Source organism: Scatophagus argus, chromosome 11 (assembly GCF_020382885.2).
Source record: "Scatophagus argus isolate fScaArg1 chromosome 11, fScaArg1.pri, whole genome shotgun sequence".
NCBI classification, from domain to species: Eukaryota; Metazoa; Chordata; class Actinopteri; family Scatophagidae; genus Scatophagus; species Scatophagus argus.
This window is the reverse complement of record NC_058503.1, coordinates 7,092,724-7,220,011: the sequence shown is the minus strand read 5'-3', so window position 1 is coordinate 7,220,011 and position 127,288 is coordinate 7,092,724. Positions and strand designations below refer to the sequence as shown.

General features: G+C 40.9%; 6 protein-coding genes across 7 annotated transcripts; 2 read left to right on the top strand and 4 right to left on the bottom strand.

Annotated features, from left to right (window-relative positions):
* Positions 1-5,637: 5,637 nt before the first annotated feature.
* Positions 5,638-8,488, bottom strand: gpr18 (G protein-coupled receptor 18). 2 transcript variants are annotated; one of them, XM_046404426.1, is made up of 2 exons: positions 8,336-8,488; positions 5,638-6,966 (listed from the first exon to the last, which is right to left on the bottom strand). In XM_046404426.1, the coding sequence occupies exon 2, from the start codon at positions 6,963-6,965 to the stop codon at positions 5,946-5,948; it is 1,020 nt and encodes a 339-aa protein (XP_046260382.1). In that variant the 5' UTR covers position 6,966; positions 8,336-8,488; the 3' UTR covers positions 5,638-5,945. The 2 variants fall into 2 exon arrangements, with proteins under 2 accessions (XP_046260382.1, XP_046260383.1); XM_046404427.1 differs by having other exon boundaries at positions 5,638-6,972; positions 8,336-8,470.
* Positions 8,489-11,997: 3,509 nt separating this feature from the next.
* gpr183a (G protein-coupled receptor 183a) lies at positions 11,998-17,490 on the bottom strand. Its single transcript, XM_046404425.1, has 2 exons — positions 17,257-17,490; positions 11,998-15,509 (listed from the first exon to the last, which is right to left on the bottom strand). The coding sequence occupies exon 2, from the start codon at positions 15,484-15,486 to the stop codon at positions 14,347-14,349; it is 1,140 nt and encodes a 379-aa protein (XP_046260381.1). The 5' UTR covers positions 15,487-15,509; positions 17,257-17,490; the 3' UTR covers positions 11,998-14,346.
* Positions 17,491-26,335: 8,845 nt separating this feature from the next.
* Positions 26,336-28,586, bottom strand: si:ch211-184m13.4 (uncharacterized protein LOC798560 homolog). The gene is made up of 3 exons (XM_046403529.1): positions 28,244-28,586; positions 27,504-28,018; positions 26,336-27,427 (listed from the first exon to the last, which is right to left on the bottom strand). Exons 1-3 carry the CDS (start codon positions 28,584-28,586, stop codon positions 27,263-27,265), a joined length of 1,023 nt encoding a protein of 340 aa, XP_046259485.1. The 3' UTR covers positions 26,336-27,262.
* A 13,811-nt stretch (positions 28,587-42,397) lies between these two features.
* Positions 42,398-98,322, top strand: clybl (citrate lyase beta like). Its single transcript, XM_046404184.1, has 8 exons — positions 42,398-42,513; positions 72,324-72,537; positions 84,982-85,170; positions 89,490-89,591; positions 90,534-90,627; positions 91,293-91,460; positions 95,127-95,251; positions 96,341-98,322. The coding sequence occupies exons 1-8, from the start codon at positions 42,470-42,472 to the stop codon at positions 96,434-96,436; spliced, it is 1,032 nt and encodes a 343-aa protein (XP_046260140.1). The 5' UTR covers positions 42,398-42,469; the 3' UTR covers positions 96,437-98,322.
* Positions 98,323-110,719: 12,397 nt separating this feature from the next.
* zic5 (zic family member 5 (odd-paired homolog, Drosophila)) lies at positions 110,720-115,825 on the bottom strand. Its single transcript, XM_046405014.1, has 2 exons — positions 114,179-115,825; positions 110,720-112,805 (listed from the first exon to the last, which is right to left on the bottom strand). Exons 1-2 carry the CDS (start codon positions 115,218-115,220, stop codon positions 112,366-112,368), a joined length of 1,482 nt encoding a protein of 493 aa, XP_046260970.1. The 5' UTR covers positions 115,221-115,825; the 3' UTR covers positions 110,720-112,365.
* A 4,219-nt stretch (positions 115,826-120,044) lies between these two features.
* Positions 120,045-124,026, top strand: zic2a (zic family member 2 (odd-paired homolog, Drosophila), a). The gene is made up of 3 exons (XM_046404993.1): positions 120,045-121,504; positions 122,677-122,840; positions 123,019-124,026. The coding sequence occupies exons 1-3, from the start codon at positions 120,532-120,534 to the stop codon at positions 123,211-123,213; spliced, it is 1,332 nt and encodes a 443-aa protein (XP_046260949.1). The 5' UTR covers positions 120,045-120,531; the 3' UTR covers positions 123,214-124,026.
* Positions 124,027-127,288: the final 3,262 nt, after the last annotated feature.

Sequence of the window (127,288 nt, the reverse complement as noted above, 5' to 3'; positions counted from 1 at the left end):
CTGTTCCCTCTCCTTTACAGCTCTCTTAATGGAGAAGCAAACCAAACAACATGGATCTGAGCCCTGCAGACAGACACACACACACACACGCACACACACACACACCCCTCAGCTGCACACAGCTAAACACAAAACATCACTTTATGTGACAGAGATGAGAGCTAGGCTTTTGTCATTGTATTCCCCCTTGTTGGTTGAGTGTGTGCACATGCTTGCATGTGTGTGTGTGTGTGTGTATGTATTTGTGTGTGTGTGCCTGCGTGCGTGAGTGCGTGTGCGTCCGTGTGTGTGTGAGAGAGAGAGAGAGCGAGAGAGAGCTTTTTTTTCTACCTTTCAGCGAAATAAAGTTGGGTGTGAGCCACGGCTGTGAGATTTAGATGAAAGACACAGCCTGGATGGAACGTGATTAAGAGATATGTTCTTGAGGCAAAACAGGACTTGGCATTTGCTGAGACAAAACCTAATCAAATTAAAGCAAAACACAGCCATTGTTGTGGAGTGTGTTCTCTGCTTGTGTCACGTTTGAAATGAAACAGTGTAAAATAGATATGGGCTTGTGTCTGCGCAACATCAACGACACAGTGGTTTTATTCACATTTACACACAGGCACTGACTAATGATGGTTGTGCCCAATGATGCCTAAAGCACTTTATGGAGCTGTCTGGGTTATAAAAAATGTTTACTATGATGGAGCTGAATGGCTCACTGAAAGAGTATTATTGTTTACAAGTTATTGTTTTAGAGTAATTCACTCAGCAGAATTGTTAAACTCTCCATCTCACAGGCATGGCCACCTCCAGTTCATTCTACTGTCGGTAAGTATTTGCCATTCTTCCTCCTCCTCCTCCTCCTCATCCTGTGAGTTTCCAATCTTTACCGGTGCTCCATATTTATTATTAGCCTATAATGAAATCTATAGTCCAACTGTTTCTCATTTTGTTTGTTTTGAATGAACGCAGACCATGTCACGTTAAATGACAACATGCATCGTCTCCCTCTTTCTCCCAGTGAAGACATCTGTACGACATGATGAAGTTTCCTCTCTGAGTATCAATCCTGTAATTGAGCTCAGGGAGAGGAGACGTGATGTGCACACAGAGGAAGCGAAAGGCCTCTCTCGCTCTCCCCTCCATCCCTTCTTCTCTCAGCCTTCTCTTTCCCTCCCTCCTTCTCTCTCTCTTAGGCACACACACTGCACAGGCTAAACACTGTGTCCTCCCCCCCCACCCCCCCGGCGCACACGACTCTCTACCTGCTTTTTGTCAGTCAGCTCTCTTTAGATGCACATCAGCTGAAATGAGTGCATTAGCATTAGCTGCCATAATATCACTCACTGTTCAGGGCACGCTGCACAATGGCCAAGGCCTCGGCTGAGGAGAGAGACACAAGTGGTATCGCATAATAGTGTCTTCACAAGCTTTTCACAACACAACATCCTGAGTGAGACAGCAACCTGGAGCTACAACGTCTTTACTCGTGTCTCTTTATCCATCCTGTAATGTTGCTTTCTCATTCTGCTCTTACGATACCGTGGATCATGAGGAACCTGAAGAGAGACCAGATTAAATATTAACGCAACCTGACGCCGTCCCCACCGGAGCTCCTATTCCACTTCACATGATACAATTAAAAACATTCCCACGTGCACTGAGCGGAACACTTGTCAAGAACATGCTGCATTTCTGTCTTAAAATAAATCTTATACTAATCTATGGAGAACCTGACAAGGAGGAGGCCAAGGCTTCCATGAAGGCACTTAGCTGAGTAGAGCGTTGGTGGAAAAAACAACAGTGAGAGATGAGGGCCTTACATTATTTATATGTGCTAATGGTGGGTGTCTGTGTGTGTGAATCAGCAACAGAACAATCTGCTAAAATAGACACACAGCTGTAATCAAGGCCATACATTTCCTCTCCTTCTCTTGGTAACTGCAGGGTCAATTGGAGTCAGTTTAGTCGCATTTGAAAATCTTGCAGTAGATTATCTCCTTTTAATGGAAGCTAAAGACAATGCAGGAGTAGATTGCAATTACCAAAGGAAGAGATTACCTCTGCGAAGCTATTCTGACTAAACATGTGTACAAAAGGGAACACCTCGCACAGTTTGTACTGTACATAAGATACCATTGAACATCTACCACAGATAAGAACAATAGCTCATGTGCTTAACCTAGTTTTGTCCACAAAAGGAATCCATTAGTCATATTGTGCAGCCCTTAAGCTCAGCATCACAGGGGGCAACCCACTGTTGCGCCGCTACATCCACACACATGTGCCTCTCATTTCCTATGGCAGTCCAGAAGTATCCTTCAACATCCTATTGTAAAGTTTACCAGGGGAGAGGTTCAGTGTATTAAAGTGCCCTGAGAGAAACCCTAAATGATGTAAATGCAGGCAGCTGCTTGTTGCTAATGCCGTACAGTAGACGAGGAGGCCCAGGCGAGGCTGGATGTGTACAGTATCTATATAACATTATAGGCTCTCTTTCATGTCCTCGTGCTCCCTAATGGGAACAATATGAAGACTAATGATATAGTAAAATGTAGGGAACAGTGCTCAAACTAAACTGCGAAACATTCTGTTTCCACTGTTGTTTCAAACACAACAACACATTTGGCTGACAGGAACTACTCCAGTTGAATGTTTTTGAGCCCAAAAGTATAACATAAAAATGTTACATTAGCTTAAAGAATTATGGCAACAGATCATTGTTGCCAGTATGTTACACTGTGGACTAGTGCTCCCCAAACCTTTTGTGTGACTAGTCTACATTTAACTATACCAGATTACAGTCATTTGTGTTAAATGATTGTAATCTGGTATTGTTAAACACTATTAATGATTAAGTGTGATGTTATGATCATCTTACTTTACACAATTTAACTGTCAGTGTTAAGGTTGGTTTGGCAAAGTCTGATTTCTACAACTTTCTCTGCCGTTTCCACATTTATCTTTTACTTTTAGCTAAATGATTCAAATATTAAGCACTTACTTTTCACCATTTAGCTAATGCTTTTATCTGAATGTTTCAGATGTTTTGCTTTTCCATGTCAACCACAAATTCAGCAAGTTTAACTCATCATTTAGACTCTGCGTGCTTCCTAACTACTTTTGGAGTATTTTAAGTAATACCAAACACCTGATCAGGTGCTGAGCTAGTAGAGAGTCTTTCCACATACCTCCTCATAAGTGCAAGAGCACCAAGTATCAAGAGTACTTACAAGAACTCCTGTTTGGGAATCACTGCTGTAGGCCTTTTTCAGCTGTTTCTTTATCATATTCAGAGGGGTCACTTGTCCTAAATCTGTTTCACAATCCCAATCTAACATAACTGAATATGTTAGACACAAACTCTAGAAATGCTTTTAATCGTGATAAATATCCCACAAAGCGCTATTTAGAAAAATAAATACAGCAACACTGTCGCTGATCATCATTTGATAGTGTGCTGACACGCAAACTCTATTAAGCTGTCTTCAAATATGCAAAAATGATATGATTTTACAATGATTACATATTCACTTCCCCAGCTGGCTGGCTCCAAGCGTCTCCATTTGTCATCGACTATTGTGTCCAATTATATGATTAGCTTTGAACACTCCAGCACTTCGAGAGCTCTCGTGTGTTCTGCCGCGGAGAGTGATTCACAAACAAAGTCATTACAACATGTATTCACACATATCAAATAACAAAACAGATGGCCACTGCGCTCGCCGCCTGATTTGTTTTCCACGCGAGTGGTGGAAAAAAAAAAAGTATTTTGTGTGAGCTGTGTTTAATGCTGACTGTTTTTATTCCCAAAGAAGAGCAGCTGGCTGTCGCGCTGTTAGATCAGCTCCTATGAAAGACAATCTTGTTTTCATTAATTTCTCTACAACAAAGGCACTTGTTGGGAAGATTTAGAATTACAGCGGGTAAAGCTTCCGGATAATTCATCACAGGGACTTGACAGGAAACTTAATTGTTTTAAATGCCAGTTGCTGTGAGCAGCGTGGCTGGTTTTTCTTTGATGTCGAACAGGTGGGACAGATAGACGACTCTCTGATGTTTCATTTGACCTTTGACCTCTTGGTTATAAATCCACTTGTAGTCCGTCGGCCAATAAACCTATCATCATGTGATAAACTGCAGTTCCCAGAATTCCATGTGAGATGGAAATCTTGTAGTCTGCCTCCTCTTATTAAAGCAGTGTAAATCCAGCCCTTCTATGTCCCACTGTTGGCCTCCTTCTTGACCAGTGAACACTGCACAAACCTACTCAGAGCCATATGGACTGCCAGAGCAATTTATCCTCTCACCACTGTGTGACACAAACGTATCTCAGAGAACTGAAGTGGGCTTGTTTGCAAAGATGTAAGAAAACATTTAAAAAACCAACATCTTTCAAAGTCATTGCACAGTACAACGCAATTTATTTTGTTTGATTCGTATTTGATTTTCCACACCATAATCATTCCAAGAATTACTGTGCTACGTGTGGCTACAGCACAGGGTGCCTTGCCTGTCAAATTGCATGAGACACTACATAGTTACTCAGCTGCACTGACTCACTGTCTAATCCAGTTAAGACTGTGGAGGTGTGACAGACACACTAACTTGATTATTTTAACAACTGGCAACACCAAATCAATTCTTAGCACGGGTGATGTTTGTGCAGGACACCTATCAAAACCGTTACATTCAAACCTGTGTTTCCCCCCCTTCATTTAAATTAAACAGTCTCTTCATAGAGACAGAACTGTCATGCATTCAGTACCCTCTAACACATCACTTGTCTGTCATTTGAGGAATAAATTGAGGACAAATTGCAGCTTTGCTGTGCTTATACTCACAGCAGAGACCTGACATTAAAGTATCCCTGTGCAGAAAAAGGTTTTCTCTTGGTTAAGGTTGCTTTAAATCTAGTAAATAGCCTCACTGACATCTCTTGAGGATGTTACTGTAAATGCACTTTAAGTGACTGAATCATTTAACATCTAATCAATACGATTCACGTTGCGCCATAAACACACTTTGGTCTGATTCGTGTTTGAGGAAGCTGTTGCGAGTGTAGTTATCAATTTCTCTGTGTTGAGGCAGAAAGGTTATTTCACAGAAAAAATGAAATATTTGCTTTGATAAAGCAAGCTGACATGTGATAAAATTCAAATACAAAAAAGTATGAAGAACTCAAAGGCAGAGAAAGAAAGAGCTTGCAGTATCTTTAAGTAAAGACAGCACTGCTTTGTCTTGCTCTGGCAGGTGGATGGGATCTAGCTGTGCCATGCTGCCATCACCTGGTCGGCAAGTTTACAGCAACTTTCAAGATGCTTGTGAGTGTTATACCGTTTACTGGCCGGTTGAGCTTAAACGCACACTCCACACACATGGCACTGTAAAGTGACACCAGTTATGTGGCATCATGATTTCTTGATGGTTATATTTAAGATATGACACAGAGGTCCTACGGAGGCGAAGTTTCAAATGTGGTGTAGCAACCAAAAGAATAAAAGGCAGCAGCCCTGAAAAACCCACCAACATTTCCTGTAGGTTTTTCCTGTAGGCAATCACCCCCTTGTTGGTTGACGTGTGATGCAGTAACAATGCTGAGTTTCACTGTTAATAACAAAGCAAGCACTGAGATACTTTAGGCTATGGTTTGAATGCTTATGAGCTTTATTTACACCTGCATGTTTCACACCTGAGTCACAGATACCCATGCTTTGTCTGCCAGAGCAAAGACGCGCAGAAAACATCTCAAGTCTCATGGGTGAGTCAATCAGCTCTGAACACAGATGTTTTTGCCACAACAGCAGCACTCCCATACTGTGAGTGTAAATTACACCTTGGAAATTAACTGCAAGTTTTGAGCCTTTTGATAATGAACCATGTATACAGTGATGCATTCAGTGTTACATTGTGCAAAAGACATATAAGCCTGCTGTTCAAGTCTGATGATGGTTGTTTTATATCATTGCGCTAGTCAGGTTGCTCATTGATCGGACACTGCCTGTGTGTGTGTGTCTGCTCTTCCTTCTCACGCTACGCAGGTAGTTCCTGTACAGAATCACGCTGATCACCCTGTCTTGGAACTGCTTCGAGACAATGTAGTACAGGATGATATCTAACACTGTGCTCAGGTTCATTAGGAAGGTGGTGAAGACTGCCCATGTGCTAAACCCTCCGTCTTTGCCTCTCCACACCAGACGGAGCACTAGACACACATGGAAAGGCACGAAACACACCAACACTTGTATAATCAGTGTGATGATAATGCGGATGGACTTTTGCTTCACTTTAGGCTTGAGTTTAGAGGTGCGACCATGGATCAGATTATCCACAATGACAACGTAGCAACCGATCATTATACAAATGGGAACCAGGAAGAAGAAGATGAGCCGAACAAAGTTGACAGGGTTATCTTGGCGCATGTAGATGATGTCTTGCATCTTGATGCAGGTGGTGAAGTTGGAGATGCGATCGGGATCATGATCAGAGAAGAGCAGGGGTACAGTGCAGCCAAGGGTCATGAGCCACACCCCAAGACTTGCCACCACTGTCTTTGGGACGTTCCTCAGCTCTTTGCCATGCTTTGGCTGGACGATGGCCATATAGCGGTCTGCACTGATCAGAGCAAACAGCCACAGAGCCATGCAGGGGTAGAAGATGGTGAGAGCTGCACTGATTCTGCAGAAAAGGTCCCCAAAGGGCCAGTAGTCCTGTTGGTGGTAAACCATTCTGAAGGGAAGCAGCAGGATGAAGGTGAGGTCCACCACCGCCACGTTTATCATGTAGACAGTGACAGAGTTCCTCTTCTTGGTGGTGAGGGCAAATACCCATAAAGCAGTGAGATTGACTATGACTCCTATGATGAAGACGAAGCAGTAAAAGATCAGACCTGCCATGCGGTACTCCACTGGCCCCTGTTCCGGCCTTTCAGAGTCAGACTCCACGGACATGTTGGACAAGTTCAGACTCAAATCCATTCTGAAACTCGCAGAATACAGCAAGGTATTGGTGTTAAAATCCATTGAACATTTCAGTTATCATACTTTTCTGCCCTTTATAGCTCATTTGTGTTCATAATTTGAGTTTAAGTTTTAATAATCAATTCTTGGTGAAAAGTCTTCAATAAAAATAAAAATAAAATTTGGAGGGTTTTGGCTATATGTACAGTCAGGATGAAACTGATTTAGTTCTTCTGTAATTTACTGTCAGCTAAATGGAGAAGTTAAGATGTATTTTTAACAATAGACATTTTTTGACTAAAATAATCAATAATCAGTTTCAAGTTTTCAGTAATTAAGGGAGGAGCAAGACTGAGCAACAGGACTTATTTCTGAACATTATGCAGAACTTTTCCATCACTTGTCCACATGAGTTTGAAATCTAAACAACCAACCAAACAAACACTATAAGAACAGTCAAACGTTGTTTGCTTGAGAGTGAAAAAAAAGAAGAAGAAACAATCAGATTTGCAGAAGAAACACTCTGATTGAATTAGCCAGAGGCTGCTTCTAAATATGCTCATATCCGTATTTCACAATTTTCAGAACCCCCTGCTTGATCATTTGAATACTTATTTTTATAAGCTGCACTGTGCAGCTGCACTATAGGACAGAGGATGACAGACAGGGCGGGTGTCAAGATGTGTCATGCAATAATAATAATTATTGTTAGTAATTTTATAAATTATTAATTATTAGAAAAAAATAATAAACTGGATTAATAAGAAAACAGATAGGAATATACAGTATAATATAGTTTATAGATATAAAGAGGCATCATGATATGCAATGATATATTGATAACTGTGTTTATAATACACAATAATGCTGCATAAATAATCCAGTGCAGATGTCAGGCCTCTTGGATCCTTTGTTTATCAGTTCATCTGGTTGCCTTGCAATTGTTCTTTTTGTACAGTTATGGTTATAGACTTCTGTTCTGAGTGCAATTCAGACAACAAAGTTAAAAATGAATTTGACAAATATTGTTATTGTGATTTTTCTTTAACATATATATTATACAGTAGAGAAAAGTAACTGTAACAAAGTGAAAGTGAAATTTTTTCTTTTGAGAAGAACTGATGCTACGTACTGATAGTAAATCATGTGACTTTTGTGTCTGACATTTATATATTCATTTTCTCCACTGTAATGTCTATTGTGTGTATTTTGAGTTGTGGGAATCCAATTCATTTAAAGCTGCAGAATAAAACCGAACAGTTTGCCTCAAAAGTCGGCACCGGCGCACACATACACCAAGTGACCATAAAACATGTCTGCCAAAAGTACTTTCTTAAAGGTCAAACAGAACAGGTAGCCTTGCCTGAACAATAAAAGACTGCACTTACCACAGAAATCATACAAACATCTTGACAAGCTCGCAACACCAGCTTTATGAAGCAACACAACGATTTATCGGAGCACTCAGCCAAAACAGGGAAGTAAATGCTTTCTCAAAGGGTAATGTGGTGGAAACGGTGGCGAGACTGAGCTCAGTGTAAAGCCCCCATCACTTCCTGTGTCTGTGACTGTGGGCTGCAGTTTCTCTACCTTAGATTCCTTTACAGTATCTGTGTAGTTGGAACACAAAGGGCTACTGCTTTCCACAGTCGGCAATTACACCCCCTTAAAGAAAATGATGTGCCATTAGAAGTGGGAGTGTGTTTGGCAGGCAGAGAGATGGCAGATTTAGGGCGAGTTATTGATTGGAAAAGTGGGGTCTGTCACAGCACATTAGTTCTCAGGGGAGTAATCCACAGCAGGTTGCTGTGAGAAGCATCTGCTGCTGGAGAGAAGTAATTAAAAACAGGATGTTGAGGCAGTTGCCATATAAACAGGAAATAAGACGGTGGTAATAGACACTTCACGCTGATGCCATAAGATGGTTTTACACCACGTCGACTTAATGGATGCAAAGCACATAACTCAGGTGAAAAGCTCAAGGTCAGGCCGGACCTGGACTGAATACAGATTAATGTGCGTGATTAATGTGTGGGAGCTGATAACAACTATGAATTAGGACATTTGGCTCAAAGAACATTGTGCAATCAAAACTTCTTCCCCTCTTCCAACCGGTACTTTCCAACCCCATTATACATTAGATCTTGTAAAATAAAAAGTAAATCATACTTTTCAAAGACTTACAGCATTTCCTCCTTTTGTGCCTTTTGATTGCTTTAATGCAGAGCTTCTTTCCCTGGTCACTATTTTTTTAGTACAATGTTTATATGGAAGCTGCTCATTCGCTCTAATTCTCATTCCTGGGAAATAATTATCTATCTCTTGTCCTCTTGATGTGTCTGAAAAATCTCATACCAGATGGTACTTTGTGTTCATCGCAATATGTTGTTATGACAACAGTCTGTGTGATGTTTTCCTCTCTTTGATACTTGTCATGTGGCTGCCTCAGCAACTCCTCCACTCTATAATACATCTTTTGTCTTTATTCACCTTCATCATAAATTATATAAGTGGATTTCAAGCATTTGAACTTACAGATTTCTATTTTGGCAACATCAGGTTCTGTCTTTTAGTACTTCCCTTAAAGAGATTTCATGCTCTCCCATTATTATTCAGGCAAAAGTACCATTTAAAAAAAATAAAAAAGATGAAGTGATACTCACAGCACATCTGTGAATATATAGGCTTGGTATACAGTGCCATGCCAGTGGAAAGCTTATTTAACTTCCTTTGAAATCACTTCCTTAGCCTGTTTTACACTGTCCTCTAGAGGCCGAAAATGATCACTACAAAACTAACAGAGGTTCAGAGGCTCTCGGTGCCTAAGAACTGACTTATCCTGGAATAATCACATCTCGTTATTAATGCAATTAAGATCAGGCTATTATAACATAATGTATTAAAATATATTTTATCTGTGTCAGTTATTGCATATATTGACATAATAGAATTTTAAGCAACAAAATAAAAAAACAACTCTTGCAATGTCTGCAACATTTTGAGCTTTTCCAAATGCACTTTACATTTTGAGTTGGTGACTGAAATTGTCCACTTTAATTTAAAAGTTAAAGGCCCCCTCCAGACATTTTTAACAGATAAGAAAATACTCATCTTTGAGTAACAACCTCTGTGTGATTATGTTGTTTCCACGAGAAAGTTCAAATGTCATATTCACACATAACAGTTCTTAAAGCTACACCTGCAGCTGCCTACCTCCAGAGTGTATGAGTATGTAAATATTGTTCATTTAAAACACTAGACACAAGTTCAGAACTGGACATGAGGTGTTGGTGCACTGAAGGCTTCAGGTTTCCACATCACACTTGTATAAGTCGCATGTTAGACCACAACTGATTTCCAAACTTATTGCAATGCCAGAAAATCCAACTCATTTGAACTGGTTTAAGGTGAGACACTTTCCTCCTTCAGTAGAAAAAAACAGCCTTCTAGTGTCAAACTCTGCAAAGTCATTCTGCACAGTTAAGGCCCAACTTTTGAGTTGAAGGAGACATTAAGGCAGAAGAAATGCAGAGGAAGTTATTTCAATCAAAACACTAATAACATAATTAGATAAAATAATCAGAATGAATGTACGCCTCAGAAAATGCCATTTTTCAGATATATAATACAGTGTGTTAAGTTCTAAGATGCTTTCAACATAGCAAAGTCCTTTGTAACAGGAGCTTTCCCTTAATCCCCAAAGAAGTCAGGAGATAGAAAAAAAGGGAGTGATAAAGCAGATGGCAATTATAAGTGTGAAAATACAGTGTTCATTGCAATACATGGCAATACTAGCTAGACTATCAGCAAGGGAAATATTTCAGTACAAAAGTGTAAAATAAAGCATATGAGGACATCAACATGGAAATAAACATCTAATAATACCATGTAGTGTGTTATGGTTGATTGCCATGAAGAGTATATTATTTACTGGACTAATATGGCCAGGCGGCAGAGCTTTCAGTGTGTGTGTGTGTGTGTGTGTGTGTGTGTGTCAAGTGTGTCATATGTAACTCTCAACTCAAGTCAAGGCAACTTGAGTTCACTGGCATAATATGTATGTTGACGTTATAATTTCTTACCACACCACCATGAAAATGCACAAGATAGAAAATGATATAATGAAGAGTTAAGAACTGTTGCCACACTGTCAGTTTTGCTTCATTCCCCCGGGTGGAACATGATTCTAATGACTGTCATTAGTTCATACATCTCAGTCCATCATAATGGTAACTCCACTGAAGTACTGTTCTGATAACAATTTTCCTGAGGGTGCCCAGTACAGGTAAAGATTAGTTCACAGAGCTATTGTGATTGATTAGTGTAGCATTTTAGCATGTTAGCATGTTCCCAGCTTGCTAAGTGCAGGAATGAGATCATCAACTAGCCAAGTAGTCTCTTAATCTCCAAGCCTTTTTATTAATCATTTGGTCTATAAAATGTCAATTAAAAAAAAAAACAGTGAAAAAGAAGTTTCTTAAAGCTGAAGTTTTTAACTGTTAGTTGTTATCCAACCAACAGAACAAAACCCCAAAATATTCATCTTGTTGTCTCATAAGGAAATGAACCTCAGTGTACCACATCAACAGATCCTGGCATTAAGGGTGTCATTTAATGTTGATCAATGTCCCACTTGTCGTGTAACAAAAATTACAAGCAGGAAGAACTCTGCTGTCTTTTGTTCACTGTTAGCACATGTTCTGCTGTGTGGTTTTGTTGGAACATCGGGTGTGGTTCTGGTGAACGATGAACTTTGCCAGTATGATGAAGCTGAACTCTGATGAACTTTTGCTTAGCGCTTTGTCTCACTTGCGTTAATCTTTAAGTACCTCTGGTTTCAATGCCATCTGTTGTTGATGTACAAGTGTGATAACACATGAAATAAAACTGAAGTTCATATTTTTCCTTTTTGGTTTTTCCCTTTTGCAAAAGTTTTGCAAGGTTTTTGAAGCTGTAACAAAGGTCTGATCCAGTAGATTTATATCTAAATTTCTCCTCAAGACAAATTTTGTGCACTTTTAATGATATTTGTGTGACTTGAATCTCTTGGTCTCAAGAACAACCGAAATTTGTTTTATTTGTTTCACGTGCCAATTTAACATCAAAAGAACATCTTGGCAACACATAATAAAGCTCCATAATGCGCATCACCCAGCAGCACTGACATCTACACAATAAAAATAAAGAAGTATAAACAGTTTTGTTTTGACAGACTTTTTAACAAAAGGCGCACTTGTGCTTTCACATCTCACACATCTGCACACATTTTCACACACTCACATGCAAGCACTCCTTGGTAAACGGCAGCCATGTACCTCTGTTAACCCCTGTTTTACGCCTTGTTTAAATTTTACCACGCCTTAGCCATGATACAGTTGTGCTGTTTTTTTTGTTTTTTTTGGTTTGTTTTTTTAATATTTAAATTGGGATAAGTTATGTGTGAATGTATTCATTAAAGCCAAACATTTAAATTATACAGTAATGGATTTTCTAACTGCAGCTGTGGGATCCAGGTTACAAAAATGATTCCATGGCCTTCTAAGTGGAGAAATGGATGAGACAAAAAATGGTTCACTGTAAGCAGGCCAATTTGGTGTGCCTGAGCACAAATGATGTGCGAGAAAAAAATAATTATATAACCAGTAGATCAAGTTGAACAATGAGGATACTGAGTGCAGCAGGAAGTCCAGGGCTTAAGGTTACATGAAATTATTATTAAATCTGATAACAAAAATAGAAAATGTGAAGTGAAACATTTTGATTGTTTGAAAATCTTCAACAACTCTAAAGACTGAATCATTTTACAGACAAATATTTATTTGTTTTTATGAGCTGAGAGGGATATTTGGAGGTATAGAGAAGAGGCTGGAAGAGCAGACATTACAGTTTATACCCGCTACATTCCTTTGCTGTCTTAACTAAAACAAAAAAAAGAAAAAGCCAAAATGGATAACCGATCTATTGTTTTTGCAAATAAAACCTTATCCTCTGATAACTTAAATATATCAACAGACCTAGCTTTCTGGACCAATGAAATGACACCTGATATTCATATGCATTTTGTCACCGTTATCTCAAAAAATATTAAAACCTAAACAGCAAAAATGCTAAATAATACTTTGGCAACATTTCAAAAATAAGAATCTACAGCCTACTTAGGTTGCACTGTGGAGTTTTAGACCTCCAACAGAGCCACAGAGCTACTTTTTGACGAGCAGGTTCTTGTTTTGCTCATCTTGTCAGCATGCACATAAATGATGCAATTATACATTCCTGCCAATGGATTCACACTGCTGCACTGATCTACAAATGGTTGTAACACAGCAAGATTTGCAGCAGTGCAACAGACAAGTAGGAAGGATGTAAGAACACTGCAGTAAGAACACTGCAAGCTTGTAACACAAAGCTGGATTTCAAATACTTACAAACTGAGCTTCGCAAATGTTTTATGAGTGAAATACACTCGACATGTTTGTTAAACCTCAAGAGCACACACAATGCATTATTGTGAGTAACACTGAATCCAAGCATAGCTTTTGTTTGTTTACAAGAAAGCTCCACAGAGTCCCTGTAGATTAAACAACATCACAGACCCCATCCACTTTTATTGCAAGGAAATTAAAGTTTAAGCAGACAAATCTGTGGTGCTTTGCAAAGAAATTAAAGTTAATTAGTTAGCAGGCAGGTGAGATAGTAAGTGTACAGTTCATCCATTTTCCTGAGACACAATTGTGTGCTGAACTGAAACTTGAGGGAAACAAAACCTGAGAGTTTGAGTCTGAGCTCATATCTACTTCCAGCTCAACATCTCAGTTCAACGCTGAGAGTAACACTGTCATTATTCGGTTTCAAATATTAAATTGCTGCTTTCAAATATATTCAGGCTAGCATACTGCTTTTAAGAATATAACTTTTCACAAGCTGTACATGAGAGCACTTTCTGTCAATGTCTCTTTCAGCTCTCAGTCTGCCAATCATCTGATCGTCCACTTCCAACATGCTCTCATCAAATACTCAGCCTATGGGCAGGAGACAGCATCTATCTTTCTTCTCTTAGCTGCACTAATCTCTACTTTTCTGAGTAATTCTCTAAGGTTAATTAGTAAATACATAAACTCAGGAAGTGCTGTATTTTCCTTCTTCAAATTCCTCCTGTCCTTCCTCCAGAGTTCTCCTGTCGAGGATCTTTTGATACCGGGACCGGGGAAACTAATTTCGTTCCACCTCATGTTTCTACATGTGTGAAATGACAATAAAGCTCCTTGAATCCTTGAATAAGCTAATTTGGTCCAGAAGAGCTGAAGGTCTGCTTCCTGGAGTCTCTGCCTTAAGCCTGAACCACATCGTGATGTAAAAGGTCCTTCATCATGTGTAACTGTTGGTGTGTCATTACATTCATTTACTCATGGCGCAGTCCTCTCCTTTCAGTGAGTCTCTCACTCGTTGTACCTATAGTAGAACTGTTGAATTGGATCTTGTTGCATTCGATAGCATCCTTAGAGGATTCGTCAGGTGATGTCTTCACTGCACTGGAGAAGGATATGCTGACCTGTAGCTTCAGCAGCCTCAGAAGTTTCCTCTTGTAGCCCTTACAGGCAAAGAAGTAAATAAAAGGATCCAAACAGGAGTTGAGGTTCATCAGACACACAGTGACGTGCAGGGACACCTGAAAGGCTGTGAGTTCAGCGCAGTCAGGGCGCGACGTCAGCTTGCGGATCATGTACTGCAGTAGATCAATATGATAGGGGCTGTAGCAGACAACAAACACCAGGGATACACAGCAGATCACACCAATGGCCTTGCGGCTCCGGCCAGACTTTTCTGTCAAATGGTTATTCTTGGCTACGAGATGCAGTTTGGTGCACAAGACAGAGTAACACACAAGTATGGTCACCACAGGGATGACATAACCAAGGAAGACAGCACCAATCAGTATAGTAGCAATGTTTTCAACTTTGTCAAAGTTTGGGTATTCCATACAGGTGATGTAGCCATCAGACTCAGTGTTGGTCAAAGGCATGCCCAGCAGAGGAAGGGTCTGTGCCAGGACTAATAGCCATACAGCAATACATATATAACGCACGTTGCTGACCTTCCTGAATCGGGCGAAGGGAAGCGGCAGGACCACAGCAATGAAACGGTCTATGCTGAGGCAGGTCATGAAATTAACCCCCGCATAGGTGTTGATATAGAAGATGAGGCCTGAGATCTTGCACATCACATCACCAAGAGGCCAGTGGAAGCCCATCGCATAGTAGGCAATCCTCACAGGTAGAGACAGTGCAAACAGGATGTCAGAAATTACCAGGTTGAGAGAGTACAGGGTGGTGGAGTTGATCTTCTTCAGATTGGGACGGATGACGTGGAGTGCGAGGCAGTTACCGAACAGTCCCACAAAGAACACAATGGAGTAGACAAGAGGCATGAGGACCCTTGCATATTCTCGGTGAGCATACAGGGTGTCACAGGTAGGTGTCAAACTTGAGCCATTGCTGGTGGACGAGGAGGTCAAGGTTGAGGGCACAGTGGTAGAACCCATCTCGGTATTTTAGGAACCAGTAACTGCAAGAAGGAAAATAAAATGTGTTAATAATTTGGTTGGTTTCATTTCTTTTCTTTCTCCTTTTCTAAAGGTTTGCCTATGTTGAAATGAAACTCTTTTGTCTCGCACAACCCTGGCACAAGAGCTTGCGCAGGTTCACAATTATAACACCTTGCTTTCAAAAAGGAAGTAAAAGAAGTCTCAGCATTTCTGGTTACTCCAGGCACTTACTGGCAGTTTCATAAAAAGCTGATATTGTCTCTGTGTAATTGTCTCCTTGACTTCTAATAATTTCTAAAATATGCAAAACATGATTGTGGTTATTTCAGCCTTTACTGAAAGGCCTTGTGAAAAAATGGTTTATGGTTTATAATTTAGTTTATTTATGGTTTATGTGGAAGGATAATGTTTTACCACCAGCTACATGAAAAAAATTGTAGTTTCAAACAGGTGCAGTCCCAACTGATTTGATAGCCAACAGTCAGGGTATGTGAGGCAGGCTGTCCAGTAGTAGAAGTTGTTTTTGCAGTGTATAGTGCCACTCTGTGGTTCATTCTGAGCATAGCCCAGCTGAGAGACAAGAGACAAAGCTCTGCCTTCACTTTTATCTCGGGCTCAACAATCAAGAACCCAAACTTCTTAAAAGAAAGTGTGAAGATAAAAAAGTCAAATGTCAAGATTAAAAAGATAGAGAAGGTCTGATGTCCTCTTTTGTCTGACTGAACCTGTATGCTTTCATCTACATTTTTAGCTTTTCATTCTGTAGTTTGACATCTGAAGTCGTATTTTATTACTTGAACACCAAAGTATCATTCAGATAGTCCTGACTACGTGTTCAACCTGTTTACACATGAAGATAACAATGCAGGACTTAGTAAAATATGCAATCCTCAATAACTACTCACTCTACTCACACTCATGTAGACATTTGACTCACAGGACTTAGCAGTTCTTTTTTCCCTGTTGTTTGTGGTTAAAAGTGACATGAAGGAAGTCTGTGAACAATAACAGGGCTTTATACTCAGATAATGAATGCAGCTGCTGCACTCTTACACCTACACTACAAAACAAGTTGGTGTTGAGAGACGTCCTTGCATAGGAGGAAGTTGGCTTCCCCAGGGTACTTGGCCTTAGAATGGCAGCCAGTTGGAAAGTCAATTTGTTTGAGACAAAATGATAGCCCACTCAAGCACATGGTGCAGTGAAGAAACACATTTCCTGACCCATTAACATAAGGAAAATGGTATTTGGAACAAACATGCAGCAACACACTTGGGTGTAGCTATTTGAAAATAAATCTGTTAATATGTTGAAAACAGACTTTGTGGGGTTTTTTTTGATAACAGTCAAACTATTGTGAAACTGTGAGTGCCGTAACTGCGACTGATTGCTTTCACTCTGATAAAAATAGGTACTTTTAGTGATGAATTCCCCTAGAATAATGTGCTGCCATTTCATAATCTAATAATCATTATGATAAACTGTAGAGAATATAGCCTGTAAAAGTATAATACTTTCCATCTGAAAATGCCATTCTGTAGTTTAGAGGCAAATTTAGTTTATCAATAGTTTTGCAAAAGTAAATTTCAGACACTTGTATGTAGTAGATAACCAACATTGGAATACGGCACATTTTTCACAGGTCCTTAAACTGCAACTGAAACAGCTGTATATATTATCCAAATCCCTTATCCAACACAATATCCCATCTATGTTGAATGATTCCCCCTGACCCTAAAAGAAATACAGTTTGAGTAGGAAACTTACCACAATGATGGAATACGTTTTTCTTGGTATATAGTGGAGTCACATTGATCCCGAAGACTTGATGCTTCTTATATAAAAAAGTTTATCTTAGTTTTAAGGTCCTGTCCTGGTGGTACTACAATCGCGCTGCCCTGACTGAGAGCAGCATGACATACAGAAATCACTATCTGCTGCCAGTAACCATAGTGACAAAATATCCTGTAGCTCTCTCTCTCTCTCTCTCTCTCTCTCTCTCTCTCTCTCTCTCTCTCTCTCTCCTATATGTGTCTCTGTACCTTGTTCCCTTTCAAACATGCGATCTCTCAGCACGCACTTTTGAAACACCCACTGATTGCACCCAATGAGTGTCCAACGTCATGTGATACTAAACTGACGTATATAACATTTCATTTGGTCTTTTTGATTGATAAAACTGCAGGGGTTGAGCCATCTGTGACATATTTTAGGAAAAGGTTTCAGACGATATGCCATGTGAGCACTCTAGGGAGGATGTGGCTTCAGCTGCACAGAAGAGGCCATCCACACATATTTATCAGACACCATAGCTAATGCCAAAGCTACTATTCACTAAATAGTCTTTACATCCCAGTTTTCTCTAAGATCTATAATTCAAATTCAGATTCTTCTTGACTTTCAGATCATTTTCCCTGTAGACTACGTGAACGAGTGAAAGCAAAAAAGAGGAACTTCCCCTTTCCTCCAGAAACACCTTTGTTTTGATGTTTTGAGCTCGCAGTGACTTTAAGAAAAGCAGTGCAGTATATGACTCATTTTGCCACCAAGATTTTCTTCTGAAGGACATATAAGATTACTGATCATTTGTTTACAAGAAATGAGTGTCACTTGTGTCATATCAATATTTCTTTCCTCCCAGAATCTCTGGGGACTTGTTGTGAGACCCTCAGCCAAAAGCATAGTGATTTAAGGCGTAGGAGTAGCAGGGCACTGTAACAGCATAGTTACAACACAGCTTTGTGGTGGGACATCAGAGAACATCTTAAAAGTAGGATATGGTCAGGCCTTGACGTGCAAGGAAGATAAGGCAATAATAGGTTACCCTTTCAAAATGTTTCATTCATTCATTTAGTCTCAGTGTTTCTTGTTAAAAAAAGTATCTGTGTGCAAAGTAGAAACCTACCTGCTCACAATACTTAAACAAGAGGGTTTATTTTTTACATACATACACACATGTTTTGTGTACTAACTGTTATCCTGTGGTTTTCACACATTTGAGTATTACTTTCTACTACACATTTTCAGTTACAGGATGTACACTCTGATGGCACCTGTATGGTGGCATGTATAAAGATTTGCTCAAACATTTTGCTTTTTCAGTCACTCCACTGATTTCTCAGGGAAAGTCCAAGCAAACTGCTACAGTAACTATTTCACTGTATGGGGAATGTGAAGATTGTGCTTATACTTAAATGCTGCTGAATACAAATAAAATACAAGAACTGTATACTGTTTTTTTTTTTTTTTTTGTTGACCACAAGCTTCCTTTGTTCAAAACAAGTCCGGCGGCGAGGCAGAGGAAGCAGTTAAACTTCCTCATGGCCTGGCCTTGTGAATCTGACTCACTGGGCACCAGACGGCTAGAACACACCCATAGCTGACAAGCATGGTATTCTCCCATGGCTATTCATAGAAGACAATGGGACAGAATACCAAAGTAAAGGCACTTTCTGCAACTTTACACTACGTTCTTGTTATTATTGGGATTGTATTTTCGAACGAAGATATAAACCAATTATTATGATCATAATGCCAATAAATAAATTAATAAATCCAATTATAATCCAATTATAAAAATAATTGTGCAGAACCTGAAGACAACTGTGAGACACTTAGAGATTTCTCAGAGCTTTTGATAATGATCAGCATTCAGAACATCCTGTGTATAATAAAGGAAGTAATGAGAGAGAAACTTCAAAAAGGATATCCTCTTGAGTTGTATCTGTTGAAACATACATTAATCTGCCATGTTGTAACCTTCAACAGATGCTCTAATGTACAGGTGCTCTAAGAATCAGAATCCTTGCCATGAGTTTGTCCAGAAGGTGAACCGAACAATGACCAGTTCAGAAGAGTTGTAACTGTGGTGCTTTATTCTATTACACTGCTGTTCCATGTATTTATTTTATCTTTATATTTAATTTGAATATGATTCCATAGTACTTATTTATATTATATTTATATGCATAAGTTTGATCATTATGTGACACTGCTGGCTGGGGGGAATAAATCTCAGCAGTACTTTTTTTCTGTGGTACGGTACCAAGAGGACACATGCCTATGTGTTGTTCTTTAAGTTAAGGTAGTAATTTTAATTTATACTCACTACTTATCTCTACCATATCTCATAAATTTAGTTTGGTGCTTATTGTAGTCAGTGTAACATAAACAGTACAACTATGTTATCTACATGGAAATCAATAAAATGCAAATAATATGATAACAGGCTGCTGTTTCTTAGTGTGTGGTTAAGATAAGATTGCAAAAGTTGTACAGGAAACTTGTGTGGCTGTTCTTCTAACTTCTTCTTCTTCCAAAAAAAAAAAAAAAAAAAAAACTCATGTTGGTTGGGCAACAGAAAACAAGTCTGACTGCTTAACCGGTGGCATTTAATGCTTCTATTTTTTTTTTTTTTTTTTTTTTTTTTTTTTTTTTGCAACCATCAAATTATAGAATATAACTCTTTTGTGTTTTATATTTGACTTAATTTTCACTTTCTAACCAAATGAAACATCATGATTTTGTAAGGTTTGGTGTTAGTGCGGTTAGATTATATAGGACACTGACATATTTTTGTCTTGATCTGCACTGCAGCCTCCATTTGATTTAAACTAAAACAGGATTCAGTTATATATTAATTTTTATGAAATGTTCAGAAATTGTAGCCCTTTTTATACAAAGTGCCTATATGCCTACAGAGGTCCTCCATGAGTTTAACTTCATAGTCACATTGTTTCACTTGAAATTCAAAAAAATGCATGATACATGATCCCAAAAAAACTCTGCCCAATAGCTGTCTCAGAGATCATATGTCTGCAGTGACGTTTACAGCAAAAGACATTTTTTAGTGATTAGTTTGTAATATTGTGCTACTGCTGCATTGTGTGAAGCTCTATTTGGCTGGTTATCAAATAATATATCATTTCAAATAGTCAACCCTGCAACAATTTTTGAGGATAGAACCTGGAGTACAATTAAAATACCACATAGCCCAAAATTTCCTCTTTCCCCCTATTTCCTCATTGTACAATACTTTACATGTAAGGACATTATTATCTGAAACCAGTGACTTCTTCTCAGACAAACAGTGCACTCTCCTGGCAAGAGTACACCAGCTGGTGAGGTTCACATCACTTACAGTGGGTTCAAGGAAAACAGAATAGGTCAAAGATGACATGTTTATGGTACACTTAGACTTGTGCTGTAACTTCAGTAAGTCATGGGATGGCAGCAATGCCTCTTCTGCTCTGTTGTGGGCAAATCTCCTTCAGACAACTTGAAAATAGGACTGCAGACAAAAGCCCTACAGATGTTGTGTTACTGTTGTCCACACATTTTATTTCAAATGATAATTCTTATACATAACTGGAAATCACATTAAGTTTATCCTCTCCAAAAAATGAACTACAAAACTAGTACTAACTAGCACAAAAGGGAATCACTCCGTTTACTCTCATCAACCACATAAAAAAACAAAAAACAAAAACACATACATATGTTGGCATATCAGCAATTATATAGAGACTTCAATCAAAGACTGTCTACCTACACAACAATCACTCTATCGCACATCAATGCATTTTTTTAGTGATCAAGTGAGCAAAAAATAGAAATGAAATAAAATTAAAAATAAGTATTATAACAAAAACAACTCCTATAACGTGCGACAAAACAATTATCGGCGCCAACCAACCAATGCGTTAATGCAATAATAATGCTCGACCCTACTTTTAACATGTTCAATTATGAACAGCAGATGTTGAATTCAAAACAAAGTGACTGACATATAGAGTCAAACCAGCATTTGCGTTCGCATTCATGCCTACTGTTAGGAATGTGTATTCTGGTCTGTGTGTTTTTCGCTCCTCCCCTACCTTTCCCTGAAAGTTTGGTTGTTTACCTGCTTGACCAATCTGAAGCAGAGCTGGACAAGCCTTGTCAGTCTTCCAGTCATCTTTCCTCCTGTGCATCTGTCCTGTATCATCTGCCAATCTACTCAACTACGTACTGCCACAATTTAAGGACCAGTCTTCTCTCTCTGCCTTCTCTTGATTGTTCTGTCAAACTTCCATTTGATTCGAACTTATCTGTTGGTTGACCACATGCACTCACCTGTCTATCAGCCCCTGTGTAAGAATTAAGACTTTGAAATTTATCTTTTGTTTTTTGAATCTTGTAAACAGTGTATGGAGTTTGTTATTTGTAAGTAAAGTCTTCTCTTTGGTTATGTCTGTTGTGAACATCTACTTATCTGGGGTTCTAGTCTTTTGGTTAACCAACACCTATAGGCAATTCAAAGTCAAATGTTAAGTTAACCTGCATGTTTTTGAGTTGTGGGAGGAAGCCGGTGTACCCAGAGGTACCACACGTACACGCACAAAGAAGAACATTTGCATAAATGCGTCGTGGAAAATATTGTGATGTGCACAATTCCCATAAGGTGCTTAAAATGTAGCTAATACCAAGTTGTGGCAATAGCTGTCTGGTCATTTCAGGATTTGGAGAGGACAAGAGGACCCAATCTTGTATGGAAAAGTGAAATAATGTGGTTCATTCATTCGCTGTTCTTGATGTCTGTCTTTAATGATCACCTTAACCCCAACCCTTCAAAACAAATGAATGAACAAGATTTGTCCCATACTGGGGTAGATTTATCAATTAGTTATGTTATCTATCGTATTCCAGTAATTATTGACACCTTAACTCTCTTTTGATAGGATGAAATGAGACCAGATGAACAGCCATTCTGAACAGCGTTTCAGTGTGATGTATCAAACAGAAAAATACACCGACAGATGACAGACAGATTCTTTAGATACAATATATTCAAGAATTAGTTGCAGTAGTTCATGGCTAATGCTACAGTAATGTTAATAAACTTGAAACAGCCTATTTCCTGTTGGAAACCAAACAACTTTTAGTGTGCACAACAGCCTAATTACCACCAATGTAGGAGGGTCAGAAAAGAAAGAAAATATGTTTCACTTTATCTAAGTGTTTAAGTTCACTGAAATGAATCATTCCTTGCTGTAGATATTGAAGAAACTCTTAGAGACCCAGTGTGTAGGGTTTAAGAGCAACTAAAATTGCTGGCATTGAGCATTGAAAAAGATTCATGTTGATATTAGATAATCCTGTCATTGCGCAAAATATTCCCATAGCCTGGTGAATGAGTCCTTGTATTAATGTAATGTGTAACTGGTTAGTAGAAAATTAACTGAAACATACAAAACATCAACGTGATACAGTGTGATTCAGTAAGGACCGTAATTTAAACATATCTTAAAATTACCATAAACAACTCTCAATTTAGACACACTAGTTGAAATAAATGGATTCAAGCCAGTTTTGTCTCATATATATACTGTATATAGATATGTACATACCTCATAGGGACACGGGAACATTTGCCGTCAAACCTTTTCCGATCAGGTTGACTTGGGAGGTGTGAACTTCAGTTTATACTCCACGCTTGTCTCTCAATCTTTGCAAGAAATGTGCTGTGGAAGATTTTAAATGGCAAACACAGATTAAGTCAAACACAAAACGCATTAGTATTTATTTTTGTTTTGTGAATGCATTTACTAAAGCTTGTCCAACAGAGTGCAGCATACACCTGCCAATACACGTTAGTTTTCACGAGGAGGTACAAGAAAGCATTTTCAGCATCACTGATGCCGCAATTTAAACAAGCACAATCACACACTTGGTGCTGGGGTTGTGAACCTTTTAGGCATAGATGTTAGCCAATGGAGGCCATTACAGACTGTCTTTCATATTAAATGCAGATTTCTGTGGGTCAGCCAGTTGGACAGACTGTACAATTGACTGTACATTTGGTTACTACTGTGATAAACTGTCTGCATTTTAAGAGATGAATTGTGTGTATAAACATGTTCAGAGCTTTCTTCTGTTTACCCAAAACACATTGCACTCTGTCACATTCATTATGATGTAGATCATTAGCATCTAGTGGCACAGAAAGGGGCAGCAGGGTGGTACAGTGGTAAGCACAAGAGGGTTCTGGGTTCGAGTCTGGGTCACCCCCACAACCCTGACAGATAAAGTGGTATAGAAAATGGATGGATGGTTGGCACAGAAAGCCACACCAGCATATCTGACTTTATTTAATAAGTAATAATGTTGTCACCGTCAAATAGGAAGTTAAAGAAATGTTCCCCAACCACACATTGTTTTTCTGACTATTTTTGCCATGTAAAAACTAAGAAATGGAAACTTTGAAACAGCACTCAACATCATACTGTTTACCCACTTCCATGTTTGGTTTAACTACTCACTTTGGCAGACTGGGCTGACAGCACTGATATTCATCAGAGGAAACAGTTTATCTTGCTTCATTTTCTTTAACTCATTTTATTCAACACATCCAAACTACTACAGTCTGGCATCCACACCGAGGCTTAACTTCATCATCACTGTCAGTCACTTTTCAATGTTGCAGACTTACTTATTCGATAACACAATGCAAAATCTATGGACTATTCAGTAGGTAGCATGAAATGCCTTCCCTAGAGCCAGTTCAAGATAGTGGACTCTGTGGAAGAAGACAAGCTTTCTCTCTAGATATAAAAAGCTCATTCTAAGGTAACAAAACACTTGTTGACTAGTAGTTTCAGATGATTATATACATTAATAAAAACATAATTATGAATACTATTTTTATGTTCTGCCCTTTTAAATCACCCATAAATACTACACTTTAACCTTTTAATTATGATGCCACAGTCAATGAATATATATATATAGATATATATTATATATACATAATTTTAATCTCAAAGTATACAATCTTCCATATATGTTTAAAGATTTTACGGTAAACAGTTCAGATAATGCAGCTCCCAGCCAGCATCTCCAGCATTCTTTGACTACTACACATGCTAACATGAGTGCCAGCACAAAGGACTAGAAGAGGCAGGTAATGTAAAGACCACCTTGCAGCAGAATGTCATTGATAAAAAGGTGCTGGTAGAGGATGACAGAGTGAGAAGATGTGAGGAAGTGGAAATGTTGCAAAAAGCACCTGCTCTTTTCAGCAAATAATGTAGTTTGTTATTTGTAAGTAAAGTCTTCTCTTTGGTTATGTCTGTTGTGAACATCTACTTATCTGGGGTCCTAGTCTTTTGGTTAACCTTAACACCTATAGGCAATTCAAAGTCAACTGTTAACCTAACCTGCATGTCTATGGGCTGTGGGAGGAAGCCGGAGTACCCAGAGGGACCACACGTAGATGCACACAGAAGAACATTTGCATTAATGTGTTGTGGAAAATATTGTGACTTGCACAATTCCCATAAGGTGCTTCAAATGTAGCTAATACCATCTTGAGGACACAATCTTGTTTTTTTCTAATGTGGCAAAGTGAAATAGCATTATTCATTAATTCATCGTTCTTGATGTCTGTCTTTAATGATCACCCTAATCTCAACCCTTCCCTTGCATTCAGTGCCATAAATGTTTGTCTGCTACACGACTGGATGAATTCAAGGATGGTTTTACTGTTTCCCAGCAATCTTAATGAACCACATCAGAATGTTCTGATCTATGTTTGGAGGATACCTCCTTGCGAATGTTGAGAGTGTGTGATTCTGGGAATATCTACTTTCAGTGACATCATCTTTTTAATGCTCATAGCCACGGTTTTTGCATTATTTTGTGTACAGTAATGCTTATGGCAAACACAATATAGTTATGGAAAGGATATGGTTAAGGAACATATACTATCATCTCTCCCTCCAGGAAATGCATGATACCATATTTCTTCTGTTAATAATAGATTTATTTGTTTTAATTGCCCTACTATGAGTCAAACTGTTCAAACACATGACAATGTACACAATTTAACTTGCTTTATATTACTTACCAACTGCAAATAAAACATAAAATACATTAATACAAAAAAAAAAAAAAAATCAACATCATCTTTTTCATGAGCAGCCTTGTTTTCAGCTTTGTGCTAATGCATTTTATTGCTTTTCTAAGAGGGAATTTTAAATAGTTTAACTAAACTTTTAGCTTAGTTTAAGAAGTAGGAGAATTTGGGGTACTTGAAAAATTAGGACTATTGTTTATCTCCCTTTAAATATTTTCACTTATGTAGAATAATCTTTTAATGTAATCTTAGGTTGTTAATCTTATTTACATCTTTGCTTCTATAGATTATCTCACTTTCCATTTCAACCTTGACCACTCCTTGTATTATATGCTTGTAAAAATTACCTGCTTTTAAACAAAGAACACATTGCACTACAATGCATCGTCAGTTTGTAACACTGCTTAATAGACCTTATTTACTGGATCTCATAAGCACCTACCATCCACTGATTAGTGGATGCTATTGTTATTCTCCTAGTATTTTATAACTGTCTTTTACAAACTCATGCGCTGACTTTCAGGGATCCATATCTTTACCCCAGGAACAAATATTAGTAATGATTCAAACCTTGTTTTAGTCCTTCATGACTCATTTTGCGCTCATTACTTTTTTTCTGTAAAACCTTAGGGCAGCTTTTCCAAAAACGCAGGAAATGTTAAAGGTTAAATTTAAATACGGGACTCTGCACTAAAAACAGACAGTCTGCACCTGCTTAAACACACAAACACACAGCAGCTGTACCACAAGATCTGGTACCCGGGCAGGAATGAGGCCTCTGAGGGGGAGCAGGAAAGGTGGGTGAGGAAGTGGTGATGGTATTCATCTATGCACTCCCACACAAAACGCAGATATGGGTGTGACAGAGATATATGTGACATGATCTCATTTTGTCATACCAAATATTCTTGCACAATGTAAAATACGTAGTACCATGGAGACCATAGAAATAATGTTTTTTATTTAAAGCAGAAGAGCACCCATACCAGATTTTTCTAATGATAGGCCTCAGTGTCAAATAACAAACTGATTACACGGGCTTACACACATGAAAGTTCATGCCAAATGACTTGGGGCGAGTAGAGAAGCGAAAGTTGCCATAGTACTACATCAATGACCACAACATTTTTACATAGTGGAAAAAATCTGAGCTTATTTATCAAGGTTAGGAAATTTTCTTCACTTTGTAAACATAAATATTGAAACAAAGAGCCATCTAATACACAAACACAGAATAACTAAAATTTGTTTTGGTTAAAATGAATAAACACAACTGGAGGACACTACTGTACTACAAGCTTTGGTGTCAAATAGTAAACCACTGACATTAACTCACACGCATTAAAATTTTTTCCACATGACATGGGGGAAAAAACACAAAGGAAGTGAAAGCTGCTGTACTACTGTATTATTGCCCACAGCATATTTTACGTAGTTGAACAAAATCTCAGCTTATTTATCACTGAAACAAAAAACCTTTGGCCTAGTACACAAACACTGATTAACCTAAATTAGTTTTGGTTAAAATGAAAGAAAGAAAATGGGAACTGTAGGATACTACTGTTCTGTCACACACATGTTTACAGAAAAAGCAAGGATATGAAAGGTAATAAGAAAATCTAATAGATATGAAACAATACATTTTGTACAGTTTTCTTATACAAATGTTGTCCTCAACACTTAAAGAGGGTGCAGAAATGTTGGGGGATGGGGGACAAACACTTATATACATGTAAAGTTGCCATGACAGCTTAAGTGAAAGACTTGTTCATTCATATGAGAGACTAAAATATCCCTTTTGTGTTTGTGTTTTACAGAGTAAACTAGATCTTCTCTGTACTTGTTGTTTACACATCTGCAAATTTAGCTGTGGTTTTTTCAGGTGTTGCTGCTGCTGTTCTCAGTTGTCATTTTGGAGGAGGCACCAGTAGTGTACAGATAGTCCTTAAACAGGCTCAACACTCGCTTCTTGTACGTCTTAATGGCAAAGAAGTAGATGACTGGGTCCAAGCAGCAGTTGAAGTTCATTAGTGAAACAGTAATCTGCATGGAGAAGATAGATTGTGATAAGGAAAGTTGGTGGGAACCAGTTGAAATCAAAAACAAATGCATTTCCTACCTGCAAAGACATCTTAAAGGTCCTGAGCTCCTCACAGGTTGACTGGTGATTTATCTTTCTGGTCATAAATTGCATCACGTTCAGGTGGTAAGGACTGAAGCATATGAGAAAGGTAACTAGGATGAGGAGAATAATGGTGTTGGCTCTATGATTCCTCCTTGATCGACCAGTTATAGAATTCTGCTTGGCTGCAGCTCGCAGTTTCAGGTTGATCTTTGTGTAACAGCCCACAATGATGATAAGCGGACAGCAGAAGGATGTGGCACAGGCCAGAAGCAGGAGATAAGGGGTTACGCGGGAGCCATCAAAGTTAAAGTACTCCATACAGGTTTGTCTTTCCTGGTGCTCACGCAGCATGCTGCGGAACAACAGGGGAGCTATCTGCAGGCATACCAGAGCCCAGACCAGGCAGCAGACCCTGCGAACCACCTTCACACTCCGCAAACACTGCAACCGATGTGGATGCACCATGGCCAAGTATCGGTCCAGACTGATACAGGTCATGAAGCCAATACCTGGTGCAAAAAAAATGATAGATATACAGGAGACAGTTTGTACTGAACACATACTTTTTTCTTTTTTTTTTTTTGCAGTTTTCTTGTGCTATGTAAATGCTGCCATTTTTCACAAAATAAAAAGTGGAAAAGTAAAGTTTTATCTTAAGATACATATGAGTATAGGGAAATAAAGATAATCTCATATATTTAGTAGTGTATTGCTAACAAAAACACTAATATTACCTGCGTAAGTATTGGCAAAAAAGAGAAGTGTGGTAAGTCTACAGAGAAGATCACCAAAGGGCCAGTCAAAGTGGCGGATGTAGTAAATGATTCTGCCAGGCAACGTCAGTGTGAACAGGGTATCTGATACAGCCAGATTGACCAGATAGATGGACGTGGAGTTGATCTTCTGCTTCCTCTGGCATATTACATAGAGAACCAAGCTGTTGCCACATGCACTAATTATGAAAACCACAGAGTAGAAAATAGGAAAGAGAACCACTGCAGCTCTTTGGTAGACAAACACATCACAGCTGCTCTGGTTCTCTCTGGTTGAGTCCAGGGTGATATTTTCAAAATCCATCCTCTCCTGTCATTTTGAGGAAAAGATCATACTGAGAATTACAAATTATCATAAATGAATCTGCATGCATGAAAAAGAAACAAGACACCACTGATCATCATAGAGTACTCACAACAAGAGTTAAGGTCCCCAGGATCATTCACTGTTTATACTCCTATCAGGTGGCTGTGTTTGTAAAGTGAGCTGTGATACTTGAAATACCTCTGGTATTTCTGGTAAGGTTGCATGCAATGTTCAAATCCCACCTCTCTTTTTTGACATCATATGTCTGTCAAACTTTGCCATAGTGTGACCCCCAACAGTCAGTTAAAGCACTGTGCACCGTGGACAATTTTGAAAACAATGTGATTCATAGTACCCTATAAATCACATTATGGCATGTGAACGAAATAAATAAAATGTCATGAAACAGTAACATGTATTGTTCTCATACATGTCTTGTGCTATTTTATGATGTTTTTATTATTTCACTTTTATCATCTGTATATACTTTATTGCTTATTACCTGCAAAGGACACTGAATTGTGTTAACTTCAATGAAAGCTCCTATACAAATTAAGTTTGATTGATACATTTACATGCATATTAACATGTTTAAGCTGATTATTTGAGCTTCAGGTGGTATTCAGACATCCACTAAGAGATGTGAGTCACACATCCAGAGATTTGTGCTGCCACCTTCAGACCAGGGAAATGGTTTTGAAGAACACTTCTCACACTCTGGTTATTGCAAAACAGTGCTTGTTTGTGTGTGTGTGTGTGTGTGTGTGTGTGTGTATGTGTGTGTGTGTGTGTGGGGGGGGGGGGGGGGGTGAGAGCGTAAGCAAGTGCTGATTGTATTATTAAATGCATGAAGCATCCATTTCAAAGCTGTTCAGCACATGCACGTGCATATAGAAATATCTAACTCTTGCTAATATAGATTCAGTGTGAGAACTGTAACGCATGGCAGGACAAAATCTGTGATATGTATGGTGGCTACAGATTTAGCAGCACACATGTTGCACCACTGCTTGCAGTGGGCAAAGTGTTGAGAAAGGTTAGATGGTGGGGTGATACTGTGTGAGGTTTTATATTAGGTTCCTGCCTCTGAGGTTTGTCTGTATCGTATGCAGCTGAGGCGAACGCAGGCAGGCCTGAAGTGGAGCTGATGGAAGATAGGAGGAAGCTGAAGTATTGCTGGTGCGTGTGCGAAACCGTCACAATCCTGTGATGTGTGGATGAATCACTAACAGTTTGAAGAATGTCACATCTGCATACATCTCCACCACCAACCCTTAAAAACATGAGAACAATGTTTTCTCTGTTAAAAAAAAAAAAACATGGTGTTAGATTCTGAGAATGGTTATGGTGGTAAAAATGTGTCAACAACACTCTGTTTGAGAAAGGGAGCATGCAGCAGCTTCACTTCAGCAAACAAAACCGATTCAGTTTGCAAATTCTCCCGAAATAATTTGTTATTTCAGTGATAGCCAGTAGTTGACAAAGAAAACCTGATAATTTGCCCAGAAGAATTCATCTAAACATAGCCCTTCAAAGATATTAAAGAAAACTGGAATATTCATTCATTCTCTATACTGCTTATGCGTCAAGGTCGCGGGGGGAGGGGGAATTCGAACCCTCTTGGTATGAGGTGACAGTGCTAACCACTCCACCACTGTGCCTCCAAAATTAGAACACCAAAGCTTCAATCTTTCATCTTTCTTATCAAAGTAAGACTAGCAGCGGAGTGCAGTGGCCACACTAAGAGTAGAAGTGCAGTAGAGGCACACTGGCTATAGTATCTCATGTCACTCGCACCAGAGCTTTCCAGGTTGGTGTAATTGAAATGGATGGCTGCTGGATAGGCAAAAGGTCACTAATTGTCACCAGTCAAATGCAGTTACAATACAGCTCACTTAGGTCACATTGAGAGCTTCATGTAGACAATGTCACCTGCAGGGGAGGAGCCTGCTGCACTTCAGCCTACATCTCACACTCCATTAATTTTCTGCTCAGAGTTAAACATCTCGTATCATCTGAATGCTGTGCTGCAAAAGGAAAAGACAGTCGTCTGTTGAGTGCTCACTAGGTGTCCTGAGGGTCTCTGGGTGTTAAACACTGCAGAAGCGCAGGAGATGAGAAGACATGAAAAGATGATCACTTCTGCTCATGTATTTTCATTTCCCAAACTAAGAAATGTAAATCCATTTTAACTATGAATGTCATGAAAGAGCCGCATCAGTACCTTTTAGTACTCTATTCACCTCAGAGGTAATACATAACATGTATCTGTGCATATTCAGAAATGGTTTCAGTTTCTAACAAAACCACTACAATGCCTCCTGATACACCTAATTCCTGATTGTAATCCAGTCAGAAGGACTGCTTAGAATATATTACATTTTGTTTAAGAGTATTTTATTTTATATATCATATCTGCACCATGAAAATGTAGCACACAGAAGTGTGTAGTATGTTTGCAGTGTCCTGGGTTGATGAATGTGTGACATGAAAGGTCTTAGGGAATTGAAAGTGACGACCCAGCATGGGACATGCATGGAAGTCACTTCTCAGAAATGTGACCTTTTTCTGGTTGTTAAGTCAAGGGTGGGCTAAAAAAGGGGGAGAAGGGGGAACAAACTGATTTGAAGAGAATTATACAATAGTCAGTGTTGCAACTGCAGCCCATAAAAGAACACCCCAGAAGGCATATCGTTTTAAAGGCACCCTAATGGTGGAGGAGGACCAGTGGTGTGTTGGTGAGGCAAAATGGGATTGACTTCTGGTGTCCACAGCATGAGTGGAATAGCCAGCGTGATTCCACAAACGGTGCCTAACCAAATTTGGAATGTTTTTTACTGCCAAAATGAATTGTGTAGAAGACTTTCCCCATGCTGTTTGGATCTAAATCTGGTTTATCAAACCAACTACACTGTGCTGTTGTCTACCCATTTAGCAGTCAAATCAAAGTAGTTTTGTGTTATGATGGACGATGGGTTTTTAATAACGCTGATTTTTACTCATAGTTGTTCACAGACATGCAAAAAACACTAAGTGTGTGTAGAGTTGCTATAAAGGCTTCCAGAATGTGATAAAACGCATCACCACTAGAGGGAGTGCAATCATTAAGAATCAGAAATAGAAATTAATACAGTGCCTTTCATAGTGATGAATGAAATTAATCCGAGCATAACATTTCCAGTTTTGAATACTTTTCATTCAAGTTTTAAACTGTGTGTTACATTTTTGTAGTTTAATGCTCAAACAAATTTAGTGCTGCAGTATTAAAATTGCGTGCCTGTGTGCATGTGTGCATTTATGCATCTGTGTGTGTGTGTGTGTGTGTGTGTGTGTGTGCATAAGCAGACTGCTGGACATACCGCAGGGGACTCCTGCATTGTCAGGGGGCCTCATGTGGCTCGTGTCTGTTCTCATCATCACCATCTCCCCCCACCGCCTGACCCACTCGGGCCCTGTCCCCTGCTCCGCCACCACGCTCGCGTGAAGACTCTCTGTTCACACTTTGCTTCACGCTTGTCAACTTTACCGCTGATGAGCTACTTGTTGTTTTTTTCAGCCAACACTTTTAAACCCTTTGCTTCACAGAGACTAGCATACTGCTCCACTCTACATGCCTTACTGGGTGCGAGAGAAATAAGATGAAGAGAAAAGTGTACTGACTGAGACTGTGTGAGTGTGAAGGAGCATCATTATATGCCATCCTGTGTGTCTATGAACAGCATCTTAAAGAATGCTTACAATCCTTTTCATTCATGGTGAGTCTTTCTTAATATAACGTGTCATAGCGTTGACACTGGTGTAACAGGCTGTGAAAAACACACACCAGTTCACTGTGCCCGGTGTCCTGCTCATGATTTCACCCCCATGATCATGCTCAAAGTCTTAAGAAGTTCTTAAGGTATATAAACTCCTCAGTTTCACAAAAGCACTCACAGATGTTTCAGTGGGTTCAGCGACTTTTAGTGGTGTGATCGTTGGTGCCTGGGTTAGGGGCATTTAATCAAAAACACTGTGACAGAAAAAGCTTTGTTGTAGCTTCAGATGAAAGAAAAAAAAAATGATGCAGCCCAACACACACCGAGATTTGAAGGCCCAGTTCTGAACGCATTTAGGGTTACACCACTGCTGGAAACCAAGATATGGTATTATTTTAATGATATGGTACTGAAAACAACATAAAACCAAAGATATATATGTATATTTAAACTGCATTAAAACCAAGAGAGAGTGCATAGCAAAAACAGAGCTGCTAAAGCTCTTTTTACTAATCCTGTCACCTCATTTGTAAGTTCAGTGGCCATAAAAAATATCACTTTGCTTTCTATGGAATCACTCGTAAATGCGCTGAAATTGATCGTCTGAAGAGATTTGAAAAGATTAATTCAGGGGTTTGCCTCAACACAGCAAAGCATAGAAATGATCAATCTCAAACAGACATTCAGACATACTATGAACTAATAACCACTGACTTGACAAATCCCAAACTGAATGATCTGTTATTTATGTAAGTTGTAAGCTCTATTACTCGATCTACTGAGCATCCATAGAGCAAGAGTAGCTCAGAATATTAGTGTGAAATGTTGATGTAACAAAACAAAATATTTAGTATCCTATATTCTAATTCATTGATAGTGTTTAATGACCAGTGAACAAACGTAGCATCAACTCATGCATAATAACTGTGTATTCCAAGTTGAAGATTACCGAATAATAAACACAGTACTCAAATTAAAATCAACACAAACGATCACACAATCACAAAATGTGAGTTGCAATCACACTGACAACAAGAGCAAATATTGCAGACATAGACACATGACTTTGTGTAGTTTGATTGACTTTATCAGATGTAGATTATTTTGTTTTTAGCATGATTCATCTTTTGTCCCTGTGCCAATTAACCCACTCCCATAGGTCAATCAGAGGTCAGCTACAGCTAGCAGTCAGCAGCTACGGGGATTTAGTGACTTGGAAGCAGCATGGAGACTTTTTCATTACAGGATCTGAACTCAGTTGACAGGAGGTGTTGTAAAAGTGTCCTTTGTGTGGTTCTGGGTGTTTACTTCTTCTGATAAAATAATTTCAGTAACCTGAAAAGATAAGAAAAGCAGCTAAGCAGCACCATCTTCAGGATCTGCAGTAGAACAATCCCTCCAGGTCTGAGCTCTGACGTTAGGCCTCGTTCACTGCTGGTTTTTATTTTAATTTTAGTATTTTCTTTCTTTTTTAATTCATGTTTCACTTTAGATATATGAATATGATGTCTGCTGTTGTCTGATCTGATTTGTTGTTCAAGGTAATGTGTGAATGACTGCTTTGTATTTAACTCTGTTTATAGTTTTAATGCAGCTTTTTTTTTTTATTATTCTTGGCTTAATAGAGGCAGTGTGCATAGATCATGAAAATAAGGTCAAAGAAAAGATATCGCAACCAGTGTATTTTTGTCTCTGTTCCTCTTCACTGATGTTACTCCAACATATACATACTCCACTTAAACAAAGCCTGTATTCATCTGTGGCCAGCGACTCTGGCCCCGTTTGAAGATGTGGCCTTGTTCCACGATCCATGCAGTGGCAGGTTTTCAGGTCATCTGAGGCGACATGCATATTTTGGATGTCATGTTGGCTGCTGTATTATTGTTTTATTCACAGGGCATGGACTAATTATTTCAACAGCTCTCTTCACTGGGGAGCAGACTGACAGTTGCCGTCATTGGAGTGATCAGTCTGTTTCTCGGACCCGGCTGAGGCTATTTGATGTATATTAACAATAATTGGTGCCACCGCCACAATGATGTTTAGTAAACCTTTGTGCTATTTTCCAAGAGGATGCCCACAAGGAATTTCTGAGTAGCTGCTTGGTCTACAAAGACGCCTTCAGAGTCAGGACAGATGGGAGGACTGCTGTCCTCTCCAGATCAGAGACACCACGACCTAATCATCATTACCACATACAGGACATACAGTGTTCCTCGTGTTCCTCCTTGTCTTGTCTCTTCTGATCAACAGACAAGCTACTCCAGTTCCATTACTGTAACATTACATGTACTGAATCAAAGACAATGTGGCATTTGCTTTGAAAAATAAATGCAAGATACCTAAAGGGTATCGTTTTAGGGAAAATGTACCTTTCATTTAATTAGTAAGAAAATCAGACTCATTAATAAATGAGTTTTGATAGATAATAAGAGGTGGATCATGAAAGAGATAACGAAATAAGAAAATATATGTGTTGTACATGAGAAATAATAGGATTATTTGGATATGCAAGTAGGAAAAACCTATTTATGGAAATGGAATGTGTCAGACATTAGGTAGTTGTTATTTAGTTAAATTGCTGTTGTACTTAGTCATTCAGACTTTTTCACTGTTTATCAACTATAGCAACTAGCCTTGTCATTCTAGGTAGATGACAAGGCATAGCTGTGTGTTGATGTTATACTTGATTTTGTGGTACAAGTTCTTGTTCGTGTTTGGTTCCTGTTAGGTAATCTGGCAACCAGGGTTGATGCACCCAGGTGGAGGTGTCTGGAGTTCCAGCATCTAGCAGTGACTCCAGCAGGTTTTGAGTCTGCCAGATTCTACAAGTGAATGAGAGGCAGATGTGCGGTGACAGCACTGCGCTCATTAGGCCGAATCAGTGTCACACTGTGACAACTGGCCAACTTGAGGCTTCTCTCGTCACTAAGTGCTTAATCCATTCAGCCAAGACCTGCTCGGACTCTCCTAGACCTCATTTCAAACCATTAAGTGTTCTGGCATCTCTCTTTTGCCTGAGACAGGTTAGGATAGGTTAGGTGTCTGCAATGCTTGTAAACTCATTTTCTTGTATTGTTTCATTACACCCAATCCAGCCCTAATATTGCTCTAAATCTTTAACCAGGTTTTTCCCCACATCTATCTTTAATCCGAGTGGTACCTCTTCCTTTGAACATCGGTCTACCCCTGCTCCACAATCCCAGCTGTGGGGTCAACTCTGGCCCCTCAGGACCTCCATCCTTGGGCTGGAGTTGTGATATCTATTTCAGTCCACTAGAGACCAGACAGCCGTCACTGTGGCTCCAGAGAATTCCTTGTCCAGCGATTACTGATGGTGGCACTCCGCTCATATGCTTAAGCATCTCCTGTGTCCAAACTGCTTAGCATCTGATGGGTTGCTCTAAGCCATTAAGGCCAGTTTGCAATTATAGATGTGTGGCTGCTGGACACAGAAACAGATGTGCTTTGATCTATTTATGGTAGAGTGGTGGTGGCGGTAGTGGTGTGTGTGTGTGTGTGTGTGTATGTGTGTGTGTGTGTGGGTCAGCTCACGCACCCCTTGTCTTTCAGTTCATTTGACATGCACTTGTGTTTTTCAATCAGCTAAAAGTTTAGTGATGAATGGGCATTAAGAGAGAACAGTGATAGCAGCTGCTACTGCAGGCCTGTGTGTGTGTGTGTGTGTGTGTGTGTGTCAGCACATAGCCGTAATCAAGCATGTGTGAATGTACGTACATGTTTTATGCCTTTAATCTGCATGTGCCAACCACAACCAAGCATGTGTGGAGGTGAGAGCTTGTTGAATGGAAATTCGGACACTCCTGCTGCACTAAATAAAAGGGAAGCAATTCAAGCCCCATCTGTTTAAGCACCAAAATTCACCAAGGGGCAAAATAGTTAGTGTTGCGGTACATTTTTAACGCCTTGTCTCCTTTTTTCCCCCTCAGCTTGAAGTGCTTTGGGTGGTGAAAAATGGAAAACAAATGTTCTGTTGACAGCTTTCTTATGCCCAGGGTGTGTGAGTATTTATATCATAAAGGTGCCAACACATCCTGGTTTTACAGGCTGACCATCGCTGGGGGGAGAAAAGAAAGGGACAAAGGGGGGTTATCCTGTAGCTCATTTTGGTAATTACTAGATCAGTGATGAATAGGCCTTGATAAGCCTGTGACAAATTAGCTTACAACTAAGTCTGCTCTGGTGTGAAATTCTTATTCATTTTAGATGAATTTAGCTTTATAATCATAGAAGGACATCTGCGAAAGGAACCTGCTGATTGCATGGCCTTGGTGTGACTACAGCATATTCTGGGCCTGCACTGAATCAAGATAAAGTGCATGTTGCTCCAGTACAAGCTCAGGGCACAGTAATAACAGGACTCTGCTCAGAGTTTTAGAGAGCACGCCTCAGTAATATTCAGTTCCACCATAATTTTTCCTCCTTGTCACTTGTCTTATTGTCACCACTTTACTTGTATTAAAAATTCACGGGTCACTTGTATGGCATTTAGTGCTTGTCTCCAGTGTACTGCACGCCCGTGCTAACTAGTCAATTGTGACCACTTTTCACAGCAGCAGCAATGCCTTGGGCGAACTGTGATTTCATAATGTTTATGGTGTCAGTGGCAAGCCTGACGGGAAAATGGTAATAACTCCACAACCAATATGAATAATGAATGAACTCATATCATTTCATAAATCAGATGGGACACACAACATATGGAAATAAGCAGGCATATCCATGCCACTGGGTCTCGCTGTTGAATAAAAACACCATGTTTTAAACTGCTTTTACTGCTATAATGCCGTATCCTGTATGATACAGCCCACAGCATGCTATGGGAACACCGTCTACTGTACCATCACAGGAATGCATTCAACAGAGCGCACAGAGGGAGTCCAACACTGACATTGTGCTGTAAGCGGGTCTGTCCTGAGGTGAACCATGTGTACACAGCTTTAAGTCCTCTCTGATGTAGGTGTTTTTCGTTCCGCCAGTATCATGTCGCGAGGCCACCATCCCTCTGTGTTTGTTCCACGTCAGAGTGCTGAGAGGAGTACTATGGAAACATTCATTCATAAGCTCACATCCAGCACACACTAGAACACTGCTAAGAGATCTTATAAACAGTGCTGCCATCTTCATCTTTTTTGTGATTTTTGCATCGTAAACTTTCTCACAGCTCATACTTTATCAATTGAAGTCTTTGAGGGTGACATCCCTTCAAAGACAACAAAAAGTAAACATGTTTATTTATTGTAAAATTATCCTCATAATCACTGAACAAGCAAAGCTCAATTGCTCAACAAAAAAACAGGTGCCCAGGAAGTTAATATTCTGAGGTCTGGCTGGACCTGCTCATTAATTCAGTTAAATGAAGTGAGAGAGGTGGAATCAGAGTGAACCGAACGGGAAAAAAGCCCTTAAAACCATTTCCTGTGATTTGTGTAACGTGCAGAAAAGTCAGAGGCTCACTATTTGTATTTCACTGTCTTGCTTTCTGCTTTTCTCTCAATGTGAAGCCATATACATCTTTTTTGTCTCAGTTTGGTTTTCAACATTTCTTCTTTCCATTAGAGCATTGCTCCTTCTCTCTGTTTCTCCCATGATTGCTGGGTCAGTAACTTGGCAGTGGACTGGGTCAGGGGGCGCAGTCTGGTTTTGTCCACCAGCTATGGGCTGTTAAGGCTAATGCCTCCTGACACACTCAGCTCCATCAGTCCCGTCTCGCATCATTCTAGTAATGCAGAAGTCATCAGGGCCTGGGATTGCGTGAGGGCTCTCATCTGGAAACCCAAACAACCTTCACCTCATTGAATTCCTGTTGAAGAATGCAAAAATTAATGAATAGATTAAGTTACTACTTTGTCTCATGGAATTACACCGTACTGTTTGGAACTAAAGTGTTCCAGAGAAGGATATATATATAGAGAGAGAGAGATTTCTGAAGGAGAAATATCTCTAAATGTTCCCATATAGTGATCTGGCAATGCAAGAAGAGATGAGAAATATTTAAAAAAAAAATGTACTTCTGTTAAAATGAACAAGCTGCTGTAATTTCAAAATTTCAAAGGCAAAAGTTTAATCTGGATTGTGGGGCCTTTTTAGCGGGTGTGCTGGTCGTCTCCAGCCATACTCCACTTCCTTTACAGGCACTCAACTGAATTGTTGCTTAACCTGCGCAGTGACCCTGCCACATGCTATCTCCATCCTTCTATCCCAGATCCACCACTACACTATTCCCCTTGTGGGCAAGGGTTTTGCTATGCGTCAACCAGAGCCACAAACTCGTGAAGGGAAATCCATAAACCTTGTGTTGGGGTAGAGAAAAAAGTCAGCACCAGTGCTTACTCATCTGTTAAAAACGGAGTGATCTGCAAAGTTTGTATGAGAGGGTTTTTGACGGTGCCCTGCTGCTTTGTCAGTGCAGCACATGCTGCAGGCACTGGCATCCCCTATTGCCTTCCAGGTCATTGGCCAAGCTCAGCAGGAGGTGGGCTTCTAGCCCCATGACACGTCCCTGATTCACAGCTGGATCCGTAACAAGGTATCATAGCAAATGAGTCGGTAAAACATCACTGCTTTGAAGAGCGTGAAAAATTGTCATGATATCATTTGTAAATCCTGATCTCGACTGCCAGTGGTAGGAGAAAGAGAGAGAGAGAGAGAGTGTGTGAGACAGAGAGAGAGAGAGATCTGGTAATGAAGGGGTTTTATTCCTGTTCACCATCTCCACCGGTCTTGGCCCCCTCTCTTTTCCCCAGCACCCCACAGCCTGACCCCCAAACTGATGCCTGAGGGAGGGGGGGATCCAAGCTAATGTAAGGAGGCAATAATTAAACATCTCGTGATTCTCAGCCAAGTGGCTTATAGGTGTTGTACTCTTAACATGCGGGCTTTATGACACATTGTCCAGTTCTTGAATGTGGTTTTAGCTCCTCATTACACATGACTCCTGAATGGTCGTGATGTGTCAGATTGGGCATGTCCTGGTGGGTTTGTGTTTGATGGTGGTTACTGAGGAGCTTGTACAGGGTAAATTTGGTTAGTCAAATGGTCTCAATAATATTATACTTGCTAAGCATGTAACACAGTGCCTGACGCATTTTGATAAAATGTCAACAAAGAATATAGAGTTATTTGTAATTTCATTATCTTTTTAAGACAGGTGGTACAAAATGGTAACAATTTTTTGTTATTTTTCAAGAAACATACTTTTATTTTTGTAAAAAATAATTTCCAATCAGAAATAGAAAACATTTGATTAAATCCATTTTTATACAGACAAACTGCATCATTGTCAGTGACCAAAATCTTCTCTGTGTACAATATATTACAGTATATTTGAAATTTAAAAAATAATTAAAGAAATTATTAAAATCTTGCATCTTATATTTTAAAGAAGAATGTGCTATCATGAAACACTGTGTAAATCACACCATGTATTATGCAATAAACTCACACACATAAGCCCTTATGATCTTTAACCTTTTTGCGTTTAGAGTACAGTTAGCTGTGAGCCTGTGTGTGCAGGTTTGATGGATGCAAAGAATGGACAAACATCAGCTCCCTCTAAAACCACAATGGAGACCTTGGATCTAAATGTCATGGTTTCATAACGGATACACTGACATTTGTGTGATGGGATTTAGCCATGGGTTAATATAGCCATTGCTGGCACACTGCATTGATGTCCATCTCACTTGGGCTGTGAAGTCTATCTCACCATTTTTTTTTTTGGTGGCCTCACAGAAGTTTCTTTCAAAGGGATGAATTGGATTCTATGCTGGTTAAAGCCAATTATTTTATCAGAAAAAAACCTGTTTGATATGTAGGTTTGTTTTATATGATGTTAATGTGCCTCAGGAGCTGTTCAGATCATTCTTTTTTGGTGAGTGTTAGGCTGGGGGTGGGGGCTGTTGGGGAAGGCAGGCGATCAGCATTAAAATCAGAGCCATGTAAATCTAATCAATTATACAGTTTTTTAGATAAAATGTTGGTAAATCAAAACACATTTTCCAAAAGTCACAGTATAATGAGAAATTTAAATTGGAAACAGAAACCATTTGTTTATTATAAATGCCAGGGTGAGGTGGTGACTTGCCATCCATAAATTTCGTTATCCTTTCATATTCCTTTTATCTATGACTACAGCTTTGGCACTCATTCAAGATTTTAATGAACCCAGACTTCTGAGGCATCAAGGCCTAGTGATGCATTGTCCATTTGGATCAGGGAGTACAGAGCAGAGACAAAGGGAAAAAGCTTTTGCCTTTGACATAATATTTTATATTCTATCGCCTTACAGGGAGGTCATTAGGTGATTGCAACATTTAACAACATAACAGATTGACAAGAATAAACACATATTCTGCATATATCTGAAATTAACAACCAGACGGATGATCTGTGTGTGTGTGTGTGTGTGTGTATGTATGCATGTGTGTGCATGTGGCAAGGGGTGACTTGAATCAAAAAATAATTTTCTGTGCTTTATAAGGATACAGAGAACCCCCCTGCTCTGGGGCGACCTGGTGTCGGCTGCTTTCTTGGGCTCAGAGGTTCCTAGGGGAGACCAGAATGGAAGTTGAGCATCTTGCTGTGATCCAAAGAAAGTGTGCCAAATGCTATCAAAACTGGATTAGTAGACAACAATTGTGTTCGATGAAGGGAAAGGGGAGGGAAAGAAGTAGTTTCCAAGTAACCCATGGATGGAATTTTCCAAGTCCATTTCATTTTTATCCCATGTAGTAATGGATGCGCACATAAGCCCCCTTTGTTTAGGGATAAAATTTCTAGAAAATATTCCAAGGTTTCTAAGGCGTGAAGTAGCTTCTGATGAAGCAGCAAACACTGTCATGTATTTCAGATTTAGTGCATAAAAATCAATGACCTATTTATAAGATTTGTTAGTTAGGAAGATCACTCATATTTGTTTTTTTGTGTTAAAATATGTTTATTTTATGCAGTATTGGACATTGGAAGAGAGGGAAAACATCTATTAAGAACATGACATGTCCAACATGACTAGGAGAGTGAACAAACATTCACGTCATATCAGTGGTTGCCAAAATCTTTGGCTTGTGACCTATAAAGCAAAGGTGAAGCACTGTCTATGTGACCTTACAGGTTCCATCTGTACTTGATTTGAAAATTCAACCACAGACTGATGTTTCCTGTTCACATTTTGAGAAACCACTTATCGACCCTCCAAAATAAAAAGCAAAAACTACAGAAATGTCAAAATAGAATAAAATAATATAAAATAAAAACATGAATTTGTGTGGTAGAAATGTACAGATTTATCCCATGTCCTCCAGGCTGAGAACCACTGCATAGTATAATGATTCAGTGACGTTTTGGCTGACCATCATTAACTCTTTTCCTCTCTTTCTACTAAAGGTCTTCCACCAAATACATTTGGCTCCAAAGCCTTCACGAAGTACGTCCAGTAGCACATACAAATTTAAATACACCCACAGACCCAAAGGCTGACATTTGGAGCAAATCCCCTGCTGACTTAATCATGGCCAATATTGCGTGTCATTTCTGCACCACACTTGGACCTGGCTGATGGTACTGGTAGTAATTCACCACTGCTGTGAGAGAGAACTCCTAGGGTGACGTGCCTTGTGCTCAAATCTCTTTCCTCTCTTATTCCTCCCCTGTTTCTCTCTGTCACAAGCTTCAGTCTGTCCCTGTCCCTTCTGTCTCATAGAGCAGAAGGGCACCAGAGTTATTGTAGACAGAGACCATCTGTGAGGCAAACAATTCTAAGATGTAGAAACCACACAGAATAGCACTGATTTAAACCACAACTGCTTATCAACTGGAACTGTCATTTTAAGTCATTTCTGTTAGTTAATTTGAATCAGTTTGTAAACTAAATTGCATTTTAACCTAACTGTTTTGGGTAGTTCCTCTCTCAGAGACTGTTTCGTTCGTCCGCTCCACAATACTACCCTCCTACTGCTTGTTCGCTGTTTACCTTCCCATGTGCGAGGAGTCCTCCAGAGTCCGCCCCTCTCCTTACTGTAACCAATCACATAGCTCGTTCAGTAAGCGGGAATTACTTCTGCAGCCAATTGCTGCTCGCCGTTTTAGCACGTCATCTAGGGAAACATGGCGGCGCACATTACCAGAGCTGTGACACGACTTGTTCCACAGTAAGTCAGTTTATGTTTTTATATCTGCTTCTCTTAAACGTGCTCTGTCTCAGCCGCTACAGTTTAACGGCGCTGAGGTTTGTTGAAAAGCTCCCCTCCATCTCACTGTTGGTCAAATGTCACATATTTTGTCACAGCAATTGGCAATGGTGTTTCCTACATTATATTCGTTTGCTAAAGAAGTTATGTCAGCCAAGACGACAAGGTATAAGCTTGTTTGTAACATGGCTATTGGTTTGTTTCCTACGTCTTGAATGAGTTTTAGAAAAGCTGTGAATGTGTACATAATTCGTATTGAGAATCTTTGATTCAGAAGGCAAACACTACTGTGCTTCAGTGGCTCTGAATGAGGACAACATGCATGCAACTTTACTGATATCCAGAAAAAAAAATAATGAAAGCAGGCAGTGCAGAGTCTGGCAGTAAGACGTGTCAGTAAAAAGAGTGTAATTGTTAGCTTTTCATTTTGAGGATGCCACCTTGTAGAGTGCAGACAGCCATCTTACTGTGACATATCTGGACTGGAGTTAGCTTGTAACACTAAATTCTATTTCTGACAACAACCACCCAAATAGTCTACAATCCAACGTTCATATTTTTGTGTGCGTCCCATCCTGCACTGCCTGCAATATAGAACTAAAAGATATAAATTTTGTCTGAGCAGGTGATGGTCATTCTGTGTGACCATACCTCAAGACAAACAGGCCTGTACTACGGTGGCCAAGAGAGGTTGCACCATGCACCATGACTTGAAAGAACATTCCACTTTAGGTGAATAAGCTTTTTTGCTTTGCCTTTGATAGTTGGGTGCGAAGCATGCTGGCACTGCCATGCCCTTGTGAGGTGGAAAGCCTAGTTTAGCATAAAGACTTGAAGCAGGAGAGCCTGTGCCTCTTAACAGAGTTCAGAAATGCCCTATAACGCCTCTAAAGTTTACTAGTTCCCACATTGTATCTAATTTCTTTAATTCGTGCACAAACACAAATGTAACAGTGACAGTTTGCTCAAGCAATTGTTGTTGTTCCTCTGTCGTCTGAATCCTTCTTATTCACTCTGCGTCCTCACAAATTCCAGCCATCTATACAGGAAACATTGTGGTCACAGTCTTATGTTGACGGTATCTAATGTTTAGGTACTTGTAGCTCCCAAGTAAATGTTTTGACAATTTGTCAAATGAGTTCATAATGTAAGCATCAGCAGTCTACTGTAAGAGGACGTCCAGTTCACCAAGGAAAAGAGGAAATAATTGCACAATAGACTGACTGTCAAACTAGATGATAAAATTAAGTTCTGTGGCATTTACTTTCTCTACATTCGTTCACATTTTATGAAGGGTTTAACCTTAGCCAGACCATACAACTATAGTGTTTATATCACATCCATATTGGGTTAGCACAGAAAAATCCTTAAACAAAAACAAAAAAAAAAGCATAGGCATCTGAATCCTTACTGGGTAGGAACATTTCTATCAAATATTCCCATAAAACATGGCCCACAACTGGACTGCCTTCAGTCCAGGATGTGAAGGGAAAGATAATATAAAAGACAGGGCAAAACTTTGCAGCCAGGAAAATTTCATTTGTCTCACCTGTATTTTCAAATGTAGGATCCAATGTTTCTGAGCAAGACTTGTGTTAGGAACTTAGTCTGGATATATCCACTGCTGTTTTCATTTTGACCATTCTCTTTCAAATCTGTGTCTTTTAAGTCCCCAGTCTTTTGGAAATACAATATTCAGTTGATGGAGTACCAAGAAACACTTGCATGCTTATTCGTCTTGCGCGCAATATTACGTCATGAGACTCGGTGACAGATGGGTAACAGTCAAAGTTGTTTCTTCGACCTCTTGTAAATTGTCACGCAAATCTCAAAGGAGGTATAATGAGAAACTTAAAACAGTTTAAATGTCAATAACAAAGAACTTAAGAGAGTTTAATATTCTAGTAATGTGTCTGTGCTGGTCAGCTACGTTGTGACATGTGGCTCTAATTCGAGGCACATGAATTTCCAGAGGCACAAAGCTGATGATCCTGCCAAATTAGAACGTGAAGTGACTGTTTGTGTCTCTGACTATGTCTGTTTGTGGTGATAATAGCTTGAAAAAATTACAGATAATTTTTTTTTTCAGTTTTCAATAATCCCCCCTTTAATCTAGCTTCTCACATTTGTTCTCCAGTATTTTATACTGATTTTTTTTTTATTAAATTATATTAATTATTTTGATATGAATTTATAAAGGTATGAAGTACCTTTCTGGATATTTAAAAAAGATATTTATGGTATGTGACGTACAGACATGCATACAGTTTAAGCATACAAAAAGTCAACCTTTCTAATATAACATATTGAAAGTTGGCTAATGTGTTTCTGGGAAGCAGGATCTACATGGTTAAATGTAGCCCTCTCAGATGGCTGGAACTAGGAGAGGAATGTGTGTGCTTGTTTTATGGACAGCCTAGAGCCCTCGCCCTGGCATTGGCGGCAGACTGCTCTTTGTCACAAACACCCTTGTGTCAAAGATGCAACAGCATCCTGGAGGAAGCATTGACTGCCGCTATGAAGTCGACAAGTGATGAAAGTAGCCTAGAGGTTGTCAATTAAGAGAGCCAAGGCCTGGACCTTATAAGTTAATGGGCAGTTTCCCCTCTCAGGGCCTGCTTGGGCTTTATAGCACAGCTTATAAAAACCCCAAGTGTAATGCACCCCTATAACGTTTTCAATTAAGAGAAAGGGCATAAAGCAGTGCAGACACTTGGCAGTCATGCTAGAATGTTTATAAAGTGGCATTTGGCATAAATTGGGAAGGGAATTTTCAATTGCCCCAGTTGTTTTAAAGCAGCAGCTACTGTGCAGAATTTTATTTTGATGGCACTTCATGCTGACTGGAAGCATTACAGACTTCCTGGTGTCTTCCCATTACCAGTTCCTTTAGCTTGCTCATATGGACGCACAGCCTGAAGTTTAAAAACCTTGTCTTCTCAGTTGTAAAAGACATTAGAAACAAGACAAGACAGAACTTCAATATACACTTATTATATTATACTCTCTTTATTAGCAGTCAGTGTCATTATAAAGTCATTAGTCTTTTCTTAGTAAAGAGGACATTACATCTAATGCAATTAAAGAAAATGAAATAAGGCTGAGCAGATTATTATTTGTAAACATAATTAGCGTGTGCACATTACAAATTCTTTGTTTTTAATGCTATTAGAAATAAATAATTCTAAATGCTCAAAGAAAATCCCTTCAATCATCTGGTGTCTTTTGTGCTTGAGCTGGCTTTGGCTTCCGGTAGAAAAATAAATGAGTGTTGAATAAACACCAGTGTGTTGACACCTCATTTCCTCATTGATTGGTGGTGGAAGCTGAGCTTGAGGTGTGTGGCCATAATCCAATCAAGCAGGAAAACAACCATGGTGACTGTGTAACCAAATTCTTAAGATCGGAAGGGCAAGCATGCTTGATCAATATCTTTCTTGAACTATTTAATGGTTTATATTGTTTTTGTTTTATATATCTATATGTATCTATGTCTGTATGGATCTGTATACATATAGATAGATACATATAGATTTTTTTTTATTAATGAATACTTTATTCAGTCTTCTTGCTAGAAACAGTTTTTGGCCACCGCCTCACTGTTGTGATTTTTTTTTTTTTCATTTTGAAAATAATGTGAGCCACAAGCTTGTCTTTCTCTTAAAGATACTCTTTGTTTTGTTAAACTGAATTAAACTACACTAGCAAAATACATGATGGGCTTTTAAATCTGCAGCATGACATTACTGCCTGTGGATGTCTTCACCAGTGCCTGCACTTTGTATTTTTTGAGCCAATGAATCAATAAATCGCTCTATTACCTGTTGTTGACCCAGCTAGCCTTGCCTTTGAAATTTGTTACAGAGCATTAAGTAACACATGTTGCTGTGTGAAAACAAAGCTCTGGCGACTGGCGTGGTGGCCAGCTGAGTAAACGTGGTTTGAGGGAGCAGTGTGGGATGGCAGAGAGGAGAAGCCTACACTTGTCCCACCGCTCACCAAGGTGGATCCATGCGGCCAACAGATGGATGTGTTACCCTGTATCCCCAAAGAAAAAAAAAACCCCAACCAAAACAAGTGTCTTCGCTCCAGCACTGAAGCCTTTGATCAACAGCACATCTTTGGCTTCAGAGTAGGTCCTCTTTGGACCCCAGAGCGCACATGGAATCGCATCTGTATAAACATGGCCAGGGAGGAATGTGTGAACAATGCAACAAAAGAATTTTGTTCTCGAAAACGTGGGGTGGACTTGGCTAACGAGTGGTTTGTGTGGTTAAGAGTTTGAGCGTGGTGGTCGGATTGAATGAGAAGCTGGGGAAATAGTCTTTGTTTATAATAATGATAACATGAGTGGGGAAACTTGCGTTTTTACTGCTGTAAGCCAGTACAAGGGCTGTGATAAAAGATCCCTTTACAGCCAGTGTGGGGTGTCAAATAATTTTCACTCTGCAATGTATAGGTTTCAATTCGTGGTGTTTTTTGTTACGGACTTTGATGAAATTACATTATCTACTGTATATATTTACAAACTGCAACAAAAATCAATATTGTTGTACTCATAAGTTTCTGCGTTTCAGTTGTCCTACTTATTCATTATGTTTTTACAAGTTATTAAATTGTTTCAAATATGGCACACAGACCTCCTTTGAGAGACCACCCAACCTTCCTCTTGATTTTCATGACAAGTTGTAGACTGTGTTGATCTATTTATTGAACTGTATTAAAGCATTTACTGTAGGTATGACTAACAATTTCTAATAAAGCGTGTGCGGGGCTGGTACAGTTTAGCCCATGTAGCATTAATTGGGTAGCAGTCAGAGTTGTGTGTGGGCAGGATATTACTTCCAGACTTGGAGTCAGCTCCACTGTCAAAAGGCCAGAGGGGTTGTTTTGGCTATTAAATAGATACAGATTTGGATTCAGTTGAGCAGTATGTATGGATCAGTGGCTTAGGTGCTTTATCAGTTATTTGGGAAACTTGTCCTGTCCCATTTTTCCTCTGCGATGATGGTGTTTTGGACTTCTCACGGCACTGAGGTTGGCTCATTGCCATGGTGATGGTCGGTTAGTTCCAGGGCGATGAGGTGTAATTTACTCAGCATTTCCTGTCTGATACACAGCACCCTAATGAGTAAGAGACCTGCTTTTATAGCAGAGTGTTTGTTAACCAGGCACAGCGGGTTGTGTGTGTGTGTGTGTGTGTGTGTGTGTGTGTTTTCTCTGTGCCATTCCGCCTTACCATGTTTGTTTAAGTGCATGTACTCCTATAGGTGGGACTATCTGTAATAGTACATGAGTCCATGCTGTGGCCACATGGCTGCAGTTCTTGGTCTAACCCCTCGGTGTCAGTCTTGACAGTGTGCTTTGTGATGAGAAATCTGAGAGCAGCTTGATGATGTTTGTTCTTGTGCCAAGAAAAGTTTCATTAAATAGTCCCACACTGTTGTTACACCTGTAATTGTGTAATTGCTGCAATCACAAATGTTGTTGTGATGTGAGGTACATAATGTGCTGCTGTTGCATGAAGTTAAATTTATGGCTCAATGTACATAAAATATTCAAGATAAGCAACTGGGCTCTTGTAACTCAAATAATAAGGCTAGATTGCCCACAGTGACAGGAGTGTAAAAGTACCCTGATGACTTGTGTGTGTGTGTATGAGATTAGAGACAGAGATGGAGGGATTGTTTTTGATATTTCTAGACCAGACCAATGAACAAATATTGCTGGAATCTTGTGCTATAGTTGATCCCATGCTTACCATTAAATTTCTGCTCCTATTAGTTTTTCACAGCTTCTTCATGGTAAGAAAACTTAAAACTTAAAACTCTCTCATTGATAAGTCCACACTGAAAACTGGACTACTATGATGTGGCTGTCTCTCTAAACCAGAAATTAAGAATTATTTACTATTTCTAAATTACCTGGGCATGCAGTGTTGCTATTTTGCCACGTTTGTAACTGACATAACTTCTTGTCACATCACAAGTTGCAGACAGGCAGCCTTGTGTTAGCACTGTACTTCATTAGTACCAATTTCAGTGGTACCACACACATTCAAACAGCAGGGACATCTCCCCAGCATCAAAGGAGATTTTATACAAAGGGTTGTCTCTGTGTCTGTCTTCCCGTCAGTGTCTGCTAATGATGCATGCTGCACACGTTTTTAACATTGACACCCTCCGCTCCCTATCACTCATTCACACTCTGTCTTTGCTTCCATCTCTCTCTCTCTCTCTCTCTCTCTCTCTCTCTCTCTCTCTCTCAGCCCTCAGCCATTCGTGGTGTTTGTTTGGCTGCTGGGTTTTGTTTGTTTATTGTTTCCAGATGGCAGACGCAGACTTCATTTGTGCAGCTTTCAAGTTCCCAGAGAGATTTTTACTGCCTTGGCTCAAGCGCTTATCCTGTTTCCTCTAGCCGGGCTTTATGATGGGCCCTTTATACGTAGCAACTGGAAACAACTGTCACTACCCGTCTGCGTTGGGGAAAGCAGGAGAAACCTCAGAGAAAGTGCCTCTTTTTCTGTGAACTCTCCATCTGAACATCTTCATTAGCGACAGAGCAGTCGATCCACAGATGAGGACGTTGTTTCTTTTCCCTGAGGGTGAACTTTATTGGCTTCACAGGATAAGAGAAGACACTTGATTGTGTTTACTTCTCCAAACTTCAACAGCATCATCAGTAGTCCCACAGAGAAATGGGATACAATGTGCAAAGCTAATTTTTTGTTGACAAGATGGTTAGACAACATGTGCATATTAATAATGAAGCTGGTACTATGTTGTGTTTTTTTTTTTTTGTTTTTTTTTTTTAAAAGGACCTTGCTGAGTCTAGTCTGGGCTTCATTAAGCGCTGTGACATCACTTATTTACAGGAACCCAGGAGGGCGACTTGCCCAGTAAATGTGGGGGAGGACCAGTGCATGTCTTAACTCATCGGATGCGGTTTTAAGACGGAGCAGTAATCAAAGCTCTCAGCTTTATAAAACCCACCCCTTCTCCTTAAGGAGGCCTTTTCTCCTGGCTGCTGCTGAATGAGTGATTACCCTGGCATTCCAACCTGCCTAATCCCATTTTTAGCAGTGATTTGACACAGAGTAAAATGGCTAAGACAATGCATTTACTGACCTACCCCCACAAAAAAAAACACTGGGAGCAAATGTCAACTTGTTTGGCATCATTTTACTGTATTAGCAAATAAGTTGGCTCCACAGACACGTTTTCCTCATGTGACACAGCCGAATTCAGGAAGCCAGCTGTGTCACTGACACATTCTCCATGCAATTAAAGTCATAGCACATGTTTCACTGACATCAGCTCTAATCATAATTATTTGCTTGTTTGTGATCTGCCAGGGTCCATGGTATGTGCAAAGGTATGGCGGCAGTCATCATACTAACCTGCTCATGACCCAGCACAAGGAGATCTGAGCTGACGTGTGAGGAGATCTGACTTTAATGTTCATGTAATCAGTGGTGTTTGTATTTTACCACCACTGAGTGCATGGCTGGTCAGCTAATCTCATCAGGGTTTGGGCTCTGGTGCTGGGGTGAGTGAGAGGGCAGCCTAGCATGACCCATATCTCCGTGCCAGGATGGCTACAAAACTCCGGCTCTAGTGTGCAGTTCCATCAGAGTTTACTACGAGGCCCAGTGCCAGAGTGTTTACTACTGCACTGTCTAGCACAACAAGATAATGCCTGTGCTAATGCCCTCTAAGGACACAGCCACTCTCACTAAGGAGGGTCTGCCCTTTTTCATCATGGCATCATGGCATTCTTTGCAACTACGTAATAACAATGTGGACTAATAATGGGTATAGACTGGGTTTACATAATAACCGGTTAATAGTGTTTAAAGTTAGTGACATTCTGTCTCCTTAATGTTTGGTGTGTGGGACAAAATAAGTATTCACAAGGAAAAAAGTTGTCACAAGAAAGTGGAGAGCATGGGATATAAGCAGGAGGTTGTTGGTGGACAAAGTTGATCAAATATTATGAGTTTCTAATGTTTCATTGAGAAAATAGTGTGCTTAGTTACTTAATGTTACACAGCCCCTTGCGAAACCTCAGTTCAAGTCACCTCTCTTTTTTGGCAGTCCATATAATAACTTTGGCTTACAAGTTGCACAACAGGTTTTTACCGTATTAACTGTGTTTCACTGATTACCTTCCATACGAATGCATCTTGAATGCATGAATGCTAATTTGTGGCTGATTCTGGGACTCTGTTTTCAGTGACATCATTTGTAGAACCTTAACTTAATCCAGCCCAGTGCAATCCATACTAAACGACATCATACAGTGTGAATTAAAATTCCACAGTATAAGCTTCTCAAAGTCAAATTCTAACCCCAAATTACTACAATCCGGATTTTAAAACAGTTGTGAAGCTGCGTAAAACACAAAAACAGAATGCCATCATTTGCAAACAAACTGTGTTTACCAACAATAATTCTATGAAGTGCTCCTACTCCTGTGTAGTAATCTTTTTTTATACAATCATGTGGTTCACAAAGGGGTGAACCTCACTGCATTATTGCTTGTCCAGGATGTCCTGTTCATGTCCAATCATGATACTATCACCTGTAACCAGTGAACCCGTTTACCTGTGGTATGTTCCAAACAGGTGTTTTGCTGAGCAGTACACAACTTTCCCAGTCTTTTGTCGTGACTCTCCCAACTTTTTTGACATGTTGCTTGCATCAAATTCAGAGCAAGGATAAATTTACAAAAATCAATAATTGATGAGGTGAAGCATTTTCTTTTTACTGTTGTATTATTGTCACTTGAGAATAAATTAATTTATTGTTTGCAGATTGTGTATAAGCCCATTTGTGGTTCTCACACATTGTTGTTTTAGTTAACTGATACCAGTGCACTCACTCTGCTGCACCCATGGGAGGTCAGAAACCTGCTCAGTCCTCTCCCTCAACCCACCATCCAACCACACACTCACACACTCACACACTCACGCACATACACACACACACACACACACACGCACTCACACACCCACACCCACACCCAGAGGAAACAAATCAGCAGCTGGCTGTTTGATGGTCTAATTTAAACCAGTGGATATTTTTGAGCCTTTTCAATTCCCTGACGTCTGTGTGTGTGTGTGTGTGTGCATGTGCGTGCGCACGTGGACACATTGGCATAATAAAGGAAGCTCCTTTATGCAAGAGATGGCTAGTTTTCCCATTTTTGCTGCTAACATGTATTCTAAATATTTAGTTTTCCATTTTGCAACAAGGCTAGTCATTGATATGGATGCCAGGAATGGCAGCACCACCCTTTTGTGAGTCCCTCTTGACTCTGAGTTCACATTCACTGATGTTTCATCTGCTTTGCTGGGCTCCAAGTAAAGCACACAGTCGGTATCTATTCATACCTAAACTCAGATCCACCACAGTCATGAAAACATAAAAGAAAATGTGACTGTTTATAAGGCCAGGTGATATAGCTGAAAAATGTATCACGATAAAGTGTTTCATTTTATTTTGTCTATAATTATTGGTTTTTAATTGTTTTATTTTCAATGAAAACACTTTTCATTTTAATATTTTATTTTTTTTATTAAAATGTTATTTTTATGATTGAAATTAAGGGTGTAAGCACTTTCAAATTTGTTGCGTGTCTCATGAGAATTTTCTCTCTTCATGCTGTTTCTGTTGTTGGTGCAACCTAACAATACATGTTGATGATTGGATGGCATGATGATAAAGCCAGGGCATACTGGTAATGTGCTTTACATTTAAAAGTGAAACTATTGAGCTGTCTATTGAAAACTTTTATTATTACTATTGATTAGGGCTGCACATTATATTTCAGCATCAAAATGTCATCAGATCACAAAAAATAAAAAATAAAGTAAAAAATAAATAGCAGTCTAGTCTATGACTTCGTGCAATTAAGAATTTTATTAGCTGAAGATAAGGCATGCATGTTCGTTTGTAGATACAGACATTTTGGTCACTGGGTTATTAGAGTGCTATGTAATATTTGAGTTCAGTCGGTGGCAAGGAGAACTGCTTATTAAACCATCAGATCCAGTTTTGCACAGGCTTGATTGGCCTTTCATTTGCAGTAGTAATTAATGCAGGATACTCAGACATCCATCTGGGAACACATGTTCAGATCAAACAAACCATTTAAAAGAGTTAAAATTCTCGCCTAGGCCTAATTATCACCTAATAGCTGATGTGGCAGCAAACAAGTAATTATTATCTCTATTCTATTAGCCCAGCCCATGAATGGAGACACCTCTGAGTATGATAATGAAGGGCTTGTGTTTATGAAAATTGACCCTGGGTGCTAAATGCTTGTAGATTTCCTTTGGATTTTAACTTTGTCCTTCCCGATTTAAGAATATTGGTCAAGTCTTTGCTGTTGCTGTATTTCATCTCCATTTTACACCAGGTATGTGTGTACAGGCAGATGCCTGCATGATAAAACATAAGAAATTATTACACACTGAAAATATGATTTTTTTATTTTTTTTCACAAACAGGAAGCTGTATCTTCTACTGTAAATTCCGTTAGCCATTCATTAAAGGCACACCAGGTGTTTAGCACCGTCACCTCACGACTCTTTCATTTGTTTGGCCAATTGCCTGCTACCTAAGCGTATTAAATCGATAGATTAAAAAACATGCCTTGCTGTGATGTTAAAGACTAGTATACAGACATGCACACATACACACACAAACACAAGCAGCACGGTAAGTTGCCTTATCTTTGATGTATCCCGACTGACAAAGAGACTCCCTCCTATCAAAGGATTACAAATAAACTCCAGTGAAAAGACTGATGCACAAAAGGTGGCCTATGTTCTTTCTGTTTGTTTGTTTGAAATAAAGTCTGTTATGAATGAATAGTTTGTGTTTCTGCCTTTGTTCTAAGTGTACCACGTGATGCTTTGTCCTTGGTGGAATTTGTTTAAAGATTTTCTTCCAGTTTAAGCTTGCATCGTAAGAGTAGTGTCTGCTACTGGGTTGTATTCACCCTGAAAAGTGGACTGAATCAGACAAGCAGACCACAAGCAAATTGCCATGCTTTTTAGTCCCATCTTCGATGATGCGGTACTTCCTCAGGCTTTTGTCTCCTGTTCGGGGCACAGCTGTCAGACTAGGTGCTATCCACGCTCCCCTCCCAAAAACCTCAGGCCACGCGCCGCTGCACCCCAAACACTAAATAGGAGCATTAGACACACCATGTTAAGGGGTGCTGGTGTTTGAGCTGTGGCTGTGGGTGCGTGTCTTGTCCCATGGCCAGAGACATGCGCATTATCGCAAACACACACTCACAGCTGCACACCACACTGCAAAAGTTATCCTCATCTCCATATCCTTCTATAAGACAATAGATTTATTCTTTTGTGCTAAATGTCCCATTGTCCTATTGCTGACTGTTTTGTCTGTTTCTCGTTGACCCTGCTCTCTGCTTTTAGTTTCCCCCGCCCAGCTACAGATCTGCACCGTGAAAATACCCACAAGGCCTATCTGCCCATATGTAGTGTTGCAGATTTTGATTATGCGCCACTGGCATCACACCTCAGCAGGGTATATCCAAACATGAAAATTAATTCACAGCTAAATGCTGCTATATGCAGTCTGAGAGGGAGAGGAGAGGAAAAATCAAACACAGGTTTACACCAGTGAACAGCCTCAGAATTAAGAAAGAGAGCCTAAAGGCAGGCAGCAAGGGCAGTGTTCATTAATGTGCAAAGCAAATGGAACAGTTACTTTACCCCCCAGCCCCACCAAACAACACACACACACATAGACTCTATGGTCATTTCAATAGAGGGAAGGGCTCTTTGATTGCAGTGAATTTCAGTGGGCATAAAAATTGACCAAAATAAAATAGATGTAAAATATTCCTGGAGCTGCTTGAAAATCAAGTTAATGGAAAAAAGAAGAATAAAATCAGCATAATGAGCTGTAATTGTAAACAGAACCAAACATTCAGAGGAGAGCTACATCGATTAGTCTGAAATGAGAAAGTTTGGATCATGCTGCTCACTGTGTTCATGAAGCAAACTTGTTAGCTTAAAGCTTGAAGGTGTTGTTCACTGACTTACCTCAACACTGTCAGATTTTCAAGTTCTCTTTCTAGAGAAAAAAGAACCATTTTTGATATATTTCATCCATCTTAAAGGTCTGGTAAGGTTTGAGCTGTAGCTATAGCGACTGTCTGTTATGAACTTTAGCATGAAGGTACTTGGGCATGACTTTGTCTCAGAGCAATGCAAATGGAATTGCCCCCTGATGGTTTGGAATGCACCCAGCTGGCCTTTAAAAGGTGATAATTGGAAAATACAGGATGAAGCCACAGTCAAAGTGGGGACCTTGTATTAGACTGAGTTAGCCTTAGCAAGGATGGAGGAAGCAAACATAAAAAGGAAGAATTCAAAACATAAATTTTAGAGATTTTTAGAGTTTTTTTCTTTGTATTTGTATTCCATTGTGTGCAGAATACAAACATAACTGTAGTTACATAGCACCCATTCAGAGTTTTTGACAGATTTGCTCCTTTTTTCCGTCAGTGTCTGTTGATAAACTGTGCATGTTACTTATATCTTCAGTATGGATTAATAAGTATTTGACCACTAAATATGGAGACTCGTGTTGTCAGTGTACAGCCACTTGTGTGTGCAGCTACAGATTAGTTACAGATTTTTGTTGCTGTACAGTTGTCTTTGCGTGGTCACGTGGTGAAAATGCTGGATACGGACTGTGTCCTATGATACCTGTTTGTAAAAGAGGTTTATGTGGGATAAGAAATAGTTTTCAGCCTAAATTTAAGGACTGGCTGAGAAAAGTGGAGTGCAAGTTGATCATGGTACACATTTCTTCCATATTCTTTTGCTTTGTCAAATTATAACGTAATTTAAATAATAATTACTGGCATATTTAAAATCACACTGTCTTATATTGTAAGGTTTAATTCATATTTGATGACTTCTGGTGTGACCAGTGTGTTCTTCTAAATAATGGGTTGACCACTGTGGGCAGCAGACATGTACGAAGCAACTATCTATTTGCAGTGCACCTCCAATCAACCTGTGGAGTAAGAGGAGTTATCACATCCGTTACCATCATGCTACTGAACTCTTAATGTAATTAATGTTACGTTACATAATATGTGTGCATGCACTAACCTTTGTTCTCAGTTTTCCGTGAATTTCTTCTGCGTGGATATGTGAGTAGGGCAAAGGAAATGCAGACTTTGCAAGCAATGCTTTCCATAAAAAGTATCAAAAATAAGGTTTAGATAAATAGCATTAATAAACACTATCAAAAATAGTTATACTGAAAATTTTACAGATTATAAACATCACATCATTGCAAAAATCTTTTCACTGATGGAAAGCTAATATGCATGTCCCCACAAATTCATGAAAACCTGACACAGCATTCCTCTACTTCTTGGGAAGGAAGTGTAGTGGGGAGGTCAGGAGGCCTGTACAGGAGCTCTTCCTTTTACAAGGCAACATTCAAAGCATTTTTTTCACTCCTCTCCTTGTGTTAGCCTAACCTAGTGTAAGCCTGTGCATCCGGTCTCCATTACTGTGTTCCCTTCTGAGAGAATGTGACAGTGATAAGGCTCGTTTGAAGTTCAGCTTTACTACAGGACCTAGAGGGACAAAGTGTGCTAAACTGGAGAGGAACTTCAGCCGAGTATCCTAACTTTTCTGAGCAGTTTGAGTTGCATTTCTAGTTAAAGGATTTGTCTTCTGGATATCTGTACCAATATACAGTGTCTCCCTCTGTTTGCAGCTGGATAAGAATCTTAAGCATCATAATTTATGAAATGAACATATTATTGTGTAGCTTGATGTAAAAAAAAAAGTCTAACATATCAAGAACACTGGTCATCAGGCTACACGCTAGTCAAAACAGTCTGCAGCATGTCAGCCGTCATGCCCTGTGTCAGCCAGCAGACATTTCCAGCAACAGTATGCCAACACCCATTCTGCACTCTGTTCAGGAAGCCTTTTACTAACTCCAAGTGGAATCTTTTTTAATGACTTCCTGTACCTGATGCCTACTGTTGCTATCTGGACTGCAGAAATGGACCAGTGTGGCTGTACTATTGACTTTTGACCTTGACGTTGCGTTTCACTTGTTCAGGAATCACCATTGAGAATAATGTCAGTATCAGCTCTTCAGTCAGCTCAGTACATGTTGGCACCAGAGAGTGAACCCCTACTCAGCCTGCATTTGATTCCTCATACAAAGTTCAGTCACATATAAATACTGTATGATTCACACAAGCATTAGCATGGTTTTTTTTTTTTTTTAGCATGTTCAATCTTTCTGAAAAGGCTTCAGTTATGAGTAGGCATTCATTCTTGAGTTTTAGCCCGTTCAGACAGAAGTTACATTCTCTCAAACAGATATTCACGATCATTATTGTAAAGTGGAAGTTGTTGCTTTTCATAACAGTTAATAAAATACCATTAAGTAACACTTTTTTCCTGCACCTTTTGTACAATTTTCTGGAAAAGCAACATTGTGACAACTGTTTTAGTGACATCTCCTTGATGTTGTTGAATGACATCAACACCAGACATGGGTTGAACCTAAACTGTATATCTTGGGATATTAGCATTAAGCGAATTTTACTGCTGTGCAACTGTTGTAGCATCTGTGGTAACATAATGCATTTTGGGGAAATCAGGCTTCTCTTGTCTACGCTTAAATCTCTCCATTTCCAAGCTAGTCACAATACATTGGATGCCTTAACTTATGATTTCAGTCTGGTCCTGGAATGTGTTGGTGCCAAAGGAGTTGAAAATGTGACATTACTTTCCATGATCCTCCCAGTAAGGGAAGGAAGGGGCACTGGTTATTGCCCACTCCCATCCACACCACACCCTTAATGGAGAAATAGGCCAAGGTAGGGTCCTGCTTTTTCCTTGTCACTTTCCACATTGTGGATGGATCAGTGTTTATGTTTCTGAATGTTTCGTATAAAAAAAACACCATCATTAGGTTTGCTGCATCAGCTGTTACAGTCGGTATGACAATATTCCACCCTCGGTTCACCAGTGGACTAACATTTGTCAATCTTTGTGTCTTTCCTGGACTGTCTTTGTCATGCATGGAATGGAATCTGACTCTCTTTAGTGCAGACAAAAAACAAAGCAAAAAAGTAGACCTTTTGTTTAACTGTATACTCTAATACTGGTTTACTGGTTTCAAAAATAAAATGGTCTGTGCAAGTATAAGATGATATATCCAGGAATTGCTCAGTAATAAATGAGTTCTGTCTGAACATTTTGCTAGCCTATAAATGAGATGTTGATAAAACACTGGATGTGAGACAGTTTTAGAGACAATGTGAGACAAATACTGCCCCTTTCGTTGGAGTGAGTTCCCTCCAATGACAAGATATGTCACTTTCCTTTCCTTTAAACCACTGATGGCTCATTTGTGATAAGAAATTGTCAGGGAGATGTTGATTACAATTAATGGTCATTTTATATGACTGTAATTTCTGGTATCTTTGCACTGAATTTTATTATTTTGTAAATGTAAAGCCTTTTTCTTAGAGTATTTAATATACTCTAACAACTAATGCTCTACACACATTTAAGCATCTTTGTAATGAAGAAGAGTCATGTTTTTCCACTGAGAGGCCAAGAGGACACTACAAATACCTACCACAGTATTATTCCAGTATTTCTATGGTGGGTATTAGTGACTAAAATAACCCAGACCTTGGTGTTGCTCATGTTGGTGGAAGGGTAATGGATCTGCTCACATCAGTGTCAGTGGGATGAAAGTAAAACATGATCTGTTGATGTGAGTGAGTTAGCATGTTATCTGACCCTGGTCTGCATGGCTTTGCATATTTGTCAGTGCATTACTGAATGGCTGTTGTACCTGATTGTTGCATGACATTGTAAACATGTTGCCTTTGTGTGTCCACCCCTTTCAGGAACAGCTTGGCTGGTTGGAGTTCTCTTCCAGCAGATCTCTAACTCTCTTCTTAACAACACCGCACTCATCCCTTGTGACACATATCCAAGCCCTTCAGAGTATTGTGTGGAAGCTCTGTCACACTGTGCAGACTCAGGGCAGTTTTTTTATGACACATTTACTGACTTGACAATTTGGATACATGCTAAAATAAAAATTTCACACAGAGATGTGAGTGGCAAAAGTGTCATTATTTAAATATATATGGTTCAAAAAAATCTACTTTAGTTGACTTTTTTCAGCTATCACACATCAATTACTATCCACTGTTATTACTACAATTATTATTAACAAACAGTTCCGGTGCTGTGGAGCACTACAACACCATAAAGCAAAGGCTGTGTTGGAAGGTCTTTCATGGGGCTCACTGACTCATCGTTGGCTGTGTTGCGGTGAAAGCTGGTACAAGAATTCTCTCCATGTGGTGCACAACACCCGCAGCACAGAGCTCTGACAGTCTGATAATCCCAGCTTTCTGTTTACTACAGGAATTGTGCTGTTGATTTAACGACGTGGAGAACTGTTGTGGTGGAGACATTTTGTTGTCTCAGATTTTTTTTTACCACATTGAAGCTAGATGTCAGGATTGAACTTGCATACAGACAACTTTAAATGAGTTAGTAAATGAATTACTGTTGTTGAACCATTTTGTGGCATCAGACTAAGTGCAGGCTTACAGTACAAATATTGCGTGTAAAAGATTCATAAGGATAGAGATGGAAAATGCAGAATTTGTAGGCATATGTCAGCCATGTAAGGTCCCATGGACGGACTAGAAGGGCTTTCAGCTTACAATCCTTTTTATGTGGGGTGTAGGGAGGGGCTGTGGGCTACTATGGGGGTTTCTGGCCTATATAATACTTCCATGGTTCTGGCAGTCAGATTTTCAAGAAACTTCCTGGTGTGTCAGGATCAATCGGGCCTAAGCCAGTCTTAATTAAAAGCTTGGGGCTGGACAGAAGTTGAGGGCAAAAGGCATCCCTGTTGGTTAAAAGAATGAAGCGTCTGTCATTACAACACCATAGGGAGCATCAGCTTTATTACTTAAAATTCCACTTTAAAAAGTCTTACTGCTCAAGAAGACATACAGAATATTTTAAGAATTTTTTTTTTAATTTACACAATAGAATTTAGGGAAAAACAAGCAGCACCATCATAGTAAATCCAGTAAAAAAACAGTCATATCGTATTGTCATTGTTTTGTGGTCATTTCATTTACAACAGAGAGAACTAGCAGAAATTATTTTCACACCTCTTGTAACTCTTTAAAATGGACAGAGCAAATCTTTGTGCATTTTAACAGCACTTTTATTCACATATTGTGAAGAAGCAGGGTTGATCTTGAACATTCGACCATGAAAGACAAGTAATGCTCACTCCTTTCATGACATTCAGCTCTACTTGCAGCATGTTTTAAGTATACTTGACTTATGTACGCACCACTGAGTTACGAAAAGAAGGACTTTTGTAGTGCGCTATCTTGAAGCCTTTCCTTGTTCATAGTTACTTCTCATTACTTGTTAAATAGTACAGCGGAGTAGAGTGTTAGAAGCTAAGGTGAAAACAAAGTTTACAGCAAATGAGTGAGTTTTCAATTGTCCTTGCGACTAATGCAGTTTCCTCAAGTTTAAAGCAAATGCAGTTACCATTTTTAACCACTTGGGGGCACAGGCAACTTACGGGGAAGAGACGAGGAGCTGTGAGCTGGGGTGTGAATGTTGTGCGTGTGTGTGTGTCTGTGTCTGTGTCTGTGTGAAGGGGAGGGGGGGGCTTCATTAATTAAATGGAATATGATCCAAAAGACTGTGTCCTGACACAAAATGTCCCACAAGAGAGGAAACAAGACAAATGCCACAGATGTCCATTTTTCTCTGTCCTGTTTTTCTCTGGTTGTCGTTTCGCTCCAAATCCAAACGTCAGACAGACAGCGCCTTATAATGTTTTGGTCTCCTGAGTGGATCTTTCCAGTACACCCATCTGTCAGACTTCTTTCCGAGGTCCGAGGAGGGGTACGGGGGCGTGTTTGTGTCTGGGCCCGGGCGGGTGTATGGGTGGGGGCAACAGATCAGACGCAGTACATTTCACATCGTAGGCCAAATATCCTAATAGTCTGATGTACCATCTGATCTACTGTCCCAGTCATATCCATATCCAGGGCTCACACGGGCACACCCCAGCCCAGATTGTCCCATTTAGTGTTAGTTAAAAGACCATTTTGCCCACACAACCATGTCTGTTCATTCCTTGCTTTCCCGGTCTTTGTCTACTTCAGACTCAACAAATGCACGTAATTTCTCCTTTATCAACCCCCTGTTATTCTCATCCACCCTTTCTTTTCATTAACTTTTCTTCCCCATCGGAGGACCCTTGACACCTGTCGAGTCATCCAGGAATCATCTCCTCTGATTTTGCTCTTAAATCCCAGCTCTGTTCATTTAAGCAGAAGTCAAACTATCCTCAGATTGAGTAAATAAGGGTGGGTGTATCAGCAGTTGTTTTACCTTTTATAGATAATTAACATTGACAACCTGCAGCAACATCATCTATTATGTAAATATGAGGCCGTATCATTTATGTGCAGTGAGAAGTGTTCTCACCTGCAGGACTAATACTGTTAATGCATTCATATCATGGAGGGTTATGTAACTGTGCTAGCTGAGTTGGAAAGTGCAGCCACCTTGCCAGTCTTAATGCATTCAGGCTCCGCACTGTCAGATGGCCCCAGTGATCCAGAGGGCTCAAGATGGCAATGCTGTTTTACAGCCCAGATATGTGCATCTGTGTGCGGGCTAGAATATGTTTATATGTGCTGCAGTGTTTGTTAGATTAGGCACGGATGTGTGTATCCATATGGTTTGATGGCGACACATCTGATTCTTTCTGGCCTTGTGCCAAATGTAATCGACATTTTGTATTTTAGTGCATCACTGTTATTACACTGATTCTCAACCACGTGTGTTTTTTTGTTTTTGAGTTTATATCCAAATGGGTTTATTTAGGTCATGTGATTTATGTATGGTCATGTGACTATATGCTCAGAGTCTATAAACCAGCCAGATTAAGTGGGGGTTAGATTAGTTAAACCATGTCAGAGGGTCAAGAGAAGATAGTCCCAGTGCATGCTGGACTCTTCGCTTTGCCAATGGTTGAAAGGCTGCTTAAAAGTAAACACCAATCAATCCTCCCCGACTCCCTGTTTCTCCTCCTCTTTTTCTCCCTCTGCTGCCAGTACTGACAGACTCAGTGACATGAGTTGTGGAGAAAGCTCCCCACCTCTCCTCCGCCTCTTTTCTCCCATGCACTACAATCCTGACACCAAAAACCGCCCCTCAGAGAACAAGTGTCAGCCTCAGAATAGAGCGTGCAGTCGTCTCCCCCCTCTTCCCCCCTCTGGATAACATGTTAGAGGGTGCTAATGTTGATGGAGGTGACAATTAACTATACAATGATCACAGTGATGGCGCTTGTACCGTTGCCTCACAGCCTCACTAAAGAGATAAGAGACTGATCTCTGCAAGACTGGAAGTTGGCAAATGACAGATAAGCAGTTACTTTTGGTGAGCATAGTGTACATTTGCCTACCAGATGTTCAGCAAGCCTTGTATGCTCCATATTTGACTTGCTAATATCAGCAGCCTATTTATAGTTCATCTTGAAGATTTGAAACCATAGTAAAGGCCTCAGCACTGCAGGGTATATGTACAACTGATGTATTTATTTACATAAGATGAACCTCTTTTAAATTGTTCTCTTTGAAATCCAGAGAAAGGGCTGAATTTCCATTTGAAACTAGTCAGTGGTAAAACATCACAAGTTGTGTTGGAAAAACGGGGACTTGCCTTATGTGTGCCATGTTTAGTACGTGGCACACACACATAAGGCACACAAGTGCTCACATTCACCGCCACTGCTGCTTTTTCTGCTGACTTCTCTGCCAGGTAAAGTGCCCGACTTTGAAAAACAGGGGAAATGTTTTGGATGTGCAACCTGAGATATTGACCACCTCGCAGCCCCCACTGTCAGCTTGTGAAACAGCCCAAAGATATTTGCATGAAATAAATGAGAATCTCTCTCATGTCCAGCCCTACCATGGCCAAAGGTTTCCTGTCGCAGATGCATGCTCCATCTGGCCCTGCTCTCCTCATCTCCGGTCTTTTAGCTGTTCATGTGTGTGTTTTGCACTTGATTATAGATTTAAGATTTTTATAGATTTTTAACTTTAGCATCTTGTGTTAAGTATAGTGGGGCATATATTTAAATTCATTAGGATGAGATATGTAGCAGAATACAAAAATTAACAAAGTCTGAGTTGTCACGGCATGTCTAAAGTGAGCCATGCCTCCTTGTTTGTCCTGCTTTGGATTTCGGGGGAATACAGCGTTGGAGGGGGTCAAGTGGTCCTCTGTCCTGAGCAAACATGGACATGGTGACAGCCGTTGGGACAACAACCCTCCACGAGAACCAGGCTGTGCTGCCAACATTCTCCCCGCCTCTCCACTACAAGCATGACCCTCCTCAACCCCCAGCCCAGGGCTGTGATCCTGCATAGCCAGCATAATGAAGCCATATAAGCCTGTTATTTGCTGCTTTATGGCTTGTTTTATGAAGGTGAGCTGACAAGCAGCTCCCAGAATGGTTCCTGTCACTTTAACAGACAGCATTACCAAGAGAAAAGGAACTTTGGGGAGGGAGGGCAGGGCAGACTGGAGAATGGGCTAGGGCCTTTATGTTAGCCTTGCCAGGGCTTTGATGGGTAGAGGTCTGGCTTCAGGCTATCACTGGTACATTTTACGTCTTCCGCCTTTTGTCAGGGGGACATTATTGACGTTTGACCTATGTACTTATTCCCACCTCCTCTTCGCTAATCAATTACTGCATCGATCCATTAATCAGGCAGGGTGATGGCCAGTGAAAGGGCCCGTGGGTATGTGTGAAGAATTGTGGGAGAGGCCTTAGGCTATAGCAGAGGAGCGCCTTCACCTGTGGAGTGCACTGCTCAGCATTTAGCTCACAACAAGTAGTCCTAGCCCTTACTTAAGAGGCATCTGTAGATTTGTTATTCACAGCAAAATACTTTCTTTGGCTGTATAATATGTTCACAGTACCCAATCTGAAAATCATTTGTAAATTATTGACATAATATACCATGTACATACTGTTAATTTATTTATTATATCGACACTTGCTGCTTTGGGCACTTCTGGTTAGGTGCTAAACTGCATTTCGTTGCCCTGTACCTGTACATGTGTAATGAAAATAAAGTTGAATCTAATCTAATCTAATCTAATCTAATCTAAAATTCATATGTGGTTGTGTAAAATGATTTATTAATGTAATGAAATGAAGCCAATTTCTTAAATTGCCCTGTTTCTACAGAAATTCCTCTTGTGGGTGCAGGGAACATCAAGGATAGATTTTAAATTAAGTCCAGCCATTGATTTCCACTGTCACACACAAACACTCATGTAGCTGTGTGTGTGCTTCATCGTATTGAAAAATATATTTATTTCCTGTGATGGGAAATACAAAGGAAACCGCAGTTGTTCCAAGCCTAGATGCAAACAGTGTGAAAATCGGCAGGAAGTGTTCTTATTAACGAAACGTTATTTAGTATGACTTCTGAAACATTGGGTCAAATATCAGCAGTCATTACACTGTGTCCCTCAAAACAAGGATGCTTTTTGAATGAGAGCAAACATGTTTTTGTCCGTCTGACTGTTTCCATGGAGGTTAGGCAGTAGCATAATTGTGTTTAGGGCGCAAACAGAAACAGATCAGACACACAGACAGCCAACAGATCAAAACGGAAGCTGCGGGAGCGGAACCCACCACGCTTTGATTAGGTTTGGTTTGGTTTCGGTTTGGTGTTTGCAGACTAAAGCCATCACCCCAGTCCGTCTCTGCCCTTGCCAAGTTGTTTGCCAAAACAGGGCAAAGAAAGTTAGAGAGAGAAAAGCTGTGGGCTGTTACAGTCCACCCCCCTCAGGCTGGCCAGGGCCAGCCGACAGTCACCCAGCTCTTGTGGGTTTAGTGAATTGAGAAGACACTTCTTGTGTGGATTTTTCAATTCTTCAACATGTCATTTGGCTGGGAGTGCTGTTGTCCCCTGCCCCTTTTCTCCCTGCTCCTTCTGCCGAGACGAGTCGTGTCATCCCCTCGTGATCAGCACTTTTGTTGCCTTTGTTTTTGGCCCTACCTCAGAAGTCCATCTTGTCTTTTATGTCCCTGCCTTTCATGCATAAGGGAACAGTTGTGGCCTGTTGTGGGGCTGTTCCACTGCATTTCCACCAGTGGGGTTTCCTTTCATTCTCTTCAAAGTACTACAATGGGGCTCTGAAGGCCTGAATGGCCAATGCAGTGTGCACAATCCTACAGAGCCCGCTCATTTTGTTTTGCCAGAGTCAATAAAAATGCTAAGTTAAAAGCTAACCCCCTTATGCCCTCCTCGAATGGAGTGACTTGCTTGACCTTTTTGAGCTCCCCTCTCAATTAACTTTTAATGATAAATTCATTGATTTCTTTTTTGCTGTCACCTGCACAAATTAAATGTTGCATTTTTCTGTTTAAATTAATTTAGCCTGTGCTGTATATGCAGCATGTGCTGTACTTGAATGAATTTATAGATTTGTCAACGACAGACTATTAAAACTGTCATTAAAACCGGCTTGCAGCTCTTGCAAATGATAGCTCAGATGTCCTTTACATTCTGACTTTTCTCTATCCTGAGATGTAGATAAAGACATCTTCGTTCTTCTAAGGAGTGGGATTTAACTAGTTTTATGTTGAGGGATGTGAAAGGAAAAGAAAAAGGTCTGCTGTCGTCTCTGGGCATTACAGCAGAGGCCTTGCATGAAAGCATTGTGTGCCGATTTGTGAGCTGGGAGAAAGCCGGGGACTTTGAGTAGGATTACAGGTAGGCAGACATTGGCTGCTGAAGATAACCGCCATGACTTCATCCTCATTGTGTAGATTAAGGCATAAAACCCAAAGTAATGAGACCGGAAAGGGGGAGAAGACAAGGATGGGAGGAGGAGTAAGGGGTATTGTTAATGTTGAGGGACATTGTCACTGGAATTAACTTTTTAAAGCGCGAAGAAGAAGACAAGGGTCCAGTGATGATATAATCTAAAGAAAAGAGATAAAAAAACGGATGTTCCCTGCACCAACCATGAGTTGTTCATTTTAGTTAAATGTATAAAGAATTGGTTAGAATAGGGTAAATCATGACCTCTTCTGCATGTGGGAGCAGAGTATTGCCTTTTTATAGCAATGGGACACATGAAAAGCATGTGTTTCCATTGAGGGCAACAGTGTGTTGCTTCTTTAACTGCTCAGAGCAAACTGAATGTCTGGTGTTGGTTCTTTAAAGCAGTTGTTTGTTTGGTAACACAGTACGCCGGTACATTCAATTCAGTCAGTATCAACAAAATGTTAGGTCCAGTATGCTTTTGTGAAAGGACCAGCCCTCCAGTAGACTCTGCAACCCCCAGCTGATCTAATCTGGAGGGGAACGGATTGCTCATCCCCAACTCCAAAATGCTGGAGGGCAAGCAAAGAAAGCAGGGGGCAGAAAAGAGAAAAGGTAGAAGACAAGTGTTTGATTCTTTCCTTTCCCTGTTTTTGGTGTCTCTGGTTAATTTTTCAGCATTTCTCTGCCATCCAATTGCATCCAATTGTGCCTTCAGACCTGAGGCAGCGTGAAAACACACACACACACACGCACGTGCACACATACAGCATCATGCTGGGAGGAGGACCGTGTGTGGAGAATACTTCAGCTCTTTTTTCATTCTAAAAAACAAAAAAGTGTCAGACGGGCAGTTGGACACGAAGCTAGGTAAATATTGATGACTTTTTGACCATTTTATTTCCCTCCCACAGACAGCTTTCTGCAAATGGAGAGTCTGTTTATGCTTCAGGAACATCGATTTCCTCCCTACTCTTTATTCATCTTTATTTTCACCAAATTTAATCTGGAATCTTAAGCACCACAGACCTCAAAATGTAGTTTGCATATTAAGAAGTAGCTGATTATCGTGGGGTAGAAATACAGATCTTTAATTTTGTGCATTTTAGACACAGCTTCTGTCTGCACCACCATGCTGGAGATAATTGTGGAAATCTACATATTGAGAGGGAGGCTCTTGTCAGGGTCTGTTTTGGAGTGGGCCTCTTGTTATCTGCTGTAATTCATGTGGTAGGATGAATATTACCACCTGAATTAGGCTATTATGCTGCCAGGTGGAGGCCAGTAGAGTTACAGGAAATAGTGATCATCAGGTCATGATAATGAAGCAATTACTGCAATCTATTCATAACACAATATTGACTGCTAGTCCACTATCAACAGCAACCAGATATTATGTCATAGATCATATGTCAAGTTGAATATTTATTATGATCTAATACACCTCTTCTTTCCTGTTTCTATAGCACAGTGTGTGTTGGGGACCGTACAAGACACCCAAAATACCCTTGCAATACTGCAAAATTTGTAAAACAGAAATATAAAATTACTCTTATTCTTGAGCTTCTTACTTCTGCAGACAAGAATACTGTTGACACGCACACACACAAAAAAAATCACTTACAGGAGTCCTTCCTATAATTGATCATAAATCAGATAAAACCCTAGCCCCGAATTCATCATATAATGACCAATAAAACATGGAATGAGCATCTTCAGTCTCAGCTGAATTATATAACAAACAGTCTTTTCTCCTAAGAGAGATGATTAAACTTGCTGTTTCTCTAGTTGATGGTAATAAACCCTAATGTTACTTAGCACGCCTATAACCATTCCAAATCACTGTAATGTTGTTTTATTTGAATATCCTTTTGATGTCAACATGCTCAGGTTAAGGTTTGGTTAATTTGAGGTACAAGTGTGACTTATTTAGGGTTAGTGGTTGACCCATATGGGTTTTTCAGTGGCTCATACTTAAAAAGCAGGGTGGGAGATGGGAGGTTTATAATGACGTTGGTTTATCTTTTTGCATCTGATAAAATATGACAATAGAATAGTAACAAATGAGAAACAAATTTGCTGAACTTAAAGCAGTATTTACTTAACACTAGGGCTGCAGCTATAGATTACATCAGTAACTTAGTATTTTACAGAATATTCCAGCTATTATGAACAAGTAATTATTTATTGATTGCTGTCAGAAGGGTTGGCAGGTGTAGGGCAGGGCTTCAACATGATAAATAAACTTACACTAGCCACTTGAACAAAAGCTGTAAGTTTATAAAACTGACCAATGTACATTTATTTACTACATTGCAGGACTGCCCTACAGCTGCCGACCGTACTTACAGTAACTCAGACTGACCTGAATATATCTGCTGTATTGGACTGGTGCATTTCAGGCTTAAACAACTTAATGCATCACTGTGAGGGGAGAAATGAATTTCAGTGTTTCACAAATTGACTGCAGCATTTTGTTATCTGTGGTTATTTTCTTCAACAAAACATATCTAACAGCATCATAACTAGAAACCTCCATTTTGCAATCAACGGCATCACATTCTGTGTCCACAGTGTTGTGTGTCAAAAATAATCTTCCATGTGAAACATAGTGCACTGCATATCTATCTATCTATCTATCTATCTATCTATCTATCTATCTATCTATCTATCTATCTATCTATCTATGACATATGAGATATGTGGCTTGAGGCAAAGAATTTACATCAATGTTTTTTTTTGTAATCAAGTTACCAAATGGAGTTGACAGCTAACAGCTCTGTGAAGAGCTGTTACATTTTACATGTCCATCTTTCAAACAGGACTCACAAAACTTACACACTCGTTTATAGATGTGAGATCCTTGTGTAGTTTGGCATTTCTTTGTGATGTGCCATTAGCAGTTACCTTGAGAAATTCTGGTGCACCTGCCTGGATTACATGACAGAGGATTTCAGATAAAAGGAGATGAAAATTGAGGGGAAAAGCAGGAGCTGAATTTAGTAAAAGTGTACATCAGCGACATAGTTGTCTGAGATTGCTGAAGATGTGTAGTTTAAGGGTGTGTGGTTCAAGGTGGATTTATTGTAGTTACACACCTACAGTGAATGTCAGATCATCAGAGCCTACTCTGTTGGATTGAAGATCAGTTGATAGTTCTATACCAATGAACTGCTTTGTCCAAGATGCTCTGGGGCTAGAGGGAGACTGACACAAATCTGAATGAAAAATCAGTTCAGCCAGCCTGCCATATACTATTGAGGAAAATAAGCAGAGCTTTTTGGCTGTTGACAATAATTACTTGTTAAACAGCAGGTCTAAATTTGACATACTGTGTACTGTTTCATCTGCAAAACTAATGTGCGTACCTCAGGAAGGCCCATGTCAAGTCTAACACAGAACTCACCAACCTCTTACTACATTCCACCCCTCTGTATTCCCCTCATTCTCCCCCTTTAGTGCCATTGGGCCTGGGTCTACTGCTGCCTTTCTGCTAATGAGAACCAGTCCCATCCAGCACCATATAAACCCACTAACACACACTTAGCTCTGATCTCAGACCAGTAAACATAGTCGCTGTGGCCAGGTCCCACCACTTTACAGCTGCTAATTTAGCCACACAGCCCTGTGTTATCATAACCTTTCATGTAAAAAAGAAAGGAAAGAGAGGAGAGGAAAAGAAATTGGTGATGTAGGTGCATATGGTACTTTGGGGACTGTTAAATATGTAGAACACAGGTATAAAGTGATCTAATAATGGGAAAATGTCCACCAGATGTGGGATAAATATAATAATGGATAAAAAAAATATCCAGATTGTATGCAGTACATGGAGGTGAATTGGAGATGTAAAAATTACTTGATGGAAAGAAAATTAGTTGTCTGCTATTTTGATTTTTGATCTTTTTTTTGGACTTTTGGTTGAACAAAACAGTCAATTTGAAGACTTTGGCCTCCACAAAATTGTGATGAGCGGTTCTAACATGTTAAAAATGTAGCCCTGCTGTACTGTACAGACTCAGCAAGCCTCCCGCATCCTGCCGGCCCGCCTACATGCCTTTATTTTTATTACAGACATTATTTTATTTCTCAAGAGAACAGAAGATGTTTTGTTATACTTTTGCCCCATGCCAGGATGCGATTATGTGCCTTATATTTCTTCTTTAGTTATGGACTGGTAAAATGGACTGTACTTATATAGTGGGTAGCTGTACTGACCACTCAAAGCACCTTTCACTGCTGTGGCATTCATCCATTCTCGTCAGTGGCAGAGGCTGCAATCCATCAACATCGGGAGCAATTTGGGGTTCAGTGTCTTGCTCAAGGACACTTCGATGTGACCAGAGGAGCCCGGGATCAAACAACCAGCCTTCTAATAAGTGGACGACCCACTCTACCTCTTGAGCCACAGCTGCCCATTTAGCATTTCACTGTAAAAAGAGACCTCCTGTGAGCTATGAAAGAGCAGAAATGGGCAGCACAGGTGGTATTAAGGGGACAAATGCTGATTTGGTCTCTGTTATTGACCTCTGCTTCTAATGTCTTGTCTCTGGCCAACATCAAGGTACCTCCCCTCCCTTTCCTCAGTTTCAGTTTTCTTCCTTCATAATGAAAACCTGCTTTTAAGTTAAAGCCACCATCTCCTCTTAAAATATACGTGCCTTTTAAGTGAGCACTTAATATGGCTTTCTAACACTTACTCCTAAGCAGTATGTACAGAATAGACTGATTTTATTTATATTAACAGCCTCCTCTTGCCCCCTTCCATTCAGCACTTCCACCTCCGCCCTTACCCACTATTTTCCTGTCTAATTTAGCATTTTTTTCCACTCTTCCCTATCAGTTTGGGCTTCATAGCCTTTTGTCCTGGAAATAACTATGAGCTCCACCTATTTTTAAAGCTCCACAATTTGCATGGTGGTCTGCCATAATTCACCCTCCCACCTTTGCCATATTTTCCCACCAAGCCTTTTGCAAATACTCTTCCAAATATGTTCTACGTATCTGGAAGCGCTAAAATACTGGAATCAGCTAGATTTGGTGTGAACTGCCTGCTAAAAACTGCAACGTCTCAGTGATGATTAGGTCTGATTGGGACTGGAGGGCATGTGGAAGCGTAGTTGACAGGATTAAGTGTCTATTGAAGTGACTTTAGCTCCTTTAGAGAGCAAATGACAAGAAAAGTGAATAATTCAGTCCCCTCTTTCAACAGAAGGACCCCCGCTCCCTTTTTTTGTCTTCCTTAGCAAAGAAGAGCACTATCTACACGTATGATCCTTTGAAGGGCTTCTGATACCCAGTGAGAGTTAGTGCAGGGAGAAGCGGTTTCTCACTGTAATTAGATATATCTGATCCTAAATGTTTAGCTATTCATTAGGGCAGTTTGTTTCAGGAGCAAACGATTAATGTGTGTGCAGTGATTGTAGTTATTTGTGTGTGTGTGTGTGTGTGTGTGTGTGTGTGTGTGTGTGTGTGTGTGTGTGTGTGTTGGTGGGAGAAGGTGGGACATAAGCCAGTGTCACTGCGTGTGTTTGTGACACATTAGAGTGTGCATGTAGAGGTGGGAGATGAGATGATGTGAGCTTCGTCAACTGGTATGTCACTCTGTGGAAAGTAAATTGGTTGTTTTTTTTTATGTTTCTGTGGCTGGAAAACAGGGATGACTTGATGCCTGATTTTGGCTTCATCTTGCTGCAGCACACAGTTGCTCAGTCAGCACTGCTTAAAAAATGAAATTATCTTCTTTCCAAAGTTGTAAGAAGTGACCTCTGAAGATCAAGACCCTCCAGAACATTTGAGAAAAACACCAAAATGAAAAGTAATGCTATCAAAAGGTAACCGATACCGAGAGGCTTTTCTCAGAGGGGTTGTGATGAGCTCAGCTGAATGACACATTTAACGTTTTTGTGACCTTACAACAATGCTGTACTGTACTTAGTCTTGAATATTTCAGTTTATTTCATTTTTGAGCTTATGCTTTTAGAAGTAAAGAGAAGAAGAGAAACATGGCTCGCCAAATTAAATAAGTTTGTGTTAAATAATTTCATATTATTTATCTGATGATCAGTAAATACTGCAATGCAGCATTTTGTTATTGGCAGTACATATCCACCTTATCTGTGCATCTTAAAATACCTGTGCTTTCAGTTATGTTTGTCCATTTATTCATGTGTGACTATTAAAGGAGAATCATCATGTAAAATAGGTTTTGCGTATTCATGGTAGAGACAGATATGCAGAATGTGGCCTTTTAATACATTAACTACAAAGACACAGCTACACTTTGTTCTCCAAACTTAAATTTTTCCATGACTCAGCTCCAGCCACTACTGACACTGCTGCTCATTCTGCCTAGATATTCAACAACATGGCAGCATTAGCATATGAGTGGCTCTGTGTTTGGGTGAGTTTGTTCTCAACAAAGAGAGCAGAAAGCACAGGTCAACGTCTCTCATCCACTTCAATGGGCAGCTGAAGGGTAAACAGAACTCCCAAAATAAAATGTTTCTAAACTTTCGCTCTGGTTTGGAGGAAGGCCTCCTCCTGAATCTTTAAGTATAAGATAAACACTGTAAATATTTTGAAGATAACTGCAGCAACAACCTTAAATTATGCATCCCCCTTATCCCAGTATTGATGTTGCGTGTGTGTGAATGATGTATGCATTACTGAGAACATGTATTTGTGCATTCATAGTACAACTGTCTCAGTGTTGTGTGTGTGTGTGTTTATGGAGTGTACACAAACACACCTATACTGTATATATCTGTGTGCCACAGTGTGCTTATGTATGTATATATTTGTGTTGACAGAGGGAACGGTTGGCTCCTGCCCGCAGCCTGGCAGTTGTGTACTGAAGCATGGCGTCATCACCATCACTCTGCAGGCCCCTCACAGCGCTACATACCCCGCAGGGCAGTTCTCTACTGCCCTGGCAATGATGAGCGAAAATTGAGGAAACTAGCCTCTCTGGATGTCGACTGTGCTGTCTTGGACTGCGAGGATGGTGTAGCCCTCAGCAAGAAGGTACACACATACACAGATGCACATGTTGTGAATGAAATACAACTTCATATGAACATATGAAGGCAAGTAGCTCACAAACACGCACACACAGCTGTGTGAGCCTGAATGAGTTTAAGTCCATCTCCCTCCTTCAGACAGGTGCTTGGTCTTAATCACTGAAAGGAAAACTACCTAAGGGAGATGTTTAAAACAAGCACATTTCACCCTATTATTGATAGTATAAAAGCAGTGGTGCCCCCCTATCAGAGTCCTTTAAAACAAGGTGACCATGTCCCACTGGGCGAGCAGCGGGAAAGCACCAGATGCAGCAGGTTAAAAGCATTCTCCTCCCGCCCACACGACCTCCCCATTGGCCCTGGTGAACTGCCCATGAAATTGTGATTGGAGAGTGGGATAAAGCAGGGGCCCGGGTAAGAAGTTAACTAACAAAGGTTTTTAAGTCATGATAATAAAGATGATTGATATGGCTGGAGGCTGTTCCTGTAGTAGACAAAGACAATAAGATGATGACCCGTGTGACTGACAGGCTAAAACTGTGACCCTGCCATAGAGTTGGTGGATGTCAGAGCTTCTGTCTTTATTATGTGTTAGAGGGGAAATGTGGAGAGGAATGCAGCACTGAAGCAGCCATTCAGGCTTGAGTAGAAGTGGAGACACCAGACTTTTGCGCTGTCGGAATGTGACAGGTCCGTGTCTCTATCTTAGCTCAACAAAAGTGTCCTACTCCAACCCACTTTCCAGCCCACTCATTTCACATGAAACATTAGACACTTGCGAATGTTAAATGTGATAGGAGTAATTTTTTCAATCCTTTTTCCAAGGCCTTTTCGCTGTTTTCATTTAGCTGGTGGGTTGTAAAGAGGAAAATGACAGTTTCATTCCCTCAACACACTGAATCGTGTTCATCTCTGAGTAACGCACATCAAACACAATAAATTCTGGAAAATAGTATCGTACCAGTTCCCTGCCTATTAATCGCATTACTCTCTCCTCCTCTGATCCTGCTACATCAGCACTACATGGTACAATGCATGGCACTGGGACAGATATTCGGCACCTTAGGTTTATGTCAGCTTTAAAAGAGTCTGACACACTGTGAAAAAATCTTGTAACCTATTATGTGTTTGCTAGGTCATACTGCGTAATATAAAAATTAGATATTAACTCAATAACAAAATGCACCTTTCCTACTGGTACTCTTTCTTCACTTCCCACTCTCTCAGCTTCTTTCTCCACTATGGCAATTTGAAATCCATGGGGGTTGTGTGTGTGTGTTTGTGTGCGTAGGTTAAAAGGAATACAGCTAAGGTATAGGTGTGCAAAAATGACTCGTCTTTTATGCCTTCTTCTTCATTACATGTGCAAGAATATTTGGATTATTTTTGATTTCTTTGGACTCTCTTTAGATTCTAGACTGTCAAATTGAATTTTTCATATTCACTTTAAGGGGCTGCACTGAGGAAACTGTGTTTGGAGCCCCACCATTTGTCTGTTAGGGTGATGCAAGATATGGAATAAGAGAATGTAAATGTGTACAAACAGCCACTGCACCCGATTTAGGCCAGCTAAATTATAGCCCTATTGTTAAAAAACATTCAAATGCTGTGTAAAATTGAAATAAATACAGAAATCATTTCGAACTGTACCGACAACAGTTTTATGAAGTGTTCCTAGGCCTGTGTAGTAATATCTTTTATACAATCACCATCCTCACTTGTGAACAACTTAGGCTTTTGAGGAGCTCTCTTTCATTTCATACCCAGTCTTGACACCATCACCTGTTACCAATGAACCTGTTTACCCGTGGAATGCTCCAAACAGGTGTTTTTAGAACAATACACAACTGTCCCAGTCTTTTCTTGCTTTTGTCCAAACTTGTTTGGACACAATAAGCATATATTTATAAAATAAGTGAAACTGATGAGGTAAAATGTGTACTGTTTTCAATTGAATATATGTCAAAAATCATAAGCAAATGATCACATTCAATTTTATTTATCTAGTGTCACAGTGTTTTTACAACAGAAGCTGTAACATCTGACCTGAGAAAATGTAAATGCTTGTATACACAGGAGGTGTTTCAGGTCCAACTCACATGAGTCTGACTGAACACATACACTTTTAATTTTTGCAGCTGTCTGCATAGGCTACAGAAGTGCTTACGTCTCACATTATGTGCATGTGACCTTAACCCAAAGTACAATGCCTCAAGTTTATTTATTTGTCTACTTTCCGTTTCATTTTGGGAGGTGATGCCTGACAGCTGAGATAAGACACAGTGTAATGCATTTGGCGGTTTGACAAGGCTGACGAGACGACACGCACTGAGTACAAGCAAACAGCAAAGACTGCGGTAAAAGCATTGACAGTTTTATAGCATAGTAAAATATGGTATAGTAAAGCACAAAACAGGAACTGCTCTGAGGAATAAAAAAGCTGAAATAGAATTAGAATTTTACATGCATAGTAACTGAGCCCTCCTAAAGGCCTGATCTTCACCCTTGTGGCAAAGTGATGTGACCAAGGTAGAGTAATTCTTTAAGATGTGGTGTGTGTGTGTCTAGAGGGTGCAGAGCAGTGTGTTAAATATGTTAAATGTGGCTGTCAAAATGTGAGTGACCTGAATTCCTCCTGAACAGAGACAGATGAAGCTACCAGTTACTCTATATAAAAGTTTGCACTCAAGAAGAAGAAGAAGAATCAGCTTTATTGACAGTGTGTATATTTTTACATACACACACTGAATTTGTCTTCTGCATTTGACCCATCCTTAGTTGAACACACACATGCAACACCCAGCAAATTACATGCAGTACATGCAAGCTACCTCCAAGGACATATGTAGCCTTCTAAGATACATTTTTATACATTTTACTGTTTTTTGTTTTGTTTTTTTGACATTGCGATCAATAAAATTGTCACTGACAAATAAACAGGCTAAAAATGTTCAGTTCAATTCTTTATCAGAAAATAAGGTGTGCTCTTCCTTTTCTTCCTTTGTGCTGCGTTTGAGCTTCAGAAATACTTGGGGAAAAGATTGTGTGGGTGCTGCCACACTACTTGATCAAAATGAGCTACTGAAAAGCTACTTGATTCAGTACCAATAATGCAATCACCACACTGCTGAGAAATGTAGTTAAACTAGTAACGACACTTGAATAAATTCAGTAATTACACTGATACAAAATTTAGAGCCACTGACCGTAATTTGTGGGAGGCTTTCTTAACACCCTTATTCTGCCTTCTGTTATGTCAGATTAAGATCTGTTCTGGGACCAGCTGAATCATGAATAAATGAGAGTTTTCGCTTTTACATTCTGTATTTTGCACTAGCAACTGTTATATTCACCATGACGACTGCACAGTCGTCATTATGTTTGCCAAAAGATACCAGACCTCAATAATGGTCTTTACAATGCATGTCTTTTTTTTCCAAGGGAGAGAAAATGGAAGCAAAGCAGAGGGTGGGCTTGCTAAATGCCATCCTGAAACCCTGTTTTGGCAATGGCAACAATGGGTTAGGTGAAGTGCAAGGTTAGTTAGCTCACTGAGTGTGCATGGATAGGCCTTAAATGGGGCTATTGCCCACAACCACCCTCCTATTATGTGTTCATTAATGTATTCTTTTCATTATCTCTCACCTTCACCTTAAAACAGGGAACGATATTCATGACAATAAGGTACGCCGTGAAGGTCAACCCGTCCCCCTCCCCTTGAAAATTGAAATCCGGGAGTGCCCGCTTTAATTGCCTGCCGCTTTGACTCCAAAAATGTCTGTGCTCCCTCTTGGTAGTAATACTGGCTGCTTAAGAGGCAGGGAGATGAGAAAAAGGAGTAAAGGGTATGAGCCACCCAGAGCTTGCTAACTGTCACCACAGACCCAGAGGGGAGAGAAGGAGGAGGAGGAGGAGAAAGGGGAGGGAAGACAAGGCTGACTGCTCTAACACTCTTACACATATCATCATATCTGTATGATCAGTGGGGTGGAGGAAGAGGGAGGGCAGGTTGAAACCCCGGAGCGGAACTGACGGCTACACCTGTCCTCTCTCCTCCTCTCTTCCTCTGTCTTGTTCTTTCATTGTCCCTCTCTCTTGCTCATCTCCCCTCACCAGGGTCCTCAGGGTTAAGATTGTTTATCTCTCTCTCTCTTGTTCTCTCTCTGTCTCTCAGTGCCCTACAGTCCAGTATTCCTCCTGGTGTTTCTCTGTCTCTCCCTCTCTTTTCCCCACATGGGTCCCTCCAACCTCCCTGACTCCCCCCTGCCTCCCTGCCGTAGAGATTCTCTCCTAATCCCTGGAAGTTTGGAACTAATGAACTAACTGCTGAGCCGCTGCCACGGAGCTTGGTCCCAAACTATACTGTACTTCACACTCGATTTCCTCTCCAGATGGCATGGTGGCGCGGCTGACACGACGGGGAGCACCTCTCGCACACCAGCACGCGCCTGCCAATTCACACAAAGTACACAAGACATGCTGAACACAAACATGTACTCACAAGTGTGCGCATGCAGACGTATGCAGACATCCGCACACAAATGTGTAACACTGCTTGTTACAGTCTGCAGCCCACTGTACATCAGTCGAGCATGACGTGGGACCAGTGTCCGGTATTCACTACCAGACATTACTTAAGCAGGACCGCTCATTAGTGCTTAAAGTAAGTTTGTCCGCTATTTGTGCATCTAAAGGTTTTGTGTTGGGTCCGTATGGAGGCCGAAATCCAAGAGTGATAGAATTTTGCAGTTTTAGGAATACATGGATGTGATTACAATATACTGGATTCAGCTGTATGTTTAATTGGTGCAATGGTCATTTTTAACTATTTTGGTGGTTCTTATTAGCAAAACTACAGGAATAACAAGTTAGTGTAGAGACTGTAGAGATAGCAGACGTACATTTTACTGTTCTTTTTTCTTTAATAAACAGTTCTTTATCAACAGTTGTGATGAAGTTACTAAAAGTTATTAGAGGGCCAAATAGCAAAGCTCAAAGTCTCAGAAAATGCTGCACAAACCACAACAGATAGGTTGGAAATCTCTGTACTTTTGTGAGGTTGTATGTTCAAATCCCGCTAACAGCAGCACTCAGAGTTGAAGGTTCTTCCTTCCTGCTGATTAAGACTGCACAACACACTAAGACACTCCATCGCTCTTTTTCTGTTTTAGCTTTTAATCACCTCAAACAATTGGGTTCCATTCACAGTTCAGAACTGCCTGTATCTTCCAAACAATCAAACAAATATATAATATTTCCACATGTTCCACAGTCACGTGCAACTGATTTTCTAAAGTTTAGTCATGCTTGGTGAAAAGTGGATCTTTTTCACATTTTCATCAGTATTGCAGATAAAAGAATGCCTCACTGCAACCTATGATCATCTCAGCAGTCTGTCACTCTTGTCTGCCCTGTGTAAATGATCTGCAGCACATGGTCTGAAGTACATGGCACAAGTGCAAACAGGGCATGTCCAGCACCAGTTTTGCTAGTTAAGCAGCACATCATCTGCGGCAAAGTAAAGTGCAAGGCCACGATGGGGTTGTATTTAGTCTGTTAAGTAATCATAAGTGTGTGTTAGGTGGAACATTAAATTAAATCCATTCACTTTAAAAGCCTGCACCTGACTTCTTGCTATGATGGATTTGGCAAAGTTGAAGAAGCAAATGATCTTCTGATGTGAGTATGCCATGTATGGGACGAATAGGAATCCACCAAAGCTCCTTGAGGTGAATCTGGTGTGGAGAGGATAGCGATGAGTGTGTCCTTGTCCTCTGGCATCACCAGAATGGCTGCACAATACAAAAAGTGGTATACTATGCTATATTGTTAATAGTATCTATAACTTTTAACTGTAACTGCACCTAAGTAAAGGTGAGCATAGGCCTGAACTACATATGGTTTATTGACTTGACCATTTCACATAGTTAGAACAAGTCACGACAGCCATTTCTTTCACTAAAGGCCTGTTCTGTTTCTTGCTTTGAGTTCTTTGACTAATGGCTGGAACTAATGATTATTTTCATCATTTACTGATTAATTGATTAGAGTATAAAATGTTAAAGATTTGTGAAAATATTCATCAAGTTTTCCCAAAGCCCAAGGTGACATTTTAAAATAGCTTTTTTTGTCCAGCCATCAGAAGAAGAAAAAAAGAGCCAATTTTATTTCGATGGACTGATCGATTAATCGACCGATCATTGCAGTAGCTCTAGTGGTAGAGGTGACTTCATAAACTATTAACCTGACTGTTTAACCTTTATGTCATGCACTTCCCTGGGGTAATACTACTAGCCACTGGTCCGGAGACAGACCATTGTGGTTGCGGTGAGAGCAGCTGAGGGAAAAGTAGATGGCACATTGTAGAGAGGATGGCGTTATCACGGTCTATTACCTTTTCCTGGTTGTAGCGCAGTCAATATATGAGCTATGGTCTATGCATGAACTGTGTCTGACACCAGAGATTTTCAACTTAACATAAATTATGCAGCCAACTGTCAACTGATACATGACCTCAGTTCATTGCTCACTGTTATTCCAGAGGACACTGAGAGATCTGCTTTCCATTTAAGTGGATTCAAATGACTAAACCCTTGACAGAACGAACTCCTGGGAAATAATGTTATCCAGTTGAATTATGAATACTGAGCATTTGTATTTAGTGTGTATTTATATCTGAGTATATATACATGATCTTGTGTGTGTGCGTGTGTTTGTATACTTGTGCACTCAACACCTCAGAGGACTCGGGAGACTTGAGAGAAACTCCCAGTCAGCCTGCCAAGACTCACAAATGGGATGTGACCCGCTCATCCAGAAAATAGACCCTGTTCCAGCCAGATCAGAAAGACCTCCATTCCAAACCTTACTGTCTGTCCCACTGCGCGTGTGTGTGTGTGTGTGTGTTAAGTGTCATGTGTCAGGTATCGATTGGAGTCCTTTGGGAGGTATGATAGGCGAGCAAGAGGTCAGGCTACATACAGCACTGTGATATCATTTGTAGATATCATTATAAGTCATAGATTACATTTGGGCTCTTTCAGGTATTATGATTGTCTTTTGAATCACTTACTCATGCAGCAGCTCCAGATGCCGCGGGTTAAAGGCGAGGATTGAGGCCTAGCGAGGGAATCGGAAAATGCTGAGACACGGAGAACAGAGAGGCCCTCTCTCCCTCACTCATTATCCTGTTACACTCCTGTGTTTTCACTGGCAGAGGCGCTGCCCGCACTGCCCTATGCTACGTGGGCTGCGCAACGCAACACTTGGAGAGTAACCCCAGTAGGAAGAGTGATGATGGAGAAGGCGACGAGGAGAGGAAAACATGAAAGAATGGGAGGAGGGGGAGGAGGAGAAAAAGACTGGAGCAAAACAACAAGCAATGCTATTATGCTCTTATTTTGAAGAAATTTACCTATTTTTAATTTTCTGTTTAAATTGCAGGTGGCATTTAAGTAATCAGACCCCAGCTAGCTATGTTCGAGGTTAATTTATTATTCCGCGTAAAACATGAAAAGTTTAAAAAATGGGTATGGCCTAAGTTGAATAAGCTCCACTTTTAGCATTGATCTGAGACTATGTGTGCAGACCTGCAGTCAAAGCTTTGCACAATCTGCTCCTCCATCACCCCAGCGTGCTTACATTGGTCATTTTTTGTCTTCAAGCAATTAGTTGCATTTTTCACATGTGGCTTCAAGACACATGTTAGCAGTTTATTTGTGTTTTACACATGTTCTTCACCTTTTTACCACTTTGGTCACATGAGCCGATGATGACACCAAGTTGAGTGGAAAACCATCCTCACAATGACCCACCAACACTTCTTTTTTTTCCTCACATCGTCCAGTTTCAGTTTAATTTGTGCTGCTTAAAGAACACCATAGCAGATTACTTCGCACATTTTAAAATGGCCATTTCATTAACATTTTCTTACATTTTAATTAACTAATTTTTGCATTTTGTGAAATGCTCTGCTATTTGTGATCATGTTTTGCAAAATTTTGTCATATTAACTCATGACTTCTAGTTAGTTCTTAAAAAGTAAAAAACATAAAAGGTTTTGTTGAAAGTTTTGTATAAACTTGTAACGTTTTGCTGATGTAATGCATTCAGATAAAACACAGGCATTCCTTTGAAGCTCTGTTTCGACCATATTACTCCAGTTTAACTCATGGTCCGCAGAAGGTACTTATCAGATAATCTCTTTCTCAGTGTTTTTGTGCATTTAGTTGCTTTCATTATGCTAGTCTTATATACATATGTGTGCCAATTTAACAAATGATATACTGCGTAAGATACCTGTACATATGGAGCAAGATAAATAGGGAAGGAAGGCTGTCATATTCATTGACCTTATTCGGTAAGGCTGTGCAGACTCATATAGCAGAGAGCACCTGGTCAGTAGCTTTACATAGCAGTCTAGATAGGATTCTTGTCTCAGTCAGACCCCAGAATGGTCTTCACAAGCCATGAGTATTTGCATCCAGTGCTGCATTTGACAAAGGCATGCCAAACTTTATTTTATTTGGAGCCAATATTGTTCTGCCCAACTTGAGTTATATCTGCCTCTTCCATCTTATACCATGTTCAAAGCTCAGTAATAAAGCCAAATGTAACTCACTTACATACCTTAATAATAGCCATCCATTTAAAAGAAAACTTACTGAGAGGTGCGAAATTGAGCATAATTACTCTTGTGTTCTTGTTGTTGTGAGCAGACTGGATGGACTTTTTTAGCGGAGACGGCTGTACTGGGAGTTGCAAATGAGATATAAATCATTAGGAACTGATGCATAATCACTAATGAACAAAACTCAGTAAATAAATGTAATTATGCAGAGAATATATTATATATTTTTTTAAGATACTGAATGATAAATCTTCTCCATTTTTCCTACAAAATGGATACATAGCCTTGGGAATTAATTTCCCAAAAAACATTACAATGCAGCTTCTAATGAACTGTAACCAAAGAGCTGTAATGAGATCTTTTCATGGCTAATTAAAGTGAATAAATACTGTATAATAACTAGCTGTTTTCCTACCTCAGGCTGTCAGTTTTGACCAATACTGACAAGTAGGTTTTATGATTTACAAATTCCTCCTTCTCTATCCTGCTTGTTACATCTTGTTGTCTGACCTGACAGGATAACGGATAACACGGTGTGCTTCCAGCTGACAGAAGTGAAGGCCCGAATCTCCTTCTGCTGCGTCTCAGTTATCAACATAGCCTGAATTAGTCAGTCATCTCACTACAGCTTTCTGGAGTGCAGCGTGTCACTTGTCAAAACCCATCCACGATGACTTGAAACCTGCTTACACACACGCGCGCACACACACACTGACAAAGACAGGCGTATGAATGCGTATGCAGTCACTTCAGGCAGGCAGCCTTCACCTGAGATAGTCTACAGCTCGTTTTAAATGGCTTTCCAAGTTGCACTGCAAAAAAATGGAAAACCAACTACGATCTCATGATATACACACTTACAGAATTAAAAACCACAGCACTCCACTATTTGAAGGCCCTGTCATGAACATTTATATTCAGGTTCTTTTTGCAGAAGTTTTGATAATGTAGTAAATGATTTAATTTATGTCTGTTGTCAGTTCAAGGATTCAAGGATTCAAGGAACTTTGTCATACCAGCCCACATTTACATGTTTATGGTACAAAATTAGGACTCGGGTCCCAGTTGATACTGTTCCCACAATTATTTCACTAGAAATATTGAATTTTACCCTCCATATGCCTTTCCCATATCATACGGAACTCTTCATTTGTCTATATGTATATACAGTAAACGCACTGAGGTCCAATTCAGATTGAATGAAGGGACAAAGAGTGTGAGTCAACACCCAGAGTCGAGGTTTGATGTTGCTTGTTTCAAGCTGCATGGCAGTATTGCTCGGGCAATCATGATCTGATGCTGGACAGGAAGGTGGTCCTGCTGTGGACTGTACACACATCAGTTTGGGCGTTCCAGTCTGATGTGGTGTCTACAAGGCAGTGGCCATGCTGTGTCACATGTACACAGCACTCTGTAGGATCCTGAGCGTAAAGGCTCAGGCTGTGTGTTAAGGAGCTGACCTCACTCTCTGGAAGGTCAGCCTCTCTGCACTTGAAAAGCTTCTCGTGCGCGTTTATGCGTTTGTCGGCCCTGCCCGCCTGGCCGACTGCTCGTCTGCCCGCCTGCCTCGTGTGTCAGCTTCTAATGATGAGGATGATGGAGGAAATCAAAGAAGAGATAGAGCTGACGTTGGGGTGAGCTCTCCATGGGACACCAGGTGATTGAGGAGGGAGCTTTGAAGCAACTTGTTGGATGGCTGTCCATTAATGTAAAATATCTCCTTTTCAAAGGGCTTTATTCAAGCTCGGAGTAGCGGAGCCCATAGGGGTCAAGGTGTCTGGCAGAACAATCTCTCTTTCTCGCTTTAGAGGGAAATAGAGATAAAAGAAAGATTGGCTTGCAGTGACCCTGGCCATCTCCTTAGCCAATCCTGGCATCATGTTTCAGAAATGCCATCGCAAAAGGAGAAAAGTGCAGGAGACGATACTTGCAACGAACGGCCTCTGCTTACATTAGAAGAATTTTATACATGTAGGCTGCTTGTTTATCAGGATGAGGCTAGAGCTCCAGTCTCTTTGATCTGCAAATATTATAAACCATGCTTTTCGATAATTTCTTCATTGCTTCGTTTCTATTTATTTAGTTTGGTCAGGGATCAATGTGTCTCCTGGCATAAGAGGCAACCAGCAATTCTTGCAGATCAGTTTTCTCCAGTCACCATGAACTGAGGAGGGACAGACTGAATTTTATCCACCAAGTAGCAGCTTTATGAAGAGTGAATTATGGCTGCGTAAATCGCCCCATCCGTTTTAAGTTACCACGATACAGTTACGGCTCTATCTTGGCTTATGAGAGCGGCAGGAAGAGAGAGTAACAGAGAGGTTACAGCAAAACTTGAGTAAGAGTCAAAGATCACAGCACACTCGTCATATAGTGTGACAATCCCTCTTGTCTCATTCAGTGAGGCAAAAGGGAGACATAGATGACACACAGCAGTCCAGCCCGCTCATGACCCCTGTTAAATCCGAGCAAATCTTTGATATGTACTTTGATACCATATTTTATTGATACTGGAGGGGTGTTCATAATATCAAGTACAGTTCTGCATTCCAGGAGATCAGAGCGAGGGCTGTTTTGTCTCAGAAGCTGTCCCTTGACCCTAGAGGGTATAAGCTCTCATACAACTGAACCGAGGTTGACTCCAGTCCACTTTAGTTTTTACAAGAGAGCGTGATGTATGGGCTCTCCGTGTTATATCTGTCTACAGTTTCTCTTTTATGCGCACACCCACGAAACTTCAGTGATCTGTCGACTAATGATCAGCCTGTTTAGATTTTTTTTCTTCTTTGTTGTAAATCCAGAGCACTTCCATCAAGTTCCCAGGAAGTATGTAGAAGTCCCACGATGCCACGTTTGATACCACTTATTGCCGCCATATTTTGATTGCCCACATTTCATGTTGTGACCTAGCATTTCCATAAGAGATGAGATATTTTTCTCTCTCTTCTCTTTTTTAAAAAGTATAAGTTGAAACTCTGAAAAACACATTCACAACACACACACAGAAGCACTCAAAGGCTCCAGTCTCTGATCTGACCTGACAACTCCTAAGCTACCGTTTCCTCATGCTGCTTAACTCAGACCACATTTCTCCCAGAGAGCCTCTCTCCTCTCACTAGTCAGACTTCTCTCCCCATTCCACCCCTCTTTCTCTCCTTTCTCGAAGCCCAGCATCTGGTTTGAATATAGCGGCGTGTGCTACTGTGTTAGTGATAGAAGTTGGGACTGTAGGCTTCTCTTTGATTTTTTTTCATCCTCCTCATGTCTCTTCCTGGTGGACACATACAATGCCTGCATTGAGAGAACAAAGTTGAGTGTGCAGCCTCTGTTTTGTTGATTTGTGGCTTACTGTATAAAGATGAACTGCAGGGAGGAGGAGTGCAGATGTGCTGTGTGTTACTGCGTGTGTGTGTGTGTGTGCTTTAATATGTTAATATTTCATCTTGATATTATTTATTGCAGACTGATGTGTGCTTTGATCACACATTATTTGTTCCTGTAATGTGATGTGATATTTTTTCTGATTGTGCTTAATGGTCAAGACATTTCCTGAAGGAAATTGGACTTTTACTGTATTTTTCAACAATTTAGCCTGTCATTTTTTTGGTGAAAGTTAAATTAAGCTGGAACAAATCACCAGTGCTCAACCTTTCTTCACCAATTTTTTTCTTTGTTTAGCATTTCTGTTATATATTTTTGGTTAGCCAGCTCTCTTAGTGACTATGCTTGCTTTTAAAATATTCTATTTTGAATCTTAATACTCTTATTAGCGGGCCTGATCAAATGTCTCACATACATTATGCTCCTCCTGTGCTGCAGGCAGAGGCCAGAGAGACCATTCCTAGGATGTTAGCAGAGCTGGACCTGGGCCGCACAGAGAAGTGTGTGAGGGTGAACTCAGTGTCCAGTGGCTTAGCTGAGGCTGACTTGCAGGTCATCCTGCAGGCTGAGGTTCTCCCTCCAGCCATCATGTTGCCCAAAGTGGAAGACACACAGGAAGTGCAGTGGGTAAGTTCCAAATACGTGCTCACCTTAGATGTGCTCCTGCAGTGTTTCTAAAGAATGGAAAATCTATAAAAATATATTTATATATTATAAATATTTATTTGTTTAATATATTATGTATTTATTTTTCTCAGAACCAAATGTCACCAGTTTCTAAAAAAAAAAAAAAAAACAAAACACATGTATTGCAACTTGGTGTTGCAATACATGCAAAAACTAAAGAAGAGTAAAAACGCCCTCTTTCTCTCTTTCACCTCTGGGTGTCTTATAACAAACTAAAACAAAACACAGTGCTCTTCCACAAAGACATGAAGTAAGGGGAAACCACAGGAATCTTCAAAGCAATCATAACAAACTTTTCCATTTCCCAGTAAAAGTGGGAATCGATCCCTTTGCCGGGACTCGGGGACAGACTGAGTGTTTTTCTTGGCTGCTGCTCAAGAAATGGATGACATCGGCACCTTCTGTCTTTGCTGAACTCACTGTAGACTGATGGTAATGGTGTCATGTTGTGGCTAAGAATTAATCAAATCAAAGTTAATGCACTCAGCCACACATGTATAACTAATGAGCACAAACCTGCATTATGTTCACTTGTTCATGCCCACCTTTGAGCATTCATTATATAGAAATGTGTTTCATCCAAAGCAAATTAAGTGGCTTTTGGCCTGGTACTGAAGGGTACCCAGTGATTTCCAGAGTCACAAACTGAGATACTTTTCTGCATTCTTACAGCGGTTATTGAAAGGTGCACACAAGAAATCACAACAACATTTGAAACAACTGCCCACTAATATTGTTCCCAAATTTTAGTTTGAGGCTGTAATCAGTAGTGAAATGTAGGTGTCCTGTGTTTATACACACACATACATGCACACACACACACACACACACACTCATATGAGGTCTTGAGGCAGGAGCAGGAAGTTTTTAACTAGTGGTTTTAATTAGAACACATCTATTTCCTGCTGCCTTTCCTTTCTTCCAAGTATAATTGCTGACAGGTGTTCTCTAATTCTCTCCCTTAGCTCAGCCCTTCTCCACTCTTTTCTTCACCTAACAGAAAAAGTCAGTTTTGTTCTGTATTCATTTCTAAAAAAAAAAAAAAAAGAAAGAAAGAAATAATCCACTGTTATTATTATATTATGTTGAAAATCAGAGGTACTATGTTCAAAGTTCTAAAGTGCAGACGATTCTCAGCTTATATATTTATATTCTACTTAGTAAATACTAAAACTTTGTTGTATCCTACACTTACACTGTAAATCTGTTTGCACATTTTATTTGCAGTGTGTTTACTGTGTGCTCCTGATGCAGAGTCAAATGTGTAGCTCTGGTTGGGACCTCGTTTCTTTTCCATCCAATCCAACTTCCTTCTTCGTACACACGCTTTTCTGTGTGTCTGTGTGTGCGTCTGTGTTGTAAGCATGTGTCTGATTTTCTCCACTGTTGTAATGCCGTGCAGTAAATCCCTCACTTGTTTATTTTTCTCTCTTTTTTTATTGATATTAGCACAGGAACCTCCAGACTGATTTGTCGCTAAAAGATGGACTTGCTTGTTTCCCTTTGTGTGGAAATCTTTAGCGCTGCCTTTCTCCTCTCCCCCAGCCCTTGTGTGACTGACAGGCCTTATTGGGCTATAACAGGCGTAACTCCCTCCTTTGTCTGAGGACAATTCTCACACAGATTCGGAGCCGTGTGCATTCTTTGCCCACCACACTATTTGGTGTGCACTGGGATCGAAAGAATCGCACCCTGTCCCGCTCCTCCTCCTCTACTCCTCCTCCTGTCCCCTCCCCTCATCCCTTTCTCCGCTTCCCCTCTGTGAAATGAACACTTCAGCAGGCCGGAAACATTTAATCTGGCCCCCTTTTGAAGAAAATTAATTGAAACTTGTCCCACTATAGCCTCCTTTCTCTAGCTCCATCTCTCCCTCCTTCTCTTTTCATGATTGGGTGGCAAAACTGTCAGAGGGCTTGTTTGTAGCTTGACTTTCAATGGCAGGAAGAGGTGTTATTTTTTCCTTTCTCTTTTCTTTTTTTTTTCCAATTCAGTGGTGAATATCATCTTAAAGGGTCCTAATTTTGAGAGCCATTGACAGATAATGGTTGCTGTACGCGCCAGAGGAACAATGAGCAAGCACTATAGTAATGCCTCTTATGCAGTGAAAATCAGGCCCTCAAAGTGTATAATGGCTGAAGAGGAGAATACAACAGAAGAACAGAAACATATAATCAGAGAGGTTAGGAGGCTCTTTCTCCAGTGGTGCCGCTCTGAGCTGTCATTTGTTTTCCTCCAGTAGAATCCAAAGAGCCTGCGAGGCTCGCCGCAGCCTTGTTAGCATTTGCGCAGCACAGTGTCGTGGTGGTAATCTCTGCGTGTCATATCAGCTAGGTTTCCCTGCAACGGACCATATCTATCTAGTTTCCTCTGTCACAGAAATAGGTTTATCTACGCCCTCTTTTCACACTCCCTGTCTGACCCCCCCACCCACACACACACACACACACACACACACACACACACCACCCTCCATTTCTTCCTGTGTTTGCAAAGGAGGGGGGATATTATGCTAAGCCCCCAGCGTTAGTTTTTATGTTGCCATAGCAGCCTTGCTCCCACAGGGTTGTGACCTCAGATGATTACAGTACAAAGCCTATTGGGTCTTGAAAACCTCTTTGAAGATGAAAAGTCTTTGATGGTTTGTATTTATGCAAATCTCTCAGATATGATTTATCCAACTGAGATTGAATGGAGAGATGATTAAAATTGCCCCTATTTTTGAAATCCTTCAATGGAGGCCCTCCCTTTCAGTTTTGAGAACAAGAGTGGTAAGTGCGGGTGCGGGGGTTATTTTGCTCTTCATTTAGAAAAATAGCACTGGTGTACCTGAGGTTATTTATATCTGTCTTTTTCCTGGTGTGTCAAATAGGGAGTAAGAAAAAAAAGAGAGGAAGGGGGGACATGAAGTTAGACATTTCTACTCTGAGCTTTTGCGCCCTCTCTTTTCTTTGCTTTTTTTTTCTTTTTCTTTTTCTTTTTCTTTTTTTTTTTTTTTTGACTGGCTTTGAAAGGAAATATCTGACGGAGGGAGCTTTTGTGTGTTTCCAGATGATAGATTTTGGAATTTGGGCTACCCCACTGGCAGTCCAGGGCTAGCTGTGAACTGGTCTGTTGGAAAAAACTGAAATGCTTTGGTCTTCAAAGAATTAAACTTGGTTTTAAAGCCCTACTTAGGTGAGCTTGCATATTAGCAGGAGTCGTGCAGAATAAAGGCCTCAGCAAAGTGTCACATCACACTCTGCTCCAGTCTCCCTGTTCCCTGCCATGGAGGAAGGGGGGGAGGTGACGGGGGGGCACAAAACAGAATAATGTAGGAGTAAAACACACTCAAAGACATACCAAATCTTGTTTCTTCTCCCCTTTTCAGTTTTTTTCCCTCTTTGGTTTGCTGTGTGTATGCATGTGCTCATGTGTGCATGTTTGCATTTTCATGTGCACACACTCTCAGGGGAGCACATGCTGTAGTTGTGCAGAGCCTATGAAAGAAGGTAGAGCAGAAGAGTTCAGACGAAGGGGGGAACCCTGGTGATAATGTAAAATATTTCATTTCACCTGCTTTTGTTGCCGCACTCCTGTGCTCGCTCTCTCCGTTATTTGAACCCTCATAGATGTGTTTCTGAATAAGGACCAAAATGGGAACAGTGCAGGTAATAAAGGTGTCAAGATTCGCATCAGAAGTGAGGTTTTGCACGTTAAGATTTCTTTTTTTTCCTCCTGTCTGTCTGTGTGTCTTACTCCACAGTGGATTTGAGATGTATCTTACCATTTATGTATTTTTTTTGTTTGTTGTTTTTTTACTGCTGAGCCTTTTTTTTCTTCCAGTTTTAAATTCACTCTGATACAAGAGCTCAGTATGAGTTTCCTGTTTTTCCCATTCACAGAACTGATAATGCATTGATAAGCCAGCTGATAGTGGCAGCTTCGCCGCACGTTCTACAGAAGAGCAGGAACTTGAACTGAAATACAGTCCACCAGAACACAGCATTTCCTTTGGTGGCGTGCACACATTAAAAACAATGTCACAAAATGAATTCAAACTCATCATAAGTCTGAAAAGTATTTTTATAACACCAGATGCAGCAGAAAATATTGTGTTCCCACAAAGCACAAACACCCAGTGAATGTGACAACTATGATTGTACAAGGTAGTGAGAACGAATACATTTATTGTGATTGTGTTGGAGGTTTATTGTTTTCTATCCACTGAAACAGTGGGTGCTGTTAATGAGTCATGCATGAGAATGTGCCCGTGTGTTTAGTTTGTTGACAGGTTTCAGCACAACTTGAAAGGACGGCCACTGACAGAACCCATTCGCCTGGTCACCTTTGTGGAAACCGCTGTGGGCCTGCTCAATTTTAAGGTAAATTACAAACAACCTCCCCAAAAAACTGCCTGCGTAAGACATTTTGCTGTTTGTCCATTGTTCACTTTAGATTAAAGACTGTGTCAGCGAGCTGAGCGCTCCACATGTCCGAAATGAAAGGGATTCAAAGCTTTTGGACAGTCTCTCAAAATGAGCCTTTTGAGCCTTTTTTTTTTTTTGGTTTCCGTTCTGTCTGTGTGTGTCCCTCTCTCTCTCTCTCTTCCTCTCCAGACACGCTGACATTTTTTAATTAGAATTATTTTAATATCATCATAGTGGAAAAGTTCTTAATGATATTTTGGCAAGCATCAAACAGTTCCTGTTTTAGTACAGCACGACCTTCAGCTACATGGGGAATAGGGCATGGTTTGGGGCATTCGGGGAGAAACAAGCTGTCCTTGCTTCTTTTGATTTGTCTTTTACTTTTCCACTTCAAGTCTGTGACTGTTTGTGGTTGGTTGTGTGTGTGCGTGTGTGTGTGTGTGTGTTTAATGGTGGAGGGAGTCTCTGTATGCTTTCCTCAGAACATCTTGTGTTTTTGCCCAGACTGAACCCCAGGTTACAAGCATGAAAATAAATAAATAAATTTAAAATTTTAAAAATATATATCTCTGTGGCACAGCTAGTGGTGAAATTAATTTGGAGGCCAACAAAAGCAGGAGATACGTTTCCAGTGTTTCGCGGCCAGCTTGTTTGTTTGCTTTCATTTATGTACAGTATATGTGTGTGCAGGTGGAATATTTAGTGGGAGAGTACATAAATATCAGTTTTTATTAAAGATTAAGACTAAAGTTATGATTAGGGCAGATTTGTGTCCATTAGTGTCCATTTATTAGTCAGAATTTAATCTTGCAAAGAAAAGTCACAAATGCAGATTATTTGAAATACTGCAGTATATTTGAGTATAATTATACTTTTGTATATGTATACTTTCTCCAGGCAGTATGTGAGGAAATTCGTCGAGTTGCTCCCAAGGCTGGTCTCCACCATGACGGCGTGGTGTTTGGCTCTGATGACTTCTGTGCCAGCATAGGTAGCTACTACTACTGCTTCTGCTTTACTTTCTTACCCTCCACCGGCCAAAAGTGTAGTAATCTGTCTTTTGTTCTGGATTTTGTGACAGAGAACATCATGTTATATTGAACTGTAAAATCCAGAAGTTGAACTGTGTCCTGATACACAAAAATAATGAATGAGAAGTGAAGATGCATTTCCTCTTCGAAGTCTATTAGTCTCAATATCAACACACCTCAGAGTGTATTATGAAATGTAGCCTATGGCCACTTCACACAAGAAAACTGGGAGATTGTTCTATCTATTTAGATCTATTTTATAGTGGTAATATCAATATATAAATGCAATCGGGTTGGATGGTTTGGTTTGTTTTTAAAGAAGAGACATGAGAGGAAATTAGTGCTTGAATTGCTGGTGCACTGACATTTAAATTTAATGGAGCCACTTAGAAACAAATGTTTAATTGTTTTAATGACATACAGCAAACTGAACTTATCAGCAAGATGCAAAGATTTTAACTGTAAGGGATGAAATATTTAAATGCCAAATTTGTCCTGTCACTCTGTCATTCACTTGTTCATCAGCCTCACCATCCTACCTCTTATTTCCTTGCTTCCTCTGAAAGCTTTACATGCATGTAAAGCTCCACATGATGTGTGTGTGACCCTTTATATTGTCCTGTAGGTGCCACAAGAACGAGAGATGCCAGCGAGCTCCTTTACGCGAGGCAGAAGGTGGTTGTGACCACTAAAGCGTTCGGGCTGCAGGCTATCGACCTGGTCTACATTGACTACAAAGATGTGGAGGGGCTGAGGCGACAGGCCAGAGAGGGGGCTCTAATGGGCTTCACAGGTACAGTTCCTCAAATCCTTGTCCCATTAGCAGAGGTCACTTCAAGTCCTGACCTCAGCACGTCTGTGCACCTCTGATTTCTGCACATAACATTGTTCACAGTGATTACTCTTTACTTGCATCCTATATATTCTTCAGTCCTCATTGTGGCACAGTAACAGACTTCCCTCAACTTCCTGTTGCAAGCAGCATTCAGGCAATCCAGCATCTCAGTTTTTCATTTTATTTGTCTCTTGTTACTCTGTCTTGCTCTTCCTGTGTTCTTAGTGAGGATAGGATGTATGACTTATTGGATAATGGTTTTGAAGTGTAGTGATAGGATGCAGAACATCTCATTGATATATTTGTATTGTTGACCATTATGTCTGCACTTCTATAACAGACTGCCTGTCCTTGTCTTTTTCAGCACTTGAGGTGCTGCTGTAGTGAATCATGACGAGCGCTGCTGTCCTTAAATGCTTGTCTGACATTTTTGTTGTGTCCACCATGAATGGTCATGAATGGTACCTACTCGTGTACAATTGCGTGTTTGTGCAAGTATGATAGAAGAGTGTTATTAGCAAAGAGTGGTAACGTCTACTTTAACAGCACTCTGTATCTGTAGCCAGGCAACGAATTCAGAATGTGTGTGTGTGTGTGTGTGTGTACGTGCGTGCGTGTGCCCCACAGACTGCATGTAACAAACCACAGAAGGCAGGACAGCCTGTTCCAATCCACTCGTTCTTCCTTTGCTGCAGCAAATATATTTATTCAGCTTTATTCGTCTGCTGAAGACTGATTAGGTTCAAATCTGACATGTTTCTCATTGTGGTTTGGGTTCACATATACGGTGAGTGGGAAGAGAATTGAATCTCACCATAAATGATTTATTTACTATGTTGTAATGTTTCGATTGTTTTCTCTTCGCGCATGAGATCACTGGACAGAGCAGAACATCGTCAGCAATTAATCATCTTTTCTCACTGTAAAGAAAAGGAAGAAAAAAGTGCTCAATTTGGCACTGCAAAATGGTGAATCCCTGAACGCACTCTGCATGTTGCTCTGGCATCGACACGTTACCTTCACACTCACATCATCAAATCATGTTGGAGGAGAGCTTCTTGCTGTCTCATACAGCAACTTATTTTCCAGATGACCTCACCTCATTTGCCACCTCTCTTCTGCTGTGCTGTGCTGTGCTGTGCTGTGTGTGTGTGTGTGTGTGTGTGTGTGTGTGTGTGTGTGTGCGCGCGCACACGCACGCGCTTGTACGTTGCTGTGTGTTTATACCAGAATTATTCAGTGAGAGCCGATGTGCGAATGTCTTTCTGCTTAGATGATTTACCACCTTCTTACTGAACAATTGAATTTGTCTTTTCGCAGGTCCATGATCAACTGTTTACACTCTGCACTGTGATAGATTACATATTATATTCAGTGCAAGGGTTCCTCAAGTTTAGGCATACACTACAGATATAATAATCTGTTTGCATTTGTTTGAATCAGAATGATTTTCAACAAATCTTTTTTAGCAAATAGATACTCATTAAAAAAGCTTGAGGTGTTGTTCATATTGGCTAATGAGCTAATGATGGAAGCAGCTGGTTGATGAAATAAATGGTTAGATTTTTTTATGGAACAGAACCAGTCAAAGCACTGGATTAGTGGCTTACAAGCCATGGGCACTCTCTATAATCTTAGTTAGTAGCTATTACTGGCCCGAGTGTGCTTAAGCAATAATACGGCGCAGCCAAAGCCTCTACCTGTGCAGTAATTGACCTTGGCAGCACCTAAGCCGCATACAGCACCCATTAGTGCTGAGCGCAGAACACACTGGTGTAACACGAACATCCACTTCTTCTTACTGGTAAACAGGACAGTGTGAATGCAAAAATTCTGCAAAACCATGTATCAAATCTTTTTGGGTGGGGGGGTTGTCTTCACTTCATAAGCACCTTGTGTTTATGTGCTGTGAGCTGTGTGCTGCTGCCTTCTGAAAATATTTGCCTCTCAGAAATTGAAAACAGTTCCACAGAATTGTGTGCTTTCAGGGACCACATTTCACTTCCATCCCCAGGACCCTGCCCATCATTCGCCTGAGAGCACTTTGCTAAATAGCAATCCTCCAATGAGGTGCCAGCACCACATGGCAGGCCAGGATTGGCTGGAGGACATGAATGATGCATTTTAGGAGAACCAATGGGTTGTAACTGAGGGCACCTGAGTCACACTGGCTGTTTCTTTACTCTGTCATTCGCCTGTTGTCTAACACACACACACACACACGCACACAACAGTGACACCCTCCTTGAGTATATTTAAGCCTGCCAATTTCTATGTGGAAACATGCTCTTGTCTTCAGCCCAGAAGTAAAACAGGTGGCATAGGAGGGAATACACACTCCCCTTGCCTCAGTCCTTACACAATGCAACATACAAACACACACACACACACAAAGGCCTTCATGCAACCACAGTGACACACATACATGTGCCAAACATCACATTTTATAGCATGCACATTTCCTCGAAGGTTTTCGGGAATCATAAGGCCCGGTTTAATGAGTTTGGTTCTCTCATCCGTGATTGTTCTACTACGGTGTGTTGATTGTGTAACTGCTGCTGTGTATGTTTTTCTGAGGTTAACTGGGGTGAACGGAGCTGGATGAAGAGAGTGGGTTCTCTCCTCCCCCTCTTTCCTCTCCTATCCTCGCATCTCCTCCGCTCTCCTGTGCGAAATTTTTTCGCTCGTGCAAGCCCGCCTGCTCGGCCACCTTGAAGGATTTGTTGTCGGCGACAGAGCTAAGCCCTAAAGTGTCGAGTTCCTGCTGGCTGCCGCTGAGCCGTCGTTCTCACCAGACGTTTCATAACCTTAACTTATCACTACAAGTTTGATCTGCGAATGTACACGGGATTATGTCTGTGGCGTTAGCCCACATTTAGCTGAGAGGGGGTGGAAGGGTGAGGATTGTGTCTGTGTGTCTGTGTTTTTGTGTGTCAGAGCCTTAGCTCCATATTAGGCTTGTGTTTCAGATGGGTACAAGGTGTAGTGGTTGCATATGCAAGGTGTGCAGCCGTGGGCGGAAGCAGTATAAAATACGTTAATTCAATCCTGGTTAGAAATATGACACTTGGATTGCATGTATGTTGTCTTATTCTGTGGTTTTCTGTGCATTTTTAATGGTTTACTCGTCTGTGTACATTTGCTTAGGCCCTTACAGGTTCTCACAGGTTGTTTTATCATCAGTGTGCTACTCTGGACAAATTCTGTCACATAAAGCGATGAGAAAAGCTTTTTTTGACAGTGGCAGCAGCGAGCAGAGAGGGGACGCTTGATGTCCTTCATGATGGACAGCCTCCTCTGGTCGTGTGCTGGCCATCTGACTCACCTCAGTGCCATAGGACATACTGACACATAAACACACACACACACACAATTTAGCCTCCTGTATTTTTCCTCATTGCCACCTGCACTCACCTTTCCATTTATCCATCCAGTTGTACATCTGTTTTAGTAGTGAGTAAAAACATTTTTTAGCATAAATGTCTCTTGAATTTAATTTTACTTCAAGTCACAGATAGTATGCTGTTGTCATTAGCATATTTCACTTTTTTGTTTTCTGTGTCTGTGTGTGTGTGTGTGTGTGTGCGCATTTGTGTGTGTATATTTTTCCATGTTTCTGTGCAGGTAAGCAGGTTATCCACCCAGGGCAGATCCAGGTTGTACAGGAGGAGTTCTCCCCCAGTCCAGAGAGGGTCCAGTGGGCCAAAGAGCTCATTGCTGCTTTTGACCAACACCAAAAGGAGGGAAAGGTAGTCTTAATATATTCTGCCCAAAAAGTTAAAAAGAAAAGAATAAAACAAAGTATTTTAAATCTCTTTCATGTCGATGTTTTGATCTGAAATTGCTAACAATAGACGGTCATTGCTGAGAAAATTCACGAAGCCCAAATTTTATACCAAAATGGAGTCGTATATCAGAACGTGATGGTCATATGGTCGTATCATTCATCATTCACCTAGAATCGTGGCTGCAAATGATAAAATAAACAGAAGTGAAAAGGGAACACTGCCCACTGCTCTTTCTCAGTATAGTTTGTTAGCGTTTGTCCTGGTGGTTCACTAGATATTTGCTTCTGTAAACTTTATTTAGTCATTTAGATGTCACTTTAATTCTTAAACAGAACAGTTTTTTTCCAAATCACTTAACGTAAAGTGACGCTCGATCGTTTGTGCACCCTCTCACACAGTTCCAGAGAATACATACTGTACACCCCTGGGTGACTCTCAGAGCCAATTAAGTGTACAATATTATTGTTCCTAATTTAGTGCATGGCTGGATCCTGTGTGTTGAGCTCTGTGGGCTATCTGCTGAGGTAATACACAATCTGCCCACACCTCTCTCCCTGCCAGTGCTGCTCCTACTAAGCATCGCCCGAGGGATTCATATCCTACCCGTCCCTCTGCCGCGGTGTGTGTGTGTGTGTGTGTGTGTGTGCGAGAGAGTGAGGCTGAACAGTGAGCAGGGTCAGTCCCTTTGTCTTACAGCACGACAGGTGCTTGTTTATCATCATTCTCACCTCCAGCAATTTTTTTCTGACTTAAACTTTCTTGACCTTTTCAAAGTAATATTTTAGTCTGGTAATACATCTTTACCAGATGTATTATTTCCAGTTTATTTTTCTTCTGCAGCATCCTGTTTGCTATACTAAATTACTAGTAATTTAGTAGTACTATTTGCTATGCATTAAAAATAGCATTTAGAGTGTAAAAAAAATACATAATGTACTTCCTGCGTCTGTAAAGGCTCGCCTTCTTCTGAGGACATTTTAAAGTGCACTGACTGGATGTTTATTCTAATGTTTCTCTTCCTGTTCTCACCTCTATTGTAAACCTGCTCAGGGTGCGTTCACTTTCCGTGGCAGCATGATTGACATGCCCTCGGTGAAGCAGGCACAGAACATCATAACACTATCCGTCGTGGTGCCAGAGGAATAACGGGACTGGTGGGAAGAAACTGGAGGAAGCGTGAACTGAACCCTGACAGGAAAGGTCAAAGGCGACTGGAAACGTTGCAGGCTTCACGATGAAAACAGCGCTTTCACTTTCCACTGACATAAGTTGGAAATTGTGGTTTAAATTTAAGGTTTTGATCATTTTTGAAATGTTTTAATTAAATTTGTTTGAGTGTCGTAGTAATCACAGGGAAGATGTGGTATTCAAGTGTAGACTCACTTTCTGTTTGAAATGGACCTTCGGTTGTTCTCATCTACATGAAATTATGTAGCGAGCAGCAACAGCAGATAGCTGAATCTCGAAGTGTCGAGGATTTGTGCCCTGTGTGGGCACTTTCTTGGCACACTCTGCAGTGTGTGCCCCATCATGTCACTCTCCAGTTTGTGCGACCGCGCCTTCCATCTCTTGTAGGTCATGATGAATGCTCCCCCATCTTCATGGTCCAGGCAGCTGGGCAAAAGGGTAAACAAACACAACAAGCCACTGTTGTGGATCTATTCATTAGGCACCAGCCTTCCAGTCAGGCCTCAGCCCCCTGCCCCTGCCCAGGGCCTTACTCACAAAACATCAAAGTCTTGTTGGCTTAAAAAAAAAAAAAAAAAAAAAAAAACACACACAAATGGAAGTGCGTAAACTCACAATTTAGCTTTTTTTGTGTCAGTCTCCTTAGTAAGGACACGCTGCTCACTCTGTGGCAGCTGTGAGCCTTGATGAGGAAGGCGTGTGGCGTCAAACACACCATGACCTATACGAAAAGTAAACACTGCATACATACACATGCTGTGGCAGTGTTCTTTACCTGATCTCTCATTAGAGATAAGACTTCTTCTTCGTCTTCTGCTATCCATGGTTTTGAATGGTCACTCTTATTAAAAAAAACAAAACAAACAAAAAAAAACTCCTTAACAAGTTCAGTAAAGTCCTTTGTTGCGATGTCACAAATAAAGTAGAGTGGGGCTCCTGTGACTTGCAGAGACAGTGAAGTGGGTGTGATGTTAGAGTGAGACAGATTAGTGGCCGTGTTGTTCCAGCAGACCAGGACCGAGGCTTTGTCTCTCTGACTGTGGATGGGAGGATAATTGGGGGGGTGTTGAATGGTTAATAGTGCCATTGGTGACCATGGTAATGAAAGGCACCACACCTCCCCTAACCCATCTCATCCACTCATCTCTCTCTCTCTCTCTCTCTCTCTCTCTCTCTCGTACTGTATGAGCTATTGTGTCTGGGGCAGGACTGTGGTCTGTGCCAGGCCAGGCCAGACAAAAAGATCGAAGCCGCTCCTGCGCCCAGCCAAAGACCCAAACAGTAAGCTGTCTCTTTGGCATTTGGCCACATATTTCTCTCACCCCTGGCTCACTTTTTCTGTCGGGAAATCACATTCAGCTTGTTTGTTTGTTTTCAGCCACTCGAGCTTAGTGGACAAAACTGCTATTATGTATGACTTTCATTAAATAAATCAACAACATCATTTGGGTAGAGCCATCCTGTGCGGATCTGTAGATAGAAAAATAGAAATGTTGAAGAACTCATAACTTAAACTTGGTCCACTTGAACGGTGTGATATTTAATGGAGATGTTTGTGAAAAGCCTGTGCTGATTGCCTGAGTCATAACATGTCTTATTTTTGTGCTGTGTCATTAAAACGGACACGGTGGATTTTAATTAAACTTTAAAACTTTCATGTGGACTTTTAAAACTTTGATTAATGGTAAGTTTGTTGCAGCTAAGTCCTGTTGCAGTTCAATCTGAAATGAATGCAGAAAAGGTTCCGTATTGAAAATTGACGTTGACTCGTGTGAATAAGTTTAAGGCAAGTCAGATGTGTCTTTTAATTGTTAAAACAGTTAAATACAAATAAAATGCTGTTCTCAAAGATGATTGTTTCACTTTCTTGTTTGATTTCATGTTTGATAATCAGTTTTGCCTCCATCAGTTTAAATTAAGGAAAGCAGCCAGTTTCTGCGTGGGTTCACTTGGATCTTTTTCTTCACATTGATGAATTATAACATTTAATGCTTTGAAATGTAATTTTTTCCCTCCCAAATGTTTAATAAAGCAGCTTCAACTGTTCCTATTGAGTGAAACTGCATAATAGCCTAGAGAAAATCCTTCTTACACACATGGCTGTGAACATCCAGCACTCAGACTTCAACAGAGGCTCACCAGGTGACTTTAGTGGTGAAAGAGGCCAGTCTGACGGGACAAGTCGGCTTTTTCCAAGCTGCTCTGCACCAACAGGTGTCCCCACAGACAGGAAGGAAGAACTCTAAGCAGAGGAAGCAGCACAGGGCATCATGCAGGGACAAAGCAAAAAGGGCAACTCTTCTGAGGATGATCAGGAAATTATTTGGCCGTGTTTAACAAAACACAACATCCACTGTGGGTGTTTGTGTGCCACATTTTTCTTTTCTTCCCCCCCCTATCCATTAATCCTGTTTGTGTGTGTGATATTCCACTAACATCCACCCTGTCTCAGCCCCCACCCCCATTAAAAGTGAGACAAACTATGTCCTTTGGCCTTTATGGAGCTCCTTCAGCTCAGCTCTCATTGCACCTTGACGACTTTGCAGTTCAGTAATTTGGAAATGAAAAAGCAAAAGATGTCAGTGACATCTTTGTTGATTATTGGAATGCATCCCTGTCTGCCTCCGCTGTGTAATTCTACATGACATTTCTATTATGTGTGGAACTGATATAATCTCCTCAGTCCGCTCGGCGCTTTTATTTAAATACATCTCTCCGGTATTCCCTCAGAGAGTAAATTACAATTAACACGATTATAACCTCACAAAATTGTGACGGGAATCAATTAGGCTGCGAGCAGTATTTCATAGCCCGGTAATATGTTGGTCGAGATTGCTTTCATAAATTATGAGAGACAGCGCAGGCGGAGAAAATGCATATATGCAAAACACTGTCAGAGGAAAATTAAAACGAAATGTTTTACATATTTTTCCATTAATCTAAATGGGACCCGTGTGGCAAAGATGGTTTTATTCTAATTCCCCGCCCGGGGATGCCCAAATAATGACTTGATGTTTTAATAGACTTCTAATGACAATATATGACAAAGTAATTGCAGCAAAAGATTATTCTAAAGCAATAAAATACGTCGTTATTGTAGCTGTGGCTCAGTTTGAGAAGTGTAAACCTATTAGGTAAAATGGCTTAAAATCTAACGTGTGCAGAGCTCATCAACATAAAACATTTAGTTTAAGCTTATTAACTCTGTTTCAATATTTGGACGATATTGTTTAAATAAATTAGAAGATTTTCTTACAGGCCATAACAGGCCATCTTTCATTACAACCCGTTGTTAATTTTCAGGATATCACAGCCCTCAGGCAGACAACGGTGTTTTTTCCTATCAATTATTCCTTTTCTAAAATATTAATAAAAATACTTTAAATTAAAAAGAAGTTAGTTCTTTTTCTTTCTCCTTAAATAAGCATTCTGGGACTGTGACTGAGATATAATTCAGCTGTAAGAAAACCGACTACATCTTTTTCTTTTCCTTTGGAAATGGAATTTAAAATAAATAATGTGGGATACTTTTTTCTACACCGACGTTATGACCACAGACTTAATTTCTTCAGTATTATCAGCTACTTTACTCTGACTGGAAACGGATGTGAGAGGAACATTTGTTTAACAGCAGTCAGTGTCTTCTTTTTGTTCGGTTTTTTTTACGCAGAGGCTTTTATTTCCCCACTGCTGACAGGCGCATGTCCAGCCTTTTTTTCCCCCAGTGCGTTTGCACGATATGAAATTGACTGCGGCCTGCCTGTCTGTCTGTGCTGCCTGAGTGATCTGGCACATGTGGACCATTACTAACTTCATTTGAGAAGACCTTTTGTCTGAATGTCCCCGTCAGCAAGGCAGTCAAAGGCGACGGAGAGACGTTGCAGGGAACAGCATCAGAAATGTTAAATCCCTTGTTTTTAAAAAAAAAAAAAAAAAAGAAAAAAGTTTTTTTTTCACTTTTATATTGTGATATTAATCTACTTGAGGCCGCCAATGAGTCTCTGAGCATCACGTTAAACCATATTAATTTTCACAACAAAATACATTTTATGCAATTATTGTTTCCCCTTTGCAGGTCAAATTTAGAAAATACTGCATTTACAACACCAGACAGGTATTGATGTTGTGGTGCTGTAGCTGCAGCCCACCTGCTGTAGGTCTGTTCTGAAAGTGATGGGTGGGGAGGCTGTCTCCATTTAATTTAAAGCCACCGAACTGGTCCAGGCCTCTCGGAGGCCCATCGTGCTTCTTGCAGAGTTAATTTTGGAGGTCCGTTTCCTTTAAAGTCCAGGCTGCCCCGCGGTGTGTTCACCTGTCTGGTTACAATGGTCTGCAAAAGGTAAAAGGAATTGAATGTAGCCTCTTAACAGAGCAGGTTTCAGGCCTATCTTAACCTCAGAGGTGTTACCTCCAATGCAAAGTAGGATGCAGGCCTGCTCTGTCCCACAAAAGGATAGTTCAATTCCGGTCAGGTTATTTAATAATAATAAAAAGAAGAGGTAAAATATTATTAGGTGACTTTACCTTCCTTCACAGCCCTCCTCTTGGCCTGACTCCCCCCAGACTCCCTTCTCCTTAACGGGCTCAGATCAAAGGCTGACCGGCCCCGGCGGAGACCACTAAAATCCGCCCGCTTTGTCTGCTGTTGCCAGGAGTGAGGAAGGGTGTCGGGGTGGAGGACGAGGAGGAAGGGGGAGGAGGGGGAGGAGGGTTGGCATGGTAATGAGAGTCGTTACAGAGCGACAAAAAGTCTGCAACTTTTTCGGCTTTTTTTTTATACCTCAAGTGTCCATCTGTCGTCAGCTGCGACTCTTTCAAGTTTCCTCTAAACGTCTAAACGAGTTCATCCTCACTGCAGTACAAACGCACGATTTTATCTCTGCTTTATTCCCTCAGCGGCTTATTTACATGTTAAGGTTAGAGTACAAACAATAACCTGCCATGTATGTCTCAACTGAGGTGGGATGGATGTCTTAGGCCTGTTCTGACCTTATCCACACGCGCGTTTCTGCCACATATTCAACATTAACGTCCCAAACTTCATGTTTTACATGAGGGAGCCACAGACGAGCTCGTGGATCTTATTTGTTTGTTTGTTTGTTGTTTTTGTTGTTGTCCCAGAACGCACCAGACAAGACAGACCAATAGAAAGTTTACTTGTCCGACACAGACAGTTTAAAGGAGAGAAAAAAAGTCTCAGCACCTCATAAAATGAGCAGGTCTGTGGTCATGCAGACATGAGCGGAGATCAAATCTCACGCCTGCCTCTAAAAGCTAATTAGGCAGTGAAATGTGAAGCCGAAGTCAAGTGATTGATGGGTTGCATATCTTTATCCTGTTGAAAATGTGATTAAACCAAATTCTCAGGCAGGCAGAAATATTCGGCCAAGAGGCTTTGTAACTTTCCAGACAGATGTGAGGAACGTGTGTGCGCACTGAGACTCGGCCGTCCCTCTCATCCCACTCTGCTCCGTCTCTTTGTTCTTCCCTGTTTACCTGGACGCTGTCGCTGTCTGAAGATGTTCTGTAAACGCTTCCACAGTGGCTTCACGGAACCTTGCAATTTTATTTCTTTGTTTATTGTTTCTTTTCCGTTCACAGACGTTGTGTTTGAGCAACATGGTGCGAAACACCGGCTGACTTTGTGGGGACGCTCGGAACTTTTGATACAGTGAATTACTGTTGAATAAAACGATGTCTCAACATCAGGTTTCAGGCTTCCAAAAAAATTTGCATCCAAATATTAAAGTCATGCTTTTACTTCTTTAACTTCTGGCCCGTAATTTATCTCGTAAAAGCTGCGAAACTCTCTCTTTTACACATTTAAGAGATGATAAAGCTGAAAGGAAACATCGATGCGAATCCGGTGATAATTCCCCACGTCTCTGCACAATCGAAAACCAAGCCTTTGATCTGCACTCGTCTTTCTCTCTCTCTCTCTCTCTCTCTCTCTCTCTGTCTGTCTGTCTGTGTGCCTTTGAGCAGGTGGAGGCCGCGCACCTGCACGCACAGCTGCGCGCACCTTGTTATTGCTGCCGCTGCTTGACGCACAGATGAGCGCAGCACACAGCCAAACAACACAATCCCGACAATATAAACCTCTCCAGTGCCACAGTGTTTCACGTCATGGAGGTACACCAAGACATGCACTATTTCTGCAAATGATTTTTTTTGGGGGGGGGGGGGCGTTTTTAAGTACTTTTCCATCTAAATAAAATAACAAATAAAATATCATTAACGTTGGATTTGTTTTATTAAATATTTTCCAAGCAAAAGAAGGATGTATAGCTCATATTCCAGCCGTGTTCCCGTCTATGTCTTGTTTGTCATGCTCCGGTCTCCAACATGACACCATCTAATCCAATTAAACACGATAACCCTGGACTCACGTATTATTCTCTTCTTTTTTTCTTTCAAGTTGCTGACAAGCACTCTTGGTTTTGTGTGAAAGAGAGAGTCAAGAGCCCTCTCTTAATCCCGAGCACGACTAGGAGTGATTGAAAAGTGAAAGAAACCCCTCATTGGTCCTCGAGCTTGATGGTGTTTTCTTTGTCCAGTACTCTTGCTTCTTGTTTAGTGCGGTCTTCATGCATGGCGGGCCATTACTTCAGGTCTTTATAGGTCTACACTGAGCTGGAGACAGCTACTATTTCGCATAAGAGGAGCCTCCACTTTATTGAAACATAATAAATAATCACAACTAATCTGTATTCATTAGCTTGTTAAATAGTTCAAACTTGTTGTAATCCAAGGAACACGCTAATTGGGATTTAAGAAACAATTATACTATTTTTGGTCATTTCAAATGCGCTTAATTATTCGTTTGTTTGAATAGTTTAAACAGATTAAGCCTGCGATTGTTATTATTTTTATTTATTTTTTTAAGTGACATATAGTCCTAAAATCGTATTTTGCGCAAAGTTTCAGCTGGAGCTTAATAAGCAATAGCGAGCAATCAAAATTCTTAAAATATATGAAATTAAAATTACAATTGGCATGTAGAGTTTTTTTTTTCTGTTCTTGTTAAAACTGTGGCAAATTGGTCATTTGAAAGTGTTTCTGAGGAAAAGCCCGAGCCGACACAACATATTGTAGGTGTTGCAAAATGACAGGTAATTGACATTAATCCGCTCTCTCTGAGACTCAGGGGGGATCTAAAGTAAATGGGGATACGGTTAATGAAGCACCACTTGCCCTTTGAATCTCGGTCACAGTGTGCGGCGGGGAAGTTTGGAGAAACTTCATTCGGTTGATATACTTCCCAGGAGTGCATCCTAAAATATGAAGAGGAGATCTCTAGCAATGACTGCGCCTCAAAGGTTTCGGAGAGGAAAAACTCGATCTTTTAGAATTTGGAGCAGATACAGCAACAAGGTCAGGGGACGATGAGTGTCTAACTTTTTAAGTGATGACTCAGGTTATTGTTCTCAGTTTATATGACATCTCCGTGGCGTTGAGAAATTGATGCTTGCCTAACTGGCTCTAATAAATCGCCATTACCAATAGCCAATTCAGTTTTCCTGCAGCCACGGGATTGTTATTATGCTTATTATAATTCATATTGGGAGTCTTCTCTATAGGAGCTGTGACAGACAGACAGAGGCCAGGTGGGAGAGGCAGTCTTTGAGCGTAAGGAGTCGCGCCTCTCCTCTCCATGCGCACGCCGCCCCGTGCTACAGGGGCCTGCGTAATGAGGGCACCTATGGGGCCCTCCTGGATGGAGAGGTGTCCTAACCTCGCCGCGGCCGGTCAAAATTGAGGCACCAACACCTGCACGTCACCCCTACTCCCCCCTGGCTCCCCCTCGGGCAGCGCCTGCCACAGCTCCCCCCATCACCGAGAGTTCATACTCCGCGCACAACTTTTTGACAACGATAATGATGTGCATGGTGATGCTGAAAATCTAAGGAGGGGCTGTAGTAGGGAAATAAGGACTCTGAGTGTTTGCAGAGGGGAGGGGCCCCTGCATTTTCTCCTCAGGAGCAATTCACTTATGATGGAAAAGCAGCACTCTGCAACCTCCCTCTGAAGAGATGAATACATAATCTGCTGGCTGGTCTTCTCACAATGCAGAGGAGAACAGGTTATATTTAAGTATTTATAGTATTTATTTAAAAAATAGAACAAAGTAAACAATGTCATTAAAACTAAGTAAATTTGTGTGTAAATGTAAACACTGCATATTTATAATAAGCACACACTGTGTTTTGATCACAGCCCTCTTGAGAGTCACAGCCTATGTTTTCAGGGTCTTGCCAAACTATCAGTCATGTTAATAAAATATCACCATCTCTCAAGGTTTAGTGTCACTAAGATGGATAAGCTTTTATAGTTTGTGAGATATACTGTCATTTACCATGGCAAGTGTCTGCGAAGGGCCAAAAGGTGCCTATCCCCAACAGAGCTGGCCTAATTATACAATTAGTCTTGTGATTGGGACAGTCCAGAGCTAAGTGTCCTGTGGGACAACCAGACACATTATGGCTGTCATCAGCATCTTCACAGCAAGTAAAATAGTTCAGCCTAATAGGTGTTTTGCTTATGTCCTGTTTTGTGTCTCTGTTTCTGTTTGCTATACTGAATATCTCAATTGCCAGTTTGGGTCAGACATCTTTTCTGCCACACAAAGCGAGGTAAGGAATGGAAAAGTGGATGGAAAAGCTGGACATCATTAATACCATAGGTCATCTTGGTTTTCAATCATTTATGTCCTAAGCCTCATCTGGGGCCTCGGCAGACCAACGCCACATCTCTTTTGAAGCCGTCGGTCAGATGGAGACCCCATAGCTCAATCTCATTGCCTATCCAGCCATATATCCGTTCTGGCTTATCCCTGTTCAGTTGGAAACATCAAGACACCACATTTTCTTCTGCCCATCCACAGCCATATCTGTCATTTCCAAACCCAAGCCTGTTAAAGAGTATGGGTGTGGGGCTTGTGATGTTTGGGATCCATGCAGTCACCTCCATGAAGTCAGAGGGAGGTCTTGGCTCTGCATGGTTGAGGAGGCAGTGGTGCCTCCACACTGGATACTTTCCTGCTAGTGCAGTGCCTTATCACATTGGATTAGAGCTCCTACAGGGAGACTGGAAGCTGAGGATGAATGGTAACCAATTTCACAAGTTTGGCCATGATGAAGCTATAGTGGCTCATCTATATGAAGACAGTCAGATGTTCATATACGAGCAGGAGTCCAGAGCTCAACTGCAGTTGGCATGGATGACTTGTCTTTTTGTCTTACTATAACTGATTCTTGAGTTCAGTCTGTTCATTCCCCTTCTCTCCTTACCTGTATGCAAACCCTCTTCCTTCTCTTGCCTCGCTTTTCTAAAGATGTCCCCGCTCCCCTCTCCCCAGCTGTGATAGAATGACTTCCCCCCTCTCTAAATGCTGACCTTTTCCACAATAAAACCAGATGCATTCAGGCCCAACCCTCTGATGTTGCAGGCGTGATAGTTCTGCACAAATCTGGTACTGATACCAATCTTTGCCCACAATGGAGAAAGTGATGGTAAGAAAGGAGAGGCAAAGGAAAGGGGGTGGATTAAAATGGTGGACTGGCACTATGCTTTTGAAATCATTTTGGTCAATCATAGATAGGTTTTTAAGATATGTTGAGTTGAAAAGGAAGGCAGATACATGGATTTAAATTTGATTAGTGAGGATCACAATGGTGAAAGTAATCCCTGACACATAAAGAATTCATCGGAGGCCTCTGTCTGCTATTTTTGTCCCAGGTCAGTTTCTAAGTATCAGCATGTCTTCAATAACAGTACGTGAAAAATAAGCAAGATTAAGGAGTTGAAACATTATTTTGACTTGAATGCAGTGCAGTATTTGTGGTGCTAATATCATTTTTCTGCTCATATACTTAAAATAACTGCAGCAGATTTAGAGTCATACAGGATGTGCCAGAGATGAAGCTGTTTCCTTTAGTTTCGGCTAAAGTAGCTTGTAAGCAGTATCATCCCTGGGTACAAATCAAAATATCCTACACTAAAAAGTCCATCTGCTTCTCTTTGACAGAGTATATCGTTCACCATTTCCCTCCACCCTGGTCAGCCCTAGTTTCCAAGTACACTGAAGCCTACATCCTGCATTTAGAGGCTTTTAGGAAAGCCCTGTCATTCAGTAAGAGACTACTGGGGCAGCATGCTCACGCTTATCTGCACTTTAGTTTCTACTTTCTGGCCGGTGGGCTATATAAGGGCCAGATAGCAGGGCCTGGCTCATGCGGTTGTCCGTGGACGACCTTGCTCTCCTCACCTACTGCCTTGGAGTGGCTCCCAGTCCTGGGATGGGGCTTTGGACCAGCACCAAGTCTCTACCCCCACAGATGTTACTGAGCCACCAGATATTATGTCAGTTTCTGAGTGATGCATCATCCTCTTCTGAATAGCAGTGCATGACTGTAAAGTAGCCGGGATACACGTGACAGTATAGAAAATCAGTTGAGTAAAGATTTATTTCCAGTGTTATAATTATGGCTCCACTGGTGCTGCACTGATCTGTCATGTCACTGAACTCATAAGGGCGTTTGGTTTTTTGAGAGGTTGCTCTGTATGAGCAACAAGAAAATAATTATCTGAATGTGTGTAATTTAAAGTTGGTGCAAAAAAAATTTTTTTCTATTTATTTAAACAATGAAAAGTCACATTATGACTTAAATTAAGCCTATCATTTCCATGTGCTTTTGCAAGTTTGTGCACACACAGAGGCCTTATGCCATATGGCACAGCCTGGTGCATGGCACCTGCTATGGGAATTTTCCAAATAATCTCTTTTCATTTATTTCTGAGCAATAAGCAGCAATAAGCAATGAGCAAAATCTTTTCTGTTTTAATATATTTGATTCTTTTTCTTCTTCTTCTTTTTTAAATTATTCTTTTTCTCTTTTTTGTCTGTTTATTCACATTTAAACACAAGTTAATTCCATAATTGTTTATCCTTGCACATGCACAGAAATATTTTGGAATAAAACAGCTTTCAGTCATGCTTTGAGCCATATGAAACAGTCTAACGCGTGCTTTATGAAACTTCAGGGAATAAAACAAGAAAAGTACTTGAAATGATGTTTCTTAAACAGAGGAACCGTGGCAGGTTGCTGTGACTGCTGACATTCTGTCTTAGTGGCACTTAGCTGGAGATGGAAGGAGAGAAACAACTCTGTTTAAATGTCAGAGAAAAAAATAGACCAATTTCCCTCAGCAACATACAGTGTACTATGCAGGTTATGATTATGTTTAATTGTAGAGGCGCCTAGCAAGACACCACTATACTTTTAGGTTGCTCTAGGCCAAGCCTGTGAAAGAAAAAAAAGCATATTTTTGTCATTAAAAATACAAAAATCGTGATGTGCTCATCGGGTAATTGATTTAATGAAGTTCCTGTGAAAGTAAACCTAAGCACAGGTCAGTTGAGTGACCCCCCGGCGTGCCCACTGTCAGATGTTTAACTCTCGCACTCCTTTGGGAAAGACATCGGGGCTAATAGGTGAAACCACAGCTGCTGAAGCTGGGCTGGAGATGAGCGACATTCCCCCTGTAGTCCGCCAGTCCGAGTGTAAAACCCCACAAACAATTCAGACTTTCCTCCAGATTCCACCATCCGCGAATCAGGAAGAGTCCTTATCCTTAAAAAAAAAAAAAAAAGTTTTGAGTCGCTCCTTTAACTTGCTGCCGAGTTGTCTCCCTGCAGACTGGAGTTCATGCAGGCTACTGTAAAAGCCCACAGTGACTGTTCGCAGGGCGGAATAAAAGCTGAGTGTGTGCGCTTGCTTCTCTTGGAAGGAAAAGGGGGGGGGGACATCAGGTCCGAAGGCAGCCTCGGAGTCCACTATCTGGAGTGAAGCAAGCGGAATGCGTTGTTTTCTGACTTGATCATGAAACTTAAAGATAGCAGGCAGGTAGGGAGCTTGGAAAAAGTTGGCAAAATGCCTGGATGGCAAATATGTGTGAGTTAAAGCTGCGTGCTTGTGAGAAAGAGAGAATCTGACGAGCGGAGGTTTCACACTGTGACAAAGTTTAGACTGGGGCAGACAAACAGGTGTGTAAAGACGCACTTTAATGTTCGTGATTGGACATTACATGGGTTTGGAGTTTACGATCATTTTGTGAAACATAACATCACTGAATTTCACAGCAAAGTCTGACCTTAAAATTCTTCCTTCTTGGGGATTTACGCAGTGCGTTCAAAGGTTCAGGTGAAGCGGCAATAAAAATGTGAGCCGGATTTCTTAATTACTCACATAAGGCAACATAAAAATGGAGGGAATTTCTCCCCCCATTGGACCACAACTCATATTTGGGTACATGTGGATATTTGCCCACACTCTGTTTATTATTTACTTCCGTTTATCACTGAATTCTTCTCTTTCGCTTTTCATATTTAGAAACGAGAGAAATGTGATTTCATTTTGCAGCTCAGCGAAGGCGGAACAAAGCTGTCACAAGGTGCTGCTGTTCTGCTATATTTCATTTCTGTATGTCCGTGTGTGTGTGTGTGTGTGTGTGTGTGTGTTTGTGGGGAGGGGGGGTGCTGGTTGTTTATCCACACCTGCTTTCTTGTTCACAAGATTTAAAACCAAAGTTAGAAATAATATTAATTAAATAAAATGCCCCCCCCCTTTCTTTTCTTTCTCTCCAGATAAACTGAACATCAAGGTGAGCCAATAAACGCGCTGCCGTTTCAGGCGCAGGTGCTCGGTTCAAATGACCTGCATTTTCATCTGAGCCTCTTAACTTTTGTGACCAAAATGATCACTTCACAAGCCATTTTCGTGCGTATTGTGCCAACAGTATTCAGGAGATGGATAATGCTTGTAAAGTCTGACAAGACGGCATTTGTTTTGGTTCTACGCTCGTCTGAGAAATTATCATTCAACCCCTTTAAAGGGCGCAATTGAGAGGCAGCAGCGTTTTCACTGCGACTTTTTGCTTTGTCCTCTCTAAAGTGGCGTCTGCATGTCTGACTCTGCCAGTTACTGATTTGCAGGCAGTATGTAAAGGTGGCCCATGTAAGTGATTTCCACGGGCATCACACTAAAGGAGAACAAATCGCTGACAAAGGAGCGCCTTTCCCATTCAGCAGCGTCGTTAGGACAACCAAAAAGTATTTCTCAGATAATAAGTTCTACTTCAAAGCGTTTCTCACTGAAGGGTGACTGCTTCACTCCTTTTATTAAGTCTCCCTCCTTTTAATGCCGAAGGAACTGTCTCTGGTTATTTTTCATCGTGTTTATTTTGTAACATTCATTGAGCGCCTGTTTCCAAACGGGACGTACAAGAGCAGGCTGCTCCTCAGGCTCTTATCCCTATAAAAGTCCACGCACAACACAAGAGGAGGCCCACGAGTGCTTATTCTTAGAATGAAGCATATAAAGTGTTTTAAGAAATGCTTAGAGAACAGCTATAAAATTGATAAAGCCCTTTAAATATAACCAAACGTGTAGTTGTTACTTTTTTTCCCTAAAGGTCTCCCCGTGCTGCTGAAGTGTCTCTTTTCCTGGGCTGTAAAATGCGGTTAATATTTGAGATTATTTGAACTCAAGTGTTCATTAAATGTGTGTATTTTGTGGCTAAAGTCCCAACATCCTCCAGGCAGACTTGACTCAAGTGACTTAACTGTTGCGGTGTGGAAGCTCCGAATGATTTTCAGCCTGTGTGTGTGTTTTAACAAGGTTTCAGTTTTGTACTTTGCCCTTCGAATTTGTCAAATCCTCACCAGGCAGGTGTAGGCAGGGCGTCTGCAGCTCGTGTGTCAGCTACCTGCCAACGGTGGCACATTTCTGGAGATGGCGCACTCTGAGTTTTGATTATAGTTCATTTAGTGGCAGTTAGTGTTTTTCAACCAGACACATTCAAATGTGAGCGTCTCACTACCCAATTGCCATAGAAATCCTAACGCACCATGAAGACTGTCAAAGCGGCCAGTCTTCCTCTCAGAAGCTGCAGCCTTTGAAGTGGTGCAGGACTCGCGTTGGTCAATTTTAATTCTATAGACTGGACAGGCAACTCTTTGAAAGTGAGATTGTGAGTTTTAATGGAGGAAATAAGAGGGGGAACTTGTTTTATACACTCTATACAAGGCAATGCTTATTGTCAGAAATCTTTTATCTTTTATTTTTCCCATGAATGATTCATGCCACGGCTGCTTTGTGCTGTCACGCCTTTCAGAGGTAGCGCCATCAGGGGGCTATAAGTTTTCCCATTAGCTCAGTGATTAGTTTAAAGCAGCCTCCTTGGCCGTTAGGCTCCTTTCTGAGATAACTGGGGATATTTTATAGAAATGTTAAGATAGAAAGTGAACAGAGCTCCTTCTGCTTTTTTCATAAATGACGTTTTGTTGAATTTCACATGAAAAAAGGGAATTATTTGACAAAGAATGGAAAGCTTGCTAAAATATATTTTACAAAACGTGGCAATCTCACAATCACAAAAGTCCAAGTGAATTCCTGCGTAAGCACAGTGATTCTCTAATATCTAACACTCGTGACAGTTGTTGGTTTTTTTACTGTACACGTCCTGTTTTTTTTTTTTAATATTCATTTTTAGATTGAAATTTCTATTGTAAATGTAATTTTGAACATCGAGAGTCATAACTCTGTTAACATCTGTTTTTTTTTCTTTTTTTAATCCATCATGTCCAACGGCACCATGCACCTCAAAGAGAAAGACAGATCACTACAAAAGGCATGCGAGAGAGGGACTTTTCACATTACACAGCTTATTCAAGTAAATGTTCTCTTTTTTTTTTTTACAGACCACAATTAAAAATAAAAAAGTGAACAAAATATTAACATGAAAAAAAAAAAAAAAACATCAGCAGGGTACTATGCATCACCAAAACTGATATTATTTTTCTTTGGTGTTCCTGTAATTCCAGTACAACATTGATACCAGCAAATAAATTACAATGTACAAAACAACATTTTTTTTTTTTTTTTTTTTTTGGTAATTAAAACTACACAACATTCACAAAGCATCAGTACAATTACATATGTACAAATCCTGCAGGGCCAAAGCCTGTCAGTGTAGACATTTAGGGTCTCAAGGGACTTACTCGTACTCTTTAACGAGCATAACACTTGTGTATTTTGCATAAAATATAGTCTTAAATAGTTCTTAAATATTACAAAATTCCATCCAAACACATGTATTGTATAAATCTGAAAAGGTAAATGAGAAGCCTTAAGACACTCAGATGTTTGCCTCCTCCTTTTTTCTTTTTTCTTTATTGGTTTATCAAAGTTTGTACCACGTTTTAAAGAAATCACATGAAATAGTAACAATAAAAAGTCTCATCTTTTATGTCACGTCCATTAACGTTTGTCGCCATTTTTGGGGTGAACAATCAGTACCTCTGGTTTTCTTTAAACGTCTGGAATATGACAGTGATTGATAGCAGGCCAGTTATTAAACTGCAAGGGGATGATGGGAGGTCACATGAAAGATGTCACTTCGGCACACCAGTTGAGTCTAAAGTTATGCAGTTAATTAAACCCTTCATATTGCTCTTTTTTTAAAAATGATTTTAACAGCTCTGTTCAGAAACTGGCTCACTCCTTCTAATGAAGAAGGAAAGTTTGTTTTTTCTTTTAATTTCAGCTCTAACGTCAGTGTTAAATGTTTTATTTTGACAGTTTTGGTCTACATTTGAAGGGGGGGGGGTCAGGAGTGACCTCAGAGAAAGGCTTTGTCACGTTATTGGGCCTGCATTGGATTCGCTCTGATGCTGAATTATCTGCGTTTAGCACAGTGGTTAGAATAATAAAACAGTGAAAATAACTGATCAGTATCCCAAGCGCACGGGCCAACATGGATCTACGCACTCTTGACGGGTCAAGTAGGTGACAAGTTTGCCAGTCACGTGGTCGGAAACGGGAGCATCAGAGCATTGTCCTGGGGTCTGAATTTCTGAATGAGTCCTCATCGTCTGAATCTGACGTTGGCACGTCGCTGGAGGGGGTGTGTAGGTGGTTGGGTCCTCCGCTCCCCTGGCACACGTACCACTCGTTGAGATTGGTGACCTGAGGGGAGAGGTTCGCGGAGCGGTTCCTGTGCGGCTCGGAGTTGGGCGAGAGAGGGTCTCCAAGAGGGTTCGTGGAGGAAATGTAGGTGACGTTGGTGGAAGGGGGCGGCGGGGACTTGCAGTGCACTTTCATGTGCTTCCGCAGCGAGCTCGGGTGCGTGTAGGATTTGTCACAGCCGCGGACTTTGCAGTAGTAAGGCTTGTCACTGGTGTGGACATGAGAGTGCTTCTTCCGGTCGCTGCTGTTGGCGAATTTTCTGTCACAGCCGTCAAACTCGCACTTGAAAGGTTTCTCGCCTTGAATAAATGAGAGACAGATGCAGTCAGTGTCACGTGCAGCATTGTCATCGCCTTTTAAATAAACTGTCATGGTAAAGCCTCCTCGAGGGGCATTTACATTTCTACACACCTCAGCACATAAGAACGGAAAATTGACAAAAGTCCATAACTCCTGTAAGGTACTGAAGAACACCTCCTCCTCATGCCAACTTAAAATAAATACAACATTTGTCATTAAGTGCTCAGTGTAGGAGACTGGGCCTCTCCACTGGGGCTTCCTCTTCACCACAGCTTCCTCACTAAACATTTACTATACAGCCGCTACTCCACACCCACTTGTCCAAAGCTTTTTCCTGTGTGAACACGTGCAACATGCCTTAGGGCCTTCTGGTTACATGTATGTGTATGTGTGTGTGAGAGATGAGGGGGGGGGGGTCCAGACTCCAGAGACCACCAGGAGTCGTTCGTGTACAGTGTGGTGGTTATAACTCATCACATACACACAAAGTCACACTGAAACGGGAAAACGTGCATTTGTTTCAATTGTGGATTCGGGTGTGCAGTGCGAGTCTTCAGAATGCTAAACAATAAGAAGGTGATTCTCTAATGACTTGTTTTTGCTACATTGGTTATTTTTTTTCCCCCTGGGGATTTTGTGTAATTCACTGAGGCGCACAGAGGCCTTTGCATTGTGGCAAACGACCAAAAATGAAGCTCCTCTCTTAGCCAAAAGCACGACCCTCAGACTACGCGCAGCTTTTGAAGGGATCTCTCGTGAGTTGTGGAACATTGGGGAAAGTTAACCTACTGAGACTCGCTGTCTTGAACTTACAGCACAATGCTTTTCATCAGGACTTAGTTGTTTTACTTGGCATATCCGGATATGCACATTTTACTTCTGTATGTCGGTCCAGAGGTCACAGCCTAAAGCTCATGCTCCCGGTGGTTTACAGTAAACCACTACTTCAAACTAATGAATCTGGCACACGTTAAGATATCGTGAAACATGTCTATGCACTCCTCAATATATATACACCGAGCTTATGCATAAACGTCCTACGCTTGAGGATAATTACATTTACGCATGTTCTAGCGCTGTCCTGTATGTACGTAAGCACGTTTTCTGAATGATATGCTCTAATCCTCTCACGCCTACTGCAGGCATCTCGGAGAGTAAAAAAAAAAAAGTTTATATTTTAGAGAGGAAATGAAACACGTTTGCCCATCGTGCGAAGGCGTCATTGAATATAACTTTTTTTTTTTTACTCGCATGTTTGTGTGCGAAATTACGCGCGGTCGCATTGACCAGCCGTTTAGAATGTAGGCAGCTAGACAGGGTCAGTATTTTTCACACCGCGGCGTACAAGTTAGACACAAACAGACGTACTGACCTGTGTGAGTCCTCTTGTGAATCTTTAAATTTTCCGATCGAGCGAAGACTTTTCCACAGCCCGGGAAAGGACACGGGAAGGGCTTTTCTCCCGTATGAACTCGGATGTGATTTATCAGTTTGTACTTCGCTTTGAAAGCCTTTCCTTCCCGTGGACATTCCTCCCAAAAACAGACGTGGGTGCTCTGCTCCGGTCCCCCGACATGCTCCACGGTGACGTGGTTGACCAGTTCGTGCATGGTGCTGTAAGTTTTGGAGCACGGCTTTTTTTGATTTTGTTCCTGGTCAATCCACTTGCAGATTAGCTCTTGCTTTATGGGCTGCCGCATGTATCTTAAAAACGCCCCCGCCGCTCCGTGAGGAGCTGAAGCGATGTTCACATTGAGGTTCATGGAGTTGTAGCTGTGGAGAGAAGAGGGTCCATAGTGCTCTGGCCTGTGCCCGAAGTGCTCTGGCCTGCCGTAGATGTCCCCCGGTATACCCAAGCGCATCTGCCCATTGAGGGCATGGTGGTGGGCACCTGGGGACGCCTGGTCGTGAAGTCCAGTGAAAAGTGAATGGGCCCCACTTTCCGTGTGCCCATAAGCACCTGTTGGGGAGATGAACATGCCATGGTGATGAGGGGAGGAGGCGGAACTATGCTGGTCGCCAAGTGCATGCATAGCAGAGGCTGAGAGTTCTCTCCTGAGGATGAAGTCCCTGCTGCTTGAGTAGCCTGAGTGGGGGTGAGCCACGGGGAAACCAACTGTGGTCTGAGCAGAAGTGAAAGATGCCGCGGTCTGGGCTTCGGGATGGCTCTGAATGTGCTGAGATGGGCTAAGTTTGAGAGCATTTGTCTGTGCCATGTGCTCTGGTCCAAATGGAGTGAGTGCCACTCCGGGGTCGTTGCCCAGCTCCCCAGGGTGGAGGTGGGCATGGTGGGAGAGAGGGTGATGCCCCCCTAGCCCCGGGAAGCCTGTCATATTCTGATGAGGAAGGGGTTGAGTCGCTGCCAAATCCGCTAATCTTATCGCCGGATTCCTCTTGCTTAAAGGGGGTTCCATAACTACACTAACAAGTCCATCCGCACTCACCGCAATTGTTTTTTCACCACTCCACGCTCTCTAAAACATTAGGAAAATATGTATATAAGGGCTCTATAAGTTCTTTTGTCCGGCTTCTAACTCTGCTTGCTCCTTTTCCCACTCTGTCCTCAAGCGATTGGCAGAACATACAACAGTTGGAGGACGCAGTGGGGAATACAGTTTAGAAATGGCACTGCGGGTATTGGACGGATTTTGGTGACTGGCAGTTAGGAGAACGAAGCGATTGGCTGTCGTTCAGCGCAGGGGCTCAGCAGGGTTCCGCCCCCTCACTCTCTTTATCGCTGTTGACTCCAAAAAGTTGTACTCACAAAGTTACCAGCAGATCTGTTTGTGTGGCTTTCTGTTTACTGACGCCGGCGCATGTGGATGACCGAAATGTCACTTTATGTGATAAATGCAGCTTAGTTCATCTCTGCTTTGGTTTGTCCAAGTGTCCCTCTATTGATTTGATGACGCCATTGAAGAAATCATTAAAAAGCACGCTGCTGCTGGATGGATGTAATGTATGTAACTGGCGTAAGAGATGTGGCCAGTGTGCAGATGTGTAAAGAAGACAACAGTAACGGCGCAAAGTTGATTTATTTGGTATTTGCGTATTTTTTTTTATTTATCCAAAACATGTGACTCCTAAGACAAGACGTGGTTTCTCGTTAAAATATTAAAAAACGCTCCTCCGCACTGCATTGCTAAATCACACTATTTTCTTCCCCCCCAAAAATGAAACACAGGAAATAAAAAAGATAATTAAATAAACAAATTTAAAAACATCCGGTTTGCGTCTGGTTTGCTGTTTTTTCAGGTGTTGTTCACTTTACTCTCCCTGCAGCAGCTGTTACTCTGGATTGTGCATGAATATGATTTTTTTTTCTTGATATGCTGATAAAAATATTAATGCTACTGCACTTAAATAAAATGAAACTTTAAACGGAGTGTGGGGTTTGTGTAGTCTGCCATCCCAGTCAGATCACAATGTTTAAGTCAGGAAAACCATTAAAAATGTCATATTTGTTCAGACATTTTTTAATACTGCCTCAATAAAAAAAATCCCATTGTAATAATTTATTCTGATTTAAATATATTTGGCTGTAAGTTAAGTTAGCCATTAGAGTGAGTTTTAAACGTGCAACAGTAAAGGAAGACAAGGCTATTACACCGTAACCTTTTGATTTCAATGGATGTCTTGATATGTAGAAGGTGTCCTGTATTTTTATTTTTTTATTTACTTTGTTTCACAGCCTGTCAGCTAACCTTTATTTTCCAACGTTTGGTAATGCTGGTTATGAGTGAGGCTGTCAGACACTTGTTAAACTGTATTCAAGTTCACTATGACGGATGGCGCCGTTTGAACGGTCCATGCTGACAGCAGGACGTGCGTCTGTCATCGATATGTCTTCATTCACACACCTTTCCAATCGATTTGTGATAAACGGCCTCAGACTACAAACCATCGCGTCATCTAAGTTGTGTCTTGTAACCGGATCAACTATGTAAATATGAAGCTTTAAACACTGGAATGAGCACCACATGTGCCCACTCCTGAACGTGTTTTAGTCGATTTCCCTCTTGTTACAGGGAAGGTTTTACATGTTGTTGGCCTGTTGCACATGCTGCTCTGTTCAAACTGATTTATGATCTTAATAATACGCAAAAACGTCTAAAATTGATTTATAAGGTGTTGCAGTCTTCCTAATGTAACTGGCTGTGTTTGAGTGCACAGTCTGACATAGTGCTTTCTCAGGTGAGGCTGAGATTATTTCTGCCTGTTTATTGTTTAAAAACAGCTGCTCATTTTTTTAAAAAATAATTTATTTGCACAGCGACTCTTTATCCAAATTAAAACAGCACAGTACAGTACAAGTTAGTACAATATTTCAGCCACGACCACACTTGTGTGTGTGTGTGTGTGTGTGTGTGTGCCGCTGTCTCGGGGATTTTTTTTTTTGTAAATAAATAAAATAGGCTCAGCTCCAAAGAGAGCTTCTAGAAACTCATAAAACACCGAGGAGCGCCGTGTGCACTGTTCATGATTTGTTAGAGGGGCCCCCGTTTCATACACATCCAATTAAACATCACACTGAACTGGACCATACAAAATTAACAAGAACAAGAATTCTAATTTTGTTGAAAAAAAAAAACCAAAACAAAAAATCAGTAAAAAGATTTCCTGTCCCTGTTGGTTCTGCAATACACACCAGATTACTTGGTCACAGTGTGGCACGTTGCTGCTGCGTTTGCCACATTCATCATATTTATCACGTGTCAAACAAATGGAAATTAATTTACGTAACTCGTATTTTTCCGATGATCTAAATGAATAGAGGGGAAACTGGAGCCTGAACTTTCTTGAAGGAATTGCTCAGAGCTGTCGATGCCTCAGACGGAAGAGCGGGGACATCTTAAATCTCTCCCTCCCTCCCTCCCTCCCTCCCTCTCCTTCTCTCTCCCTCTCTCTTTAAAACAAAGACGCTTTGTCATAAACAGGGTTATTTTACGAAAAGGAGTCAAGGGGGCGACATATGTGGTCTTAACGGGTCATAGGTCAAACATCCATGAAACACAAGGTCACGGAAGCCACGCTAGTAACCTTCCAGTGTGTCAACATATTGATATTGTCAGATAACAGAGAGGAGAAATACGCCCCCCCGCCTCTCCCCCTCGTTATAATACGCAGGCAGAGTGTGATCAAAGTGTGATCAACACTAATGACTTTATCGATAAGCTTTATGTATGTGAGCTCTGACTTCAGCTCTCACTCTGTGTAATATTTCAAGTGATTTATATTTAAACTCTGTACGCCACATCTCAATGTGTAATAGTCTACTGATCCCAAAACCTGTTGAAATACTGGTCTTTGGGGGATTTTCAATAGGCTAGACCCCCTTTCTTCTCCAGGCAGAGGGGCAGCCCCGCACCTCTCTGGCCGATAGATTTTTTTTCTTCTTCTTTTTTTTTAAAAATTTCTTTCTCTTTTTCCCAATCTCGGTAAGGTTTTGTGGTTTTCCAGAGAAATAAAGAACTTCTTATAGGGGTCGGCAGACGTGACTTTGAACTTGGATCAGCTCCTGTGTTTCCTGTGGTGCGGGTTGAAATAGACTTGGAAGAATGGCACACACAACGCTCAGCCTGTCCCACTCTGAGCTGCACTCAATTTCAAAAAACTTTTTAAACGTTTCCCTCGCCTTCACCATTATTTGTCGTGGAGCTGAGACAGACACAGGGTGGTGTTGTGTAATGGAACAGGAGCACTTGTGGGATGCTGATTTGGTGAAAATGTAAGTAAACTTCCTTTGACTTGTACATGAATGAGCAGCTGTGGTGTATGGCCTGTGTATCCCCATTTGCACGCAGATTTAGTGCATGCTTGTAGTGGAAAGTTGCCAGTAAATGAAGCATTTTTTTTTAAACAACAATGTTTTCCATCTGTCAGGTATATGTGTTCGTGTCTGTCTGGGAACAAAAAGGAAATCTAATAACGAAATAGTTCTGGTGGACAGGGTAAACAGCAGTGGTTGCTGCCTATTGTTTTCTTATGGGCATCGTTAGCGGGGCTGAAACCGAGCATTACACACACGCATGCTCACAGAGAGCAGCGGGTCATCCTAAGTCAATATTACTAAAATAAAAAAGTCCGACTTTTATTGGTAAACTTTATTATTGTGAGTTCAGGAAATGCTCGACCTTAGAGGTCACTAATGGTTAACTTGGATCTGAGCGCAGTTCACCACCATAACATGTAACTTAATTGCTGTGGTGAATGTGAGAACCACCGAGGAGGCAGAACCAGCAACATATGGAACCATTAAAAAGAACCAACAACAACCACTGGCGGTTGCCAGTGTGAGCACTGGAGCTCCACTAAAGGCCCAGTTGTGGTTCTACAACCAGTGCAAAACCACTGGACTCCATATGGAGCCACACATGCTTTTTCAGCTGTGAGGAACAGAGTGGAGAGATTTCAATGATTCCTAAGCCTAACATAATAATAGATTGTAAACATATATCAGCATTATATATGATATGTTCTGATAGCAGTTTATTATAAGTTGATCTGATACTTTTTAAAGGAGGATGTTTTACACCGCCACGTTGAGTTCATTTACATTTACAAATGTTTTGCACTAGTTCAACAGAACCCTTTTTTTGTCTTGGTGCACTCATGTAGTATTTTAATAGACTCTGGAGATAACAATATTCAAGTAATGTGAGGCTTTTTAGGACTACAGACATAGCTGGAAATATTTTTTTTTACTTGCAACACGCAATGAACATTTTGCTGTATCAGTGCAGTGTCAGCTATGGTGGTGATTCATTGTTTAATAGCACTGCTCTTTGCTGGCTGTCACAGCAGCGTGGCCATTTTTGACCTTTTAAAAAGAAAAAAACAAAAACAAAAAAACACGCAGACAAAAACTGAGCTGTTGCATTCAAGTAAATAATCAATTCCCTAATCAAACACTCTGATTAACTTTTTTCCTCTCCCTCTAAATGTTTGTATCCAATCTTTTTATTTCTCACCACATATTTATCTGTTGATCACACCACGACTCGTACCTACTACAATATAAACAACAAAAGCATGTTCTCTCCCTTCTCTTGACGTGATCCTTTCGCTTGTATATCCTCCAAATCTTCTCCTAAAAGTAGGCGGTAATTATTAGTGGAAAATGGCGTTGCGCTATTAAGTCTCCAAATCGCTACCTGCTATTGGAGGGGCACCTGGGATTGATTAGACGCAGCGGCCAATGAGACTGCGAGGAGCGAATGAACGGGCTGCAGTTAAAGGGGGCGGAAGAAGAGGTAGAGCCAGTCCACGGAGAAACAGGGACCCTCCGCGATAAACACAGGCGAGCCAGAGACATAAATACATACCCACTCGGAACAGCGTTTTTGAGATGCTCCAACTACTCTCGCCCTGTGTATGCAGAGGACACCTAGTAAGATAACTATTTAATTCTTCGAGTGCGTTTTAGCGCATTCAGCTATCGCAGTCAAGAGAACAGGACGCGAGGAAACTCTTCGTTACATTTGGATTTTTTGAGGCACAAGTTAAATAGAAGTATATTCAGCGTTCCTAAAAGCAGATCTGATTTTTCTTTTTCCTCATGAGCGGAGCGGCGTTTTATCACGCCTGATATGGTGTTTCCAAGGTTGGAAGTTGAATCGTTGCGCGCCAGCATCGACATCTGATTTTGTTCTTTAACTTATTCGCTGTAGCCGTTGCGCTGAATTTAAAAACAATCAAACAAACAATTTTTTGCTTAGTGAAATAATGTTACTGGATGCTGGTCACCAGTTCCCCGGATTGGGAGTGGGGTCATTTGCCAGGCATCACTCAGCGAGCGAGATGCAGGAGAGAGACTTGAGTTTGGCACAAAATAGCTTTGTAGACTCCGCACACATGGGTGCGTTTAAGCTGAACCACGATCTCTCTCCGGGACAGAGCTCTGCCTTCACCACCCAGGCGCCGGGCTACCCCGCTGCGGCACTGGGGGCTCACGCTGCCCATGTCACGTCGTATGCAAGCTCTCCTTTCAACTCCACCAGGGACTTTCTCTTTCGTAGTCGTGGCTTCGGAGAATCCTCTCCGGCGAGCGGCCAACATACTATTTTTGGCCCCACGGCGGGATCCCTTCATCACTCCCACACAGACACTCAAGGCCACATTCTGTTCCCCGGGATCCACGACCAGCACGGGTCCCACGGATCCCCGAATGTCCTGAACGGGCAAATGAGGCTCGGACTACCCGGAGAAGTTTTCGGACGCTCCGAGCAGTACCACCAGGTTTCCAGCCCGAGGACCGACCCGTACTCGGCGGCGCAGCTCCACAACCAGTACGGCTCCATGAATATGAACATGGGGATGAACATGGCAGCCCATCACCACCCCGGTGCCTTTTTCCGCTACATGAGGCAGCAGTGCATCAAGCAGGAGCTCATCTGCAAGTGGATCGACCCCGAGCAGCTCAGCAACCCAAAGAAGTGCTGCAACAAAACTTTTAGCACCATGCACGAGTTGGTCACGCACGTCTCGGTGGAGCATGTCGGTGGACCGGAGCAGACCAACCACGTCTGTTTCTGGGAGGATTGCGGCCGGGAGAGCAAACCGTTCAAGGCGAAATACAAACTGGTGAACCACATTCGGGTGCACACCGGGGAGAAGCCTTTTCCATGTCCCTTCCCCGGCTGTGGAAAGGTCTTCGCACGGTCGGAAAACTTGAAGATACACAAGAGAACACATACAGGTAATTATCACAACACCGTGAAGTCTTTTTTTTTTAAAATTGATTTTATTCAGATAGTTTGATTTTACTAAGCGTACATGTGCCTTTATTTCGCTCTTGCAAATACGCGCCCTGTCAAAACACAAATTAAGATCTAATTATCAGTAGCTATTTCGGGTGTGCTAAAGTGGATAGTATTCGTAGAGACAGTCCAAGTAGATTTAGGACCACGTCCAGGACAGAGAGAAATCAGTTTAGCGGAATCATTTCTTCTTTATACGACCACACCGGGTACCTTTGAACAATTATTCTGGCGTAAATAACCCTCCAAACGAGTAGAACAATTTAATTGCGTCTGTTGATGTTTTATTATTTCTGGTAAACTTTAAAAATGGGTCAAAGGGGACAGCTGGAGGCGCGTTGCGTGCTTCGCAGAGTAACCAGGCTGGTAGTAAATCATATCAATTGGTTTAATGTAGCTTGTTTTCGATGCTGCGCTCACACTACTGCCCTTTATATATAGATTTTCCTTATCCTACTTTGGCCTTGGATAATTTATTTAGACTAAATTCCTAATCGATTCGTGATTCCTGATTGTTTAGGAGTTGTGTGTGTGTGTGTGTTGTGGTTCAGTTTAGCCGAGCACAGCACCAGTAGTACTGTTTATGCATAAGGAACGCCTTTTGTTTTCTCATGCGTCCCCTTTGATAGTAGCCAAGGTGCTAGACAGGGCCATTACCATCCTTTCACATTTGGACTTATTTTCGTGGGAAATACGTTATGGTGCCGTGCCATGAAATTGGTCAGGTGCTAATTAGATTTTTATTGTCTCTCAGCAAATGGTACGCCTTCTGTAGGCCTACTGAGGACGGCCTTGTCCCCCCTCTCTCCCACCCCCTCCAAATCACTATGCGCATTATTTAGGCTAAATAAGATGTAAGCGACCCCCCATCTGATTTTATAAAATAAGCATTAAACTCAAATGGGTTCGTGGTAGGAGTTGTTTTAAAACTGTAAACGCTGCATTTTTTTAGGGAACACACCCACAGCAGTGTACACTCAACTTTTTTTTTGCAGTTGAATTTAAGGTATCTGAGCTGCAAAGTTCATTTTGAGACAGGCGGGGGGCATTACTAAGTCTAAAATAAAAAAACCAACATCCGACCATGTTTGTCCATCTTTTTCTCCTGCAGGAGAGAAGCCGTTCCAGTGTGAGTTTGAAGGCTGCGACAGAAGGTTTGCAAACAGCAGCGACCGAAAGAAACACATGCACGTTCACACGTCGGACAAGCCTTATCTCTGCAAAATGTGTGACAAGTCCTACACACATCCCAGCTCTCTACGAAAACACATGAAGGTAAATAAGTCGTGTCGTGAAGCGTGTGTTGAATAGTTATATGTGTGTGGGTGTCAGGCCTCAATAAAGCACACATTTGATTACAATACTATTTGTGCACCATTCATTCCCAAATAAATTCTTTTTGTCAACCTCTGTTGGATTGTAAATACTCATTTGACTTTTTGTTTTTTTCCAGGTCCACGAATCCTCTCCACCAGCATCAGACTCATCACCAGCAGCCAGCTCTGGTTATGAATCCTCCACGCCTCCAGGCCTGGTGTCTCCCACCACCGAGACCCAAAGCAACACCACCCTGTCCCCAGCCTCAGCTGTGCACAACACCACCAGCCACAGTGGCCTATCCTCCAATTTCAGTGAATGGTATGTTTAGGACTAAGCTGAAATGAAGCAACACACACTCATTTCACAGCACTGGACCAACCAGCAGGAGATTGGGACACGTGCACACAAGAGGCACACAAACATTTGTTTATTTTTTATTCTGTTATTTTTGATTCACCAGGGAAGATGATGATTACCAACAGAGGAAAATATGTACAATAGTCGAGGTGTATTTCATATTGTAAATAATTACTAAAAGCCCACTTTCCCATTGGTTGTGATAGTTTGTCAGTCTTTGGTGTATAGATGTTCCTTCAATGGTAGCTATTTCTCTAACTGGACTTTTAGTGCACATATTACGATAAAATTGTACTATAATGTTGAATATTGTGATCCTAAGGCAAATTGATTGTACTATACTAAACATCTATAAACTGGAAAGAGTGCCAAAGTTAACATTTAACTCAAACAGACCACAATATTATGCTTGTGAATGTATATTTTAGTTTGCTGGGCTTAACTTGTGATGTTTTGTGCTTTGCAAGTTTCAATTGTGAAATACTATCTGGAAGATTGTGAGGAAAATAAACGTTGTGCCGTTCGATTTTATGTAACTACACCCTTCCTTTTGTAAATATCAACTGCCATATTTATCCATTTGTAATTAAATTATGGTATTTACTTGCTACAGATGAAACAGTATTTATAAAGAATGTTTCTTTACTATAAATATGTACAATTCCGAACTAAACATGGGCAGTTGTTTCGTTATGTGCTTTTGTTCAAAGTTTTAAGAGGTGTTTTCTTCCTTATTGTGATAAGAATTTTACTGCATACAAATATAATAAAAGGTGTTGCAAGTGCTAAATATTTCCTTTGCTTTTTCATGCTTTCTGTTTTGTTGGTTGCTGGTGAGGATTTAGTGAGTTACGTCTTGTATGGGAGGCACTTTGCCTGTTTTTAACCAGGCTTTAGAACCCAGTCATCAACTCTTGATAAATTCTTCCTGCTCTCAGTTCTTGTCCTTGGGCTAGAGGACATCATGGTGTTGCATTATGGCATGTTTTACAGACCCTATGGACAATGTGGCTGTAGGGGTGATAAAATAAATAGGAGGTTTTGAGGGAAATGAAGGGAACTGTGTCGGTCAGATTTTTTGCACTCCTAAAACCATCTGTCTTAGTGTTTCTACAAACCAAATTGAAACGATAAGCAAGCAAACTAAGAATCTTTACTCAGCACAGTCTGCTCACTCACTGCATGTGTGTGTGTGTGTGTCTGCTCATTTGGGGTACACAGCAGCAAAGCGTTTCTCCTGCATATATCGCGTCTTGTCACTTTATATTTTCCCAGCTCAGAGTTCTATTGGAAAACACAGCCTGTAAATACACCCACTCCACCCCCCGCAACTCCCCCTCCCCCCCAATGCTGGACACTTCACTGCACAGGAGTTGGTGAACTTGAACTTGACTCGGCTTATAGTCTGTGAGAGCTTCTCCGTGCTCCAGTTCTAACCTGTTATGGGAGATGGCCATATGTCTCCGCAGTTCTGCCATTAAATTAGATGGTTTTAAGAACGCTCCAGGCGTGTTTGTTTTAATTTCATGTTTTGTGTCGCCAGTCTTTGAAGACTAAATATCCCAGTCCGAGGAGACATAAATTAACGTTTATAGATGGAGTGAACAGGCTGGAGAAAAAAAAAAAAATAACTTAAGCGATTGTCAGCTGGCTGTTGTTTTTGTGAGGCCCTGGCCTCTGCTAACTGCGCATGTCTTTCTGTGAATAAGTTGCTGTCATTATTGTTATGCTTGTCGGGCTTTGCATTTGCTCTGGAACACGGAAAACACGTAGTGGGACTTGTTAGTGACGGTGGACATCCGCTGCAGGCCGACTCCTCTGCGCTGTAGCAGCAAGTGGCATTCTGTCTGTCTCACGGAGCTGCTAGACTGCAGGCAAACGTTGTCATGCATTATACAAGCTGCTCGCGTTACTTGGCTCACAGGATGATGTGGTAAATAAAAAACGTTGGTAGGATCTCCGGGGAGGCCATGCTGATTACAACCAGGCCGTGATATCTGACTAAAATCAATTAGAACCTACTAAAAACCATCTTTTTTTTCTCTCCTTAAAATCCTTTCATACATTTCGGTTTTGTTGGGCTCGTTTCCCATGGTACACCTCACTTATTAACAGCCAGTCAAAAGAGGGCAAACTGCTTTTTTTGGCAAAGGAAATAAGTGCGTAAACCGAGAGTGCTCCGACTGCTGTTGGCTTAGCTGTGTCCTCGAGGTCGGTGAGCAAAATGCTGGTTTATATGCAGTTCATTTAGCACTTGAAATCACCTCCTAATGGCCCTTTCAGCGGCTGGCCCGGTGACCTCTCCGGCGGAGGAAGGTATGACCTGTAGGGAGTGGGAAAGGTCAGCTCCACACAGTGCGTCGATGCCGGTTCCTGTTCGGCTCCAGCTGCGCTCATATTGATCCGCAGAGAAGGAAGCGCTTTTTTCCTCCTCCTCCTTCTTATCGCACGCTCCTTGTACATTGTTGCCTGTACTGTAAGGATATTAAACTTGTAAAAGCACACGCACCCAACCTGCCTCGCTGGGTCTGTAGCTTACAGGGGATATTTTTCAGGAGTAACGCTTGGACTCAGGCCAAAGTTCAGGAGGAAGTCTTTGAGCTTCTCTAAGAAGTTCACTGAGCAATCTGAACTGTTCTGCATGCGTGTAGTCAAAGTGGCGTTAACGGAGAGGACAACCTTGTTTTATGAAATAAAGACAGAATATAGTAATAATAAAAATAATAATTGGACGAGCATTTTAGTGTAATGTTTAGTCTCAGGGCCTCGTTTTTTGCACAATCCACATCTGAAGAGCCAGATCTTTGTCTCTCTTTATCACATCTTTTACGGACGCTTAAATCAGTAAGAGAAAATCTACGGGGGAATGATGTTCTCATTTATACAAAATATTAATTTACAGTTTTTTAAAAGCTAAAGTCCGCATTGGTGGAATACGAAATGATTAAGTAAGTAATAAATAATTAGACAATGACAGATATTTAGTTATTTAATCACCCACTGGAGGAGTTATTGCACACACAGAAGTGACGAGTTTTGTGCCCCTGTGTGTGTTGGTGTGCGTGTGAGTGTGTGTAAGAGAGACACACACACAAAGGCAGAGAGAGTCCGTCGCAGGCCGTATTTGGGGACAGCTTTTTGATCAAACACCAGTTGACAGGGGACATCATGTCGATATTTGGGACGTTGTTTAAATCCAGCTCCACCATAGCAGTAGTTGAGTGTGCGAGCTGATATTGTTCCTGTGTTAACTGGGGTTGGTCTGAAGTTTGAGTTAAAGGGCGCAGCAACGAGGGGTTATGACTATGAGGCCTCCAGGGAATGAAATCAAGTCAGTGCATTCACACGACGCCGCACAAGCATGTGCGCGCGTCCAAGCTGCGACTACAGCAACGTATCAGACCAGCAGCATCCGTGATCAGTGCGTTTTTCGTTGTGTTTTAATAGTAATGTACGCCACCCCCCACCCCCACCCCTCTCTCTCACACACACACACACACACACGAACTACACTAACTGTGCAGGGTTAACTAGTTCTTTCATCCTTTTAAAATTTTAAAGTCTGGAAAAATAAAACTATACAAGCTGCAGGCCCAAGTTACCTCCATCATGTATGGTACATGACAGTGTAATTGTAAAGGTGTGAAAAATAAGCATTTTGTTTATTTATTTTTTTAAGAGCCTCACCTGTTTTTACCTTTACTACACAGCCATGTCAAGTCAAACAAAGCTGACTTGCTCTAAGATATGAAGCGTCATAACGCACCTTATGAAGGTCATATGATGCGCAGTATGGAATGACCAAATATATGGCTTTAATGATCAAAATAGATTGCTGCATAACAAAAATCACGTGTGCGTACACTTACACAATGCAAGAATTTTTACAATGCAAATAAATAAATAAATAAATAAACGGGCTCCCTTGTGCATCAACAACGCCGCGTTGTGAGTATTATAATCACTGCTTCCTTATATATGCTAACGTACAAGTGTGTAAAGGCCAAACAAATTATTTGCAAGTCAACAACAAATTTCAGAACAAC

Bases quoted from the DNA above. Each gene is read 5' to 3' on its own strand.
- gpr183a (XM_046404425.1), bottom strand. From the start codon at position 15,486: ATGGGTTCTACCACTGTGCCCTCAACCTTGACCTCCTCGTCCACCAGC.
- zic5 (XM_046405014.1), bottom strand. From the start codon at position 115,220: ATGGAACCCCCTTTAAGCAAGAGGAATCCGGCGATAAGATTAGCGGAT. The intron at 112,806-114,178 runs GTCAGTACGTCT...CATTTATTCAAG, and splicing joins TCACAAGAGGACTCACACAG to GCGAGAAACCTTTCAAGTGC.
- clybl (XM_046404184.1), top strand. From the start codon at position 42,470: ATGGCGGCGCACATTACCAGAGCTGTGACACGACTTGTTCCACA. The intron at 72,538-84,981 runs GTACACACATAC...CCTGTGCTGCAG, and splicing joins GTGTAGCCCTCAGCAAGAAG to GCAGAGGCCAGAGAGACCAT. The intron at 95,252-96,340 runs GTAGTCTTAATA...AAACCTGCTCAG, and splicing joins AACACCAAAAGGAGGGAAAG to GGTGCGTTCACTTTCCGTGG.
- gpr18 (XM_046404426.1), bottom strand. From the start codon at position 6,965: ATGGATTTGAGTCTGAACTTGTCCAACATGTCCGTGGAGTCTGACTCT.
- zic2a (XM_046404993.1), top strand. From the start codon at position 120,532: ATGTTACTGGATGCTGGTCACCAGTTCCCCGGATTGGGAGTGGGGTCA. The intron at 121,505-122,676 runs GTAATTATCACA...TTTCTCCTGCAG, and splicing joins ACACAAGAGAACACATACAG to GAGAGAAGCCGTTCCAGTGT. The intron at 122,841-123,018 runs GTAAATAAGTCG...GTTTTTTTCCAG, and splicing joins CTCTACGAAAACACATGAAG to GTCCACGAATCCTCTCCACC.
- si:ch211-184m13.4 (XM_046403529.1), bottom strand. From the start codon at position 28,586: ATGGATTTTGAAAATATCACCCTGGACTCAACCAGAGAGAACCAGAGC. The intron at 28,019-28,243 runs GTAATATTAGTG...TTTTTGCACCAG, and splicing joins TTTTGCCAATACTTACGCAG to GTATTGGCTTCATGACCTGT. The intron at 27,428-27,503 runs GTAGGAAATGCA...TTCTCCATGCAG, and splicing joins CCTTTAAGATGTCTTTGCAG to ATTACTGTTTCACTAATGAA.